We start from the raw sequence: 144,179 nt of genomic DNA, 5'->3' as shown, positions 1-144,179 counted from the left end.
GTATTGTAGGGCCTCGACAGCATTTTAGCTTTCTGCTGACATATCACTTAAGATAATTCTTGCACCTGTTGAAATACATGCACTTTAGAAACAAGCTTGTTATATACAGAGAGAAAGAGAGAGAGAGAGAGAGTCCCAGAAAAACATCAAAGTAAGTTGATAAATTGGACCAGAAACATAGATCTCGTTTATCCAGGCAATGAAGCTGTGTATGATAACATGAAGTGAACAGCTGCTGTCTTTGTGTAGCTCACTATACAGGCTGGGTTGTGGTTTTTTTGTTTTTTTTGCAGACCCTAATGAGGACAAAACCAATTAACAGATTAGAAATTGCCAGAAATAAAAGCAAGAGCACTTAAGTAGCACAAACAGTAAAAATGCATTTCTTCAGTGTTGCTAAATACTGTTGGTCTAAGGATTGTAGGAGAAATCATTGAGAAATATATTGTTTTAAAGGTCATATTTGTCCAACTCCTTTTTATTTAGTTTATTTTTGATGGGAGATTGAAGAAATTACAGTATTAAACAAGCACGCATTCTGGAGCTGAAATATATGCTTTTAAAATGGAACAGCAGAGAAATGATCAAAGCTAGTATGCAAGGGCTACATAAAATAAACTCCTAAACTGAACACTTTAATAGTTTTAAAGCAACATGAGATATAGATATTTTCTGAAAAAGAACTCTCTCATTTAAATGTAAATTTGGGGTTCAGTTATCAAAGCAGACCTGGCTTTTTATAGTCCTGTATTTCTAGAGATCTGAGATCAAAGTCACTGATTGGACTTGCAAACCAAGGTGGTTATGAATACATTGAAGGGTATGAATGACATTGAAGATAGAGTTATGTAACTTTTGCAACAAACACAATAAAACTGAATTATCAGTAAAGAGATTCTAGAGGACTCCGTAACATCAATAATACTTTGTACCTATATAGCATTTTCAGCTACACTCTCAGATGAGTTCACAGACATGAAAAGGCAGATTCTGCCTAGGCAAGTACAGAAGGGAAAAAGGGGTGAGGGGACAAACTGGGCACGACAGTAGTTCTTGCTGTTTGGCAGTCAAGAACTTGGCAGCACCACTGACACTAGCTTGTGTAATTGGGGCATAGATGACATGGAAGGAACCATGCATTGGGGACAGTAGGTGAAGCAGGCAAAGTGTAGTGGGAAGTGATATGCCTGCAGCACTTCCTATGAAGCTGGCAAGTAATGGCAGCCCAGTTGGTGATCCAGGAAGCATTGTGTTTTTCTGAGGTATAGTGTGTCTCCATCTCGCCACTGATCCCAAAGCCCATGATTTAACCCTGACTGAAGCATTCCAGGGCAACTCTGTATTCACCTACGTAATCTGTAAGAGAGGTGAGCTGAAACATTTTTGTGAGCTCTTGGGGATAAAAGAAGATGAACAAAAGTTGTTCAGGAAAGATTAAATTTAAGGCAGTAGACTCACTGAGCCAAATTCTGAGTATTTGGTAAAGTTCTTGTAGTTTTTGGTCTCTATCAGTTGGATCAGAGCAAATGCGATTATACCTAAGAGCTTGACTGTAAACAATGGATCTAGTCACGTGTGCAGGATGGAAACTAGAAGGGTGTAGATAAGTATAGCAATCAGTAGGTTTTCGGTACAGTGTGGTACTGATCAGGCCATCCTTGATTAGTACTGTAGTGTCCAGGAAATGTATCTCTTGCATGTTGTAATCGAGGCATAAGTTGATGGTGGGGTGTAGATTGTTAAAGTCTCTGTGGAATTCTTCTAAAGCCTCTGTACCATGGGTCCAAATCATAAAGATGTCATCAATGTATCTTAAGTAGAGGAGTGGTAATAGGGGACGAGAATGGAGGAATCGTTGTTCCAGGTCAGCCATAAATATATTAGCATATTGTGGGGCAATGCAGGTGCCCATAGCAGTTCCACTAATCTGGAGGTATAAATTGTCCCCAAAATATTCATAAACCTGAATTACCCACCAGGAGAAGTAAAAAAACAAATCGACAGGGCCAGACGAATACCCAGAGACCAGCTACTCCAAGATCAGCCCAAAAAAGCCAAGAGCAGAACACCACTGGTCATCACCTACAGCCCCCAACTCAGACCACTGCAACGAATTATTAAAGACCTACAACCTATTCTTAATCAGGATGCTACACTCCAGAAGGCCCTGGGTGACATGCCTGTTCTCTCCTACAGACAACCTCCCAACCTCATGAGGATCCTTACTAACAGCCACAGTCTATACCTCAGGAACACCAGTCCTGGAACCTTTCCCTGCAACAAAGCCCGCTGCCAGCTTTGTCCACATATCTTCGCTGGAAATACCATCACTGGACCTAACCAGGTTACTCACAGAATCACGGGCACTTTCTCATGCTCCTCTACTAACATCATATATGCCATCATGTTCCAACGATGCCCAGATGCTTTGTATATTGGACAGACTTCTAACTCCCTTAGACAAAGGGTCAACGGGCACAAAACAGACATCAAAACACTCCAGATCCACAAACCAGTTAGTCAACATTTTAATGGAATGGGGGCATTCTGTCAATGACCTCAAGGTATGTGTGTTAATGAAGAGACATTATCGCTCCGTTTTAGAAAGAGAAGTGGATGAACTGACATTTATATTCAAATTCGGAACATTAACACATGGTTTAAATCGTGATGGAAACTTTCTGAGTCACTATAGGGGCTCGTCTGCATACTTGACTCAATCTAATTCTTGATCTTCCCCCCCACCCCTCCACTCTCTGATTTGCTCACCTTGATTATCTTTTTCTGATTTGTCCTCCTTGCTTACTGTTTTTGGTTCTCTGTGTCTTAACTATTGAGTCTGGTCTGGTCTGGCTATGGTCTGAAGAAGTGGGTCTGTCCCACGAAAGCTCACCTAATAAACTATTTTGCTAGTCTTTAAAGTGCTACTTGACTGCTTTTTGTTTTAACTATCAATATTGTGTGTCAAAATATATGGGGTAAATAGTCTTAAAATTAACTCAAGTTCTCAAGAGGCATTTTTCTTACTTTACCTATCTGTAAACTTTGGTTATTATTGGTAGAAATACTATGTTAGTTTGTGTGATGGAATTGGCATTTACTGATTCATTAAAATCTATTCCTTCCAAGCCTAAGAATAAAGTACAAAACCATCCCACCAGGGCAGACTACAGGTTAATTATCTGGCACAGTACTCCAGGAGAATCATGCCTTGAAAATTAGAGCTCAACCATCTCCTAAGGTACGGTGACCAGATGTCCCAATTTTATAGGGACAGTCCCAATACTGGAGACTTTATCTTATACAGGCACCTATTACTCTGGCACTGTCCCAGTTTTCCAAATTTGCTGTCTGGTCACCCTCCCTTAAGGTAGGCTTCTGCCAGCATGACCAGACCCCATATGTTCACTCCACACCACAGAGAGTCCTGTGCTTAATTCTATGTAAGGAGGTTACAATATTGCAACAGCAAGTAACCTGTCATTCCCCACTGCAGAGATGCACAGTCTCATTCTTAGGCATTCTTATTTCAACAAAGCACAAGAGCAGTGCTCTCTAAATATCCCTTTATCAGTGTCCAGAATAATTCACAGTCCCTAAAGTCATGTGTCCAGTTAGATTAGCATGTTCCTTTATGAAATAGTAATCCGAAGACATTTATTTCTAAAGAGGTCAGAATTGAGTGCACATGCGTATCTGTCATGTGAAGCTGTGGTTAATCGAAAGAGCTCAGCAGATATGTAGCATAACCATCTAGTTTTTCTGGATTCATTCAACTAAGCACATTTTGCACTATAGTCAAAGACATTTTAACTGAATAGCCTACTGAGGTTCTATCTACCATTGGCTTCCAACTCGGCTATTCCAATACGTACATTGAGAGAGAAAGAGTGATCTACCGGATAGAAGTGGGACTTGGGAGATTCATGTTCTTTTTCTGGTACTTCATTAATATACAGCTGGTGGTCAATGTTGATGATGAGCCATAGAAAAGCCTATTCCTAAACAAGTATTTCATCTTCCTCTAGGTAATGAGTGGCATTTCTCATTGTGTATAGAAGCTGAAAATTCCTTATTTCTGCCATATGTCAATCTCAGTGCCCGGTACTTTGCAGCACTGGACCACTAACATAAAGCAACACTGAAATTGGTAGAGCCAGCCATGGCTGGATCTCCCCAACATATTGCTTGATATGACCCATTCCTATTGCAGTTTTACAAGCTTCCTTATGCCCTGGAGAGTTAAGGTGACAGTGTCATCTCTTAAAATTTAAAAGAGAACTAGCCTGGTTAGGGATGTAGCAATGCTCAGTTTGCACAAATCATCTCCTAAGTAGAGCTGCACAAATAACATTATTTTTGGTTCACTGGTAATTTTTTTAAAACTATCATTTCATGTCAAACAATATTCTGCTTGATTTGAAACAAAACACATCAGTTTCACTTCAAGCATTTTTCATTTAAAAAATTAAAGGAGATCTTGCAATAATTACTTTGAATCAAAACTTTTTGACCTTTTCCAGAATCTCTTTTTAGGATTTTGAGACCAAAACAATTCAGTGAAATCAACATGAACTCACACAATGTTTCCATACTGCCAACGCTGTCTGTCCCCACACCTTAAAATAAATTTCAACAGAAAATTTTCTCCAGCTGTATTCCTGACCCATTCTGTGTGTTCCTTGGCCACGGGTGGGGAAAATGTGGTCTAAAGTCCAGGAAGTTCTATTTTTAATGTCACCCTTAATCTTGGAAAGTTTAACAATTTAAAAAATATATATATAAGTTCTATTACTATGGTCTGATTTTTTTATGGCTCTCCCATATTTGTAAATGTATTTTATAGCCTTTTGTTGAACATATGAACTTCATAGCAGATCTCTTCAGCTACCATTTTATAAGCTGTCTAAATAGTCAACAGGCTGCTAACTCTCTCCTGCAAAACAGTATTTGGACCACCAAGGAAGGAGTCAAAGTACAGCACAGAGAGCAAAATCAGAACTGGTATTTTGGAAGAAATGATATGATTAACTGGTTCTGAAGCTGAAGAAAGTGAAAACTGATGCAGGTATTTTGGAAGAGATGACCTGGTCTGAGTGGCAGGGCAAAAACATGATCTTCACAGGCGAAGTCTGTATAGACAAGAGCAAGGAGACAAGAGAGGACCTAGGTAGGTGGTCTTATCTTATGGTCATGACAGAAACTGGCTATAGAAGGCAAAACAGGTGTCTAGGTTGGGGAATGAAGTGAAATGTCAGCACTGAAGTCAACTCTCAGTTACCAGAGCCAGGGACCAAGCCAGAGCTGAAACCAATAGTGAAAGCTGAGAGTCAGGCCTGAGGTCAGATACCAAATACCAGAGCCAACGGTTAAGGCAGAATCAGGATCAGAAGTCAAAGCCTGGTGTCAGAGCCAAGACTGGTGACTGGAGCAAAAGGTAATGGCGAGAATCTGAAGAGAGGTGAGGAGCAAAGGCAGGGCTGAGGCAGGAATGGAGGAACAGGGGTGGAGACAGGCACGAGCTGGCTCCAATACAGCCACAAAGGAAATCACCTGAATGGTCAGAAAAACATCCTGTGCCTCCTTTTGGCTGAAATACCATGGTGAGATCAATCAGTGGAACTGTGTGATCCTCCCTTTTGGCAGAGGCTATAGTCCAACTAGTCCCTTTGCCCAGCACATTTTAGACAAGAAAGCAGGGATTAGGCTACAGCAGTTCTCTGAGCCTTTTCAGGCATGGATTCAAGACCCAGAGCAGAACATAAGAAAGAAGAGAACTAATTATCATATCTACAATATACGCCATAGGAGAGGCTGTGTTTTGTACTTTACAAACACAGAGTGATAGGATTTACTGATAATTCGCTCACCTTCTCTTTTCACAAAGGTGATACTATGGTGCTGATGCAGGATAGTGAAGAGGGTAAATGCTCAGTTAAAGCTAAAAATAACTTAAATTTCTTACAGGTACTGTCATATCACAGCTGCCAAAGGCGGGGAACTGGGGCAAGGGTTTACATTATGACAGTACCTGTAAGAATTTTAAGTGTAGGGTGGAATTTAAGGGGCACAGGCCAGGGTGTGGGAGATTGTGAGGGGGATCAGGGCAGGTGTGAAGATATGGGAGATGCAGGAATCGGGGTGGACTTGAGGGTGGGAAAGGCTGAGGGCTGGGGCTGTGAGAAAGTGCAGGAGTCAGGGTTATGAGGTGTGAAAAGAGGCTCATGGAAGAAAGTTGGGGCACGCAGGAGTCAGGGTGGAGGCTCGGTGCGGGGGAGCTATGGGAGGTGCAGGAGCCAGGACAGGGGGCTGGGGTATATAGCAGGGACTGAGGAGCAAGAAGGTTAAAGGGCACCATTTACATAGGCTTCGTGGGCTGAAACCTTCCCCCCAACACACACCGACACTCATACCAAGAGGTTGTTTGCACTTCCCCTCCCCATGAGCATCAGGACATGAGGGAAAGCTCAGCAGCAGCCAGAAGAGAGAGGAATGCATGGATGCTGTGTGCTTTCCTCTTGCTTCCCCTAAAAGTGAAAGGAAGGGAAACAACAAGCAGCATTCCAGTATGTTTCTTGGGAGGGGAGACTTCAGCCCTTCAACCCTCCTTAAATGGCCCGTTTGTGGTAAGCCCTGGGCAGAAGCAGTCCCAGGCCTGTGGGAGTATGTGCCCCCAGCCAATCCCTTTAACCTGCCTGGCTGCCTGCTGCTTAGCATGAGACTGCAGAAGCACCATGAGATCCAGGCTGGGAGTACTCCATGCCACCACCTGCAGCAGAACACCCCAGTCCTCTGGCTCCTCCTTGCCAGAGTGGTGCACCAGGGCACACTGGGGTGCATTAACTTAGTTTCACCTCTGATGTTCACAGAAGACTGCAGTAATAGGCTGCGGGAGGAAAATGAGCAGTGGGTTCAGCCATGTTGGGGTGAAGTGGCAGAGGTTGAAAGAGCGTATAGAAATCCTGGGAGTTGTTTTTTTGGTGGGGGATTGGGAAGGAACAGTCTTGTTTTGCTTAACCATGAAGAAACATTTTGGAATCTTACACCAACTTCCTTGACCTCATTCACTTGTAATATAGCTATTAGTGATTTTTTTTTGCGTGTTTGTTTTGGTTTTTGGAATGAGCAGATGAAATATTTTGCATGCTTATGAATAATGTAAGAATACTTTAATGTAGTGCATTAGGAGTGAAATATATTTTCCCTGACCTGCTGAAGGCAGGGGCATTGTGTAATGTAGCTGAATATCTGTAACCGCACCCCCACCCCCCGAGTTTAATTGCCGATAGAATTCCATACTGAGAAAAATCTCCTTTCCATTACCTATGATCAATAGCCATGTAAATAATTTATGGTTAGATCTCTTCTGTATATTAATGTATTAATGCAGAGCAGAGCAATGTCTTCTCAAGTTTCATATCCCAGGAAGCTTACAGGAGTTTCTCTTAAAACTTCTATTTATTTAGATGAAAAACAAGCAATCCTGTAGCACCTTAAAGACTAACAGATTTATTTATTAGGCAATGAGCTTTTGTGGATCAGACCCACTTCTTCAGATTTTCAGATTGGAGTAGATAATCAGAATCCAGTGGGTGGGGAGAAGCAGGGGAAAGTAAGGAGGAAAGGAAAAAAAACTGGGGTGGTCACCTGTCATTCATAGGGCCAGTGGAAGAAGTAAATTAAGTGGGATTTCCTCCTACCCCATTGTTTTAACTTGCGTAGAAATCATCGTGGGTTCATTTTGTTTGCTGCCAGTACTGATGATGCTAACAACATGGAGCCTAACTCAGGGAAGTAATGTTTGTTCATTGAAGCTACAGTCAGGGAACACAAGAGTATTGAAGATTGTTTGTTCAGTATTTTTCCCCCAAAGTCCTAGCTGAATATGTAGTCTGGAAGGGATGTGTGTCTTTATTTTACGTAAAATGTAGTCAAGGTTTCACTATTCCGTGCTGATTCCTGAATCTGGCAGCTGGCATGACTTACTGTAAAATTCAGACTGCTCAATATTGCACTTGGGGATTGGTCTGTCAAATATCAGGCTCAGCACTCCATCTTTCTACTTCGTCTTGAACTGCCTTGTGCTCTCCTCAGCTGTGACTAGGGAGCTGTGCCTCTATGCTTGATGGATATATGACGACCAGGAATATAGCTGGATGAGTGTTCAAGATAAGAAACAAATATTTTGGATCTTAAGCTTTCACGGGCAAAGACCCATGTTGCATCTGATGGAGCAGGTCTTTGCCCATGAAAGCTTATGTTCCAAAATATCTGTTAGTCTATAAGGTGCCACAGGACTTCTTGTTGTTCTCGAAGCTACAGACTAACACGACTGCCTCTCTGATACAAGATAAGAGAGTTTGTCAGAATTTTTTAGTCAAAAATGAGACAAATTTTTTGTATATATTTCTGTAATGGCCTAATCAGTTCCATGAGTCCATACATTGGATACTTGGGAAAACTGGCCTCAAACCCATCCCTAAAAACTGGTGGAACAACATAATCCATGCAGCTCAAGTTGTACCAAAAGGTCCAACTTGAAGAATATTGTGCCAGGTGCTGTGTGCACATATATCGGCTTGTAGGGGTCTGGAGCTAGGGCAGTGCCTGTAGCTCCAGAGGGGACCGCAGCCACCGGCGGTCCTGGGAAGCCCTGCCCTTGGCTCAGGGTGGCACAGCAACAAAAAAAGGGGTTACAACCCAGGCCCAGCCCTCAGTCCAGGGTGGGGCAGCAGTTCACAGTTTGTAATACAAGCCCGGCCCAGTACCTCAGTCCAGGGCGGGGCAGCAGTTCAGTTTACAATACAAGCCCAGCCCAGCCCTCAGTCCAGGGCGGGGCAGCAGTTCACAGTTTGCAATACAAGCCCGGCCCAGCCCTCAGTCCAGGGCGGGGCTGCGGTTCACAAGGGTTTGGAGTACAAGCCCAGCCCTCAGTTTGGGGCAGGGCAGCAGCACAAGGGTTTGGGGCACAAGCCCAGCAAGGCCTTGCCCCATCAAGGAGGGGGTAGGTGGTCGCAGGCCCTCCCACTCCACTGCGACCCAGCCCAGGGCCCTGTGGGTCGCTCACACATGACCACAGCGGTGGGGATCCAGGCCACAACACACCGCCATGGGTTTGGGAGCGTCATTCCCCGGGCTACTTCCTACCTCTACCTCCACCGGGGGAAGGTCCCAGTCCATCTGGTCAGGGGGTCCCGTGGGGTCGGCCTCCTCCAGATTGTCTACCTTTGGGGGCTCCAGCCAGTCGGTCATGTCCACATCATTGGGGTAGTCTGGCGGTGGTAGCACGGTGGGCCTGAGGAGATCCTGGGCCAGGGAGCTGCAGGGGTCCACCAGAGCTCCGGGGCAGGCCGCCCCTGGGGCCTCAGGGTCACTCACACTTGTCAGTCTGGCAGGGCCCGGGGTTTCCTCCAAGGGGGGAGGGTCTCCACCGGCATGAGGGTCCTGGCAGGTCTGGGAAATCCGAGTAGGTCCCTTGGGGCATCCAGATCCGTGGCTGGCCTGGCGGGTCTGGGCCACTGGGGGCTTGCTCCTCCGGACCGGTCGGCCAGTAGCAGGCTCTCTGCCCCGGCTCTGGGGAGCTCGCGGAGGCGCACCCTCCTTGCCCGGAGGCCCAGGCTTTAATGGGTCCCGAGCCCCGCCCTTGGCCCTTCTGGCTCTAGGCCCCGCCCTCTGAGGGGCAGGCCACTGGTGTTCTGGCTCGGGGCCCGCCCACCAGGGCCTCTGCACAGCCTCCTCTGCCTCTGAGTCAGCAGGAGGCCATACCGGCTCACTACATGGCCCCAGAAAGACAGTCTCCCAAAGAGCTTACAATCTCTGTGTAAGGCAAGAGTCAAGCAGTGGGTGTAATAGAGCAAAGAGGAGACCAAGCTCCATGGAGGAAATGGAGGTTGCAGCCAGAAGGTGAGTGTGAAACTTTTCAGGCAAATAGATACTGCTCCCAAAAATTCAATCTTGGTTTTCCAAAACTATTCATGAATGTGACACAAATTTGCCAAATAGCTTCAGCACCCCTGGCCCCGCTCCCCCCCCCGAAAAAAAGAAAAAGTAAAGAAAAAGTGACTGAGGGTCCATTTGCAAAAGAGGAGGAAGTGGAGGCAGTAATGTTCCTTCTTTTCTCTTCCCACAGCCCATTTAACCTTTAACCCAGTGATTTGTCCACTCACCTAGATATAGAAGATACAAGTTCTAGTGCCCCCATCATGCTCCATTTAGCATTTAATGATTTACACACAGTGGAACAGCTTCAACAGAAAAGCAGGTGAGTGAGCCATCCCTGAGTAGCCAGGAGTTAGAGCCCTCCCCAGAGAGGGAAGGAACCTGATTTCACATTCCTGCTCCAGAGAAGGTATTGAAACCCAGGTCGCCCCCTTCCCAGGTGAGTGTCCTCACAACTGCACTAAAGGTTAGAAGGAGGCACAACCACTTTCTCCTCCAGCCATTTGGTGCATCTAGCCTCTTGAGAATCTCAGAAACAACATGTTTTAGATTGAATGTGCTCAGTCCAAAATGGACTTTTTTTGGATTAGCAAAAAAATTCAGATTCCATTTATTCCAGAATGACTTTGTTTTGAACTGTCACAAAGCCCCAACATCCATTCTTTTGGCCAGCTTGTCACAGCACACCAACTGCCTCGCCAACTGGCAGTGCTATCATCTGATAAGCTTGGTTCCAATGCCAAAATGGACACATTCCCAGAGGCTGCATAAAAATTACATAATTCAATTTGTGGTGTGATATTTCTCTACTTTTTTTGGCTGAATTAAAATCCCAATTCTGCAGCCTTAATAATGAGCAGGGTTCACTCATGTGAGCAGTTCCACTCACTTAGTACCATGCCATATAAAGACTATAGAAATAAGCTCTGTACTAGCAGTCATGAACTACACATCTGATTTTTGTTTAGCGTCCTCTATCCCACAGTAAGGAGTCAGCCACGATTCTATGCCTGTCAAATTTCAGTTTAATTCTCAATGAAAAATAGCAAGTGTTGTTTAATTGTACTTCCATATGGGAAAAAAGGCATACACATTGACATGAGAAACCTTTCATAGCATTATCTTCTTTGGGTGAAGGCCTTCCACTGGTGTGGAAAAAATACCTTGTGCACCAGGAGGAGTTTCACAAGGCTAATAACAAAAGGTAATGAACCTCATTCATGTTCCTGATTGAAAGGCTTATGGTAATGTAGGCCTTGCATGCAAATAAGTTCTCTAATAAATCATTAGTGTTATCTGTTTTAGGTGAAAAGGATGAAAACACTCACTAGGCCAGTTGAGTAGCAGTGTTTCCCCTGAGAAATGTCAGTACAGAGGAGTTTTTTAGTAAAGGAATTTTAAGTGATTCAGAGGATTAATATTTTATGAAAACACCACCTTACTTCAGTAGCATAATATTTCAGGAATTAATACAGTACAAGGAATAATTGTGAACAAACCACAGACAACACAACAAATTCTGTTTAGCTGACTTTAACTATTTCATTAAAGACTGTCAATATTTTTGAGTTACATTCTGTATTGTCGAAGTGCAACACAATGACTTGATTTATGAAACATGTTCAGTCTAAAGACATTAAGATCATTCTATTTGCATATTCATAGCACCCAGGAGCCATAGTTATAGAACAGGACTCCATTGGGCTAGGTCTTGTACCAATACTGAACATTAGATAGTCCCTCTTCTAGAGACTTTACAACTCAGTCATAAGACAAGGACGATAGATGGATAGAGGCAAATGGAGGAAAATAATGTAACCATGAGACAATGTAGGCTAGTTAGCATGATAGACACTACTCTCAGCGCACCAGCAGTCTAACTGTTGTCAGTTTTTGGTAGACATAATTTTTACAAGGTATTTGGGGAATAAAGATTCAGTTTTGTAGAAGTTCATGGGAAGCTATTCCAAAGTGTGAGAAGCAACAGGAGAAGAAAGTAGAAAAGAAACATTTAACAAATGGAGGGGCTGATATCATGGTCTGAACCAAGGCGAGAGTCAGCATTTTGATAGCAAATTACTAACAGGCAGGAGGTAAGGAGAAGAGACTGAAGAGCATTGGAAATAAATACATGTGGCTTATATTGGATGCACTAAAAAAGGAGATGGTAGTCTCTCTGCTCAGTGAGTTTAGAGATGGAAAGGAGATGGACAATAGCTGTAGAGGGACATGGGATCAAAGGTGTGGGTGGGGTTGTTTTTGTTAATATATGGAGGAAATTTATCACATGATTCTATTGTGAGGGGAAAGAGAGAGGAAGAAACTGGTGAGATCTTCAGTGGTGAGAAAGAGGAGTGGAAAGAGGAGGAGAGGAAGGTCTGAAAAGTGAGTCATAGGTGATGACATGATAACTAAGATTGTGGGCCTGGAATTCAATTAAGTGGAGAAATAAGAGTTGCTGAACAAGGAAAATGGCAGAACTTGAACAGGAGAGAAGGAATTTGTAATAGAGGAAGTTGGTTTGGTTATGTGATTTCCACCAGAGACATTGCCCAGCGTGAGAATGGCAGAAATGGTTATAAGGGGTGATCCAAGGTGGTTGTTGGCAGGGTGGACCTTGATTTTAGAGCGAAGTTAAAAGAGTCCAGAGTGGAGGAGAATGAAGCCTAGAGAGAATTAGCAATTACCTCAATGGAAAGGAGGAACAGAAAGTAGGAAGGGGAAACCCAAGAACAGGTGAGAAGCCACCAACACTAGATGGACTGGAAGTCTCAGAACCACCAGGAAAACAAGGCATGGAAGGGGCAGGGTCTGACTGGTAATGCTGAAAGAGACCAAATTATGGTGGGAGAGAGAGAATGCAGAAACAGAGATTAGAGAGCAAGCAATTCTTGATAAAGGCCAAGTCAAGTGACTGGAACTTTTGATGAATGGGAAAGTTAGGCTGAGTGTCAAATGAAAAATGTGCAGCTAAGGCGTTGGAGACCACAGACTCCTACTTGTCTCCTACCACCCCACATTGGTACCTATACAGGGTATCATAAATCTTTCAGATTTCATAATGCTAGCAATATGCTCTGGACTAATATAGCACTGTGAATAGATTAAAATGTTACTGCTCTATTTGTCTGTGCTTGAATGATGATCGTTGTAGGAGCTGGTCTCTTTATTTAATCGAATTCTATAAGATCATTCCAGTATTCCACCTAAAATGAATTGCTAGGCAGAGGCCTTATAGGGTCTTACTTCTGAGTTTCTTCTTGAATAATAATGTAGGCTGTAATTAATCATTTGTGATATTACAAAGCATAAAACATTTATATTATCTTCATACCTGACATCTGAACTCTCCACGAGATGAGCTGAAATAGAAATAAAACAAAGTATCCATTTCTTGTCAAATGTTTATACATTTGTAATGCAAGAATGTATTTAAAGTAATCTTTGAGAGAGGTAGTTCAGATACGTTGTTTGATCTTAGCTCTGAATATAGTCTTGATTGTTAGTGTTGACATAGTTAATTTTCTCTGTAACTATTCTGAATCTCTAAAAGGTATTTAATGTTAAAAACTGCTTTGGTTCAGTAGTGATGTTTTTAGAGTGAAAAATACAAACTCAAATGTGAATTAAAATGTTTAAATTATTCTGCTAAACTGCCAAAATTGTAATTGTAGCCTTCACATTACTATTTCTGGCTGACAACCCTATTAGTTAAAACATTGCAAAATTAAGTATGGATGAATAGTGCTATTCAGAGAAATACATAGTTTCCTAAAGGACTTCAACAAGTTTTGCCGTTTTTAGTAACATTGGAAGTATCTTTTTTGTAAAATCTCCAAATCTTCGATTAAATCTGTACATTACCACAGATTACTTTTTGTCTGATACCAATTATATTTTGATTTAAAAAAAAATTAATGTACTAACCACACATTTGTACGGTGTCTAGCAATATAGGTTGGCAATGGGACTCCACTATTGTTTGGCCTTGAGGTTCTACTGTAAAAAGCATACTGATGAATAATACACCACACATGCTTTGTTATCTGGAATGCATGAGGAATTGGGTTGCCAGATAATCAAATGTAGTAGTTACTCAAGCTTTTTCACCAAACACAAAAATGCTTAATAAATGAAGCACAATTATTTTATGCATAAATAATATTTAGACATCTAACTCCTTGATTGTACCTACAAACCAGCTCATTAGCTAGTTATATGATATGATTAGTGTTAGTGAAATCAATTCTGTAATTCCTGCTAAAATGCTCTCAAAATTGGAACCCCTTCTTCAAAATGTTGGCCCTGCTTGAAAATGTTTAATATGGAATGACAAAAAATATCAAGCTGAGAAAAACTTGGCGTTAGCCAGGAGATCTTGCATGATCTCAAAATCAAGAAGGACTAATATAAAAAGTGGAAATTCAGACTAGTTACAAAGGATGAATATAAGCAAACAATTTATGTATGCAGAGGCAAGATTAGAAAGGCAAAGGCACAAAAGGAGCTCAAACTAGCTAGAAACATGAAATAAGAAGCAGGGCCAGAGCTGATAAGGTCTATTCAGCAAGGTGGAAATGGCCCAGTATCAACAGTGGTTATCAAAAGAGCCAAAAAACAAGTCAGATCAGACAGGGGGATGTGAGCCTTTGTCAGAGTCTAATGGGGAGATATTAGCACCCACAGCAGTGAAACTGCCTTTGTAAGCTATGAGTCACTCCCAGTCTCTGTTAAATCCATGGTTAATGGAGTCAAATTTTCAAATAAATTGCAGCTCAGAGATTTCTCTCTCCATTTGATTTTTGAAATTTTTTTGTTTCAGGAGTGTCACCCTTAAATCTGCCACTGAGTGTCCAGGGAGATTGAAGTGTTCCCCCACAGGCTTCTGTACATTACTGTTCCTGATGTCTGATTTATGTCCATTAATTCTTTTACAGAGAGACTGTCTAGTTTGGCCAATGTAAATTGTAGTGGGACATTGCTGGCATACTGTTGATACTGGGCCATTTCCACCTTGCTGAATAGACCTTGTCAGCTCTGGATCTCCTTTTTAGTAGGAGCCCACTCTTTAAATACCTGTCTGAAACCACCCCCCGCCACCCACTCATGCATCTGATGAAGCGGGTCTTTGCCCATGAAAACTTATGGTCCAAAATACCTGTTAGTCTATAAGGTACCACAAGACTTCTTGTTGTTCTCGGAGCTACAGACTAACACGGCTACCTCTCTGATAAATATCAGGATACTTGAAAATGGCAGAGATGCTTAATGACTTTTTTTGGTCCAGTCTTCATTAAGAAGTGTGATGCAGAAATGCCTAACATGGTGAATGCTAGTGGGAAGTGAGTAGGTTTAGAGGATAAAATAAAAGAAAAACAAGTTAAAAGTAACATAGAAAAATTAGATGTCTTCAATTCACCAGGGCTTGATTAAATGCATCCTAGAATACTCAAGAAGCTGATAAAGGAGGTGTCAGAACCTTTAGATATCATCTTTGAAAAGTCCTGGAAGTCAGGAGAGATTCCAGAAGACTGGAAAAGGGCAAATATAGTGCTCATCTGTAAAAGCGGGGAAAGGAACAACCCAGGAAACTGCAGACCAGTCAGTTTAACTTCTGTGCCAGGAAAGATAATGGAGCATGTAATTAAGGAATTCATCTGCAAACATCTGGAAGAAAATAAGGTGATAGGTAACAGCTGGCATGGATTTGTGAAGAACAAATCATGCCAGATCAATCTGATAGCTTCCTTTGACAGGATAACAATAAGAAGTTCTGTGGCACCTTTTAGACTAACAGATATTTTGGTGCATAAGCTTTTGGTCAGATGCATGAGTGGCATCTGATGAAGCAGGTCTTTGCCCTTGAAAGCTTATGCTCCAAAATATCTGTAAGTCTATAAGGTGCCACAGGACTTCTTGTTGTTTTGAAGATACAGACTAACATGGCTACCTCTCTGATATTTGACAGGATAATGAGTCTTATGGATAGGGGAGAAGCAGTGGATGTGGTATACCTCGACTTTAGTAAGGCATTTGATACAATCTCACATGATCTTCTTATCAAAAACTAGGCAAATACAACTTAGATAGGGCTACTATAAGGTGGGTGCATAAATGGCTAGATAACCATTCTCATAGAATAGTTATTAATGGTTTGCAGTCAAGCTGAAAGGGCATAACAAGTGGGGTTCCACAGGGGTCTGTTTTTGGGACTGGTTCTATTCAATATCTTCATCAATTATTTTGATATTGGCATAAAGAGTATGCTTATGAATTTGCAGATGATAGCAAGCTTGGAGGGGTTGCAACTGCTTTGGAGGATAGGGTCATTGTCAAAATTATCTGGATAAACTGGAGAAATGGTCTGAGGTAAACAGAATGAAATTTAATAAGGACAAATTTAAGTACTCCACTTAGGAAGGAACAGCAGGAAGTGAGTATCTAAGAAGAAGTACAGCAGAAAGATATTTGGGGTCCTAGTGGACCACAAGCTAAATATGAGTCAACAGTGTGATGCTGTTGCAAAAAAAAAAAAAGCAAACGTGATTCTGGGATGCATTAACAGGAGTATCAAGAGGAAGACATGAAAAGTCATTCTTCCGCACTGATTAAGTCTCAACTGAAGTATTGTGTCCAGTTCTGGGCACCACATTTCAAGAAAGATACAGGGAAAGTGGAGAAGGTCCAGAGAAGAGCAACAAGAATGATTAAAGGTCTAGAGAACGTGAGCTAAAAGGGAAGACTGAAGGACCTGGGCTTGTTTAGTTTAGAAAAGAAACTTAGAGGGGACATGATAGAGGTTTTCAAGTACCTAGAAAAGGGTTACAAGGAGGAGGGAGAAAAAATTTGTCTTTGAGGATAGAACAAGGAGCAATGGGCTTCAACTGCAGCAAGGGAAGTTTAGGTTGGACATTAGGAAAAACTTCCTAACTGTCAGGGTGTCTAAACAAACAGTGGGATAAACTAGCTAGGGAGGTTGTGGAATTTCCATCACTGGAGATATTTAAGAGCAGGTCATGCATCTATTAGGGATGGTCTAGATGGTGCTTGGTCCTGCTGTGAGGGAAGGAGACTGGACTCAATGATTCTCAGGGCCCTTTTCAGTTCAACTGTTCTGTGATTCTTCTTATTGCTCTGGCTGGTGGAGAATAATGCAATCAAAGGAATTAGAGATGGACACTTTGGTTGGATTATCTACTTCACTCAGCCAGGTTAGAATTTTATTTCCTTTAACACATCTGTTAGAGCCACTGTCTGGAGGTCAGGTATCCTCCAGTTTAACATATGCTATGCTCTTTTGAACACTGTACTCTGGTAACTAGACATTAGGGAAGAGTCTCTACTGGCTGATGCAGGGCCAGATATAAAGGTTTTCAGATGTCCAAAGATGCAGATTGGTGTGTTTGTAAATCCCACTAGATGCCGTGGGAAGTTAAGCACCTAACTCCCATTCAATGTCAATGGAAGACAGATGTCTAACCTACCTAGAGGATTTTAACTCCCATTAGGTTCCTAACTTAGGTTCCTTTCAAAGGGGTTTAACTCGGGAGCATTTGCTAATTGCAGTAGGAGCCTATCTGTATCTTCAGGCATCTAACTATATTTGTAAATCTGGTCCCTACTCTAAACAGGACCACATGCTGATTTCCACTCACGTTGATGTAAATGAGGGGTAACTCCTACAGAAGCCAATTGCATTACAGTGGTTAAAACCAGAGTGAGATCATAACTGGGCTCAATGTCTCTGGTTACCAGTAGGCAGAGAAAACAAAAGAGATACAGAAAAATACATTCTGAAGGCAGGAGGACAAAAAATTACATCCATGTGACACAAAGACATTAGAAGCTTGATAAATCTGGATCAGTTGCATCTTTAACGATAGCCGATATTAAATCCCTGCTTACGAGATAGATAATTGGAATCACACAATACACAGCACCTGAGTTTGCCATCAGTTTCATAATATAATAAAACTTATCATCTGTCATCTTGCCTTTTTTTTAGAAAGACTAAGGACAATTTGATCTGTCCTGGTCCTTCAGACAGCACAGTGCAGGTGGCTTAAAAACAAAGCATTTAATCAGGCCGAATTTTACTTAAACTACCTCATGATTCATCATTCAGTCCTTGCTCATTGTTAGTTGTGTCTTTCTAAGCTATTATTTACAGAATATTTAAAAAGCCTGGACTGCATGTGCCACTGCCATGAATGCTATTGTACTGTAAATTACAGCTCCAACTTTCAGATTCAGTATAGACTGTCAGCATTGCAGTGACTCATCCTTCTGTGTCTATGAATACTCTGCAATATCTGTACAGAAAGCACAGGCTTTGCCACCAATAATTTCTTGGTAACATTGGGATATTCTTAGACTGTTCTTTATGGGCTCAAAAAACTGGAAATTTATGCAAATCAGAAATTTAGTATTCTTTTCTTCATGTTTTCCCTTCCTCTCATACATGCTGCAGTATCAAATTCTATTCAAAGTCGTGCTCTTGACAATGTGGGCTACTATTTAGGTCTGTGCATGTTGAATACTGTCAGAGAGAGAGCCGTGTTAGTCTGTATTCTATCAAAACAAAAAAAGCAGTCATGTAGCACTTTAAAGACTAACGAAATAATTTATTAGGTGATGACATGTCATGGAACAGTGGGTCTGTCCCACGAACACTCATCAACTAATAAATTATTCTGTTAGTCTTTAAAGTGCTACATGACTGCTTTTTTGTTTTTATTTAGGTCCAGTATCTGTGATCCCTATGGCAGCAATACACTGACATTCTAAAAAGTTACACTTTAGCTACTATTCCAGAGTAATTGAGGGTGCTGGACTACAGAGTTTCAGCTTGTACCACATTAACTACACAATACGCTTGACAGCTGTTTAACGAAAGCCACATGCTTCCAGAGAAGCCTACATACATTAATGTCAGAAGGCCTCTTTCCTTCTGTATTGACAAGAGTCTTTTAAACTGTTAGTATAACTTGCTGAGAGAATGATGGGTCAACTTATTTCCACTTTGTCAAAGTGGAGTTTGATTGCATCTTAAATTGCTAAGAATTTATTAGAATGGAAGCCCCTCACTGAGTGACAGCACATTCCTTTAGTGCTCAATCTACAGCTCAAGCTCTACTGAAGTATATTGCCATAGGAGAAGTGTACAGGACTGCAATTTGGTGTTCTGGTTATACCTTTTTGCCAAACATCTTGGCCGTGTCTACACTAGCCAAAAACTTCGAAATGGCCATGCGAATGGCCATTTAGAAGTTTACTAATGAAGCGCTGAAATACATATTCAGCGCCTCATTAGCATGCGGGTGGCCATGCACTTCGCAACTGATGCCGCTCGCCGCTGCGCGGCTCGTCCAGACGGGGCTTCTTTTCGAAAGGACCCCGCCTATTTCGAAGTCCCCTTATTCCTCTGAGCAGGTGGGAATAAGGGGACTTTGAAGAAGGCGGGGTCCTTTCAAAAAGGAGCCCCATCTGGACAAGCCGCACAGTGGTGAGCCGCGTCAATTTCAAAGTGCCACTGCTGCCTGCATGCTAATGAGGAGCTGAATATGTATTTCAGCACTTCATTAGTAAACTCTGAAATGGCCATTTGCATGGCCATTTCAAAGTTTTTGGCTAGTGTAGACATAGCCCTTACCTCCTTCCACGAATGATGGCTTTGGCAATGAAGTACCCTAAACTAGATTGGACTTCCTTCTGCAGCACTCACCTCCTACCTGAGTTACTGTTTGAAAGCCTCCTGGGGTGAAGCATGCATAGGGACATATACTCGAAAAAGCAGAACTTTCTTAACAGTACGGTGAATTTTTTGAGGTGTTCTGTCCCCCTGGGTTCTCCACCTCCTGCCCTTCTTCCCATCAGGTAGGCAAGCTCTACTTTATATTTGAGAAAGAACAGAGTGATGGTGGTGGTGTGTCCTTACCTATTTATATGCCATAAATAGGAGTCATGAGCTGCTGTTCTGGGCCTGTAACACCGCATTTAATTCTCTGGCTGAGAATGCATTGCTGTATTTTCATCCTATGATGGGGCATCTGTAAGGAAAAATAAATATAAAAACTCAAAGTATGTAACCTGTCCTTGTTTACTGTGTGGGAGGGCTTTTCGTGGGTTATATCACTGAGGAGCTACTGCATTCAAGGGGTGTTGTGTCCTGCTGTGTTGCTGCTCAGTTGTGGTCGGATAAGTAAGAACTTACTCCTGCTACTCACAAGCTATCAAGCAATTGTGTCGGGTAATGTTCTGTACATTTCATTTTGTGGCCTTGGAGAAATAAAAGCATTAAGCCACAATTAGATCATTTCATCTTTCAATATGTCGAGTTAAGGTGAAGTATATAATTAGATGTATGAAATTGCATGCCATAGCCACCCACTCAGAAGTGGCATGTGCTATTTTCCATTTCCATTAAATGCTGTACAAGAACTTTTTTGTGGTGTGAGAGAACTGTGGTTTCCAGCACAAAAAAAATTAACTGAAAATGGTATTTGTATCATTATATTGGATGACCACTATCAGAGGGGTAGGCATGTTAGTCTGTATCTGCAAAAACAATGAGAAGTCCTGTGGCACTTTATAGACTAAGAAATACATTGGAGAATAAGCTTTCATGGGAAAATGCATCTGACAAAGTGGGTCTTTGCCCATGAAAGCTTATGCCCCAATATATCTCTTAGTCTAAAAGGTGCCACAGGACTTCTCATTACTAAATTGGATGTTCTAGTACAGTGGTCGGCAACCAAAATAGCAAGAAGAGCCATTTTGTTTTCAAATTTTGTAAATATTCAATGATTCAAGAGGTGCAATGCATATGAATATGAGACAGTCCTTAATATATAACATCAAAACATACTTTTTGTAACCCCTATTTTAAAAATAGCACACACACAATGATTTGTAATGTGATACATGTTTAACACAGGACTTTCACAAACTTTTACATATTCTGTTTCCTCACACTTCACGTGTGTGTTTGTACCACTGTCTTCCTGACTTTAACTCCCGAGCTGACTTTAATTATGCCAATTTTACTTCACATTTAATTTGTTTTCTTTCTAAAATGCATATTTCCCTTCACAGCAGGAATGCCACAAGCTTCCTTTTCCTTTTCAAAATCAAGACTTTATTAGCAACACAATCAAAATACAAATAAAGTATTGTATCCCATGGTGTGCTGCACATATTAACGTTATCCAATGTTTCAAGATCATATATCATTTGCTATTTAGTTATCAGTTGTTCATTACTAGGCTTTTAGATATTCACAGTTTATTAAAAATAATCAGGAGGTTTTTGTTTTGTTTTTTTTAACTTTGCAATTATAGTGTTAGACAGTGCTTTTTTTCTAGAAAAAATGGTGCTGGAACTCAAGTCTGATGATTTTTCATAGGGGGTTAAGGTGTTCAATTCTAACTTACGGTTCTGTGCTGTTATGCGGTAGTGGAGGCTCCTGCCCCGGTCCCCCACTGCTGCAGAACTGGCAGTGAAATTTTTTCTGATAATCTCATGGAAAAAAGGTGCTAGACCTCCGGAACTCTGCATTCTACCTGAAAAAAAGGCCCTGGCATTAGGAGCCACAAAGAAGTCCTTCAAGAGCCACATGTGGCTTCAAAGCCCCAGGTTGCAGACCTGTGTTCTAGTAAGAGAAAATGGACGTTGTCTGGGAGTACTCTATATCTCATATATATCAATAGAAGATATTGATAGAAAAGATTCGATAAGTTTTATGTAGTCTTCTCTCTGCCAAGGCAGGATTGTATCTTTCAGCATATTTCGTTGTATTTGCACAAACTAATTTAACTCTCTTAGGTGTGGAATTCTACCATACATGTTGGGAGCTAATTTTGCTCATTGGGAAATGATCTTTGAAGTTCCCCTAAAGAGACAGGTCTTCTCTACCCTCTTATTTCCCTCACACGCATGACCCAAAATTATAAGAGAAAAAATGAAAACGTAAAAACTATACTGACCTAGCTGAATCGTTGTCTTTTATGTTACAGATTCTCATAAATCTGCTTCAAAACACAACTCCCATTATAGTAAACAGTCCACTGACTGCAACTAAAGCATAACATAACTGAAGTATTACAATAGATGCATACATTATATTAAAATGAGGTGGTGATGAACATTTTTTTCTTTTTAATGTGAGCGCTAATTTTCAAGGGAGCTAATTAAAATCTTTATCTGACCCTTAGCTGTGAGAAAGCTCTGCGTGGATGCACGTGATACATTCATAGCCTTTGGGATTTATTTTATTTTATTGCATGAATTTGGGTTGTCATGTCTAGGGGCAATTTAAAAAAACAAAACAAAATCCCCTTATCATAGACATTTGTCGAAGCAAACAGCAACCTCTCCTCTAAATGCTGTTGCTAAGAAGCAACCATTCAAAAATGAAAGGGGTGCGTTTAAATAATGTTTGTTTCAACTCACCATGGCTGAGGGGGGTATATCAAGGAGAGACACATCAGCTCCATTCTTACTAGTTAATGAATTGTCGTAAGCTCTGACCAACAGAGGGTACAGTGTCCAGTGCCCAAGTGTGATACCTTGGTAACTTGCAATATCAAAAGTTTTAGCTCTAAAAAAAAGAAGCGTTGTTTTATCAGATTTAAAAACAGAGTTCCTTAGCTACAGCATGATGTTCTGTCTCAAGGAGAATCTCAAAATTTGCCCTTTCTTTGACAGCTTGTTAGTTTTGTGTGGGCAGTTTTTTCCCTTGTAGCTTTTAACAGAAAAGTTTTTTTCCCCCATCTGTACAGGGGTCTTATATCAGCAAATTGATCATGTTTCTGAAGTCTTTCATAAATTGAAGGTCACACTCGTAGTTTAAGCTTCCGAGACTGTGCTTTAGCAGGAAGTAAATGAGTTGATTGGTATGAAATTGGGTTGGTGAGGGAGGTCAGAATGCAGACTTATAGACAGGACCTGCTGCATTACAAAGAACTGGAGTAAAATTCATGTGCTTATTTTGTAGTGGCCTACTGATTTATTTATTTATTACTGTGTATTACAGCATTTGTGCATGGGGATAAAGTTAATGAGACATCTAAGAAAGAAACTATTTGAATATTCTAATGTAACTATAGAAGAAAATCAAAGTTAATAATTTAACCCATAATTTAATAACCAGTCATTTCAAATCAATAACATTCTAAGGGACAGTAGTGACATCCCAATTCGGGGATTCCATCTGATTCTGGTTAACTGATGACAAATAGTTTGAGTGTGTCTGTTATGACCAACAGGTCTCTTCAGAATTTGATGGCAAATGCAGAAATGGACCAACAGGCTTTGTAGAAGTGTTGTAATCAATATGACAGTATTGAAAGATTGTATGTTTGGGGGATCCAAGATGACAAAACTTTATAAACTTCATTTGCAAACTCTGATGCTTTTTTAAACAAAACCTGTACACATTTTATTGTCCTATGACTCCAGAGAAGGAATTGGAGAGAGAGTCAAACACTGTTATATGTCAAGTCCTGAAAAGTAATCTAATTAAATGAATAAAATACAAATGAGTTAATTTTGTACAAAGACTTCACTTATTTCACATATTGTTCTTGTGGATGTACTGGAAATTATGAAGAAGGCAAATATTTTCTCAGGAAACAAGGATGACAGATACTCTTCCATGGCCTAAATAGATAAATGTCCTAGTGAGCAGAGAACCTCTGTCACAGAAAAGCCAAAAGGGCTAGAACAACATCCGAGGTTCAGCTGGGTAGTGCTGAAAGGTGGTGACACCAAGGTGTTAGCAAGAGAACTTGCAGATCATGTATGTTCTTATAAATATCTAAAATTTAATTAATATGGATAAGACTTACTCTATAATGACTGCCAAGAAGAACAGGATTTGCCCTATTACATGCACCTGGCTCTAGTTAAGAATCATTCATGTGCAGCACTGGCTTTACTAAGAGTTAGCCTTACCACCAAACTGGCAGGGTCTATGCTACAATTATCTTTGTATAAAGAGATGCAACATCTGTATGTTAAATAGTTTGTTTATTGTTTCTCATCCATTCTGTGCTACATCCTTAGTAGCAGAGAAAGAGGGTGGATTTGAGAAAATATCCTGCAGAATGTAATATCAAGCTGGCTGTTGCATAGTTACTTGGCTCCCAAACATAACTGTATGTGCTTATACAGTTCTTTCTGATCTTACATTTTTGGCAAGGGCTTCCCTACTCTTGGAACTGGCACTCTGGTATCCCACAGTAATGCTTGCCAAGTAACAGAAAGGAATTCTTCAAAGCATCCCAAGTGAAAACCATAACAAGTGATTTGGCACAAATGAATGTGCAGGTTTCTCCTTTATTTTCAGCTCAAGATTCATGACTGGACCAAAATGCAGAATGCTTTCTTCTCCCCATACTTGCAAAGCCTTGTCTAATCTTTTAATTGGTCAGGAGTAAATTTACATATTTGCCTTTTTCACATGTCAAACGTAGCATAAGCTCAAGACTTGTCACTCCGCATAGGTTCTTTCACATGTATAGTACACTACTAAGCCTTCAAATTTTATAAAAATACAGGATGACACTGTTTCAATACATATTATTGCAAAACATTTACTGGACTGCAAAGACAACAGCAGAAAAAGTCTATTGATAGTTTTTATATTGAGTGAATGTAATTTCTCAATGTGCAATTCTAGGCCAGAAATTGCAATACTGACATTTTTCCCTGTTTCATAATTTGAGGGATCCTTTGTGTACATGGTCTCTATTCATGTTACACAATATCCCATTACCACTGTTAGTAGAGTTAATTGAAAAAAATTTGGAGATTCAACCTTTGTCTATATAGTGCATATCAAGTTTTTAGCATCTAAATATTTGTTAATAGTCTAGCTATTCTTGTACAAGCTATGTATGAATGCTATGGAAAAAGCATACAGTGACATAAGCCGGATTTTGCTGAAACCTGGGCAGTTGTCCAAAGCATCAAATAGAAAGGCAAAGAGGATCTGTTATTTACATCCAAGCCCTTATTATTTAAATGTTTTTATGATTTCTTTTTTTAAAAAATTAGAATGGAGAATCATGCAACAAGCTTTTTGTATTTTCTCACCTTTAGTGTGGTACTAGTTAAAAATTGTAGTGTAATTGAATCATCTTAACAAACCATATTGTGATCATCCAAATAGCTGCATGTGTCACCTAATTCATTTAGGTCAAAGCTGACTGAAAGATCTTACTGTATGGGAACAGATGCCAGGCTTCTTAGGGAATCTTGTCCCCATTGCTGAACAAAGAGAAGTTTTAACCTGCCACAGACTAAAATAAATGCTATTATAGTTTAGGAGAAAGAAGCGCGGTAAGCCATCAGATAAAAGTTGAGATGACTTGGTATCTTCTAGAAGTAAAAGACCATTTGAAAGTTACTTGTAGATTTATGATGCTTTCTGCAAGCATTTGGTATTTTTGTATGGTTCTAACATCTTGAACTGAAAAGGGAACAGTTTAACACAATGTAAAGGATTAAAATCTGATTTGAGAAAGGATTGAAAAGTTTAAAGGAGGTATGAATATCTGGTCAAAACACAAGCTGCTTGTACCAGGCCAGATTGCATTAATTGCACACAACCACAATAGATGTTGCTGCAGAAAAGTAATTCTTATTCTGAGCAAGAAAGTTTCTCTCAGGCTGTGGCTACACAGCACCTCCCTTTTAGAAGGACATGCAAATGAGGCTGATTAGAAATGCAAATGAGGCATGGATTTGAATATATCACCCCTCATTTGCGTATTCATGCAGGATCTCACTTCCAGAAGAGCTGCTTTCAAAACCAAAGTAGCCATGTAGATGGGGTTCATCTGAAAAAATATTAGGAAGAAGAGTACTTTCGAAAGCTGAATTTCCCTTAGAATGCACCCTCTCTACACGCCTGCTTTAGCTTTTGAAATCAGCTCTTTCGGAATCGAAATCCTGTGTGATTATGCCAAAGAGGTGCAAAATATTTAAATCTTTGCCTCATTTGCGTTTCCAATCAGCCACATTTGCATGCCCCTTCCAAAAGGGAGGGGCAGAGTAGCCACAGACTCAGAGAATGTGCAGTCCTTACACACCCACTACTTATACTGTACCCCTTCACTCCAAAATGCTCTTCCTACAATCTAGAAAACAGGACTTATGAGGGAAGACTGAAAGAATTCGATTTGTTTAGTTAGCAAAAGAGACGACTGAGAGGGGATTTGATATCAGTTTTCAAGTACCTAAACAGATGTTACAAGGTGGAGAGAGAAAAATTATTGTCCTTAACCTCTGATGGTAGGACAAGAAGCAATGTGTTTAAATTGAAGCAAGGGTTGTTTAGATTGGGCATTAGGAAAATTTCAGAGCAGTTAAATGCAGGAGTAAGTTGCTTATGTTGTGAAATGCCCATCACTGATGATATTTAACAGCAGGTTGGAAAGACACCTTTTGGGGATGATCTAGCTGGCATTGGGTCCTGTTCTGAGGACAGGGGACTGGACTTGACCTCTCAGGGTCCCTTCCAGTTCTAGTATTCTGTATTCTCCATTACCACGCACTAGTAGCTCCAGGATGCTGTCATTTCAGCTCACAATTGCGTTTCCCTTTTTGATCCCTCTCTCTTCTCCCTCAACATTAAAACTGTCATAACATCTTTTTTGTTTGCTTTTTCCAACAACAGCCTCACCAGAAATCTCTCCTTTCATCCTGAATCCAACCCCAATTCCTTTATCTAGGCCTTGCTCTTTTTTTCATCTTAGCCACGGCAACCACTTTTACTGCAATTTCCCTGACTCTTATTTCACTCCAAGGAACCAACCTATCAATCCAAAATGAAACAGCAAAACTGGTTTACCTGGCTCTCTGTTATGAATCCCTGATCAACTTCATGCCCTTTGTACTTGCTTTGAGGCATCTTCAAAATTTCTCATTACTACTCCCTTCCTATTTTATGCTGTTCTCTCTGCTCAAGCTATTCAGCTAACCACCTTCCTTGTTTCCTTCCATGCTTAGCTATGCAATCTGTCCTGCAGAAGAGATCTCCTTTCCTGAGCATATCTGTCAAGCTTCCATTCATTCCGCCTTCAAGTCTCTTCAAAAATCTTTGGTGAAACTGATAATTTTCCCTTGTGTGTATGTTTTAGAAATATAATGAAAAAAAAAACCATAAAACCCACAAAGCTTTTAACAAGTGCAGTACTAACTTCAGCAGATGTATAATCATTACTGTAGCCCATTCTCATATCACTCCAGTATTTTATTACCAACCTTTTTAGAAGTTTTTGATCTTAAACTTGAACTTTCTTGAAGCAGATATGTATTCTGAATTGTCCGTATGGCATCATTCCCTTACACAATTGTAGGACTGGAAGGGATCTTAAGAGGTCATCTAGTAGAATCCCCTGTACTCATGGCAGGATGAAGCATAATCTAGACCACCCCTGAGAGCTGCTTGTCTAATCTGCCTATTTTGGGAGATTTTTAAGGAGGTTTCACTGTTGACTCACACTGTTGACTCACATTTACTTTGTGGTCCACTATGAATCCAAGACCCCTTTCCTCCATACTGCTTCATGGGCCGTAATTTCACATTTTGTATGTATGCAACTGTCTATTCATTCTTCTGTGCCAAACATTTGATGGAGCTGTTGCCTTTATAAACATAGGTGCTGGAACTAGGAGGGCTGAGGGTGCACTCCTGCCATATTGCCTGACTTGAAGTGGGTTTCCATTATATACAAGGTTTACAGTTGATTCAGCAGCTCTCAGCACACTTAGTATGAAAATTGTTCCAACACTCCTGTTTTGGCCCATAAAAGCTGGAGGTTTTGTGTCTACTGAGCAGGCCCACTGACAGGGCAAGAGGGAGCAAAGGGGACCATTGCCCAGGCACCTCAGCAATGTCTGCAGTGAAACTAAAGCAGACTTCTTGCTTGCCCTCTGTCCACACTCTTCCCAGAAGTGTCCATCACATCCCTCTGGCCCCTGAGAGGGGCAGCCTCCATGCACTACCCTGCCCTGTGTGCTGACTCTGCAGTTCCCATTGGTCAGGAACTGCTGCAGGGTCAGTGACTGAGGGCAGCAGTGCACAGACACCCCACGCCCTGTGCCTAGGAGCTGCAGCAGAGGTATGTGTCAGTCACTTTTGGGAAGCAGCTGTGGTAAGCAGAGCCCCTTCATCTCCTCCCACACTCTACGCAAAATTGAATTCTTCTTTTTTCAGCCATCCCGTTGTTGAGCAAACTAGGAACGTCTCAGCAAGTGTGATAGCAAATACTCTGCTGCACCAAATTTTTCTCTGGATGCTTGGCTGCATCTACACTAGCAAGTTCTTTTGAAAACAATGGGCCTTTTCCCAAAGAGCCCACAAAGTGTCTACACATGAAATGCACTCTTTCTCTCTGAAATTGAAAGAATGCAGCACTTTTGCTGGTGGCCCTCCTCCTCTCCCAGATAAGAAAGAACACCTTTTTCTGAAAGATTCTTTCAGAAAAACCCATCTGTAGGCACCGCAGGGGGTCCTTTTATCAAAAAATCAGTCCTGGTGTTGGATTTTTCAGTCTCTGGCTCGTATTTTCAAAAGAGCAGGGGCTGTGTGGATACTTTCTATCAAAAGAATGGATTGATTTTGATCCACTCTTCTGTATGTGGACAAGCTCTTTCGAAAGAAGTTTTTTCGGAAGAGATCTTCTGGAAGAACTTCTTTTGAAAGACCACTATAGTGTAGACATACCTGTAGTAGCACTCATTGGCTGTGTCTATACTGAGCCCTAGTTCTTACAGTTTGATGCAAATAAGCAGTCTCAAAAATGCAAAATGGTGGCTCGTTTGCCTATTTGTGTGGCCAATGTGCTAATTTGCATATGGCGGCAGAAATCAAGCAGTGTAGACTGGGGTTCTGCCGGCAAAGATCCTCTTTGTCAGCAGAACCCCCGTCTATGTGGCTTGATTTCTACTATGGTATGCACATTGCCTCATGAATATACATATTGGCTGTGTTAGTATGCAAATGAGTCACCATTTTTCATTTTTGACGCTGCCTATTTGCATCAAACTGTCGGCACTAGGGCTCAGTGTAGACATAGCCATTGTGTGTTTCAATGAAGAAAGGCTAGTTCATTTAAAAAAATATGCCACCTAAGCCACTAGCTTGAAAAGATGTTAATGAATCTGAAAATTTGGATACAAAATACAAAGGGAAAAGATTTCTGCATTTCATTTGTATTTATACAAAGGGTATGTAAGAGCTTTTTCAATGGAAAATGGTTGGTATCCAGAAACAGCTGCCAGTTTTCTACATAGCCCATCAAAGTGCTGAATGATGCAGCATTGTATAGAAATTTTAGGACTATACTCAGGTTTTCTAGCCACATCATGCAAATAACCCAGTACTGGGAGTGAGAAATATTACGAGAACAGAACATTTAAAATCTGCCACCGCTGCTATGTTTCATAATGTGCTAGGATACCAAAAACATCTGCTTGGTTTTCCTGCTGCATTTTGTCTCATTAGCCATGTTTGCATATATTTAGGCTTCTTTGTTTCATTATGTAGAGGATCATAATCATATCATGTGTGCTGTTTGTCCAATAAGTGAGATGCTCATTTTGTGACCCAAGGGACTTGCAAAGAGATGTTTTAGATCTCCAAGAACACCCGCAATGCTTATTAAAGCATGGATGATGTTTTACTTTCACTTCAGTTAATATTCCGAAACTTACCTTACTGATTGATTACCTTATTTCTTCCTGACTCCCAAAAACTAACCTCTGTCAGTACCAAAATATTGCTGTAAATAGGGTTTTCACATGAGGAAGACTCTTAAACAAATAGCAGTGCTAAGGTTGTCCACCACTTTCCATTATAAATCCTGTTTTCATTTGCTTATAATCTTCCATGATGGGTGACTGCCTTCAACTGAAATTATTCATGATTTTTGGTGACATATCTCAGAGGAGTAGACATGTTAATCTTTATCTGAAAAAAAATGAGGAATCCCATGGCGCCTTAAAATCTAAGGCTACGTCTACACTATGAGATAAATTTGAAATTAAGGCAGATAGCTAGATATTATAAGGTGACTGTCTTCATGATAATGAAGCTTGGTTTACCTTGATTTAGGGAGCACTAGTATTGATATCATAACATCATCAGAACCATCAGGGGTAGCATCAAGTTTGAATGAAACCCAGTGTGGAAAAGCCAAGTCTTAAAAGTGAAAATATTAGCCTCCCCAGGTGTCCCATATGTACCCCACAATGTCCCAGAGTGTTCTGTTTTGGCCGCTGCACTCCGGGTGCTCAGGAATTAGGTAACAGGAAGAGTGTGAATTTCAGTTCATGACCAGGAAGCCTGTGGCTGTGGTGTTATGTTTGTATGAGAAACAACTTTCTTTCTTTGCTCTTAGCACTGTGAGAGCATCTACCCGTTACCAATAGCCCCAAAGTGGTTCTAGCTAGCTGAGCATTTGGTATTTTTTTCTGCACTCTCTGGCACCAGTCTCTGCCCCACTGCACCACGTGGCTGCAAGGCTGTTGTGGGGGGTCATGATTGTATGAGAGATCGAGAAAGTTCTTCTCAGTGGCTTACGTTTCTGCATGCCCTCCTTCATAGGCACCATGCAGTCGGAGTCTTTCCTGCACTCAGCCACATGATGTGGCTAGCCCCCAAACCAATAAAAGGACATGCCTGTGATTTGGTGCTGACCATGCTGTCAGGAAGCACCACGTCTTGGCTTCCACATGGTTAGTGTTCCAAGGATGGGAAAGATTTCCAGGGGCTTGCACCCGCCAGAAGGAAGTCTCCCCCAGCAGCTAAGATTTTTAGGGGCTTGCAGCCTCCTGGGAAGACTACTTCAGCTGGCCTGCCACTCAAATCCCCACGCCTTCCACCACAACAAGGACTTGGTGTCTAGATGTTGCCAGGTGGAATTCTCACCCGGAGGCTATGAACTGCAGGGCCTGGCAATCACCCATGGAGAACAGTTCAAGTGGCCCTCAAACAATGGACCCCTCACTCCACTGCCAAAAAGATTTTTGGGAACCAAGTCAACTGGTTGTTCAACATCCCAAATACCAAAGCACCCCACAATGTCAATGACATTTGGCAAGCCCCATCTCCATGTTGGCAATTTCTGTGTAGTGAAGAGGGACGCCAAAAATCTTTTTTTCCTAGTCTTTTCTATCCTCTTTCTTCTAACTTTGGACCCCTTCACACAGGGAACAGTGGGTGGAGGGCCAGTTGAGAACACAGACTGTACACAGAAGCTGTATAATGAATTGGGAACCCCAAAACCCTCCCCTCAGCAACTCTCTTTTTTCAAAACTTTACTATCTATGCTTTTTTCATGCTTTTTATTATCCCTGTATTATTTTCAGGGATCAGCTGTAACCAAAGGAGAGGGGACAGTTGGTGGAGGGCCAGTTGAAAACACAAACACCTGATGATTTTTATAAAACCTTTCATAATTCAGTTACAGGTACAGTTTTTAAAAGCAATTCAGTTGAAGAAGAAAGAGATTTCTATGTGTTTGGCAATCTGTGCTGATGCATTTGTTTTCCTTCCTCCACCTGGAAAAATGCATGCTTGCTTTCCACGGGAGAGGAATGAGGGCAACGCAATGTGGGAAGATGATGTCAAATACCAGTGAAAATACCCAAAATGTTATGGGGATGAGGGAACTGTGGGATAGGTTCCCACAATGCACTGCTGCCACACTCAATGTTTGCTGATTGAGTGTGGCAGCAATAGGTCGACTTTGTCAGGAGCACATGGGAAAGTAAGGATAGTCAAACTCAAATTTATAAAAAACAGCATTACAAAGTTGATATTAATAAATTTGAATTTGTCTCATAATGTAGACATAACCAACAGATTTATTTGCCTTCAGCTCTGGTGGATAAAAAACTACTTCATCAGATGCATGGAGACTACATGAGTGCCACAGGAATCCTCGTTGGCTTTATTAATTAGATAATTAAGTGATGATGATGATGATGTCAGGAAAAATGGTGTAGTTATTCCAATAATAAGATTAGGAAAAATTATCAAAGCCTCGAAATTTGGAAGAGAAGAGACCTTTGTGTCAAATCTGGTCAAGGTATGAGCCTTGGAAAAATTGCAGTGTCACGTGCTCAGTAAAGACTTCCTAGAATTTAAGGGGTAAAATCTCTAAAGATTCTGTCTAAGGGAATGCGTTCAAATCACTGTGTGAGCCAGACTCTGCATGCACCATCCCCAGAGAGCGACTAAGGATGATCCTGTCCACGGTTAAAAAGGCTTTTTCCGTAACAGCTGTTGTCAATGCTCTTGGCTAGAGTAGGGCAGGGCATAAGAAGTGATATCAGGGAGTCTGTCTGTTACGTGTTCAGCGTCCTCACATGCCATTTTCTGGCATTCAGGCATTGAGAAGTGTCTCACTGAAATACAGAGCAGAGAAAAGCCAGACTGGGTGAGAAAGAGCAAAGAAGTACTGGGTGGATAGGGTAGGGGGAAGCAACTGGGAGTTGGAGAGGGAAGACTATGATGGGATGGAGATGATGCGAGATGATGGAGAAAATGGGACCATGGTTAGGGTTACCACATTTGAACTTTCAAAAGAGAAGATACTCCTGAGAGTATCTACCAAGTATCTACCAGCTCATGCTGTATTAATGTTCTATTGATACAATAACATATGAATACAACATGAGTTGGTAGATACTAATACAGATTCACTCACTCTCAGGGGTGTCCTCTTTTATGAAAGTTCAAATATGGTAACCCTAAGCATGGTGGAGAAGAAGATTGAACTGTGGTTTAGAAGGAGAAATTGGATTGTTAAAGCAAAGAGACTAGGTTCTTGTTCCACAGAGGGAATGTGGGACTGGAGATTGGGTGAGGACCCCAGGGAAGGGAAGTGGGAGGCAGGATGGGGAGGCAAATGGAGAGAAACAAGTCAGACAAGGAGTGGGCTAGGACTGGCTGAGCAAAGAGAGTAATACTATGTGTTGGAAGGGGTTGAGCCTGGAGGCAGTATACACAAAGCATTTAACATGTGGATGCCTAGAAAATCACTGGAATCCACAAACCCAAGTTTAGATGCCTAGTGTCCCTAGGCAATGAAAGTAGACAGGTATCCTAGAATAGGATCCATTACAACCTGCCTGTATTCTTTACAGGGGGTGATGATGTGAGAAGTGAATGCTGAGCCTTAACCTTCTTGTGTATTTAAGTGCCTCAGTCTGAAAGGGAGGGAGATGCCTATCTGATCTTGAGACATGCAACTGGGAACCCCACTCCTGAAGTCAGTTGTCTAAGGTGCTTCCTGCAAGAATGACTTGGGCATGTCTGTAATTCTACACTGTGTTTCCCAAATTTATTTGTCCTTGGAACCTTTTTAAACTTGAAAGAATTTTAAGGAGTCCCATTCCCAGGATGTAATCCCCATTCCCCAAACCCACCCACCATCTCCAAGCTTTACCCACCTCAGCCCTCAGACCCCAAATCCACCCCTCCCCCATCTCCAGGCTTAACCCTCTCAGCTCCATCTCAAGGCTTAACCCTTCTCAGCCTCAAACCCCACCTCCATCCCCACGCTTAACCTGCCACAGCACCAACCTGGCCCCTGGGACTAACCCACCCATGGCACTAGCTGGAGAGCCTACGCTGCACAACCACGTGCAGCCAGCAGAAGGAAGGCTGGTGCAGAGGTGTTCCACTGGCAAGGGGAAGCCAAACCATGCCCACCAAAGAGGTGTGGCTGCCCAAGCAGCAGGGTGAGTAAGGAGCTCTCTGCAGCTCACTGCCCTGCTGCCGCTGAAATAATGGAACTAAATTTAGTTGGTTTAATGGCCAGATCTCTTCAGCCACCCGTTCAGCCATTCAACCATTTCAATTTAGCTCTGCTGTTTCAGTGGTGGCAGAGAAGGGAGCCACAGAGGAATTTTCTTGCAGAACCCTTATTTTCACTTCGTGGAACCCCAGGGTTCCACAAAACACCATTTGGAAAACACTACTGTACACAACATGGAGGAGGCTGTGTTGGAGGAAGTAGGAGTAGAAAACACTACTCTACACAACATGGAGGAGGCTGTGTTGGAGGAAGTAGGAGTAGAAGGTGGCCACTCTGATGAATTTTAAATGAATTATTGTGATGCTGGGTTATAGGCTATAAAGGAGGTGTCTTTCCCGCTCCTGGGACACATAAGTCCAATTCTGGATCTGGGCTAAAGAGTCAGGGAGAGGGGAGAGATTGAAAATTGAAGAAGGAAACTAGAGAACACTGGGTAAGGAGACTAGGGTGAGACTCGGTATACCAGGATGGGATTGGGACAAGGAGCTATGTGTGGGGAAGAGCAGGACCAGGACTGGACAGAGGGAAATAGGGCAGAAGGGGGTGCCTAGGGAGTGGGTATGGAAAGAAGCAGAATCTGTAGCCCCCTAGTCACACTCCCCTACAGCAAGCAGAAAGAAATCCAAGATGCCTGAGGTCTCACCCTTCCAGCAACCATCTGTGAAACTCACTGATAAAGCACGTGTCTCATCCCCCTTTATTGTTTGTTCTCATAATAAGTTACTACGGTTAGCAATAATGCAGTAGCTCAAGTTGTGGAGTCTGTACAGTAGATTTAAAAGTTTCAACCCTGTTCCTAGAATCCTAGGGCTGAAAGAGCCCTCAGGAGGCCATTGAGTTTATGCCACTGCCCAAAGCAGAGTCAACCCTAACTAAATGATCCCAGCCAGCACTTTGTCAAACCAGGACCATCTCTCTAGATAAAACATTCTAGCACTTCACCACCCACCTAGGCCATGTCTACATTGGTACAAATCTTCGAAATGGCCACGCTAATGGCCATTTCAAAGATTACTAATGAGGCGCTGAATTGAATATTCAGCGCCTCATTAGCATTAAAATGCTTCCTGCTGCGGTGCTTCGAAAACGTTGCTTTTGAAAGCCCACTGTTCAGTGCAGCAACACAGGGGTCCTTTTCTAAAGGACCCTGCACTTTTCAAAATCCCCTTATTCTGAAGGACTTCAACATGTGAGGGGTCCTTTTGAAAAGCTGTGGGCGTTCGAAAGAGGCGCTTTTGAAGAGCCACGGCTGGAAGCATGCTAATGCTAATGAGGCGCTGAGTATTCAATTCAGTGCCTCATTAGTAATCTTTGAAATGGCCATTACCATGGCTATTTCGAAGATTTGTACCAGTATAGACACAGACCTATTGAAATAGCTTTTCCTAATACCCAACATAGATCTCCCCTACTGTAACTTTTGAGACTACTGCTCCTTGCTTTGTCATCCGTCACTACTGAGAACAGCCTCTCTCCATCATCTTTAGTACCCCACCCCACCCCACCCCACCCCCATTTTCCAGAAGTCGAAGGCTGCTATCAAATTGTGTCTCATTCTTCTCTTCTGCAAACTAAATAACCCCAAATCCCTCAGCCTGTCCTCGTAGATCATGTGCTCAAGCCTCCTAATCACTTTGGTTACCCTCAGCTGGACCATCTGCAATGCATCCACATCCTTTCTGTACTGGACTGGACACAATACTCCAGATGTGGCCTCACCAGTGCAAAATAGAGGGAAATGATAACTTCTCTAGATCCGCTGGAAATGCTCCTGATAATGCACCTTAATATGACATTGGCCTTCTTGGCTACTAGGGCACACTGTAGGCTCATATCCAGCTGCTCATCCACTATAATCACAGGTCCTTTTCTGCTGCACTGCTATTTAGCCAGTCTATCCCCAGCCTGTAACAATACCTGGGATTCTTCCATCCCATGTGCAGGACCTTGCACTTTTCCTTGTTTAACCGCATAAGATTTCCTTTGGCCCAGTCCTTCAATTTGTCTAGGTCTCTCTGGACCCTATCCCAACCCTTCAACATATTTACCTCTTTGCCTATCTTAGTGTCACCCACAAATTTGCTGAGGGTGCAATACATCCCTTCCTCCAGGTCATTAATAAAGATGTTGAACATTACTAGCCCTAGAACTGATCTTTGGGGCACAGCTCTTGAAACTGTCTGCCAACCAAATACTGAGCCATTGATCACTACCCATTGGGCCTGACCATCTAGCCAGCTTTCTATCCACCTTTCAATTTACCCAATCCATACTTCCTGACCTTGCTATCAAGGATACCATAGGAAAATCTATCAAAAGCTTTGCTAAAGGCAAGGCATGTCCTATCCATTGACTTCCCCATGTCTACAGAACCAGTTACTTTATCATAGACATTAATCATTTTGGACAGGCATGACTTGTCCTGGGAGAAACTATGTGGACTATTCCTAACCACTTTCCCCTCTTCCAGATGCTTCAAAAAGCATTCCTTGAGAATTCCCTCCATGATTTTTTCCAAGGACTAAGACCTCATGTATGTGAATGTGTTGCCATATGGAGCTTTCTGTTTATTTCTCAGTTTTCTTCTTTGAATCAGAAATTGCAGACAAAATAATGCTAAAATATTAAGAAATGTTAAAGTTAAGAAATGTCAAAATTAAGGATGGCTCTGCTTAACAGTGGAAAAGCTGGCTTTGAAAATAATTATTTCCCAGCCTTGGATATTCTTGAAAGAGCCAAATGCAGCATGGGGAATTTTGAAGAATCTTGGATTTATTTATGTGTAATTTGGTTTTGTCATTTTAACTCTTTTTGAAATACTAAAGTGTTCCTTTGAAATTCCTGCTGGCACAGGAAGAAAAAAGATATTTGCAAGCATCTAGTAGGAGTTGAAGAAAATAATCTAAAGCTATTGAAAATATTTAGATTAGATTTAGAATAAATTTAACACTGTGCTTTAGTGATTTTTAAGAAAGTGCATTTAAATTATAGCATCTTCTGTTATAACTGTTTCCAAGAGCTTGCAAATATGGAAAAAGCCTGAACTTCACTGTAATGTAAAGTACTTCATTTACTTTTCTGTGCCTCAGTTCTCCATATGAAGAACAAGTAGGACACATCACTTCCCCTGCCCTTTGTCTGTTTTTTTTTAAATTTAGATGTGTAGCATTTTCAGTTCAGTAACTATCTTTCATTATGCATTTGTGCAACACTAGCACACTAGTCTGTATTCACAACTTTAATGTTAATAGTATGCAGTGTAGGCTATTTTAGGTCTTTGGATGCAGCACTCTAATATGGGCTTGTATCAAGAAGCCTGTAACAGAAATTCTGTCTGCCACCTTCAGTAGGTACTGATCTTGCGGGGGGAAAGGGGGGAATTATCTAGGTGAGGTCACTCATTTACCTCACCTGAATTAGGATGTAAGACATGGGTGGAAGGAGTGGTTAGGAGTACCCAAGCCTGTGGAGAAAATGTGAATGTATCTTTGCTACTGCTACACATTTGCTCATAACTTCCACACCTGCCTTTCCACCTCACTCATGTCTACTTTTCTGCCTTTGTCACCCACATAGAAAAACAGCTGCAACTAATCAGCACTGTAACCTTGTGTTCACAATCAATCTCAGGGAAATCTTTTATTTCCCCTGAGTTAGTTCTTGCAAAGACCTTACCCTGTGGCCCAATGCCAGGGATGGGCGATTCAGTTCCCATAAATTAGCTTAACTCCTTCTTCCATTTAGATGAATGAAGGGTGGCTCACAAGCCCATAAGATTTAATGAGGTCTGTGATGCCTACAGCTCAAAAGACCTGCTTGCTCTCAGTCATTAACACCTTCCAGCATAACATTATGTTGTTGTGGTTGTTTTCTTTGTTGATAAAACTAAACCAAAAGCAGGCTTTCCATATTGTGTGAACTGTGTTTATTGAGCAGATTGGAAAAGCCACCTGCTCACAGGGCCAAATTCTATAAAAACTGATTCAAAGCCTATTAAAATCAATTGGAGTCTTTTGCTTATTTGAGTAGACTATATATCAGTTCTCACAGGATGTGTATACACTGGCCCCTCCCTTTCGAAAGGTGGATGCAAATGTGGTGGGTTGAAAATGCAAATGAGGCACAGATTTGCACATTCAGCAGCTCATTTCCATAATGGCGGCCACTCACTTTCAGAAAATGCTGCTTTCAAAAAGCCATGTAGACTGGGTTCATTTAAAAGGAAACCCACCCTTTTGAAACACCCTTCTTTCTAATTTTCTTCAAGAAGAAGGGTGATTTTTGAAAGCAGGGCTTCCTTTCAAAGGAACCTCATCTACACAGCTGTTTTGTGTTTCAAAAGCAGCACTTTCAGAACGTGAAAGGCCACAATTATGCAAAAAAGGTACTGCGTATGCAAATCTGCAACTCATTTGCATTTTTACCCAGCATATTTGCATGCCCCTTTCAAAGACGGGGCAGGATAGATGCAGCCATAATGTTTACCCAAATGCAACTCCTAGGGTAATCAACTTAATTCATTGGGTATATGAGCTGAGCAAGACCTGTAGGCTTTAGCCCCGAACAAGACATGATTTCTGCACAATGGATTCTTCTACCATTACTTTTTATGGTGAAGTTTCCATTGACTTTTCTAAAGTCCATGTGAGGAAAGAGTTGTGAGAGTGAGAAACATTCACATAATTTTGTTTGTGTATTATGGCCTCTAATCTCAAACTGGCAGAAACTGAATGAATGATCAAGAAGTTAAAACTATGGAATCATTCACTCACATTTTTAATCAGCAGGTTGGTGTGAAAGCACAAGAACGGCAAATTAGGACATTTGCCTCAGTTTTAAAACGGGCCAACAACAACAAAAATCATCAAATTAATTACGTAAATACATAAAACCCCATATATGTCAATGAAGGAGCGCCGACATAAAAAGGAAGAAGTTTCTTCTTCTGAGATTCATTTTTGTAGATCTTATGACTGATTCCTCTTTCTTGCTTCTCAACCACTCACAAGAACTGAAGGGGCTAGAACAAACTGAGAATAATTAATGTGTTTTTCAAACAGCTGTTGTTTGTGGGCAAAGAGATAATGGCAAATGCAAAGAGAGAGGTGCCAGACAGTGTTTAAATGGAATCTCTCTCACTTTCTCTTTTTTAAAGTGAAAAAGAAAAGCGAGTTTGAAGAGTGAAGAATCTAGAATTTATCTGGTGCATATTCCACACTCAAGATTTCCTTGTGAATAGAAAGCTGCATTGATGGCAATCATATAAGGTATTTTAAATGCTCCAAAATATTTGGTATCCTTGTTGATTTTGTTTAACTTGTGAAATTTTTTTGTGCAAGATACTTAATTTTTAGGAAACAACTGTTTTCTTTTAAAAATTGCTTTTTCTGACTTCAAAGATGCATTGAATTAGTTGAGGCATATTTTTATGGCTATTATGTTGCTATTTCAGATTGCAAGGCTAAGCAAAAACACAATCTGTCTGCATTTGCTGACTGATCAAAAACTTCTTGCATTCCTTTGCTTTCTTTCAGTACCAATTTATGCTTCATCAAATTCTAAGTCATCATGGTTCATTATCCATAGATGATCTTGAGCAGTCTTGCATCATAAAAAAAATATGCTGTGGCATCTGCTTTTGTGCTTTTGTGTACCACTGTACATATCACTTCTAGGCTAGGTTATCTATCTTTAGTTTAATCTCTGTTTAATACACCATGTTGATGGGTACAGCTGTGTGTATCATTGCTATCGCATATGTATATTCCAACCCATGGAAACTGTATACGTTATGTATGATGAACAGTGTAGCAGTGTTTATAAAATGTCTGCTTTATTGTTTTAGCTAATGAATTCCACCCAATTCATTTATTACACAGCTCAGAATCTTCATTAGCCAATCAAATTGGTTCCTCAGTCTGTCATTTAGGTATCTTGTACTAAATGTAAGACAGTATTTTGAAGTTAGTTGTAATTGAATTATACATAATGATCTTTTTATTCAGTCCCACATTTTCTGAATATTCAGATTTTAGAAATTATAAATGAATTACATAATCCTGACACTTCAGATTATTAATATTGATTATATTCATAAAAGTTAATGATGGCCAGACATCCACAATTGTGCTTAAAGAATTGAATTACCATAGAGGAAATAAAGATTCAAATGGTTACTATTATTAAAATACTTTTTAATGAAAGTTTATCATATGTTTAGATAATGATATATAAAATGTTAGTTCGTACTCTTTTGTATCCTGCAATTCACATGCCGAATGCCTTTGATTAGGGGTGCCAGGCTAATATTTTAAATTTAACGAGAAGGTAACTTACTATTAAAAATGCATCCATTACTTCTGACTCCTTTATCTGAAAGCCAATGCTTTCAGTAATGACATTCACTACTCATTCTTTTAGCTTTGCTTCAATGCTTCTTGCATTCATGAGTGTTTAAAATATTGTGAACTGAAATAATTGGCTTTATGTACACAACTTTAGTTTATTCTCAGTACACTGTGCATAGCTCTGCCTACTACAGCCCAGAGATCCAGAGCCACTTAAGTGACATTCTGAGTTATTCTTTTCTGTCTCCCTTAGGAAGTCATAGCACAAGAGAAAGATAACATTCATTTTATTGTAACAAGGCTGAGACATATTTTGATTAAAATAGCACAGTATTTACCACTTCTTCTAACTTTTATAAGGTGTTTTCATGGTCTGAACTTCTTTGCAAGATTTTAGGGTGTGTCACACATTACTCATACTACTTTTTCTTGCTCACTTTGTATGGCTTCATGGTGTGGAGGAGGAAGAAGAAAGAAAGAAAGAAAGAAAGAATTTGAGATATTTCATAGGTTAAATGGTAAACAAAAACCTACGAAGCTAAGGAAATAGTAAGACGTTACCCAGTAAAAGTTTGCAACACAAGTGAAAGCTTAAACAGTAAACTATTTTGTATCCAGGATTCTAACATCCAGAACTCTCAAATAACCGGTATTTTAACCATAAGTAAATTTTAGCTATGTTTTCCATAAGTACAGTATAGTGAAAGTAAGTACAAATAAATACAGCAAAGGCAGTATAAGTTTACAGGGTATAATACTGCTGTGGCTGGTAAACAAACTACTGTTCATACTTTTTTTCTGTTTCTTAATATCTAATCTTGTTTTTCTTTAGTGTTATGTATTTCTAGATATCCCTGTCTATTATCCAGAATATTTGAATATCCAGCAACCTCTAAGTCCCAGGGCTGCTGGATATGAAAGAGTTTACTGTATGTGTATGAAAAGCAATATGTCCTGTTCTGTTCCCTGTGAAAATAATAAATAATAAAAGCTTAGTATTATTCTTCTATTGTAGAGGCAGGTTTCAGTGAAGTTCAGTCTTTCAGTTCATCTGTGACCTTAGCTCTGGCATTTGTTTTGCCTAAAGTCTGTTTTAATTTCAGTACAAAAAATTCCATAAAACTTTTTGCAATCTGTATGAAAGTGGAGGAGAGGTAGAAACAAGAGGAAAAAATCTATCATCCTATTCCACAGATACTGCTGAAAATGAATTTTGATTGCAGGAGAAATGTATTCATTAGGATGATAAAGATTCATTTCCATCGCTGTTTGCAATCATGTGAGTCTCATTCATGTGTAGCTTCTTCTGGGAATATGAGTTACTTTTCATGAATGTGAACTGGAGTTTAATAAATCACCACTGTTTAAATCTGATCTCATAGATAGCTCATTCTAATGGAAATGAGGACTGGCAAACTTTTTGGGACCTGAGAGCTGAAATTCCTGTTTGAAGTGTGGATTCTAGGACTTGCACTCACAGCTGAGTGTGCTTGAAGCCTGAACTGCTACTAAACTGTTTTACCTGCATATACCCATGAGTGATAGCAAGATTCATAACTAAAAACATTCGATAGAATACACACACACACACACACACAGTGGAAAACAAAAAGTGGAACGGTCACTGGATGTGGGCGTATTTCAGAAAATCTATAAAGGGCATGAATGTGCTTCAGAAATGAATGAATTCTAGGTGTCTGCCAAGCAGCAATCACCACCCTATTCTTAATTAGCTGAGAATTCTTGGATTACTTTTTAACAGCATATTCCAATATTGATAACATATAACATATTGTACAATTATCATTAGCATTTTGATTAGAGGAAATTACATTCTAAGACTTTTCATTATAAAATGGTATCCATGCAGATGGCCAACTATGCTGGCATAAAGTCCATTGGAATTCAGTGGAATTCTGTTATATCATCAAGGTAAATAGGCTTTTAAATTACAGATTTTAACCTTTACAAGTGACTTAAAGAACTTTGGATAAAATCAACCCTTGCACCAAACTACGCCCAATTACAACTATCCTGGCTTCTCCAGAGATGTAAAACCTCTTAATCACAGCCCCTGGGAGTTCTCATACTGTAAGGCTGGAATTTAAAGCAGTTATCTAGATTGTACCATGAGACTGTCTTCACTGTAAATACCATTAGCTCAATTGAGGGAGCACTAATATTGATAGCATAATATCATCAGAACCAGGTGTGTGTAGCATCAAGTTTGAATTTAACAGTTTGAGTGAAGGCTAGTGTGGAAGCTCCATGTCTTTGAATCGAATTCATTAGCTTCCAGAGACTGACTGGCACTGTTACACCTGGGTCCCGGGCCCCTACCACTTGCATGAGCTGGGAAACTGACCAGTGCAGTAGCCCTGGTCTGTTTCCCAGCTCCTCCAAGTGGTAGGGAGCTGGGAACACAGGATGCTGGGTGCTGCTGCACCTGGCTCTTGGAAACTCACCAATGCAGCCCATGGCTCTCTCCTGCACCTGGCTCCCAGCTCCCGTGAGCCACACTTAGCAGCTCTGGTCAATTCCTGGCTCCCTCCCAGGCTGCAGGGACTTGAGAACCAGGTAACAGGGTGAACACTGCCAGCAGCGACGGTGCAGCAGGGTCTTGCAGGAGGGCACAGAATGTGGGGGTGAGGGAACTGAAGGATAGTTTCCCACAATTCACTGCTGCGACAGTCGATGTTTGGCCACTCCAGTGTGGCAGTGCTAACTTAACTTTGTGTAGACTTTTTGTGGCAAGTGAGGATACTCAATATCGAATTTATAAAACCCAGCATTATAAAATCGAATGTAATAAAATCAAATTTATCTGGTATTATAGATGTAGCCTGAGAGGAATCCTACAAATAACACAGAGCTGTCAAAGCAGCCCTTCTCCACTCCACCAGTTCTGCCCGTCAGAGACGGAATACCCTGGATGAGGCAGGATAGCCAATGGGCTACTATGCCCCAGTGATTCTGCAGTTACTGGAATGGCCTCTTTGGGACTAGTAGCCATTGCAACAACATAGAGTTACCCCGCACTGCTGTAAATTATACTTCATTAAATTTGGTGCTTTTGCCCCCAAGGTCAGGGAGCCTGAAGCTAAACTGATCTGTAGAATATGGAATCTTGAATTCAGCAAAGACATACCTTCTTAAACTGGAGGGCTGTGTCTACATTGGAGAATTCTGTCGACAGAAGAGGCCTTCTGTTGACAGAACTCATGGAGCGTCTACACTCCATAAAGCATTCTGTCAACATAGTCTTGACAGAACACTGCTTTTGCTTCAACAGAGTTATCTCTCAAAAATTTGAGGCATAACACTCTGTCAAAAGAACTCCATCAACAGAAGTATAGTGTAGACACTTCTGTCAACAGAAAGGTCTTCCAGCTCACTGGGCAGCCCTGTTTGCAAAGCTTCCAGTCAGCCTTTCTGTCGACAGAGGGCAATGCTCTCTGCCAAGAGAGTGGATTGCTCTGTTGATCTGCTTTTTTGTGTCGATACTGTCTGCTGACAGAGGCTTCTAATATGTCCCCGTGTGACAACTCTTCTGCTTTCCTTATTAACAGTGTTCTGTAGGCTATTTATTCACAACCACAAGAACAAAATCTGGATCCTTATTCAGTTTTCATGCAAGCAAGACTCTGGTAACTATACTGCAGTACAGGGATTTCAGGCAAACTCCATTAGAGTCCATGGAGCTGAACAATGGAACAATTAGAGGATTTTTTGTGCAGACACTTTAATACTCAATACAACGTATTGTTAACTTACAATCATTTATAAATATCTACGTGCTTTATGCCATTATCTTGGAGAATATATAATACCAGAGTGTTGCTTCTTTAAGTGGGTTGAGAAAAATGACCGGTCTTCCTTACAATCCCAAGTACTTTTTCCTCTTTTTAGAGCCCTTTTTCCATGCCAATGGACTTACCAAATTCTCTGGACATCACATTAAGCTGTAGTTATAAGGTGTTTCTGTATCAATATCCAACTATTTTTTTAAATAAGATATGGTCCAGCTGATGAACTCTCATTTGAAACTTCTTCATTGCAAGGGTGCATACTTGCTGTTAGGATTTGCAGGCTTGTGTCAAAGAACAAAAGTCACAGACCATTTCTACACATGCCCCTCCTGTAGGGGCATGGTAATGAGCAGCCCGGAAGATGCTAATGAGGTGCAGATGTAAATTTCCCACTCATCATCAGCATATGGCCACGTGATTCAGAGTCTGGAAGAAGCTCTTCCAGACTCCAAAATAGTCATGTAGAAGCGCAGCCTGTGGGGATCTCCCGGAAGAAAATCCTCCTTCTGGAAGCCTCATCTTCCTCAAAATTTAGACACACTCTAAGATAGATTTCTCTTTGCCCCAACTATATTTTTCCCCTTTAAAGGTACATTGGTTGCCTTTTCTTCTTTACAATCCTGGAAAAACTCATATTCTACAGAACAAGGGGCCTGGCTCTCCTTTTGTCTTGATATCTTGACATTTTATTCTGAACAAATCAAAATGGTGTCTATAAAGTGTGATAGGACAGGGGTTTCCGAGTACAGCTAGAGAAATCAATCCAGAGTACCTTTGCTTAAAAGTCAAACTACTTACGGCTCCAGGCTGGGATTTCCTTCTCACTAAGGCAAATCCAACTAGCCACAACAGCATCTCTGCCAGCTCCCTGGCCAGCCAGAAGGCACACAAGCAAACCCACAGACTTCTCAGCTGTTATACCAGCCCAGACCAACAACCCCAACTGAGCCGTTAGTAAACCTGTTTCACCCAACACTGCACTGTTTCTTCCAGGCCCTAAAAGACCCAGCCCCAGACCCCGGTCAATATATACTTTGATCTTACCCAAATCACCCCGTTCTCCAATGCTTTAGCTGTAAATATCTAAAGATTTATTAATAAAAAAGAAATAACAGGGTTAGACAGAAGAATTGTTATAACAATACTTTACATACATCAATCATAACTGCTGATGAAGGCCAACCACTTGCTGATCCTTGAAAGTCTCTGAATATTCATTTCAGGTTACATAGATTCAGAGCACCATTAACTTTCATTAGACTCCTCACATGCCCGCCCCCCAGCACAATGTTTGGGGCCAATAGCCACACTGGGCATTAAAATGGCTTCCAGACCCAGTTAAAAATCCACTCATGTGACAAAAGAGATCCGAAGTCTAGTGCCGTGGCCTAAGACTAACATGGGTGTTGAAGTAGTCTTACTTTTTACAAACTGAATTTGAGTCATGTGTCTTTGCCAACAATTAGTCCTTTCTGTGCTGAGGAAGACTAATCGTAATAGTGAATGGCTCCTGACATTTGTGTATGATTTCTCTGTAGCAAATACTGTGTGTCACATTAAATATGAAAAAACACATTTCATATTTGAAGCTATGATGAAAAACAAAACTGAGCTGAGTTTGTTTCTTGCCTAGTCAAATGATGAAAAATTCTAGGCTTGCCGACCTTCAAGGATTGTCCAGGATTCTCCAGAAATTAAAGATTGTCATGCGATGAAATTTTCAAGAACATACATATCCAGTGTGGCAACCATAGTTCTATATCTATGTTGCATTACTGTTTCATAAGTCCTGTGACAGGATTTTATGTATTTTTTACTGCTATACCAACACTGATTTTAAAGGAGCTACATATCTCTTAGTGCTTCCCAGGAAATCAATAAGCTTCCCCAAAGTTTATTTTCTGGAAATAATTTTATTTCAGCAAATCTTTGTGTCTGGTAGCAGTGGAGATTTTTATTTACTTATTTATATCCAACAATATATATCCAATATTTTGTGTTTAGTAAGGAACGACAGGCGTGGTTAATTCCGCTTTGGTGTGTCCTGCTGACCATATTTCCTGCCATCCATTCAGCCCTGCTTGCTTAATACAAATAATGAATGTACAGTGCCAAGACTATGTGTTTTTATAATCACCTCTTAGCAATTATGACTCAAAGTCTAGGTTTATGATGCCACAAACAGCACATCAATGGTCAACTTTCAAATGTTAATCACTGTACCTAATAACTGGTATTCATATTGTGTATGATGGAAATTCATAGGCTACCTTTCTGCTACTAAAAGAACATGAAGTCCTGTGGCACCTTATAGACTAACTGATATTTTGGAGCGTAAGCTTTTGTGGGCAAAACCCGCTTCATTATCTGCATAAGTAGGGGTTCCAGAGGAGGGTCCAAATGTATAGGCTCATGAAAAGGAGGGAGTCCCAGTCAAGGGGAGGGCCAGACTTGACAAGATCAATTCAGTCATGGGGGATGTGGCCCATTATTAGCAGCTAATGTGGAGGTATGGACATCAAGAGAGGAGAACCTGCTTTTTCTGCTACTGTTTTTCCCTCACATTGTGAGAGACATGAACTAAGCAAAGCAATCCATTGACTTTTACAAGATGGCCAACTGCTTTGAACTGTTTGTCCAAACAATTGATTTCTTTCTTTAAAAAAAGACAATGTGATGTAAAATTGTATTTCTGAAGTACAACTGCTTATCTGCGCCTGACACCTCATCACAGCATTATGAGAGGTACAAAATTTGTAGTTCTTTCTTGGATTTAATTATCGAGCATTTTTCAACAATAGCCTGACTGCTACTGACATGCAGAATTTCATTTTCTCCAAATATTATGTGTGTGTGCTTCCTTGATATTGAAAACAGTGGCCTCTGTTAGTGCTTATCTTCTTTTGATTCCCAAAGTGGCATAAAGAAGGAAAATACAAAGTAATAGCTACATGCACTAGTTTAGTCAGGCAGCCATCAGGCTTTTTGTCACACTAATATTTGGAAAAATAGAATATGCAGGTTGAAGTTTAATGTTTCAGATATCTCAAGGAAACAGATTTCAAGGAATCACTTTAGCATGGCAAATATGCCCAGAAAGCAAAACAAATCATCATCCAAACAAGGAATGATTGGTCTTGTGGGATTCTTTGTTACAGTTTCCTGATAGCATTCTGACATGTTAATTATCATGTTTATCTCTCTTGCTAGCTATAGTTCTTTGGCTCTTTGGTGTACTTGATGTTTGGGTTTGTTCCCCAAACACAGCAGAAATGAGAAAAGAACCCATTGTTAGAGTTTCAGAGTAACATGAACCAGTCAGTATGGCCTGTCAAAGTACAAAAATTGTGACAGGCAGAACTATGTATTCTTGTGTTTGCAGCTGGTAAAATGGAAGCAGAACTGAAAATATGGGTGAATTTGAATTCATCTATAAAAGAAGTCATAAAATTAAGGAAGTATAGATAACTTAGACACAGGTTAAGTTTTATATTTTATTCCTTTTAAATTAGTGGAAACAATATCTGTATATTGAAACACAGGTTGAACCTCTCTAACCTGGCACTTTCTTGTTCAGCAACATCTGTAATCAAACATGATTTTAGTTATCTGGATGACTACTTATCATGGGTTTCCTGTAGTCCCATAAAGTTTGTTTACAGCCATGAGTCCTGGCTCTCAGTGTTCTGTGCTTGTATTTAGTTATAAATATTTTCTAAGAGCCCAGTAATCAGGAGAAGTGTTGGTAATGCTACTAAACATTATTGACCTCCTGTGGTCTGGCAAATTCTCTCATTCAGCACCGGTCAAGTCCCAAGAGTCCAGACTAGGGAGGTTTAACCTGCACAATATAAAACACAACTTGTATCTTTAAGATATAATTGTTATGTGTGTAAACCAAATTAGGTGGGTAATAAATACAAGATGGTAAGGGTTGGTTGGCATTTTGGGATGAAAAATCAAACATGGTCTATAGAAATAAGAAGTGCTGGTATTTTCCAAGCTGCAGTTTACACAAAGGTTTAGCTTTAGAAAGAATGCTAGTTCTGTTTTATAGTTGCTGCTTAGTAAGCTATTTTGGGAAAAGCAAAATGTTCTTTATATACAGATTGAACCTCTCTTGTCTGCCACCCTCAAGACTTGACCAGCACCAGACAAAAGAATTTGCCAGACCATGGGAGGTCAATGCTGTCTTGCACATGACCAACACTTCTACTACTTACTGGGCTCTTAGAAGACATTTAGGGGTATATTACAGCTAAATAACAGACAGAACGCTGAGAGACAGTACTGGTGGCTGTAAACAAAATTTATGGGACTATGGGAAACTTGGCCAAACCCATGATAAGTGGTTGTCTGGCTACCTAAAATCATGCCAGATTATGGATGTTGCTGGATGAGAGAGTTACAGACTAGAGAGGTTTGGCCTGCACTATTTGATGCAAGCCTCGAATTCTCCCCTGAACATACAAGGTTGCTTGGCTCTGTAGGCCTAAATTTTCTGCAGCTTACTTTGGCTGCCCTACACAAAGCATTAATTTTCAGAAAGTACTGAGTCATCACTGTCTGAGAATCAGTGTGTTTCAGCTTGGCATCCAAACAGCAGTAGTTACTTTTGAGAACTTAAACTGCGATCTACTTTAAGCCAGCAAACAAAATGTAAGAATTTATAAGATAATGGGACACTAGTTGGCAAATAAGTTCTCTGAATCACAGCAATGACCACATATCCAAATGTCTTTTATTTTAATTTTAAAACCCAGTAATATAGTAGATAGTGTCACATATGCTTATGGGGTAGCCATAAACATAGAGGTAGTTTATAGTAGAATATTAAAAAGTTTCCTTACATGTTATCAGTTCCTGGAAGGTTGAAAAGCTCCTGCATATTTTGTGTTCATAGTGATGGAAAGTTAAGCCAGATCTTAACAAAGTCACTTATGGATAGAGAGGATAATATCTCATCATGTAAATCCATCTTCCAATGGGGCCAAGGATTAAGGCTTCAATTTTTTTGTACCTCACTTGTATGGTACCTCAGCTATCTGATTTACAGCAACATCTTTAAGTTGTTAGAAAGGGGAAACTCCAAAATTGAAAAGTCCTAAGTTATTAGTATCTGGAAACATTAGCATTCACCTTATTAGGAAGCATTATTCTCCACAATGGCATTGTCATAATGAGCCATGGATAGTCAGGCCTATGGGGCAGAGTCAGAGCCGAAGATCAGAACTAAAATCAGAAGCTAGGAAACAAAGTAAGTCAAAACAGTAGGCTCTATTGTAGCAGCTGGCTGGGGATCCTCATAATTGCACAGACAGTTTTCTCAGGTCTCCTTCTGGCATACATAAATGCACCCAAGCCTATCGGAGGCCTCAAGAATGCTGGCAGGCCTTCCACAGGCGGTACATCCTGTGGCATCTGACCCCATGAGGCTCACAGCTCTTGGGTGGTGGTGTAAATATAGAAGTCACTCAGGTCATAGGCCCATGGAGATTCACAGGCATCACTGTTTAAACTTTAGCTGGTGAAGAACAAACCTCCACATTTAGATTTTTGAACTTCATTGAGATCACCACACAACACTATGATTTAAACTTTGGGATTTGCTAAACTGTATTGGAAATCTCCCATGGATATATGCCTTTATGAGATCTCAGACACTTTCTGTTTTCTGCCTTCTGCTAGAACTACACTGAAAGAGGATGTTTTTGCTCTTCTGATTTTTATGTTATTTCACAATCTAAGAATCTATAATATGGTCTTTCTTACCTTTATGGAGTATATGAATGTAAAAAAAATGTCCCAAACTATTTCTTTTTATGAAAAATGCAAATTAGGGTCAACTGAAGAATTAAACAAATTCATGTCAGTTTCAGTTGACAGAAAAAGAAGAAAACCCTGAAGTGTCAGAACAAACCATTTTCGTATTTTTAATATGTAGTTGGATTTAAAAAAAAGGTCAGGCTACAGTCACAGGGTGATTTAGGGTTCATTGAGAAATTGACAGTACTGGCAGTGCTGTTTGAACCTCTTTATACCAGAAATACCTAAAGACCCTGTTTCAAATGCCATTCTCATGTTCGGATTTGAAATCAAGTCATGCCCACAAATAATTGGCTGGCCTCATCGCTGGGCTATTGGTTATGCCGATGGTGGGGATTTCTCAGTCTCTGTTGTTGAAGCAGCTCCCCTTTCTATGAAATGCTTGAATAGTCATGACCAAGAGGACAGACTCAAGAGGATGGTGGCTAGCATATTCCTATTAGATGTGGGCAAATCTCTGCTCTTATCGATAGCTTCTTTAGAAGAGACTAGTCTCATATGTATATCCACCATCATGAGGCACTCACTGTAATGTAGGAGGTATGACTTTAAGGCCCTATGCCATCATAAGGTTTCAAACTCTTGTATCCCACATCCTAAACATGTTCCAAATCAACATGCAGGCAGTTAGTGCCTTTACATTGTTTTTTGTGAATCCAGGCTTTTATTTCTTTTTGCTTTTGTAATGTCCAAACTAAAACACTCTGGCTACCTGTACATGGCAGCTTCTGTTGACAGAGGTCACTGTTGACAGAGAAACCAAGCAAAACTTCTGTTGACAGATAGTATCTACACACAAAAGTAGACTAACAGAGCAATTTGCTCTGTTGACTAAGAGCAGCTACAGTGTTCTGCCCTCTCTCAACAGAACGGCTGACTGGAAGCTCTGCAAACAGGGAACCGGAAGCCTTCTCTGTCAACAGAAGTGTCTACATGGGTGCTCTATTGACTAAACACTGTTGACAGAGGTTCTATACCTGATCTGGAACAGGAATAATGATGCCGACTGAATATCTGGGTTTTGTTGACAAACTCTCAACAGAGCGCTTTAACCATGAAGATGCTTGGCAAGTTTTGTTGACAAAAGCTCACTTTTGTTGACAGAAGATGGCCATGTAAACACAGCCTCTCTGTGATAGACTGTACTCTTTTGTTCACCTTTTTTATGTAACTATAATAAATTTTGTATGAAATGGGCCTTCTGAGGTATCGTGAAAACTCATACTCTGCTGAGCATTATTGTTCTAGTAAAATAGCTGTATGTAAGCTTATAAGATTCTACAGTACAACATTGCTGGAGCATGTCCAAAGCTTGAAAGGTGGCCCAAATCAGTTCTTCAGAATCAAAAAGGTGGAGGGCCTAGTTGAAGCAGTCCAGAGAGACTGCTGTAAGCTTAACAAGATGAGGTTTTTCTCTCTGTAAGTACACCAAACTTATTAAGTTAGGAATTATTTTATCTCCTGTCTTTTATTTTCCTTGTGACCAGTTCTGATTTTTCACTTGTCATCACTTAGCATCTATCTTTCTGTGGTTAATAAACTAGTTCTACTGATTTACCTAAACCAGTGTGTGCTTGGATCGAAGTGTTGGGAACCTTAACTAGAGATAACATGTCTGTGCATATCCACTGGTGAAATGTCAGACTTTCTAAGAACTTGTATTGTCTAGAATGGTGCTGGTTATACAGGATGAATGTTTCTGGGAAGTATGTGGGACTGGAAAGTTGCTGGTATCATCCTATATACAAAATTCATGAGTGGCTAGCCAAAATAATCACACAAGTCAGTGGAACATTATGTTGCATTAACTGGCCAGGGTGGTTGTTCTGTCAGCAAAGCAATGTAAAATGTGCACTAGTTTGGGGAGTTGAGGAGAGACAACTGGTTAAGGTTTCAGATTGTACCCTGGGGAACATTGCACTTTGCCACACCCAAAATTAAACATTCCCAACTTTTCTGATTAATTTTGGGGTTGGGTGGAACAGATCATCTTTTTCACTTTTTGTGGACATGCAAGATAAGCAGAAAATAAGCTATTTGTACAGATGTAGCTTCCATTTCTGTGATGGCCACCATCTTGTCAGCATCAGGGACTGAATAGGAGCTTTCTGAGTTAAACACATGGGCCGTGTCTACACTAGCCCAAAACTTCGAAATGGTCATGCAAATGGACATTTCGAAGATTACTAATGAAATGCTGAAATACATATTCAGTGCCTGATTAGCTTGCAAGCGGACACGGCACTTCAAAATTGCTGTGGCTTGCTGCCGCATGGCTCGTCCAGATGGGAGTCCTTTTTGAAAGGACCCCGGGAACTTCAAAATCCCCTTATTCCTATCTGATGAAGTTGGTGGGGTCCTTTTGAAAAGGCCCCCCATTTGGACGAGCCACGCGGCAGCAAGCCGTGGCAATTTCGAAGTCCCGTGTGAGGTCTGTAGAATTTGATCTAAAGTGACAAACTCCAAAATAAGCAGCTATAACACTCAGATATTCTCTCTGGATTGTGCAGAGTGGCAGGGGACATTAGGGTGACCACATTGCCCTGTGGCAAATATGGGACACTGACCTCAGGGGATGGTGTTTTGCTGTTCCATGTCAGGGATCCTCAGCAATGGGAGCAGCTGCCTCACAGTGAGACATCAGGGATGGGGGGCCTACAGCCTCCTAATGAGGGAGAGTGGAGAATGGGGGCTCTACAACCTCCTAGCAGAGGGCTGCCAAGAAATTAAGAGGCTGCCCTGTGGTGGAGCTCTCTGGCAGTGTGGCAGGGAACAGAGCAGGTGCTCAGCGATGGAGCTCCATGGCAGCGGGGCCTGCTGCCTCGAGACACCAGGTGCCAGGGAACAGAAGCCCCACAAAATATGGCAGCTTAAATAAGGGACTGTACCGGTAAAAACAGGACAGATGGTCACGTTGTGGACATGTAAAATGCACTTACCAGTGCAGGAGTGGATCTGTGCATGTAGAGACAGAGAGAGGGTGGAAATCTTTCTTTATTATGTGAGCCTAGCCAGGAGGTGGGACAATCAGGGACAAGTAGTTTAAGTAAGCTTTAAAATCTAGTGGAATATATTAAAAATAGAAAGAAAGGAGCAGGTGGAGATAGGACAGAGAGTTTCCATTGTTTAACATCACTCCAATTCTTTCTTTACTAGAAACAGATGGCTGCTATGAAATGGGATTCTTTTCTGTTTCATAAACCTTAGTACAGTATAAAGTAAAATTGTTCTTGTACAGTGATGTTATAACAGTGGGAAAGAGCATAGGTCTACTTTTCAGGGGCAGGAGAACGGATGAAAGAGAGCAAGCTTTCCTCTTTAGTATATGTGATTGGTTTTGGCAGGAGAGGTGAAGGTCACCTTGCAGTTTTGCTAAAAGACCACTTTTGTTATGATTTGTATGTGATGGTAGAACTCTCATTCACATCAGTTAAGTGGTTCCTGGAGAATATAGCAGACACTTAAATATAATGGACAAATAGACATTTGCACAAAGTTGTAAACGAAGCACAATATGTGAAATTTCGTTCAAGTGCAGCAAAATTGTATATGATTTATGTATGTGGGGAATGCTTGGTACTTTTTTGTAAGCTCAGAAACACTTTACAAATTAGTAACTGTGTACAGCACACTGTAACTTATACGCATTTTCCCAGTATGTTTCTTGACTGCTGTTTGTTCTGCTTCCCCTTTTTCACTAGCAACAAAATGGCTCCTTCTGTGTTAATACATTTTCCACATTTTCTGCAGTAAGCAAGATACATTCTGATCTTTCTATATTCCGTGGTATAAAATGTGCACTTTGTTCATTAATAAGCAGTACAGGACACTACCTACATTTAAAGTCTGTCATGAAGTCCTGCATGAAAAATATCACATAGTAATAGTGAGAGATGTACATTTATATATATGCAACTTTATGGTTAGAATGCAGACTCATCCATATGGCCACTCAGGCGTGTTCTATCTTTAACAGCATAAAGAGACTGGCTGGATGATTTTAAATTCCCAGACATTTTCCTCTGCTCAGTTTCTGTGTTTGCGCTACTCCAGTTACCAACCAATAGCTTTCTTTCTCTTTGATTGTCAGTAACACCAAGCAGCCAGTATCGAACCAGAGTTTGGGTTTTGCTTTTTTTTTTTTGTGGGGTGTTCTTTTATATTTTTTTGTTTTTGTGTCATTGCTTCCATCCTCTTCTTCAGCCTGCCTATATCACAGCTCATTGACTACTTGAGTATTGGATGGTCTGTTGATAGGTCATTCTATTGCTATGGTTTGGTTAATGTTGGTTCCCCGGGAATAAAAATACTTACAGCCTTCAAGAACCAAAACTTAGTACGACCAAACACAAATGGTGGCAACAAAGAACGGAGAATTGTAAGAGTGATGCACAGACTGGTTTGAACAAAATAAATCCAAACCTTCACCTCTCCCTAGACCAAAATGCAAAACAAATTCTCTGAATGTTTGAAAAAGTTCTGAACCTTTTTACTTGCCTATTGCGGTGGATCTTTTAGGAGTGGGAGAGGGCTTTCTCCTATCCCTGAAGAGATCTACTTTCTACTCAGTTGGATTCGTGTCAGCAAGATCCATTAGTCCTTCTCGGCCTTGGATACAGTATTTTTAAATGCAAATGGACTGCATTTCATGCCCCATTGTGTTTGTAAAATCACCAGAACAAATATGAAACTATTTCCCAAGGTTAGCAGGAAGGAAGGGAGTTATCTACTGTGCTCTGGAATTTTACTATCCATCATTGATTTCCATGAAGTCCTACAATGGAATAAGACAGTTCCACCTGAAGCCTACCCACTGCATGGGGAAAGCTGTCTGTCTGTTTATCCTCTAAAGAGGAAGCCTGCTTTCTAGCAAGATAGCCTGGATCAGCTGTGCCATGTCTGTCAGCTAAAGGGGATCTGCTAGAGGAAGAGTTTGCAGTAAGAGGGTTAGAGGGTATGCTTACTGTGGATGGTTATGTTGGGAAAGTTAGGACATTTGAGGTAGATGGTTATTCAAAATCTATAATTTCTGGTGCTTATCAAAACCCTTTGAGGTTTGTCCACCACTAAGACGTTATGCACTCCCTCCCCACATAACATGGTCTCTTTCTGGAGCATTTGTTCAGTTAGGGTGTGTCTACACAGCAAATTTTTTTGTATAATGACCGCTATTCTGAAATAAATTTTTGGACATCTACACAATAAAACCATTATTTTGAAATAATTTTAAAACCACAAACAGCTTATTTTGAATTCTGTAAACCTCATTTCATGAGGAATGGTGCCTAGTCTGAAACAGATACTTTGGAATATGGAGTGTATAGATAGGAAAGAAGGGCTATTTTGAAATAAACTATAGTACATCCAGAGGCTCTAATCCAAAATAGACTGTATTGTGTTCTGGACGCTCTATTTCAAAATAGCTCAGTATTATTTCAGTACTCAGTTTGGCTGCATTTACATTACATTCCCCTTTCAGAAGGGGAATGCAAATGCGGCTGGTTGGAAATGCAAATGAGGTGCTGATATGCATATCATGTACCTCATTTGCATGATAGTGGCCACTCACTGTTCTGGAAGTGCTGATTTTTGAAACAAAACAAGCAGTATAGATGGGGTTCATTCCAAAGGAAACCCACTTTTGAAAGCACCCTTCTTCCTCATATTTTTCAGGAAGAAAGGTTCTTTTAAAAACAGGTTTTCCTTTTGAATGAACCTCGTCTACATTTCTTGTTTCGTTTCCAAAAACAGCACTTCCAGAAGAGCGAGTGTATGCCTTTATGGAAATGAGACGTGCAATATGCAAATCAGCTGTTCATTTGCATTTCTGATTGGCTGCATTTGCGTTCCCGTTCCGAAAGGGGAATGTAGCATAGATACAACCACTGTATATAGACATACTATTTCAAAATAAGCTGTTCCAGAAAATCTCTTCCAGAAATAGCTTATTCTGAAATAATGCTGATGTGTAGACATAGCCTTAGTGAATTGATCAGCCATGCCTTGTGATCAGTTAGCATGAGTGCAACAGTTCAGTAATGCACAGTGTTATGTCACTAAGATCAGCTGAAAGGGCTTGACTTGTAATGTTATCAGAGTGCTTCCCTGTAGTTGCCTTTGCAGTGTGTTGCAATTTACTACTACCATTACCAGGGGAGCAAAGGCTTCTACAGCCTGTGTGGCAAGGGGGAATTCTTTTTGATGCAATTTTTGCCTCTGCAGCAAATGTCCAAAAAAGGGCTGGGGTTCACAGCTGCCGCTTGACAAAGTGCTTCAAGCTTATCTGTGTCATTCTGCTAGGATATATGGATATTTTTAGCTTTGGTTTCTGCCTTATTGCAGAGCATCATAAAACAAACACTTGTAATAGGCTAGCAGTGTTTGGCCTGAAATACTCCACTCTCAGAACAGATGTTGATGTTACTGGAGGAAGAGTTAAATTGTCTCTGAATTTCTATGGCAAATTACTTGTTTCCCTAGCTGCAAACAAGAAAAGTGGGAGTAACTCTCGAGAGAGATGGAGGATCTAAGGTGGAGAGGCAAAACAATCTTGGGATAACCGTCTCTTGCAGAGGAAGAAGGCTTGAGTTAAACTTTTTGTTTTAGTTCAGTTTTGTTTTGTTATGTTATGTTTTGTTTTTAAGTATAGCAAGACTCCAAGAATAGGGGTGAGGATTTGTTTTCTGCCCAAGCTGCAGACATAATTATAGAGCAGGTTCAGGAAGGCGCTGCTCCCAGGCTGCTCACATGATCCCATTGACATTACTGATCATCTCACTCATGCTTAGGGAAGATTGGGCTCCTAACTCACAGAGAGTCTGTTCTCCCCTTTCATTTGTATGTTCAGTTCCCACCAGTACTAATGGGACTTTTCAATACATATTGACAGACAAATTAGATATCTTTTCTATTTCCATCACTTGGTATTTATGTAGCTGGAGACCTTGACGACTGCACCAAGAAAACTGCTCTTTTTCCACTAGAAACACTTTTAAAGAGAGGAGATGGTGATGATGTGGGAGAGGCTCTTTTTCCTTTTGCCTTTAGTGTTCTCTCCATTCAATTACCATTTTAACTCAAGCTTTTACATTCCCGTCTTTTTTCTTGGTTCTTGCCCGTCACCTTGAAATTCCTCCTAGATACTAACAGCACTTCTACTGATGCGCTGGCTTTGTTTTAACAAGGGTCTGTTCCAGTGCTGGCATTAATCGATGACTTGGCTATTGCCAGCAACCCTAAAACGCCACTTAAGAGATGGCTGCTAGATTTAATACATCATTCCTTGAACACCTAATGTCACATAGCAACACTGTAGTATCCCTGCTAGCCTTGGGATTAGACATAGGTTAAAAATATGTAACAGTTCTGTCATGGGTTGTCAGCAGTGTTCAGAAATCTAGGAGTTCCTCTTGAAATTCACAAATCTGGCTGATGGAAATCCCAACCCAGAAAACTGGGAAAAACTAAATAACTAATAAACTAAATACCCTCCCTGGCCAACCTTGGTAAGCATTGCTTCTGCTCTTGCAGGCATGGTCTGTGTGTAACTTAAAGAGAAGTTTATTAAGGGGGGAGATATCACAGCATTCATTTGGGAAAACTAAACAACAGATCTAAAGTATGTTTGTACAAATTAAAAGTGTCAATGAAGCTATTGACAAGCCTGGTGCTAAATGTCACTCCACCAACTAGTTAGTCCATTCTGTGAATAATACTTGGCATAAACTGTGTATACCTATGTCTACACTACAAAATTTTGTTGACAGAAGAGGCCGCCTGTCAACAAAACTAGGAAGCGTCCACACTACAATGCATTCTGTCTAGAATCTATCAACAGAACACAGCCTTTTTCCCAGCAGAGTTATGTTTTGAAAGTTTGAGGTATAGCACCTCTGCAGACAGATTCTGTAGACTTAAAAATAGTGTAGACACTCTGGGAGGCCCTCTGCTGATGGAGAGGGCTTCAGGTTCATTTGAAAGCCCTGTTTGCAGAGCTCCTGGGCTGGGTCTACACTACAGAGTTTTGTCAACAGAAGGGACCTTCTGTCAACATGACACAGGGAGCACCCACACACTTAAAGCATTCTGTCGACAGAGTCTCGACAGACTCTGCATTTTCCTTGACAGTATTATCCCTCAAAAAATTGAGGCATAATAATCTCTGGGCAGAGTACTGTCAACAAAAGTGCAATATAGACATGTCTGTCGACAGAAGGCAGGGCAGTCTGGCCACTCCCTGTCAATAGAGGATGTCGACAGGGGAAGCCCCATTAGGTGTGGATGTGTTCTGTGGACAGAGGTTCTGTTGAGAAATACCTGTCAACAGTGACTTCCCACCCTGTCTCTGCTCCACCCCTTCCTGCCCCTGCTCCACCCTTTCCTGCCCCTGCTCCGCCCCCTTGCCTAAAGCCTCCTCCACCAAGCAATGTGAGTCGGGGATGACTGGGGGACTCTGACACAAGGCACAGCACTGGTTGTCCCTCTGCCCCATACTCACTGCAATGGCAAGAGCCAAAGTGACCCAGCAGCATGCTCCACTTCACCCTTAGGCCCTCTCCAACCTGCTGCATTCTGCTTCACTGTGGCAGCAGGAGGTGGAGCATTCTGAAATCAAGACTGGATTGCTATCCTACCTACTGCTGCAGTGAAGCAGAGCACAGCAGGCCGTGAGATGAGCAGGGGAGCACAGCTGGCTTCTGGATCACTCTGGCTCACAAGGCCTTGCAGTGTGGAGAGGGCCAACCCCTGCTGCTGCCCTATGCCAGGCTTTCCAGAAATTGCCAGGACTACTCTTATCCCCACAGGTCCTTTCCAAAGGACAACTGAGGTGGCTGTCATAGAGACCCCCCAAGCGCAGGGCCTGGACAGCCTCCCAGAGCCATCCAATGAATGGCATGGCTGTGCCTTTAACTAGTCTATGCAAAATTGACTCAACACCCAAACAACGTAACAACCTATCTGTCAAGAAAGAGAAGACTGAACTATTGAAAAACTGCTATCTTGTGGTGCTTAAAGACATAGCAAAATATTTGATGCAGCCGCCTGTTTTGTTACCAGTCATAGCTTTTCTTTTCACGTTTCATATGGATTTTCTTATAAAACCAATCAACTGGACAAAACAAGATACAGCATATTGAATTATACTTTTTGTCATGAAATGTCCAATCTCTTAGAAGTCAGAGACTCTTGGCACAGACTATGGTCAGGACTCACATATCTATCTGCTATGTGAATTTCTTCATACCTTTCTGCCAATTTTGATCTCACGTCATACCAGTAACACTGATATTTCAATCCTACCCACTCTCGGGCAGAAATTCAGTTGCACTAAACTATCCACAGTATTTGAATTGTCATGATAGATCTACTAGTAACTGGCAGAGGAGTACCAAAGTCATTTTTTTACTTTTTCCTAAGATCTTGTTTGGTCACCGGGTCTTCAGAAAGGACAGTATCTTGCAATACATGTCCTTTTCATAATTAAGTTACAGCTTTATAACTTAACTCCAGACCTGGGAGTCTGTACTGGGACCAGCACTGTATCTGAAAAAAGGGATAAACAGTGAGGTAGCAAAATTTGTAGATGAAACAAAACTACTCCACATAGTGAAGTCCGAAGCAGATTGTGGAGAGTTACAAAAGGACCTCACAAGATTGTGTGATTGGGCAACAAAATGACAATGAAATTCACTATTGATACATGCAAAGTAAAGCACATTAGAAAACATCAGCCCAACTATAAATATAAAATGACAGAGTCTAAATTAACTGTTCCCACTAAAGAAAGAACTTTTAGAGTCACTGTAGATAGTTGTCTTAAAACATCCACTCAATATGCAACAGTGGTCAAAAAGGCAAACAATGCCGGGAATCATTAAGAAAGAAATAGAGAATAAGATATAAAATATCATATTTCCTTTATATAAATCTATGATATGCCCATATCTTGAACACTGTGTGCCATTTTGGTCATCCCATCACAAATAAATATTGAAATTGGAAAAAGTGCACAAAAGCGCAACAAAAATAATTAGGGGTATGAAACGGCTTCTCTATGAGGAAAAATGAATAGGACCAGAGGTGAAACTGGGCTGGTGGGGTCTGGGACTGTGCACTGATAACAACCAGCCATTGGTATGGGCCTGCACACAGCTGAAATTAAAACTCACAGGGCTGTAATGTTGTTGCCCTTTTTTGCCTCTCGGCAAAAGTGGCAGCAAAGCTTACAGGCAGGACAGCTGATGTGAAAGGGGCTGGGGAAGAACAAAAAGGGGCAGCTATCCTGAGGACCAGCAATTGAAAAGATCCTGGTTCCCAGATGCTTTAGCAGCAGCTGAGAGCCACAAATCCTTCATATAGCTGCTGGAGCCATGGGCTGCTGGCTTTCATCACTATGTATGGTGTGTCACATATGAGTGATACATACTTTTGAAGGAGCTGAGCATAAAGACACATTATGAATTTTTTTGTATATCTTTATTACTTATTTTCTGCTAGAGGTCCCTATGAAAATTCAGGGCCAATTATACTAGGTACTGAATATACACATACGGGAAAAGACAGTCCCCACCTCGAAGACATATCTATTTACCACTAATTTGTTTATGCACTCATTGAAGTCACTGCTGAAGCAGCTCTCCTCTTTTATACACTATGCATTAGTTGTGTATAAAAATCACATAGATGTAGAATATTACATCTATAAAAATCTTCATCTCTTAATGGGACCGTCTGCTTATGCACAATGAAATACCAAGAGTAATATGATATAATGGCTGAACAGATTTGGATTAAAAAGCCCTCACAACCTCATTCCTCGATCAAATCTTGCACTAAGTAATTTTTTTGAGATTTAGTGGGCTGGGGAGAAATGGTAAAAGCATTTTTGTTTTGCTTTTGCCAATACTTTTAATTTAGCCATCTCACTTGGGCCAGGTGTACACCAGAGGAAAAAATTGATTTAGGATACGCAACTCCAGCTATGGAGAGGGAGAAATTCTCCCTTCAGCTTCCCTTATTTCTCATGACTATGAGAAGTACTGGGTTGATGGTGGCACCCTGATCATTTGATTTAGCATGGCCCTACTCGGCATGCTAAATTAAACCCCAGAAGATTGACCAACACCATATCAGTCTTCCAGTAAGTATAGACAAGCACTCTATTATTGGCTTTTGTCAAAGAAGCCTCAAAATATTCATAGAAAATCTGCTCATAGGAAATTTCCAGCTTTCTTGGCTTAAAGGCTCCTTTTCTGTAGCTTTTGTTATGGATCTCAGCTTTCAGTGGTTCAGTCTGTCATAACAGGTGTGACTATCAACTGCCTTAAACTTTGCAAGGTCACATCTGCATAAAAATGGAGTGAAAGACTCCCATTTGGATTTCCCAATTTATACCTGCTTGGCATAGTCACTTTCACTTGGTCATGGTATATGGCAGTGAAAAATCAGTCCAATTGTGTTCTGTTTAAGTTTTGCAGAATCCTGCATGGTCTAGTGACACAAAGGTATGAAATAGTCAACTGAAATGCCTTTTCTCTGGCTAGGTAGGTGGGCGTTGGATCTCATGGTGGATCTCATGGTGCCCAGCCCCTGTTCCACTGAACAGATTCAGATTTTGTATTCCCATAGGAATAGTACATATTGACTTTCTAATTTTAACCCATGATCACCATTCTGTTTATACCATAGTACTCAAATATATTAAAACAAGAATAAGTTTGTCGTCAAAGGACAGATATTTAAATGATATTACATAAGAATACTGGAAATGCATGGTTGTACCTAAAACAAAATCTTAACATGCTTTCTAGTACCTAAACTTAACTCACAATACATTCCCTTGTCTACAGGGCAGATTACCCCAAATCCTTTTCCCAGCATTTTCAGCCAGGATGGCTGAGATATTGTTTTCATAAGACCAAGCCTGCTGGCAACTAGTCTTCTAAGACTAAAGAATATCTGGGGAATTCATCTACATCCCAGATAAACCAGAACTTTTGATTATATTTTTTTTCCTGAAGGCAGGGCCACCCAGCCCTGTTAATTTTCTTTTGAAGTCTCTGTAATCTTTCTATTAGCATATGACTTAGCAGAGTAATAGATTTCAGTTATAAGGCACATGCCACATAATGGTTATATAAGGAAATGAGTGTCTTCCGTCTGGGGAAGTTTATATCGGGGCAGGCATGCACCCTCTAAACACAAGGCCTTAAGAACATAATTTCCAACATCTTACATTTTATTCATGCAACAGTCTTGCAATGATTATGGTAACCAGTGTGGGGGAGCCTTTCACTAGAGAAAGTAAGTCACAGTCTTTGGGAGACTAAGACCCAACATGTCCTGTCTTGCTGGTGTATCCTCAGGCCCTCTGTCAGTTGGCACACTGAGGGTCACTGTGGATTCAGTTTCAATTGGTTTACTTGCATAAGTACTATTCACCTGGAGAAAGAACTGGATGGATGGGCTCTCTCTTTTAAATAGCCAAATTGTAGACTGTTCCTTGGACATACCTGGAAGTGGAACAGAAAGCTGAGCCGAGATCAAATGCTCACTCACCAGTGCCTCTAGATCCAATCACAGCTTTCCATACAACCAAATTATCATATCCTGGAAGGGAAGAAGAAAGCTAATTCTATTACTTTGATACATGTGCCATTGTCTTCAGTGGAAAATATTGTTGTTTTATTAATCAATAGAAATAAAAATGTGTTCAAGGATCTGAAACTCAAAAATCAGTGCCACAGAAAGTAGAAATTAGGTCAAATTACAAAGGATGGATATATACAAATAACACAAGTATGTGGAAACAAAATTAAAAGGCCGATATACAAGACAAGATTAAACTGCCTAGAGATGTAAAGGGCAATGAGAAAACATGCAATAAACAAATTAGAAGCAAGAAGAAGTCCAAGGACATGATGGCTACGTCTACACGTGCACGCTACATCGAAGTAGCTAATTTCGAAGTAGCGACATCGAAATAGCCTATTTCGATGAATAGCGTCTACACGTCCTCCAGGGCTGGCAACGTCGATGTTCAACTTCGACGTTGCGCAGCCCAACATCGAAATAGGCGCTGCGAGGGAACGTCTACACGCCCAACTAGCACACATCGAAATAGGGATGCCAGGCACAGCTGCAGACAGGGTCACCGGGCGGACTAGCCCTTCCGGGGCAACAGCTAGCCGCTCCCTTAAAGGGCCCCTCCCAGACACACTCAGCCTGCACAGCACGCGGTCTGAGGAGCCATAGGCACACAGACCCCGGGCGCCGCAGTCATGGACCCCCAGCAGCAGCAGCAGCAGCAGCCAGAGGTCCACCCAGCCCTCCTGGCAGGAGCAGGGCTTGCCCTGCTCCGTGCCATGCGGGAGGCAGCTGAGCACCTCCTTGCCCCAGAGAAGGAGATGCCCCCAGGGCAGCAGGGCTCAACCCCTAACCCTGCAGCACCCCGCCCCCCCCCCGCCTCACACGCCGGCAGCTGTGGAGCTACCCCACCAGCACCGACTGGTGGGAGCGGCTGGTGCTTGGGGAGTGGGACGATGACCGCTGGCTCAGGAACTTCAGGATGAGCCAGCAGACATTTCTGGAGCTGTGCCAGTGGCTCACCCCTGCACTCAGGCACCAGGACACCGCCATGCGGCATGCCCTCACAGTGCAGAAACGGGTCGGCATCGCTGTCTGGAAGCTGGCCACTCCAGACAGCTACCGAGCCGTGGGCCAGCAGTTTGGTGTCGGCAAGGCCACCGTCGGGGCTGTCTTCATGGAGGTAAGCGAACCCACGGGGGGAGGGCAGGGCAGGGCAGGGGAGGCGGGCCAGAGCAGGGGAGGGCAGCGCAGGGCAGGGGGGCCAGGGCAGGGGAGGGGAGGGCAGGGCAGGGCAGGGAGGCCAGGGCAGGGGAGGGCAGGGCAGGGCAGGGGGGCCAGGGCAGGTCAGGGCAGGGCAGGGGAGGGAGGCCAGGGCAGGGGAGGGGAGGGCAGGGCAGGGCAGGGCCACGCACACCCTGCTCACCCCTCATTGGTGCTGTCCCATGTGCTTTCTCTGCAGGTTGTGCGTGCCATCAACGCCATGCTCCTGCACAGGCTCGTGAGGCTGGGGTAACCCAGATGCCACCATTGCCACCTTTGCCACCCTGGGCTTCCCCAACTGCTTCGGGGCTCTGGATGGGACTGACATCCCCATCCACGCCCCGCATCACAGTGGAGGACAATACCTCAATCGAAAGGGCTACCGTTCTGTCGTCCTCGTGTCCACCAGGCCTTGGTGGACAGCCAGGGACGTTTCCAGGACATTTATGTGGGCTGGCCTGGCAGCACCCACGACGCCCAGGTTTTCCGGAACTTGGGCCTGTGCCGCCGGCTGGAGGCGGGGACCTACATCCCCCAGCGGGAGATCCCTCTGGGGGACACCACCATGCCCTTCTGCGTCATCGCAGATGTGACCTACCCCCTCCGGCCGTGGCTCATGCACCCCTACACGGGCCATCTCTCCGCTAGCCAGGAGTGCTTCAACGAGCGCCTGAACCGTGCGCGCCAGGTGGTGGAGCGCTCATTTGGCCGCCTGAAGGGATGCTGGAGATGTCTCCTGACCCGCCTGGATGCAGGCCCCAACAACATCCCCCAGATTGTGGGTGCCTGCTGCGCCCTGCACAATTTGGTAGAGAGGAAGGGGGACACCTTTTTCCAGGGCTGGGCTGCGGAGGCCGGCAGGGCAGACGTCCAGCCACCTGCTGCCCCCAGTCGGCAGGTGGACCCCGAGGGGATCCGGGTCCGGGAGGCCCTGCGGGCCCACTTTGATGAACAGGCCGCAGGGTGAACTCTGCCCAGGCCCCCTACTGCCCGCCCCTTCCTCCACCACACTCCTGCCCCAACGCCTACACCATGGAGCACCCCACCGCACCCCCCTCCCACTTGTCCTGGACAAATGACAGCACGCACTTGTGGCTGAACGTAAACTTTTTTTTTTCTTTCCGAACCTTTTTTTTGGAACTGTAAATAAATATTTGAACCAAAAACCAAAAACTATGTACAAACATGTTGAACAAAAGCAATATGTACAAAAATAAAACAATACAAAGAAACAACAGTCCTCAATAATCAAAAGAAAACCAGGGAGGATAAAGGGGAGAACTATTTACATGGGGGGGACGGGGCAAACTGGGGGCAGAAAAGAACAGGGTCCAACTATATACAAGGGGGGGGGCCACGTCCCGGGCCCCTCACCCCAATAGCCCGGCACTGGGCGTTGGCGGCCGGGAGCCCCGCCGCGGTCGCAGCCTGGTCCGTGGCTGGGTGGGGGCAGGCTGGACCGTAAGGTACAGTGGCCGGCGAGTGTCAGGTGGCTCCAGGGGTCCCTCGGCGCTCCGGCCCTCGCTGGTGGGTGGCGGAGCGACGGCGGACGGGACGGCGACGGGCGGAGCAGCTGGTGGTGGGGCTGCAGGAGCAGGCAGGGCGGGCGATGTGGCGGCCAGCATGGCATGGGGGGCCACGTAGTCCACCAAGCGGTTAAATGTCTCCATGTAGGCCCCCCATGCCTCCTGGTGCCAGGCCAGCGCCCGCTCCTGCAGCTGGAGGTGCTGCTCCGCGACCTCCAGCTGCCGACGGTGGATGGCCAGCAGCTGGGGGTCCGTCGCCGTTGGCTGTTGGTGGCGCGGGGTCCGCCGTCTAGCCCGCCGTGGGGCCGGTCGGTCCTCAGCCGAGGGGCTGGCCTGGAGCGATGGTCCCGGAGGGCTCTCCGGGACGACTGACGCCTCGCCGGCGTTCTCTTCCGGTCCTTCTGATGGTGCAGGTGCAGGACACAGGAGAGGAGTGGGGAAAGAAGAATGGAGACAGGCGTTAGTGTGGGCCCCGAGCCGTGGCCTTTGTCCCCCCAGCCCTGTGCTGCAGGTTCCCCATCCCCGTCAGATGCTGCTGTGATGGATGGGGTTCAGGGGTCCCCCTGCCCTGCACCCCGTCCCCTGGTGGGAGCGACTCTCACTTCACCCCGCGGGGTCTGAGAGCAGGAGAGGTTTCTTAGGCCACAGATGCCCAGTTTCTCCCAGGAGTGACAGCACCAGCTGTTGGAAGAGACAGTCCTTCCAACCCATCCTGGGAAGAAGACCCCAAGGGGTGCCCCTCTGGGATGCAGCTTTCCCCCTCCTCAGGCTGGCTGCCTTCCAGCTCTCCCTTCCCCTAGCCTCTACCTGTGGGCCCCGCCCTCACCTCCCAAGTCCAAGCCAGCTCGGCTCCTCCCTCCTGTTTGTTCAGGGCAGAGGTGTCACCTGCCAGCTGTAGCCCCAGGATCCTCCTTTGCCCCTGGGAGCTATTCGGCTCTTGTTGCTCATATGTAGCCTGAGTCTCCCTTTGGCACTCCCCCCACTCCATCACATGCTGCTGCTGCAGGGTGTCCCACCCCCTCCTCCCGGGGGCCCCTCGAGGTTCTGCTCCCCCCTGGCCCAGGGATGGGGCATGGCACTGTCATGCGGGGTGCAGGGGGGGCAGGGGCTGATGCAGTGCTGTGAGGGCCATGGCCCTGGTGTCCTTGGAGCCATGGCCATGTGAGCATGTGGGGGGCCCTGGACACATATCTCTTACCCCCGCCCCTCAAGCCCAGGGGTGTCCACCAGAGGGGGGTACCTACCTGTTGGTCCGCTCCCACGGTCCGGAGATCCCCGGGGGGCAGAGGCCCTGCTGCTGCTCCGGGATGGCAGGAGGAGGATCTGCAGCCTGGATTCTGCAGAGGAGGAGCCCCCCTCCTCCTCCTCCTCCTTCTCCTGCCGCGATGTCCCAGGGGTGGCCTCCGGCGGGGGCCCCCGGGGTGCGGGGCTTGCCTCTGGGGTGGACTCCGTCTGCAGAGCCTGCTGGGGCTCGTCGGCCGAGGTGTCAAGGGTGGCCGGAGGGGAGGAGGTGTGCCGGGGGCCCAGGATGTCCCTGAGCTCCCTGTAAAAGGGGCAAGTGACGGGGGCATCCCCAGATTGGCTGGCCGCATCCCGGGCCCGGGAGTAACCCTGCCGCAGCTCCTTGACCTTACTCCTGATGTGGTCAGGAGTGCGGGCAGGGTGACCCCGGGCAGCCAGGCTGTCGGCCAGCCGAGCGAACGCATCCGCGTTCCGCCTCTTGCTCCCCATTACCTGGAGCACCTCCTCCTCGCTCCAGAGCCCCAGCAGGTCCCGCAGCTCGGCCTCTGTCCAGGAGGGGCCCCGCTGCCGCTTCCCAGCCTGGCTGCCCTGGCTCCCCTTGGGGGGGGTCCCCTGGGAGCGCTGGGGGGGCTGCTGGCCAGCCATCGCAGCTGTGTGGGGGGCTGAGGGTGGTGCAGGCTGGCCACGTGTGCAGGCTGCAGCCTGCACGTTCCCTCAGCTTCCTGCACAGGAAGGGAGGGGGAGGGGACCTATAAGGGGCCGCTCCATGCGGCCACCAGTGAGCTGAGGGGCTGGAGAAAGCGTCTCTCAACCCCCCAGCTGATGGCCGCCATGGAGGACCCGGCAATTTTGATGTTGCGGGACGCGGATCGTCTACACGTGCCATACTTCGACGTTGAACGTCGAAGTAGGGCGCTATTCCGATCCCCTCATGAGGTTAGCGACTTCGACGTCTCGCCGCCTAACGTCGAAGTTAACTTCGAAATAGCGCCCGACGCGTGTAGCCGCGACGGGCGCTATTTCGAAGTTAGTGCTGCTACTTCGAAGTAGCGTGCACGTGTAGACGCGGCTGATAAGCCCATTACTCAAGGAGGGGGGAAAATCACAGAAAATGTGGAAATGGCAGATGTGTGAAATGATATTTTTTATTCAGTTTTCACTGGAAAAATAGTCATGATTGAGTGTCTAACATAGTGAATGTTAGCGAATCAGGAGCAAGGCTAAAACAGGTAAAGAACAAGTTAGAATTACTTAGATATCTTGAAGTTATCAGGGCCTCATGAAATACATGCTAGAATCCTCAAGAAGCTCAGTGAGATGATATCCAAGACATTAGTTATTATCTTTAAAGCATCATGAAAGATGGGAGACTCCAAAGGATAGGAAAAGGGCAAATACAGTACCAGTCTATATAAATGGCAAATAAGGACAACCTGAGGAATTACAGAACAGTCAGATTAACTTCGACACCTGAGAAGATACTGCATCAAATAAGCAATCAGCTTGCAAACACCAAAAAAGAATAAGGTGTCAAGTAAAAGTCAGCATAGCTTTGTCAAGTACAAATCACATCATACAGCCAGATGGCTTTCTTTGGCAGGGTGACTAGTCTTTGTTGATGGGGAGCAGCAGTAGATGTTGTATATCTTGACTTTAGCAAGGCTTTTATACTGTCTCACATGACTTCATAAGCACACTAGGGAAGTACAGCCTAGACTTGCAGTCCCCAACCTTTTCCAGATGGAGACCCATTTTTACAATTCAGGAAGACTTGGTGACCCAAGGCTATTCAAAAATGGGGAGGGGCAGTGCCATAACTAGCTAAATTTGTGCCGGAGGCAAGAATATAAAATTGCACCTCCTCATGTTTATATATTTATAAATTATTTCATAGAAAAGGGGAAATATACTAATAAAATAACACTACATTTACTATAGTTAATCAGATTTGTGGTGATGGAAAGACACTCATACCCAAACTGCTCCCTCTGGCTTAAACCCCACAATCAGGGACTAGGGGAGTCACACTCAGGAGCTAGGAGCTGTTTTTGGTTCTCTGTGCCTTAAATATTGAGTCTGTTCTGGTATGGCTATGGTCTGAAGAAGTGGGTTTGTCCCACAAAAGCTCACCTAATAAATTAGTTTGTTAATCTTTAAAGTGCTACTTGACTGCTTTTTTTGTTTTGCTAATATACAGACTAGCACGGCTTGCCCTCTGTTACTAAAATGGGAAATGATGCAGAAAAGGACCTGGGGTTATAGTATATCACAGTTGTAAGCAAGATATGACAATCATTCCTCTCTACTCCACATGTATTAGACCTCACTTGAACTCTGGTAACCAGTTCTGGTTGCCACTTTTCAGGATTGATGTGGACATGTTGGAGAAAGAGAACAAAAATTATTCAAGTTCTAGAAAACATGAGGAAAAAAACTTCTTCAGAAGAGAAGTGTGTCTAACCAGAGCTGTGAGCAACTGTATCTGTGGATGCTCAGGTAAATGAAGCATCTAGCAGCTGGCCAGGGATAATCCTGGAAGATTGCATCAAGCCTAAAGACCAAAGTTTCCTTGCCCCTAGTCTAGATTATACATAGTCCTGAAATGAGTGCAGGGGAGTAGGCTAAATGATCTCTCAAGGTTCTTCCATTTCTATGATTCTACGAATAATACAACAGCAGAAGTATTTGGGTTCCTTGTGACTCACAGTTCTTCATCTAGATGTTTCTTTTAGCTTTCATTTTTTTTCTTTATTGTAGTAAATGTTACTTTTTTGTTAGTCTCTCCTTCCAGTTCAGAAGGCCTGGGAATGTTTAATTTGCATAGATTAATGAGAAAGATTAGATTAACTGAGAGGTTTGCTTCAGGTAATTTCAAGGTTTTGTAATTCTACTTTAAGTGCATCCTCAGCTTTAATTATTTGCATGATGAAAGAATTTAAATATTTAAAATCAAGGACCAGAGGGCCCATCAGACTTTCTAAATCATTTCTAGTACATACTGGATCTTTAAAACTACAAAAATGCCTAATTAGTGTCATTTTACAATAAAGAGTTTCAACGTTAGATGCAAACTTCAGAAAAAATTGTATGGAAAAGGTTAAGTTTAATGGCAGAATAAAGTATGTCAGTGCAAACTCCTGATGGGCTGGGGGGAATCGTAAATCAAAAGTCATCATGGCATGCACTTGCTACTCATTCTTTATAATTTTCATTCATTAATAACTAATTATGTCTTACAGCTGTGATGTTTGGGGAGAAGGAATAGCAATATATATTGCTAGTTCCAAAATGAAAGATTAAACATGCAGCATCTAATCCTCTCCAACCAAATGCTTTTGATTTCTATTTAAAACAAATGTTTTGAAAATATGAATAGTTTCTTACCATCTCATCTTCTCCTGGTTTGTTCTTCTGAAATTGTTTCATTCTAGGCCATCCGTTTCAGTATCTGGATAACTATACTCTTAATGGTGTGAGGGTACACTTACTGAGCTGCCCTGAACTTTTGCCTGTAGTTTATTCAATTTGTATGGCATATCAACTGTGGCTGTACAGACAGTACAGCATCAGTTAAAACTACATTCTCTTAATGATCATATTGTCTATGGTTACACTAGAGAGTTTTGTTGACAAAACACACCGCATGTTTATACACAAAATAGGTTTTGTCAACAGCATGGCAACAAAACTCAGCACTTTCTCTGGCAGCATTCTGCCTCAAAACGTTGAGGCATAATGCCTTCATCAACAGATTTCTGTTGACCAAACAGCTTTGGAAACTCCCCCAGGAGACCGCTCTTGACAGACAGGGCATCCACAATAATGGGCAGCCTTGTCTGCTGTGCTTCCAGGTGCCTGCTATGTCCAGAGAGAAGCCAGGCAGTCAAGCTGCTCTGTCGACAGAGTGGCACACTCTCCCTATTTGCTTTTCTGCATGGCTGCACTCTGTCAACGGAAGTTTTGTTGGGAAATCTCTTCCAATAGTGACTTCTGTTGACAGATCACTGTAGTGTAACCATAGCCATTGTCTTTGCAACTAAATTCTTAACAATTCCTACATCATTTGCTCGTTCTGAGGTAAGTGAAGGAAGGAATAATTGATCTAAAAATAATGCTATGTTAAAATACATAAGTGGATATGTAGAGAGAGATGCATACTAATATGTGATAATGTAATGATTTGTGATCAAATTTACTAATGGATGAGTTATGTAAGTCATTCCAGCTGCAGGATAACTGTGTTCATAGCATATATTTTAGACATGTAATTTAGAGAAAATTTGATGAGTTTCATTTTTTGTTTTTTTTTGGGTGGATGTAAAAGTACTACTTACCTGCTTAACTGAGAAGTCAGTTTGCTTTACTTCATGTGTACAGAGAGGAAATGCTATTACAGTTTTAAAACTTCTTTATGGGAACTTCAGAAACCGATTTGTAAACAGCTTATAAACAGGAGGAGGGATGGCTCAGTGGCTTGAGCATTGGCTTGCTAGACCCAGGTTTGTAAGCTCAATCCTTGACAGGGTCAATGAGGGGTCTGAGACAAATAGACTTTAAACAAATAATCAGCTGTGGATGGTGATAGGTCCTGTTGTACAGCCAGGGGACTGGACTCAATGACCTCTGGAGGTCCCTTCCAACTCTGTGAGATAGGTATATTTCCATGTATTAAATAACAAATTAATTAAGGTCTGAGAGCTTGCAACCTTCTCCAAATTAGAATGCATGTTAATTCTTACTGGTAAACCTGGAATCTCAACTTGCTAGTGAACCAAGTTTATCCATAGGCAAAGCAAGACACACTAGCAGACTGTAAACTGTCACAGAGGTAAACATGAATATTTTCATTCTATTGTTGACCCAGAGATACTTGATGCTTTGTTTTTATCTGATTCATATTTGGAGGTGGAGAAAAGGGGAAAGAAGTAATACATTTTGACAGTCTAAATAGTTTCTTATATATCAGAATTTAATACATTTAATATGTTGGAAATATCAGAACTTATTGTGTAGAAGAAATAAAAGCAATTTTGATGTTTTCAGCTTCAAGACATGATAGCATATGCAAATACCAATAGTGATTGGAATGTAAGTACTTCAAAATGCAGAATCTTCTCTCTCACTCTCTCGGCAGTCACTCAATAACAAGTAGGATGTCTTCATGTCACCCTCCTATTTGTGAGTTCATTGATGGCTGATGAGCCTGATTCTGGCACCACAGATCTTATCCCAAAAGAGGCAGGTGTTGGTTGGTAGCTGTTGGAGGGCTACAGGGCAGTTTTTGAAGCTCTTTTCCACCTCTCCTTGCCTGCACTGCGATGGGACCTCTCATATTGCACTGCCCTCTCAGGGATTACAGTTCTCCCCAGAGAACAGCCTTGGGCAAGGTTCTCCCATATGTTGACACCAATGCCACACCTTTTCATGTGTGACTTCAGCAAGTCCTTATCTCACTTTTGCTGGGCCCCAGTGCTCCTCTGTCCTTCCTCCAACTTGGAAAACAGAATCTGTTTTGGGAGGCGGTGATCAGATATCCGAACCATGTGACCAGTCCAACAAAGTTATTGATGAATGATAATGACTTCAATGCTGGTCACGTTTGACTCTTCCAAGATGCTAACATTCATGTGCCTATCCTCCCAAGAGATATTTGGGATTCTCCCGAGGCAGCATTAATGATATTTTTCAAGTGTCTTCAAATGACACTTGTATATTGTCCAGGTTTCCCATGCATACAGTAGCATTGGAACAACCACCACATGGTATACAAGGAATTTGGTCTTGGGATAGATGTCCCAGTTCTCAAAGACCCTTTGTCTCAGGTGGTCAAAAGCAAAGCTTGCACGGCTCAGACGATGCTGGATTTCCACATCAATGTTGACTTTAGTGGAAAGATGACTTCCAAAGTATGGGAAGAGCTCCACATTTTCTAGCAGTTCTCCATTGGCTTCAATAGAAGGTATATGAGATTGTCCTGTTGGTGAGGGTTGGTGCAGTACCTTGTCTTTTTGATGCTCAGTGAGAGGGCACGATTCTCGTATACTTCAGTGAAGGCACTTAAGATGATCTGAAGGGCTGCATGAGAAAGAGCAGCGACCATGTTGACATCCATGTACTGGAGCTCTATGATCAAGGTTGTGGAGGTCTTGCTTTTAGCCTCCAGTCTCCTGAGATTGAAAAGCTTCCTGTTCATTCTATAGATAATCTTCATGCCATCTAGAAAGTTGCCATCAATGAGAACAGTGATGGGGCAATGATGCAGCTTTATTTGACTCCCGTTTTGATCTCAAATAAGTCGTTCTGGGATCCATTGTTGCTCAGTACTACAGCACTCATGTTGTCATGAAACAACCTCAAGATGCCAATGAATTTTTGGGGCAGCTAATCTTTGAGAGGATGGTCCATAGGGTACTATGACTGACTGAGTCAAATGCTTTGGTCAGGTAAAAGAAATTCATGTATAAGGCTTGGTTTTGTTCATGATATTTTTCTTGCAGTTGCTCGGCAGTGAAGATCATGTCTGTTATTCCTCAGAATGGTCAGAAGCCACACTGGGATTCTGTGAGAATTTCCTCTGAGAGTGACAGGAGCTGATTTGCAAGGATTCGAGCTAAGATTTTGCCTGCCATTGCCAGGAGGGAGATGCCATGATAGTTTCCACAGTTCGACTTGTCGCACGTCTTGAAGATACGGATCATCAGTGTGTTTCTGAAATCTTGCAGCATCTGCTCCCTATCCCAGATCTTTAGAATCAGGAGATGGAGTTGTTTGTGGAGCTCCAGCCCACACTCTTTGAAGTCTTCAGTGGGATTCCATCTAGTCTGGTTGCCTTGTTGGACTTTATCACTTTGATGGCAGCTTGGACCTCGCTCAGAGTGGGAAGTACAGCAAGATCATCCCTAGGTGGTTGCTGAAAGATTTGGTCAAGGGATACTAGGACCATGGTGAAGGGTTGGTTTGAGAGCTCATTATAGTGCTCCCTCCAGTGCGAAGCGATGGCTTTGCTGTCTTTCAAAAGTTGGGTACCATCTTTTGATCTCATGGTGTTAATTCCATAGTTTCTCAGTCCATAAACAGCTTTCATAGCACTGAAGAAACCTCTTGTTGTGTTAATGTCTGCAAGATGTTGTGACATTCTCATGCCTTCTCGGTCCACCACTGGTTTTTCAGTGTTCTTATTTTATGTTGGACATGCCCTTCTCTCTTCAGTGTACAGCTGATGTTGCTTTGCCATTCTGAACGCAGAAGCTGGACTGTTCTTCCACTTCTACCACCTAAGCCCTCAAAATGGAACAACTGATACATATATCCACTGCCTGTGTGCTGCTCCATGAGTAAAAGCTTCCAGATTTCACAGTCCTGCTCCCATCACCATTAGCCAGTTGCTGTAGGGCTTATGTTTAGGAGAGTAGTATGAAGAGGAAGACACCTGTGCATGATTTCTTTTAACATTGGGGGCTCTTGCACTGCAGCCACCATATGGTTCTTGATGGCTAGAAGGCTCAGGTCCAATGGCATGGGATCCATGATGACTGGGAGTCTTCTATCAGCTTCAGCCTTCATCTGCCTTCACAACTCTTGTAGCATTACAGTTGCTATCCTCCGACTGTTCTGCCATTTAGGACTTTAAGGATCATTCCTCATCTGGACCCTCCTCCTTGACCTTGCCACCATGGGAGATTCCCTACACATCACTCTCGGGTTGATTGGAACACACAAGCCCACTCACCATGGATTAATTCAAAAACTGAGGTTCTGATCTCTTAGGGTCATTAAAGAGCCAAAGGACTTCTTGTAATGTCTCTTTTTGTAAATACAGTAATTTAGATTATTATATATTGTCCAGCTATTCCTAAAATTGATCCAACAGTAATATTTGTATCAAAACAAAAAGCAGTGAAGTAGAACTTTAAAGACTAGCAAAATAGTTTATTAGGTGAGCTTTCGTGGGACAGACCCACCTCTTCAGACCATAGCCAGACCAGAACAGAGTCAATATTTAAGGCACAGAGAACCAAAAACAGTATGCAAGGAGGACAAATCAGAAAAAGATAATCACGGTGAGCAAATCAGAGAGTGGAGGGGTGGGGGGGAAGGTCAAGAATTAGATTTAGACCTTCCCCCCCACCCCTCCACTCTCTGATTTGCTTATGTTGATTATCTTTTTCTGATTTGTCCTCCTTGCTTACTGTTTTTGGTTCTCTGTGCCTTAAATATTGACTCTGTTCTGGTCTGGCTATGGTCTGAAGAAGTGGGTCTGTCCCACGAAAGCTCACCTAATAAACTATTTTGCTAGTCTTTAAAGTGCTACTTGACTGCTTTTTATTTTGACAGCGTATAGACTAGCCTGGCTTCCTCTCTGTTATGTACACCAAATACAACAACCGCTGAAGTAGAACAGAAAAGTTCTGGCATTGCAGAAGATCACAATTTAGGGCAAGAAATATATTTAAGCCTTTGGAATTTTAGATAAGTGGCTTTGGAGATGGAGGCTAACATCCTTTTCTGTAGAAACTGAGAGAACTCTTTAAAAATCATATTTGAGCAGGATCTGAATTTTATTTACCAGGACTTCTACTTCATCTGAAAGTGGCTTCAACAACAGTGTACCCTCTTAACACTATACCAGAATACTGTTAGGGGAGCGCATCCTAGGGAAAGCTATGTCTTCATTGAAGAAAAGGGGTGTGTTTATATCAAGATAGCTAACGGAAGAGAGCTACCTTGATATATAATCCTAGTGAAGGTGAGGCACTGTAGTGTTTACTTTAGTGGAGCTTGCTGAGATCAACTACAGATAAGTAGAAGAGCATTTTCCATTATTAATTACACTGAGGTAAAAAAATCTGTCCTATCCTCAGTAGCGTTTTGCACCAAGATTTTAGTTAACTCAGTATGTTAGCTATATGTGCATATTACATCAGGTTAGCAGTTTCTGACCCAGAAGCTGACTGGCCCTGATCTTGCTTAGTTTGATTTCTGTCTGTGGGAAATGAACTAAAATTGATTTTAAAGCAAGAGGGAAATATACCTGAGAGTCATGTGCTTGCCCTGGGGTGAGATTCTGTAGTAACAAGGGAATAATTTCTTAGCAGAACGTACCAAGCCTGATCCACCTCCCCAGAGTAACACCTTTGATTTTGATAAAGTTACTCCTGATTCACACTGTTGTGATGGGAGACTGTCTAATTAAAAAATATTGCAGGGAGAGTATAGTTTCCTTTTTACTAATTACAGAAAGGTCCATTTCAGTTTTTAACATTATAAACATCTTTCTTCCCTTCTGAGGCCTATCTCTATAGCATCTAGTGTAATTGATAAGAACTCAGAAGATGGCAGTCTATACCTGGCCTGACCATGGGCAAGTCACTTTCTCTGTATCAGGCTCCCCATCTGTGAAACGAGAAGAACAGTTTTTACTTCCTTTATAAAACATTTTGAAACCAACTGATGAAAAATGTTGTATACAAGTTTGGCATGACTACTGTGGATAGTACAATAAAGCTATAATTTTCCCCTTTCATAAAGAAAGAGAACAAATCTTTATACAGGTTGAACCTCTACAGTCCAGCACCTTAAATCCCTAAACAGTGCTGAATGAGAAAATTTGCCAGACCACAGGAGGTCACTATAGTCTAGCATCAAGTTCCACTGTTTACTGGGCTCTTAGAGGACATTTAGGGTAAATCACAGCTAAATAACAGCACAGAACACTGAGAGCCAGGACTGGTGGCTGTAAACAAACTTTATGGAATCATAGGAAACGTGGCCACACCCATGGTAGTCACCTGACTAACTAAATTATACTGGATTACAGATACTGCCAGATTAGATAGGTTCAGCCTGTATCATTCCTATATAGGAAACTTCCTGGAAGGCTGATTTTTATAAAGCAATTCAGCTAATTGAGGGTGTTCAGTACCTTCCATTAAGGGGGTCTATGTTCTTCTGTCTGCCTTTCAGTAAAAACTTTAGAATCATTTTCTAAAGCCAGATTGATTCTGCATACTACCAGGCAAGATCTGAATTATGGCTATGTAGCACTTTACAGACTAACAAAGTAATTTATTAGGTGATGAGCTTTCGTGGGACACAGTCTAACACAACTATCTCTCTGTCACTGAATTATGACTGTTTACCCTATTCTACTTTTAATGTAATTGTGACAAACTCTTCAGACATCTATTCTTTGAAACTGCCTCAGCTGTGAGCTCAGTATGGCTTTAGATAACAGTATAGAGTGTGAGAAACTGAAGTCCAGGAGGCTTTGTGAAACAAAGCTTAGGCCAAGGTTTTCAAAATTGCTGACTCAGAGTGGCTCATTTTCTGGGTTCCCTAGATGCCTAGGTGGGCTTTCAAAATCAGGGCGCTGTAACATGTCTCAAATAGGATGCCCAAAACAGAGGCACCGCACACCACTAATCCTCTAGAAATCTTGGCATTGATCACCCAAATAACTCAAGATTAGAATGATTTCTTTTGTTTGCTTTTGGGGCTGTCATTTGTTCTGTTTTTCTTTGAGGTACAGGAGAATTGGACCCACAGAGCTTGTGACTTTGTACCTAAGGTCTAGTCAGTGCAGAAACATGTAATCAGGATACAGAAAGTTTTACTTTGCAGACCTTTATTCTCAGTTTCTCTCCCTAGATTAGTACCTAGTGAATGTTAAAGCAGCCTGACTACTGCGCTAACTTGTCTGTCTGCAGCAGTCTCCAAGCTGCCTTCTCCACAGACTGAAGATCAGTGGAGGATAGTATTGTTCAGCCACATCTTCTGACATGTTCCCTATACCATCCAGAGATTTCTCTGTGCTGGACTGGAACAAGGCATGCACAATCAGAACTAGAACCGGAATCTGTCCATTTATATTTCCCACTTGATACATTAACTTTCATATAACATGCTTGGGGCTGTGTTAAATAGGGACCTATGTTGAGAATGAGTGCATCTGCAGAATTTCAGCATCGCCCAGAATCTCCTTTTCAGGAAGTACTGTGATAACACAAAAATGATTCTTAGAAGGCCCTGAAAGATCATACTAGGCATAAAAATACTTTTCATTGGAAATGTCAGGGCATAATTTTTTATTCTCTTAGTTTGACCTCTGAACCAGATCTGCAGGCAGAAATCGGTGCTAAACATGAGCTGTACATCTAGCGTTCAGTAAAGCTACTTTTTACAGTTTCTATAACAGTTTATCCAAAATGGCATTATTTCTTACAGTCTAGCTCAAAAACAGTTATTCACTTTACATTCAATTAATTAGAAAGCACTAAGCCATATATTTAAGGATAGAAAAGAGTAGCAGTTAATTAAGAACTCTATAAAATAAGAACCTAATTTCTTTTTAACATTCACTTCTGTGCACTATAAAGTCTGAGTTAGTGGTGTACTGATTGAGCAGACAGCAGTAATACTTTCAACGCTGCGTGGGTGGGTACAGCTGCAGGTAGGAATAAATATTGCCTTGTACATCTTGAGAATTATGGCTTTTTAAAGAAATTCTATTAGAGTTGTGACTTTTTTTACATAGTGCTGGGACACTGTCCATTTTAAGGTTTACGACACAGCTCTTTGTAGATGGATTGGAATGAGAACAGCAATAGCAGGCTATTAAAATGCATGACACGGCTTGGACGTGCTGGAATAATTACGTGGTGCACAAATATCAACAGATTCCCTAAGGTATACATTAGAATATTTTACATCACTTTCACTTTTTCATGTATGAGAGTAGGGTTTTTTTTTTCATTTCTTTCCTACAGAAAATTGTTTCTTATCCCATTTATTTTCTCCTTTTATTTACATGTTAAAATCGTCATTTGACCTATAAAAGTCTTATTTGCTGTTCATGAGCTGTTTTGTAATGACACATTTTTTCTATCCCAGAATTCTTATGTAGGTTTTTCCCCCTTTTACCAGTTAGGTGATGGCAGTTAATGTTTATCTTGATGCTTGAAGGCATCAAAAACTCAATGGTAGTGTCTGGCCACTTTTGTAGTGGGTGCTGTGAAATGCAAGGTAGCATTGTAATAGAAAGCTTGCCAAGTCCCTATGCCTAATCTGAATGCTCCCCAACCTGAATACTCCTAGCTATGGAAGATAAAAGTCCCACTCATCTAATAGAACAAGAAGTCCTGTGGCACCTTATAGACTAACAGATATTTGGGAGCATAAGCTTTCGTGGGCAAAGACCTGCTTCATCAGATGCATGAGTGGGGGGCATTTCAGAGGGGTATTTAAAAAGTGGGGTGCCAGTAAAAGGGAGGGCCAGAGCTGACAAGGTCTGTTCAGTCAGGGTGGAAAAGGCCCATTATCAGTGGTAACAGAGAGGAAGCCGTGCTAGTCTATACACTATCAAAACAAAAAGCAGTCAAGTAGCACTTTAAAGACTAGCAAAATAATTTATTGGGTGAGCTTTCGTGGGACAGACTGACTTCTTCAGACCACAGCCAGACCAGAACAGAGTCAATATTTAAGGCACAGAGAACCAAAAACAGTAAACAAGGAGGACAAATCAGAAAAAGATAATCAAGGTGAGCAAATCAGAGAGTGGAGGTGTGGGGGGGTGGTTAGATCAAGAATTAGATTAAGCCAAGTATGCAGACGAGCCCATGTAGTGACTCAGAAAGTTCCCATCCCGGTTTAAACCATGTGTTAATGTTCCGTATTTGAATATAAAAGCCAGCTCGGCTGCTTCCCTTTGAAGAACGGTGCGAAAATTCTTTTTCAGTAACACACATACCTTTAGGTCATTAATAGAATTCCCCATTCCATTAAAGTGTTGACTAACTGGTTTGTGGATCTGGAGTGTTTTGATGTCTGTTTTGTGCCCATTAACCCTTTGTCTAAGGGAGTTAGAAGTCTGTCCAATATACAAAGCATCTGGGCATTGTTGGAACATGATGGCATATATGATGTTAGTAGAGGAGCATGAGAAAGTGCCCGTGATTCTGTGAGTAACCTGGTTAGGTCCAGTGACGGTATTTCCAGAGAAGATATGTGGACAAAGCTGGCAGCGGGCTTTGTTGCAGGGAAAGGTTCCAGGACTGGTGTTCCTGGGGTAGAGACTGTGGCTGTTAGTGAGGATCCTCATGAGGTTGGGAGGTTGTCTGTAGGAGAGAACAGCCATGTCACCCAGGGCCTTCTGGAGTGTGGCATCCTGATTAAGGATAGGTTGTAGGTCTTTAATAATGCGTTGCAGTGGTCTGAGTTGGGGGCTGTAGGTGATGACCAGTGGTGTTCTGCTCTTGGCTTTTTTGGGCTGATCTTGGAGTAGCTGGTCTCTGGGTATTCGTCTGGCCCTGTCAATTTGTTTTTTCACTTCTCCTGGTGGGTAATTCAGGTTTATGAATATTTGGTAAAGATCTTGTAGTTTTTGATCTCTGTCAGTTGGATCAGAGCAAATACGATTGTATCTAATAGCTTGACTGTAAACAATGGATCTAGTCACGCGTGCAGGATGGAAACTAGAAGGGTGTAGGTAAGTATAGTGATCAGTATGTTTTGGTACAGTGTGGTACTGATCAGGCCATCCTTGATTAGTGCTGTAGTGTCCAGGAAATGTATCTCTTGCATGTTGTAATTGAGGCATAAGTTGATGGTGGGGTGTAGATTGTTAAAGTCTCTGTGGAATTCTTCTAGAGTCTCTGTACCATGGGTCCAAATCATAAAGATGTCATCAATGTATCTTAAGTAGAGGAAGGGCAATAGGGGACGAGAGCTGAGGAATCGTTGTTCCAGGTCAGCCATAAATATATTAGCATATTGTGGGGCCATGCGGGTGCCCATAGCAGTTCCACTAATCTGGAGGTATAAATTGTCCCCAAATCGGAAATGAATGTGTGTGAGAACAAAGTTACAGAGGTCAGACGCCAGATTGGCTGTGGTGGCATCAGGGATGGTATTCCTGATTGCTTGTAATCCATCGTTATGTGGAATATTAGTGTACAGGGCCTCTACATCCATTGTGGCAAGGATGGCATTATCAGGGACTTTTCCGATTTTTTGTAATTTCCTCAGGAAGTCAGTGGTATCTCAGATATAGCTGGGAGTGTTGGTGGCATAGGGTTTGAGGAGGGAGTTCACTAACTGGATAGTCTGGTGGTAAGGGTGCCAATACCTGAAATGATAGGGTGTCCAGGGTTTCCAGGTTTGTGGATTTTGGGAAGTAAATAGAATAATCCAGGCTGTGGCTCAGATGGTGTGTCTGAGTGAATGAGGTCCCGAGTAGCAGCAGGGAGTTCCTTCAGTAGTTGTTATAATTTCCTTTGGAATTCCAAAGTGGGATCAGCGGAGAGAGGTCTGTAAAATTGGCGTTGGAGAGTTGTCTGACTGCCTCCTGTTCATAGTGGCTACGTCTACACGTGCAGCCAACATCGAAATAGCTTATTTCGATGTTGCGACATCGAAATAGTCTATTTCGATGAATAACGTCTACACGTCCTCCAGGGCCGGCAACGTCGATGTTCAACTTCGACGTTGCTCAGCCCAACATCGAAATAGGCGCAGCGAGGGAACGTCTACACGTCAAAGTAGCACACATCGAAATAGGGATGCCAGGCACAGCTGCAGACAGGGTCACAGGGCGGACTCAACAGCCAGCCGCTCCCTTAAAGGGCCCCTCCCAGACACAGTTGCACTAAACAACACAAGATACACAGAGCTGACAACTGGTTGCAGACCCTGTGCCTGCAGCATAGATCCCCAGCTGCCGCAGAAGCAGCCAGAAGCCCTGGGCTAAGGGCTGCTGCCCACGGTGACCATAGAGCCCCGCAGGGGCTGGAGAGAGAGCATCTCTCAACCCCCCAGCTGATGGCCACCATGGAGGACCCAGCAATTTCGACGTTGCGGGACGCGGATCGTCTACACGGTCCCTACTTCGACGTTGAACGTCGAAGTAGGGCGCTATTCCTATTTCCTCATGAGGTTAGCGACTTCGACGTCTCGCCGCCTAATGTCGAAGTTAACTTCGAAATAGTGCCCGATGCGTATAGACGCGACGGGCGCTATTTCGAACTTGGTGCCGCTACTTCAAAGTAGCGTGCACGTGTAGACGCAGCCAGTCTGACTTATTCAGGATGACAACAGCACCCCCTTTGTTAGCTGGTTTGATTATGATGTCTGGGTTATTTTTGAGACTCTGGACAGCATGGCGTTCATCATAGTTGAGACTGTGTCTCATTTGGCACTGTTTGTGTATAATGTCAGCCTGGGCACGGTTGCGGAAGCACTGTACGTAGAAATCCAGACTTTCACTACAACCCTCAGGGGCAGTCCACATAGAGTTCTTCTTCTCTTATCAGTGGTATGTATGAAGAGAGGAAAAGACAAGTCAGATAAGACGGGGTGATATGGCCCATTGTCAGTCTAATGTGGAGATGTTAACACCTAGGGCACAGAAGCTCCTTTTGTAAGACGCGAGCCACTCCCAGTCTCTCTTTAATTCTTGGTTAATGGAGTCAAATTTGCAAATAAATTGCAGCTCAGAGATTTCTCTCTCCATTTGATTTTTGAAATTTCTTTGTTTCTGGACTGTCACCTTTAAATCTGCTACTGAGTGTCCAGGGAGATTGAAACAGCAACGAAGGTCCTGTGGCACCTTATAGACTAACAGAAAAGTTTTGAGCATGAGCTTTCGTGAGCACAAACTCACTTCATCAGACGCTGGTCTTGGAAATTGAAGTGCTCTCCCACAGGCTTCTGTACATTACCATTCCTGATGTCTGATTTATGTCCATTTATTCTTTTAAGAAGAAAATGTCCAGCTTGGATAATGTAAATTGCAGTGAGGCACTGCTGGCGCATGATGGCATATATTATATTTGTGGATGTGCAGGTAAAGGAGCCCCTGATGGTATGGTTGATGTTAGGTCCTCTGATGATATCCCTGGTGCAGATATGTGAGCAGAGTTGGCAGTGGGGTTCTCAAAGATACAGACTAACACAGCTACCTCTCTGATACTCATCTAATATACATTTTTTTATTATTAAATTTGTAGGCAAACACCAGCGATGTATAGCTCTGTACAAGACACAAAAATATCTTTGGTAGGAAATTGTGCAGACAAAAACACAAAGATATTTAAAACAAGAGGAACTAGAAGGTTGAAATAGCACGTGTTTCCTTCCCCTCTAATACAATATTGCACTAAAGAGAGTATTTTAACAATATGGATTAGTGTTTGTGATGTCACTCACTAGTCTTTAGGACTTCTGTGAAATGAAGAATAAAGACATCTGTAGCTCTGTGATTGTACTGGGAGCAGCTTGGAAAAGGTCATGAAACCAAGAGTTAGAAAAGATGACCAGGGCAGTGAGACTGGCATCTTTGACAGGGTAAGAAACCATCAAGCTCTGAGGAGTAGCTTGGAACAGGGACGTGAAGAAAGGGAGAAATCATTTGTACTTGGTGTGATAAGAGTTTCAAGAGAGTAATTATGTGATCTGCTTGGATGAGGAAAATAACTTTATCTGCTCCATTATCAGTAGACTTGGGTGAAGCAATGTGGTAACAGAGATGTCAGAGATATGGGGTTAAATTATGAAGGAATGACTGAACCATCACACGTGTTTTGGCTGGTGAGAAAGAAGAGTTAGGGATGGGATCTTTTTTTCTGTGATGTGGAGGAAGAAATGGTCAGACTTAGCTTGTTTGGCTTGAATAAGGGTAGAGTGTGACCAAAACCCTCTGAAGTTTGATGAGCCCAAGTGATGGGTTGAAATAAGAACTTTGTCCAAAACAATTAAAAAAGAAATAAGAGGGAAGAATTTGGGAAAGAAAATAAGAAATTTAATTTTGAGCAGGTAGCAGGACAGCCAGGATGATATATTGGAAAGACAGACAAAATAGGAGACCGAACAGTTGGGGAGAAATAGAGGTGAATAATCACAGACATAGACATGATAGTTGAACCCACATGAAGTCCCCAGAAATAAAGTTAGATGACAGAGGACTAAATGCAATGGGATAGAGGAAGGAAGAACCACTAACGAAGCTATCAGAGGAGTAGCTGGAAATGTGTAAACAAAGAAAAGACAAGATCACAAAAATCCAAAGGATGTCAAGGAACAGGAAATCAATGATAATAGGCTTCTGGGTAGTCAAGAAGTATAAGGAATAAAGGGCCTGATGGTTGGAAATAGATAATTGGAATCCTTGGTGAAAACAGTTTCAGTGGAGTGTAAGAGGACAGAGTCACAGGAAACAGAGGTTTTAAGGATATCTAAGGTAAAGGAAAAAAATTACATGGTAGAGAAAAGGACAGGTAGAGTCTTCTATTTTTATTTTATTTTATTAGAATGGGGACTGTCGAAGCAGACTGGTACTTTGACGGGAAGGAATCAGAAGAGAAGGTAAGATTGTTGATAAAAGGAGGGAGGGACAGCAACAGAAGCAAGGGAGTAAACCAGTCAAAAGAGTACAAGGTCAAGGTAAGGTCACAGAAAGGTTGGAGGCAGAGTGTGAAATGCTTTCCTTCTTTCTCTTAACTGCTGACTGAAGCATAAGGGAAGGGAGGAGGGAGAATAAATTCATGCTGGATTTTGTCAGTCTTCTCTTTACAGAAGCCTAAAATATCTCAAGGGCAGAGTCAAAAGTGGCAAACAGGCATTGCAATTATCATCATTGGACTCAATGAGGCACGAGAAGTACTCGGTGAGGAGAATAGCTGGGTTGAAGTGTGAGAGGAAAAAGTGAAGTAGAACTCAACTCACAGTTCATATGAGTGAGACACCTCAGCTTTGGTCCATAGTATGTTTTCCTCACTATCCCAACTATGAAATGATAGCTTATATCATAGGAATAACACTTCTAGTCCATACAATCCCAGCAACAGCTTAGTCTTTTAAATGTTCAGCAATTGTTGAAATACTACATCATTTGTGTATTATCAATTCATACTTAGAGTCACAGAATCATAGAATCATAGAATACTAGGACTGGAAGGGACCTGGAGAGGTCATCGAGTCCAGCCCCCTGCCCTCATGGCAGGACCAAATATTGTCTAGACCATCACTGATAGACATTTATCTAACCTGTTCTTAAATATCTCCAGAGATGGAGATTCCAGAAACTCCCTAGGTAATTTATTCCAGTGTTTGACCTCCCTGACAGTTAGGATTTTTTTCCTAATGTCCAACCTAAACCTCCCTTGCTGCAGTTTATGCCCATTGCTTCTTGCTCTGTCCTCAGAGGCCAAAAAGAACAAGTTTTCTCCCTCCTCCTTATGACACCCCTGATACCTGAAAACCACTATCTTGTCCCCCCCTTCAATCTTCTTTTTTCCGAACTAAACAAGCCCAGTTCTTTCAGGCTTTCTTCATACGCCATGTTCTCTAGACCTTTGATCATTCTTCTTGCTCTTTTCTGGACCATTTTCAGAACAAAACTCCAGCTGAGGCCTAACCATCACAGGGTAGAGCGGAAGAATGACTTCTTGTGTCTTGCTCACAACACACCTGTCATGGCTGCTTCCCCACTCTAGCAAGATAAATGCAGAAGTGGGGGCCAGCAAACGTACCTCCAAAACCTTATCTACCAGGTTTTGGTATAAACTTCCCCCCAAAAATCCTAAAAACCTTAAATTTTGGGGATAAAATTCGCTGCCACCACCCAAGTAATAATAAGAAAACCAGGGAGAGACTGGTTGGGAAATCTCAGCCCCAAAAGTAAAAACCAGGACACAAACATTAACCAATACCAAGTTAATAAAAAGGAAAAGAGAGAACTTTTATTATTACAACAATGTTCACATTGCAAGCCTCATGACTAGATGGAAGAGTCACAAAGTAAAACACATGGGGAGTCTCCACCATGGGCCTAGAACTTAGTTACAAGGAGAGTAAAAGAACATTTCTAAAAAGCGCACAGACATCAGATCCCACTTCCCAAACCATAAAACAATAAAGCCTAATGGATGTATCTAAACTTCACCTACTTACAGAAGATTGTAGGGCCTGTTCTTGGAGGGAGATATTCTATGTCTCTCTCCCTCATGGCTGGAAAGAAGAAGAAGAGAACAGAGAACAGAAAAGAGAGGAGTCAAAATTTAATTCTTATCTACATTCCTATAGGCCAACCCTACCTGGCTAAGGAGGTTAACCCTTTTTCTCCCAGGCTGCTGGCTAACCCTCATGATCATGACAACACCTGCTAATGCATCCCAGAATCATGTATGCTTTTTTTGCAACAGCATCACACTGTTGACTCATATTTAGCTTGTGGTCCACTATTACCCCTAGATCCCTTTCTGCCATACTCCCTCCTAGACAGTTGCTTCCCATTCTGTATGTGTGAAACTGATTGTTCCTTCCAAAGTGGAGCACTTTATATACCTAGATTTCCAGAAAGCCTTTGACACGGTCCCACACCAAAGGCTTTTATGTAAATTAGGCGGTCATGGGATAGGAGGAAAGATCCTTTCATGGATCGGGAATTGGTTAAAAGACAGAAAACAAAGGGTTGGAATAAATGGTAAATTTTCACAATGGAGGGGGGTAACTAGTGGTGTTCCCCAGGGGTCAGTCCTGGGACCGATCCTGTTCAAATTGTTCATCAATGATCTAGAAAATGAGGTAAGCAGTGAGGTGGCAAAGTTTGCAGATGACACCAAGTTGTTCAGGACAGTCAAAACCAAAAGGGATTGTGAAGAACTACAAAAAGATCTCAGCAAACTGAGTAATTGGGCAGCAAAATGGCAAATGAAATTTAATGTGGGTAAGTGTAAGGTAATGCACATTGGAAAAAATAACCCAAATTACACGTACAGCATGATGGGGTCAAATTTAGCTACGACAGATCAGGAAAGGGATCTTGGAGTTATAGTGGATAGTTCTCTGAAGACATCCACGCAGTGTGCAGCGGCAGTTAGTAAAGCAAATAGGATGTTCGGAATTATTAAAAAAGGGATAGATAATAAGACAAAAGATATCATACCTCCCCTATATAAAACTATGGTACGCCCACATCTTGAGTACTGCGTGCAGATGTGGTCTCCTCACCTCAAAAAAGATATATTGGCATTAGAAAAGGTTCAGAAAAGGGCGACTAAGATGATTAGGGGTTTGGAGCGGGTCCCATATGAGGAGAGGCTAGCGAGACTGGGACTTTTCAGTCTGGAAAAGAGGCGATTGAGGGGCGATATGATAGAGGTATATAAAATCATGAATTGTGTGGAGAAAGTGAATATAGAAAAATTATTTACCTTTTCCCATAATACAAGAACTAGGGGACACCAAATGAAATTGATGGGTAGTAGGTTCAAAACTAATAAAAGGAAATTTTTCTTCACACAGCGCACAGTCAACCTGTGGAACTCATTGCCGGAGGAGGCTGTGAAGGCCAGGACTCTATTGGGGTTTAAAAAAGAGCTTGATAAATTTTTGCAGGTTAGGTCCATAAATGGCTATTAGCCGGGGGTAAAGTATGGTGCCCTAGCCTTCAGTACAAGGGCAGGAGATGGATGGCAGGAGATAAATCACTTGATCATTGTCTTCTGTTCTCCTTCTCTGGGGCACCTGGCACTGGCCACTGTCGGCAGACGGGATACTGGGCTGGATAGACCTTTGGTCTGACCCAGTATGGCCATTCTTATGTTCTTATGTTCTTACTTTGCATTTGTCTTCATTAAACTCCAATCTGTTTTCCTCAGACCATTTCTCCAATTTGTCCAGATCATTTTGAATTTTGACCCTATCCTCCAAAGAAATTTCAACCCTTCCTAGTTTGGTATCCTCTGCAAACTTAATAAGCATATTTTCTGTGCCAATATCTAAATTGTTGATAAAAGTTTTGAACAGAACCAGTCCCAAAACAGACCCTTGCGGACCACCGCTTATTATACCTTTCCAGCAGGATTGAGAACCATTAAGAACTACTCTTTGAGTAAGGTTAGCCACCCAATTTTTCATCCACCTTATAGTAGCCCTATCTAAGTTGTATTTGCCTAGTTTATTGATAAGAATATCATGTGAGACCATATCAACTGGTTCACATCCACTGCTTCTCCCTTAGCCACCACACTCATTATCCTATTAAAAAATTCTGTCAGATTGGTTTGACATGATTTGTTCTTTACAAATCCATTCTGGCTGTTCCCTATCAGTTTACCACCTTCCAAGGCTGTGTCTACATTACCACCTTCCTTTGAAGGAAGGATGGTAATTAGGATTTTGGGAGTTTACTAATGCAGTGCTGCCATGCATAGGCAGCACTTCGTTAAGGAAATTCCCGCCCCTCCGCAACCCCATGGCAAATCCGAAATTTTAAACTTCGAAGTACCAGCACACGTCTCACCATGGCTCACCCGCCAGTACTTCAAAATGCTGGGGCATCTTCTAAGTCCCCTTACTCCTCAAAATTTGAGGAGTAAGGGGACTTCAAAGATTCCCCAGCACTTCGAAGCACCAGCAGGTGTGCCATGGCTAGACGCGTGCTGGTACTTCGAAGTTGAAAACTTCGGATTTGCTGTGGGGGGGTGGAAATTTGCATAATGAAGTGCTGCCTATGCACGGCAGCACTTCATTAGTAAACTCCGAACAGCCTCCTTAAAAGGAAGGTGGTAATGTAGACACAGCCCAAGTGTTTGCAGATGATTTCCTTAATTACTTGTTCCATTATCTTTTCTGGCACAGAAGTTAAACTGACTGGCCTGTAGTTTCCTGCATTGTTGTTATTCCCCTTTTTATAGATGGGCACTATGGCTACGTCTACACGTGCACCCAACTTCGAAATAGCTTATTTCGATGTTGCAACATCGAAATAGGCTATTTCGATGAATAACGTCTACACGTCCTCCAGGGCTGGCAACGTCGATGTTCAACTTCGACGTTGCTCAGCCCAACATCGAAATAGGCACAGCGAGGGAACGTCTACACGGCAAAGTAGCACACATCGAAATAAGGGAGCCAGGCACAGCTGCAGACAGGGTCACGGGGCGGACTCAACAGCAAGTCGCTCCCTTAAAGGGCCCCTCCCAGACACACTTTCATTAAACAGTGCAAGATACACAGAGCCAACAACTAGTTGCAGACCCTGTATATGCAGCACGGACCCCCAGCTGCAGCAGCAGCAGCCAGAAGCCCTGGGCTAAGGGCTGCTGCCCACGGTGACCACAGAGCCCCGCAAGGGCTGGAGAGAGAGTATCTCTCAACCCCCCAGCTGATGACCGCCATGGAGGACCCCGCTATTTCAATGTTGCGGGACGCGGATCGTCTACACGTCCCTACTTCGATGTTGAACGTCGAAGTAGGGCGCTATTCCCATCCGCTCATGGGGTTAGCGACTTCGACGTCTCGCCGCCTAACGTCGATTTCAACTTCGAAATAGCGCCCAACACGTGTAGACGTGACGGGCGCTATTTCGAAGTTACTGCCGCTACTTCGAAGTAGCGTGCACGTGTAGACGCAGCCTATATTTGCCTTTTTCCAGTCTTCTGCAATCTTTTCTGTCTCCCATAATTTTCCAAAGATGATAGCTAAAGGCTCAAATACCTCCTCCATCAGCTCCTTGAGTATTCTAGGGTGAATTTCATCAGGCCCTAGTGACTTGCCGACATCTAACTTTCCTAAGTGATTTTTAACTTGTTCTTTTTTTATTTTATCTTCTAAACCTACCCCTTTCCCACTAGCATTCACTATGTTAGGCATTTCTTCTTCAGACTTCTTGGCGAAGACCGAGACAAAGAAGTCATTAAGCATCTCTGCCATTTCCAAGTTTCCTGTTACTGTTTCTCCCTCCTCACTGAGCATTAGACCTACCCTGTCCTTGGTCTTCCTCTTGCTTCTAATGTATTTATAAAACGTCTTCTTGTTTCCCTTTGTGCCTGTAGCTAGGTTGAGCTCATTTTGTGCCTTTGCCTTTCTAATCTTGCCCCTGCATTCCTGTGTTGTTTTACTGTATTCATCCTTTGTAATTTGTCCTAGTTTCCATTTTTTATATGATTCCTTTTTTATTTTGAGATCACGCAAGATCCCCTGGTTAAGCCAAGGCGGTCTTTTGCCATATTTTCTGTCTTTCCTGCACAGCAGAATAGCTTGCTTTTGGGTCCTTAATAATGTCCCTTTGAAAAACTGCCAACTCTCCTCAGTTGTTTTTCCTCTCAGTCTTGCTTCCCATGGGATCTTACCTAACAGCTCTTAGTACTGTAATGAAAATAAACAGCAGGTTAAAACCTGCTCAGGCAAATAGTCCCATTGAATTAAATTTAAATGGTGTAAAGGCTGAAGCTAAGCATTGATCCACCCAGCCCACCCAGACCCCTGCTGGGAAGGAACATCCTACTTAGCAGCAGGCAGACCCAATAATATTGTTGAAAATGTAAGTACATGTCAGTTGTCCTATTCTTTTTCTGACCTGCTCCTTTTCCAAGCACCTCTTGCAAAGCACAGAAATGCATCTTCTCCCTTCTCTCAGATATGTCATGTTAATTTTTTTTTAACCAGCTTCCAATTCAGCCATTTTCTATAATCTGAGCAGCTCTTCCTCAGGGTCACCAATACATGCTATGATCACACCCACACCCACCCCCACCCCCACCCCCAGCACACACACACACACACACACACACACACTTTTACTATTCCTTTAAATGCTGAGTTCTTGAACCCTTTCATCATAAGATAACTTTTTAATCCCCACATAAGCCCTCAGCTTTCCTTTGCATCTTTTCAAGAATCTGAATGTCTTTAAATTTGGAGTCCAGGACTGGAGATGGCATTCTATGTGTGGCATACAACGTAATGTCTGTGGATTATTTAGCCGTCCAGAGCCAAATGAGCTCGTTCTGGGGGGCAGACTTCAGCCTTTCTGTACTGAACCCTATACTCAGTCATTTATGTGCATCAGTGAAAGTCTGTGTTAACTTCACTGTCCTCACCCAATTCAGTTTAGATAAAACAAAAGAGTAATGCAGTATTTACTGGGAACTAACAGAGCACAGAGAAAACAGCAAACTGAAATTAACTACAATTTGTATTCTCTAGCCAGGATCCCCAGCAGAGAGAACCTAAAAACTAACATGACAAGTATGAGTTACAGAAAATGTTAAGATTTCCTTGTCTGTTCCTTTACATGTCAGAGATACCATATCTCCAGGAATGGTGTGTAGAAGACAGTAGTATTCCGAGCCAGGGGACATCTAGCCCACATGTAGTATGTGGTTCCTGAGAGCTCAGTTTGTCAGAGACAGGTTTACCTTGTGATATCATATCGAAATATATCAGCTTTTTTTGTGGACGCTGATCTGTGTGAATTTGAGAGTAGGCAGCAGATTACCTTCCTTCCTCTCAGATTATCACAGATTTCCATTTAATATGCACAATCATACCTTCCTTATGTTATTCCAGTCCCTATTAGCCATCCTCCATAATATTATTCATGAGTAAATAACATCATTGTGTAAGCTGTAAAGTTTAAACATTTCTGCTAGTTACCTATCAAAAGATTGCCAGGAACACCATTTCTGCCATTGTCTGTTTTTATCTGCTTTCTTCAAGGAAGCCTCAACCTCACAGATCAGTAGAGATTTAAACTCTTAAATTCATATGTACAGTTATTTCACACATTAAAAATTAGAGAGGCTAGATATAGTCATCAATGTGAGGATTTGGTTTAATGTAACCGTTAGTTTTCTTGATTTATAACAAATCTGTTTGCTTAGGCATCCTAAAACCTTCTTGCCATTTCCTTTTACAGTTGTCATATGCTGATATTCTGTCTTCAAATTACTACATATTGTTTTCGACAGTGCTACCTGAAATGTAGGATATAGTTTTGTATTTGATTTGTGTTTCCCATTGCCTATCAATTATTAACCTTAACTTTTATGTTCAGCCTATATTCCTGTTCTATTTAAATCTTCCTCTTAGTCTGCCAGTGTCTCCCCTGCTAAACAACGTTCAGACTTGCCCCTTATCTGGAAATGTTCTCATTAATTTCAAATCCATTTCTGAATCCGTTGATATGAACTTTAAATAGAAATGGCATGTATGGTAACAGTGCAAATTCAGCCCAAGTCTGTGGCTACTGAAAGTCATTATCAGCTGATGATTGCTTGGTGGTTTATTTGAAGTGAGCCATTTGTTACTCCATTTCTCCACTTCCCGTATGAACAGCAGCATTTTTGACCTTTTTATACTGGCTTCTTGTGAGATACTTTATCAAACACTCAGCTGAAATGGAGATAAATTAAGTAAGAAGATCTCCCTTTATCTGGTTAGTCACTCCATCAAACTGCTAGCTGTTGTTGCAGATAGGATAAACAAGTTCTAGGTTAAAATATGCAATAATAGACACATACATTAGTGATTCTTCATGATTCCATCTTCCTGGTAAGTGGAATTAAAGCTCAGTTTTTTCATAGGTCTTATGAAATACATCCATAAGTGTTATGTCTGTCTTTTAAATAACATTGTTCATATTTAAACAGCTGTTGTGTCTTCAGCTGAGTTTCTTTTAAGCGGCTTATAATTGTAGTGCTGTACAAAATAGCTATTCTATTTTCATTTAAAGACTGACATATGAGTAACTTTAGAAGTAAATAGAGACAGATTTTCAAAATCAGAATCAATTTAAATATTAACTAACAACAGCAGTGTGAAAACATGGGACTGTGGATTCATGCATTTGAAGTAAAAAAGACATTTATAAAATTCATGAGTGCTTGAGAAGATGTATTACTCTTGATTTGTATGACTTCGTTTTTGAACTGGGAATACTGTTTCCTGAAGAAAAGTGTACATTTTTGCCTTTTACTTAATATGAGTCATTCTCTGTGGTTACAACTGCTGTAAGTGCTTGAAAGCCATGAGCTTTTTATATTTCTGCACGTTTGGAATTTTACATGTCAGTAACTTCAGGTTAAATCTGACACCTTTGCTAATCTACAGCAGCATAATCAATAACTGCCAATATTCCTTAATTTTCAAGAAAGAAAATTTTTACTAGTTCCATGGGGGTTGGGGTGGAGAGAAATCAATTAAAATAGCCTTTAACTATTTATTTATGTAACTTATTCACTATTCACTAACTAATAGTTATTCACTAACTATTTATTTATGTAATTTATTCACTTTCTAATCTCTGTCTCTACCCATTTGGTTTTCTCTCCGTCTACTTTGCAAAACAGTTTCTCTCCATCAACTTTCCCAAACACTTTTATTTTCCTTAACATGGGGGGGACCCTCTAATTTACTACTTTGTTTCCATCTGCTTCCAGACTCATTGAGTGGTTTCCTTTTACTCTCTTGAGCCGCGTCTACACGTGCCAGCTACTTCGAAGTAGCCACACCAACTTCAAAATAGCGCCTGCCACATCTACACGTGGCGAGCGCTATTTTGAAGTTGAAATTGACATAAGGCGGCGAGACATCGAAGTCGCTATCCTCATGAGGAGATGGGAATAGCGCCCTACTTCGATGTTGAACATTGAAGGAGGGCACGTGTAGCCGATCCACGTCCCGCAACATCGAAATAGCGGGGTCCACCATGGCGGCCATCAGCTGAGGGGTTGAGAGACGCTCTCTCCAGCCCCTGCGGGGCTCTATGGTCACCGTGTGCAGCAGCCCTTAACCCAGGGCTTCTGGCTGCTGCTGCTGCAGCTGGGGATCCATACTGCATGCACAGGGTCTACAACCAGTTGTCGGCTCTGTGGATCTTGTGCTGTTTAGTGCAAGTGTGTCTGGGAGGGGCCCTTTAAGGGAGCGGCTTGCTGTTGAGTCCGCCCTGTGACCCTGTCTGTAGCTGTTACTGGCACCCTTATTTCGATGTGGGCCACTTTGGTGTGTAGACGCTCCCCTGCAGCGCCTACTTCAATGTAGTGCTGCCCAATGTCGATGTTGAATGTCGACGGCACCAGCCCTGGAGGACGTGTAGACGTTATTCATCGAAATAAGTTATTTCGATGTAGCATTCACGTGTAGACTTAGCTTTGGCCTTCTTCCATTTGTTCCCATGTAATTTGGCTTTTGCCCTTTTTACTCCCCAGATTAAATCTTTAAACCTGAGAGAAATGTCTTTTTTTTTTTGTCCTTATGAAATATCATTCAAGTCAAGCTAAATTATAGACTATTACAATTACCATTTACCTTCTGTTTTGTGATTTGCACAGGAAAATTTTGACAGCCTGCCTGTATGACTGAACTTTCTGGGTCCACACTCAAACTGCCACTAGAAACAGCAGCACATGGCTGTATTTTCCAAAACCCTGTGGTTGTTTTTTTAAAGGGTTAGCATTGCACAGTGTGAGTTTCTGGCAGTCATTCAAGAAGAATGTGGTTTCATCCTTGACATATTTCAGCAAAATAATCCAATGTTAAGTAGTTCAAACTGGAGTGGAGGGCTCATGCTGTACTGAGCGTGCCTGAATATGCTGAGGCAGCTGTAATTTGGGATGTGAAAAAACCACTTGGACTCTCCCTAACCACCTGCCCCTGAAACCAGCACATGACCTCAGTAAGAACACCATGAGGTAGGGAGAGAGAGAGAACAGTACCTTGGCCTCCTTCTCCCCCTTCGTCTGATAGACCAAACACTTGGACACCAAGACCAAGGGACCCAACAGATTTTCCAGGCCCTTGGGCAACAGGTGAGGCCAGCTCTGCACACCCAGAAAGGGCAGGACCTCAGATGGAAGGGGCAGGGGAAGGGGCAGTAGTCTGGGGCTACTCACTATACCCAAGAGATCCCTAAGAGTTGCCCAGTGTCCTGTGTGGTGTTCTGGAGGTGATTTAAAGGACCTGTGGCTGTGGCTGCAGTTTTTCCTGCAGTAGCAGGTGTGGTAGCTGAGGGCCTTCAGCCCGTCTGAATTGCTAGGCCTCAGGGCAACTGTTCCCTTTTTACCTTCTGTCAGCAGACCTGACCAAAGCCTGTGTCTCCCACCTTTCCCAGCTGGTATGACAACCTTCACCTGTGGCTCCTTACAGCCATTTGTTCTTAAATTCAGGTGATTGACCGTATACCATAGTGTGAAAAATTCAGGGTTCACATCCTCTTAATGTACAGTTGCATGTAATTTGCTTTTTCTATCTCTAAAATAAAAACTTATGAAATGAACTTAAAATATGTTAAAAGAACATTATTTAGGTTGCAAACCCAAGCACTCAAAAATTTAGAAATTGCCAGTATATAAGTTGCCCTTGAAACCTGAATTCACTCCCTGATTATGGGACAATCTTAATTACATGCTCATATACAGATAAGTTTTAGTCTGCAGAACCCTGGCTTCCTTCAGTGGACAGGATGGAGGCACAAGTGGGGCAAAATTAAGGCCACACAAACAATCTTAAACTGGACTGTCTGATGGCCCTCAAAGAGGGAGAAGGGCCAGTGCACCACATCATCTGCCACATCAGCAGGACAGGGTTAGACTTTAAAAGAGAGCACTGTGGCTGGGGAAAAGGGATGTCAGATGAGTCAGAGAAAGGAAGCTGCAGGATGTCCAGCGTCCCCTGGGGAAGTAGGCTTTGAAAACCTGAAAGGACCGTTTCTGAAAAGGGGCCTCCAGGGAGAAAAGTCTGGAGAATGGGGAAGCCCTCAGGGAAGAGGGCAGAAGAGCTGGGAGCAGAACTGTCAGTGTTCCCTGGGAGAGGATGCGGTTGGAGTTTGTGTTGTAGAAGGATGAGCTGAAACACTTTGTTTAGGTTCGGTCTATGTTTGGGGACCTTGAAAGACGGTGGGTGTGGCAGTGTGTCTTTGGGAGCTGGGCAGGAGCCCAGCCTAGTTATATGTGTTGGGGGATGGCAGTTAGTCCCTGGAACTGTGGGGAAACTGAAACCTGGGCTTCACTAAGACTCCCACCCACTAGGGTAGCCAGGATTGATGGTGTTGAAGTAAGTGGAAGCCTCTTTAGACTAAGGTCATAAGAACATAAGAACGGCCATACTGGGTCAGACCAAAGGTCTATCCAGCCCAGTATCCTGTCTGCCGACTGTGGCCAGTGCCAGGTGCTCCAGAGGATGTGAACCGAAGACAATGATCAAGCGATTTGTCTCCTGCCATCTGTCTCCAGCCTTTGACTAAAGGCTAGGGGCACCATACTTTACCCTTGGCTAATACCCATTTATGGACCTAACCTCCAAAAATTTATCAAGCTCTATTTTAAACTCTGTTAGAGTGCTCGCCTTCACAGCCTTCTCTGGCAAGGATTTCCACAGGTTGACTGTGCGCTGTGTGAAGAAAAATTTTCTTTTATTAGTTTTGGACCTACTACCCATTAATTTCATTTGGTGTCCTCTAGTTCTTATATTATGGGAACAAGTAAATAGCTTTTCAATATTCACTTTCTCCACACCATTCATGATTTTATATACCTCTATCATATCGCCCCTCAATCTCCTCTTTTCTAGACTGAAAAGTCCCAGTCTCTCTAGCCTCTCCTCATATGGGACCCTTTTCAAACCCTTAATCATTTTAGTTGCCTTTTTCTGATATTAAACAGTAAGGAGGCATTTGAGGATCCTGCAGCAGGATGCCCAAAGGAGGGAATGTTTTGCCTCAGGGTAAACAGGCCATAAAAGAAGCATTTTTCACATGAAAGAACTGGGCTTCAAAGACCATTTTAACACAGAGGACAGAGCACAGAGGAAACAGGAGAGTCCTAGTGAGTCTGAGCAGACCAATTCAGTCAGGAAGAGCAGGTGACAGCTGCCAGAGACCAGGGAAATGTTGGCGTCCTAGAGGGAAGCAGGTAGAGGCTGGAGAAAGGAGAGCATTAAGAGGGGTTTGCTGTCTCATGTCTCCAGGCCAGAGAGTCAGGGCTGAAGGCAGGAGGAGTTTACTTGCTGGAGAGCTGGCAGTAGAGAGGCTGAGGAGTTTCCCACTGTGTTAAAAATAGGGATTGATCTACAGCTGAAAGGACTGAGGTGTCTGTAGACAGGAAAGAACTGCGCTGAAGGCAGGGCATGGTGAGAGATGCTGGGACTACATTGAAGAGCCGTGTAGATCAAGGGCACAGAGGTCTGCTTGCGGAGGAGTGGCAAAACACTGTGTTTTGTGTGGGACTCAGACAGGGCTTTGGCTGACTTTTTCACTTTTAGCACTATTTCCAGATCTGAAGAAGTGGGTCGGCCACACAAAAGCTCATCGCCTAATAAATTGTTTTGTTAGTCTTTAAAGTGTTACATGACTGATTTTTTTGTGTTGTGAAGATACAGACATTCTGGAAGTTCTATTTCTAGTAGAGGAAATTCTTCTTTTATGATACCATTGCTATATTGACATGGTCTTTTACCTTAGTCACTTTGGCTATTTTAATAAAAAGTTTCCATATGCATACTTTTGCATGTTAATGGCCAAGATTTTCAAAACAGTTGAGTGATCTTCAATGATTCTTCATGGATCTCCAAACTGAGACTCTTTCAAAGAGCTTAGTTTTTCAGAGTAGATGTACCACACTTGAAAATCAGGTCATTTTAAGGCATCACAAGTTGAGCATCCAAAAATCACCTGTTGCTCTGGAAAATCATAGGTATTGCATGTAAAATTGTAAGGGAACATAAAGAGGTGAAAATAGTAAATGTGCATATAACATTTGTTAAACACTGCCTGCATTTATAGAGCTCTATTGTGTAATGCACTAAGGTAGTTTTGTATCAATATCTTACGTTCCAATAACTCAACTAAATTCACCCACCTAGTAGTAGGGAAATATTATTTTATATTGTACAGGACCTTGGAACTACCTCACAATGGCCATGTCTACACTAGCCCCAAACTTCGAAATGGCCACACAAATGGCCATTTCGAAGTTTACTAATGAAGCACTGAAATGCATATTCAGCGCTTCATTAGCATGCGGGCGGCCACGGCACTTCAAAATTGATGCGGCTCGTGGCCGCGCGGCTTGTCCCGACGGGGCTCCTTTTCGAAAGGACCACGCCTACTTCGAAGTCCCCTTGTTCCCATGAGCGCCACAGCCACCCGCATGCTAATGAAGCACTGAATATGCATTTCAGCGCTTCATTAGTAAACTTCGAAATGGCCATTTCGAAGTTTGGGGCTAGTGTAGATGTAGCCAATGTGTATGTATTTTGAGAAGAATGAGTCAGAAGAGAGGTCAAAGAGCATGAAGGAGAAGTGGGAGAGTAGGATCAAGAGGAAACTGTCCAGAAAGCTTGGCAGGGGTGAGAGAGCTGAAGTGGACCACTTGCAGTTTGAAGTAATTGTAGTTAGATGCAAAGAGGTGTTGGAGGGGAGAATTGAAGATCAGGAGGATTTGGAGTTTATGAAAGCAAAGCATGGGAGGAAAGATGTTGCAAATGGAAAAGGGAGGAGCAGCAGCTAAGCAATGGATGAGAAGAGGGAGAAAGAGATCAGGTGGATCATGTTCATGTTTGAAGAAGTCTATAGATCTCATACAGAGGCAGCTTCAGAAGGGAGTCAAAGGCTAAATAAGTAGAGGAGTGTGGCATTCATTAAGGGTGGAGAAGTGCTGCTCAGCAAGGAGAGTAACAGAGCTGAAAGAGGAGTGAGCACACTTCCAGTGGAAGAAATCCACTTGGTTCCCAGATTTGTTCAGAAATGTGCAGTCTAAACAGAAATATGGAATGGGACAAAGAGGCTAGAGATTGGAAGAAGGAAGTACTAAACATTTTCATTATGTCTGAATTTAGTTCTACATCACTTAAAAATCCCATATTTCATTACATTCATCCACTTTATCTTGAACTCCAAACCTAAATCTCTTGTAAGAACTGACCTCAGTGACTAGGAGCCCATTCAGTTATTGCAGGAGCTGTCCTTTCAGTATCTGAGCAATGTCTTCATAGCTATCAACCTTATCTTGAGCTATTAGATTCTACCTGAGCCACTTGATTCTAGTGGGAATCCAAAATAGAATCCTAAACAAAACGTTTCTTCTTTTCATAAACAATTTAAATATGTTTTCATGTAGCAACCTTCTTCTTCTCAGGCTTACCAATGGGGCAGGGGATAAAAGGGGCAATTGCCCCTGGGCCCCTCATTTCAAAGAGGCCTGGAGCTCCAACTGCTGCCACTGCTACTTTGGCAGTGTTGGCTGTTGGAGCTCCAGGACCTTTTGAAATGTTGCAAGAGTACTGCACACAGCTGTGATGGGAGACCAACACCATGATCTACGCAGAGCTGAGGGCTGAATGACCTAGGCCCTTCCCCATGTACCACTGGCCCCACCTCTTCTGGGTTGTGGAGCCAGGCTCCCCTCCCACCTTGCTACTGGCCTGTGGCAGCTGTCAACACCGCTGCTTATCCTATCACCCTTCTATATGGGTTTCTAAGCCATGCTTATCACTACGGACCTGAGTGCCTTTCAGTAGTGTGGAGAGCAACATGACTACACATCTATCATGCCTGTTCTTTCATCTTACCTCCAGAGGGAAAAGTGTGTGGAGTATCTTGTTTTGGCAAGAAGTAGTTTTTATTATTATTTATTACTGTTGAATATGCCTGTTGCTATGTGCACATAAAAGAAGGCAAGTTCAAAGAAATGTGCCTTGCACTTGGAGTGGACAGTGGTGAGGTTTATGATGGTCCTTAATTCCTCGGGTAGTTCATTCAACAGTCTGGGATCACTACCAGAGAAGGTTTTGTCTCTCACATAGACAACCTTCACAATTATTAAACATTCCATTATGCAAGAGGAGTAAAGTTGTCTAATGCAGTCTTTTTTACTAGAGCTTTAAACACTCTTAGGTCTCCATGGGCTGGACTCAGGACAGCTTTGAAAATAAAGATCAAGACCTTGAACCTGATCCAAAATTCCACGAGACGCTAGTGTTGAGAGCAGAGGACATTTAACATGCTCATGGTGGCCTATGTTGGTGAAGAGATGTGCTTCAGCATTCTATGTTAAAGTTTAGTGCTAAAGGTTTGGCACACGGGTACATTACATTGCTATAGTCCAGCCAAAAGAAGATGAAAGCATGAATAATTTCCTCTTCCAGGACGGTATGGACTCTCCGAGCCAACAAGAGACAATAGAGAGCATTTCTCATGGTCATTGTGATGTGTGAGTTCAGTATCAGTGAGGTCTCCGGAACCATACAAATAATTATCATTATTGATTGTGGACAATTTATTGTTAAATAAATCTACTTTTTTAAAATATCCCCTACTACTGAGAGTTCAACCTTAAAGGGTACAGAATATGGACACTTTTATTTTTGGAATTGGTAGGGATATGACAATATTCCTGAAAATAGAAGCTGGATACAACCTCAACAGCAGAGCTCAGATTTGCAGAAAGCCTCCAAAGAGTTCACATACAGTAGGGTCTCACGATTCACGAACTTGATATTTGCAAATTCAATTATTTGCGAGCAGCCAAATAGCCACTTCCCAGGGCCCCAGGCAGGAGTGCCAACAGCTGCCGTTTCCCCCAGGGCCTCAGGCAGGACAGCTAGCAGCCACTGCTTCACCCGGGGCTCCAGCAGGAGTGCTGGCAGCTGCCGCTTCCCTTAGGGCTCCGGGCAGGACCTGCAGCAGCTGCTGCTTCCCCAGGGCCCCGGGCAGGAGTAGCAGCAGCCGAACACCATATTTGCGAAATTCAACATTCGCAAGGGTTCTCAACACGGAACCCTCGCAAATGTTGAGACCCTACTGTATACTTTTTTAGATATGAGAAATGCAGTCTGTATTATCTGTGATCCTTTGAGATAACTTGTATAAAAATATATTTAACCTGAGATGCCAACCAACAAACTGGATCTTGATGAAATACTGAACTTGTACTCTGGTCTCAGAAGAGAAAAAGGAGGGTCAAGACAAATCTGGGAGGCAAGATCAAGTCAATATCTTAGACACCTATATAAAAATGCAAGAAGTATGGGTAATAAGCAGGAAGAATTGGAAGTGCTAATAAATAAATTCAACTATGAAGTTGTTGGCATCAGAAATTTGGTGGGATAATACACATGATTGGAATGTTGGTATGGTAGGGTACAGCTTGCTCAGGAAGGATAAATGGGAAAAAAGGAGGAGGTATTGCCTTGTATATTAAAAATGTACACACTTGGACTGAGGTGGAGATGGACATAGGAAATGGACATGTGGAGAGCCTCTGGATTAGCTAAAAGGGGTAAAAAAACAAGGGTAATGTCCTGCTAGAAGTCTACTACAGGCCACCTGCCCAGATGGAAGAGGTGGATGAGGCTTTTTTCAAACAAATAACAAAATCATCCAGGGCCCCAGATTTGTTGGTGATGGGGGACTTCAACTATCCAAATATGTGTTGGGAAACTAACACAGCAACACACAGACTATCCAATAAGTTCTTGAACTGCATTGCAGACAACTTTTTATTTGAGAAGGTTGAAAAACCTACCAGGGAGGAAGCTGTCCTAGATTTGATTTTAACAAATAGGGAGGAACTGATTGAGACTCTAGAAGTGGAAGGCAGCTTCGGAGAAAGTGATCATGAAATCATACAGTTCACAATTTTCAGGAAGGATAGAAGGGAGAACAGCAAAATAGAGACAATGGATTTCAGGAAGGCGGATTTTGGTAAACTCAGACAGCTGGTAGGTAGGGTCCCCTGGGCAGCAAGACTTAGGGGAAAAACAACTCAGGAAAGTTGGCAGTTTTTCAAAAGGATATTATTAAGGGCCCAAAAGCAAGCTATTCCTCTGCATAGGAAAGAGAGAAAATATGGCAAGAAAACTCTTTGGCTTAACCAGGAGATCTTCTGTGATCCCAAAATAAAAAAGGAATCATATAATAAATGGAAACTAGGACAAATTATGAAGAATGAATATAGGCAAACAACACAGGTATGCAGGGTCAAGATTAGAGAGGCAAAGACACAAAATGAGCTCAAATTAGCTACAGGCATAAAAGGAAGCAAGAAGACCTTTTATAAATACATTAAAAGCAAGAAGAAGACCAAGGATAGGGTAGGCCCATTGCTCAGGGAGGAGGGAGAAACAGTAATGGGAAACTTGGAAATGGCAAGATGCTAAATGACTTCTTTGTTTCAGTCTTCACTGAGAAATCTAATGAAGGAATGCCTAACATAGTGAATGCTAGTGGGAAAGGGGTAGGTTTAGAAGATAAAATAAAAAAAGAACAAGTTAAAATCACTTAGGAAAGTTAGATGTCTGCAAGTCACCAGGGCCTGATGAAATGCATCCTAGAATACTCAAGGAGCTGATGGAGGAAGTATCTGAGCCATTAGCAATCATCTTTGGAAAATCATGAGAGACAGGAGATATTCCAGAAGACTGGAAAAAAGGCAGATATAGTGCCCATCTATAAAAAGGGGAATAACAACAATGCAGGAAACTACAGACTGGTCAGTTTAACTTCTGTGCCAGGAAAGATAGTGGAACAAGTAATTAAGGAAATCATCTGCAAACGCTTGGAAGGTGGTAAACTGATAGGGAACAGCCAGCATGGATTTGTAAAGAACAAATCATGTCAAACCAATCTGATAGCTTTCTTTGATAGAATAATGTGCCTTGTGGATAAGGGAGAAGCAGTGGATGCAGTAGTAAGGCATTTGATGTGGTCTCGCATAGTATTTTTATTGATAAACTAGGCAAATACAACTTAGAAAGGGCTACTATAATGCAGGTGCAAAACTGGCTGGATAACCATACTCAGAGAGTAGTTCTTAATGGTTCTCAATCCTGCTGGAAAAGTGTAACAAGTGGGGTTCCGCAGGGGTCTGTATTGGGACTGGTTCTGTTCAATATCTTCATCAACTATTTAGATATTGGCATAGACAGTACACGTATTATGTTTGCAGATGATACCAAGCTAGGAGGGTTGCAACCACTTTGGAGGATAGGGTCAAAATTCAAAATGATCTAGACAAATTGGAGAAATGATCTGAAGTAAATAGGATGTAGTTTAATAAAGACAAATGCAAAGTGCTCCATTTAGGAAGGAACGATCAGTTTCACATATACAGAATGGGAAGCGCCTGTCTAGGAAGGAGTATGGCAGAAAGGGATCTAGGGGTTATAGTGGACCACAAGTTAAATATGAGTCAACAGTGTGATGCAGTTGCAAAAAAAGCAAACATGATTCTGGGATGCATTAACAGGTGTGTTGAGAACAAGACACGAGAAGTCATTCTTCCGCTCTACTCTGTGCTGGTTAGGCCTCAGTTGGAGTATTGTGTCCAGTTCTGGGCGTTGCATTTCAAGAAAGATGTGCAGAAATTGGAAAGGGTCCAGAAAAGAGCAACAAGAATGATCAAAGGTCTAGAGAACATGAGCTACAAAGAAAGGCTGAAAGAACTGGGCTTGTTTAGTTTGGAAAAAAGAAGATTGAGGGGGGGCATGATAGCAGTTTTCAAGTATCTAAGAGGGTGTCATAAGGAAGAGGGAGAAACTTGTCCTTTTTGGCCTCTAAAGATAGAACAAGAAGCAATGGGCTTAAACTGCAGCAAGGGAGGTTTAGGTTGGACATTAGGAAAAAGTTCCTAACTGTCAGGGAGATCAAACACTGGAATAAATTGCCACAGAAGGTTGTGGAATCTCCATCTCTAGAGATATTTAAGAACAGGTTAGATAAATGTCTATCAGGGATGGTCTAGACAGTACTTAGTCCTGCCACAAGGGCAGGGGCCTGGACTCAATGACCTCTCAAGGTCCCTTCCAGTCCTATCAATTCTATGATGCTATGAAGTGTACAGTCTCAGAGGGAACATAATAGGTAAGATCAACAACCAGCTATTCTGTACCTTTTAAAGGATGTGAGTTTGCTCTCACCAAAGCCAAGTGTATGTTTTTCTTTAAATCACGGGATAAGATTGATTCAAACTGAGATAAAAACATTCAGAGCTTTGTGCATTGTTTCTGGGGGAAGACATGCCTGATAGTCCAAGATAATGTTTGTTTGCACATAAGAAATGTAGTCAAATCATGATCACTTGCACTTAAGCAACCACTAATGCTTAGTTCTGTGACAAAATTCTTCTTTACCTGTTTAGATGGGTCTAATATACAAATTCCCATGTTGACTACAATTTCTTTAGCTATCAAATGTCACCTATAATTCTTATAAATGTGAAGAATATTTTAGTACTGGCACCATGAGTACTCCAGCATACGGTACCAGTACTAAAATAACAGATAATAATAGATAATATAATATAATTATAGATAATAGATAATATAATATCTATCTATAAGATAGATAGTCAACCTAGTTTGATTTAGTGGTCTATAGCAGACACCACCTGGTACCCCATTTTTGTGCTTTCTCTGTTACAATGTTGAAGCATTCAAGATTACTTGCTTCTGATTTGTCAGTGGCACTGAAATGGATATTTAACACATCTTCCTCCCATTTTGCCTGCTTGAGCCTACCTAAATAGACTTGTGACAATTAACTTTAACATTCCATATGTAACTTTCCACCAGACTTCAGTAACACCAAGTAGGTCAAATTTATGATCATAGTATAGTAGTTTCAATTCCTCTTGTTTGTTATCCATGTTCCTGGCATATGTGTATAGGCCATTAAAATTTTCTTCTCCGTTGTCCATGGTGTCTCATTTAAGTTTGTTCTCAATATCTTAGTTCTCTGTTACTGGGGCATTTATTGCTTCCCCTGATAACCCTCCCCTTTTGCTATTAATTTAGTGGTCTCCTGACTATATTAGCCAGTCTGTCCTATAGAAGCCAGCCAAATCCATTTCTACTGAAATAGAGGTCATCAAACTGTGCAGCTCTCTCATCCCCTAGAAGATGAAACAGTGTTCCACGGAACCAAAACCTTTCCATTTTAAACTACTTACCCCTAGCCAGTAGTTTCTTTCTAAAATCTTCTGTCTTCTGTCTTCCTTCACTTGTGAGACAGGGAGAATCACCAAGAAAATCATTTGGATGTTTTTTTTTTCCCTCCAGCACCCTTCAGATATCCCTGAAATCATCTCTGAGGTATTACATGAAGTTGTGTAACTATTTCCAATATTCCCCATAACCCATGGTTCTTTGTACATCAACTTGAGAAGTCTAGCCAATCAGAGTCTTATCTTATGTTTTGGCTCCAGGAAGTCAGCATACTATCCTATTGTCTGCTAGTCCCTTGAGGTTTTTTGCTTTCGGGGGGAGCATTTTCTGCTTCTTACTTGGAGGCCAGGACAGTGAGATGGTTTGATTTGTTTACTTCTCACTTATATATGGCCCACAAGTGAATTTTGTGAGTCAATGGCTGCCAGATGAGAAAAGAGTCCCCACCCCTGCTTTAAGGGAATACACTAGCTTGTTATTCTAAATAGCTACCCAGTTACTACCACTTAAACACAGCAGGTTAGATAAAACAAAATAACTAACTTATTAACAGCAAAGAGATTTTACGTGTGTATAAGTAATGAGCCATGGCTATAAAAATAAAGGTGAAATACTTCCTTGTGCCTTCCTTAACAACCTAGATTAGGTTTAGAAAAGCTTTTCACACATTCTTCTAGTAAGATTATAGACCAAACTCTTCACTTTTCTCCAAGTCCAACCACTGTTACCCTTTTTCTTTTCCAGTGTGGACAATGTGATGGGCAGGGGCAAGAGGAACCTTGAGCTATCTGCCCTGTGTTTTTATAGTTTCATTCCCTCTCTTGAGAAACATTTCTGCCTGAGAACCAGCAGACACAGAGTCTACATTGAAGAATGATCTTAGCTGTTTTCTTTCACTTGTTTGAAGATACTTTGTTTTGACTTCCTGCTTGATGATGTTGGCTATCGTTTATTTGCAAATTAAGACAAGCATATACTTTTATATTCCAAAAGGCTCTTTTTGACCAGTTTGGTGCTATGTGATTTCAAACATGCATTTTAACATTATACAGGGGAAAGCTATGACTTTATGGAAAAAGATTCTAATATCATTTTGCAATGATATTGTTAGTCAATATATTGAGCTTTCAGATGATGCCTTATAAGTCATAAATTGCACAATGATGATAACGGTAATGTGAAGGGTGTGAAAACAGAGGTGCATTCCATCATGCAGTCCTCCAAATTTCCCCCAAAATTCCTGTTTAACATTATGGTTGGCCTTCCATTGGTTGGGTGAGCCCATTAAGATATTTAACTAGATGTAAAATCCAGAAACACATTTGCATGCATAATGCTATCTGCACTCTTTCATTTTTACACACAGGTAGGATGCACCTTGGGAAAATACGGCAATATAATGGTCCTGTAATTTGGAAAATGTAAATCCAATCAATCAAAAAGGCATGAAGAAAGTTTGAGAAACTTGGATCCAATTACTGTCCAAAAATACTAATTAGGCAATTATAGTGTTCTTGTAGTATTTTCTCTAGTGAGGAATAAATATGTATCAGCACACCTGCAATATATCTCAGAAACATTCCTTACTGAGACTTTGTATATTTGTGGAACTTAAATTAATCTAATTTTTTTTTAGAGAGTGGTCTTGAGATCAAGCTTGTGACTCATGGTTTGCCCTGTCCCCAGCAATCCTTCTCCTCTGATTTTTTCCTACATCTACATCCAGTACAACCAGGGCTCATGGGTGGGGGCTGGCTGCTAGCAATGCTGGTGCTGGAGCATGCAGCTGGACCACGTGCACAGGCTGCTGCTAGCACGCTCTCAGCTTCCTGCCACAGGTTTCCTGCATGCGTGCAGCTGTAAGGCAGCAGAAGGCAGGGATCATACAGCCCCACTGCTGCTGGCTGGAGCAGCCCCGCGGTCCAGCTGACTGGCGCCATGGCAGACCCGTATTTCAAAAGAGCGGACTGTGGAGCGTCTATACATGTACTCTTTCAATTTAGTATTTCGAAAGGGAGTGATCTTCCTGATACAGGATCAGGGTTCAGGCTTCGAAGTCTGCACCCCGTTCTTTCAACTTTCTTTCGCAAAAGGGGTTTACACATGTGGACGCTCCTCCCGCTCTTTCGAAAAAGGGCAACTTCTTTCAAATTTTTGTGCGTGTGTAGACACAGCTATAGAGCCTATTTTGAAAGAGTCAGTGGATGCACTATGGCTTATTTTAAAATAGTCTCTATTCCCTGTCTTAACGGTGCCTATTTCAAACTAGCTATATTGTAGAATGAGATTTACCAATTTTGAAATAATTTCAAAGTAGTGGTTGCATTGCGTAGATGCTAGGATAGTTATTTTGAAACAACAGTTGTATATTTAAAATCTTGATCTTCTATGTTCAAACCACTGTATAGAAATTAACTAATTAATCCTCCCAACTTCCTTGGGAGTTTTAACTTAACTAAGGTCATAGCAAATCAGTAGCCAATCCAGGATCAGAGCTCAGGAATACTTCATTTTCAAACCCAGGTTCATTCTTCCAGACCATGCTGCCTCCATAATAATAACCCAGTACTCACTGAGAAACTTTTGAAACAGTGAAAAATGTCTTTGTCAACTAGCTCCTCTTCCTCTGGTATAAAAATGGTTCCTATAATACATTTTTGCATGCTTTGCTTAATTTAGTTTTAAGTATCCTAAACAATGGAGCTTCCACCACTTTTCTTGGCCAACTATTCCTCCCCCAGCTTACTGTGTCTTAAAGGATTTTTTTCTTTCTGTTTCCTGATTTCATTCTCTTCTTCCTACTTATACCTACTGGTAACACTTCCTCTTCAATGTTGGATGTACTTGTCCATCAAATTCTTACCATTCTAATGTCTGCCCTTACTTTTCACCTACCAAATTTATATACATTTCCTCACCTATCAGTCTGTCCCAGTTCTTATTCACTTCTGACAAATTGGAGGAAATACAGAGAAGGATGACAGTCTTTTCAGGGCATCAATGGTCTCAAAACAGAATGAATTGTTCTAAATGTCATCTCACAAGACCCATGTAAAGGAGAATGATCACCTCTCCATAACGTGCACTGATGCCTCTGTCTGTGGAGTCTGAGTTGTTACATCCCATTATAAAGTCACACCTTAGCACAGTGCATTGATTAAATGATAGGAGTACAGACCAAGAGAACCAATTCCAATCAGGGGCCTGGTGTACAGTAGAAGGAAAGCTTGATTTTTAGATACAAAAATCCAGCTACGAGAATTGAATAGCTAGAGCTGACTTATCTGAAGTCAATTTTTGCCACTCTCCATGCAGTGGGAAGTCAATAGGAGAAACTGTTGTACAGTTCCCTTACTACTCACAACTGCCAGGAATAACAGGGTTGATGACACCAATAAGACAGTCGATTTAGAGAGTGTATCCATCTTCTCATAAGTGTCGACATACCTAGAAACTTCTGTGTGATTTTGGGCAAGTCACATAACTTTGAGTTACGCTTTGGTTTACTTTTATGAAATATTTATTTTATGCTCAGGGATGTTCTTAGGTTTAATTTGTAATGTGTCCTCCCCTCTTGGTCTCAGAGGAGCCATTGAAGTGCAAATAATCCCTTATTACTCTCTTATTATGAAAATGGAACTCTACAATTAAAGGCAAATCTGACATCCCATTAAGTCCCAGTCTAGGGCTGCTGCTACACTAGCACTGTCCCATCAGAGGGGGCATGGTAATGAGGCAATTCAAAGCACACTAAAGAGATGCTGATATGCCTAGTCAGCATCTCATTAGCATAACAGCAGTCACATGAACAAACTTCGAATTTCAGATTGACAGTGAAGATGAGGGCAGCTTCAAAACAAGCTGCTTCAACATTCCCTTACTCCAGTCTAGTTCTGTTCTAGTTCTAGTCTACACTACAGTGGCACAGCTGTGGCTTTGGAACTAGGCCACTGTAGTATCTATGAAACTTTGGAAGGGTTTTTTTTTTCCCATTGCTATAGTAAATTCACCACCTCGAAAGTAGTAGATAGGTTGACGGAAGAATTTTTCTGCCAGCCGTCTGCAACAAGAGGTTCAGTGATCATGGCTCTGATTGATATAGTAAGGATGGCCTAAGTTTTAGGTGTAGACCAAGTTTCAAGTTAGGTGGAAGTGGGAGAAGTTGAGGAATGGAGAGGAAACAAGCTAGAGACCAGGGTGAAGAAGGGAAGGGGGGTTTTCAGTTATATCTTGTCCTAGAATTTTTTGTGGTTTCTATGGTTTCATAAGTCCAATGTGAGGTAATTTTGTCCTTGAGTTACTGATACGCACTGTCAATTTTAAAGGCGGTTGACTAAAGATTTTTTGATTGATACTATTTATTAACGCTTTCTGTCATGTTGTTCTGATCAAGGAGCTTTCCTTGTTGAAGCCTAAAATTTCCATGTGTCACAATGCTGTGAAAAGTATCACAATGAAAAATGAAAAGTAGCAATCTTAGTCTGTATCCACAAAAACAACAAGAAGTCCTGTGGCATCTTAAAGACTAACAGACTTTTTGAAGCATAAGCTTTTGTGGGCAAAGGCCCACTTCATCAGATGCATGTAGACTCCAAAAAGTCTTATTCGAACTGATGCCACAGGACTTCTCCTTAACCCTTGTCAAAGATGCGCAGATTTCACTGTCGAATTGTATGTGTGAATTTACCTCACAACCCATACTTCTGTAACCTCAGACTGAGAACTGATGAGAGAGAGCTGCTTTTGCCAAAGGGAAAAGAAGCAGACATTAAGAGTCTTCTGACTACATATTTAACATCACTGGAAAGTTGAGATTAAAAAACTGCTTACGTCAAAGATGGTAGATATTGATTGAAACAGTTGATTGTGTTCTATTCAAGGAAATTTATGGTAGTCATATGAACACCGAATGTGCCAGCCAATTTCAGCAAGTGCATTTGCTCATTTGTTGACCTGTATTTCAAATTTCCTTTTTACAAAAATTAATATTAAAGGCTTCCCGTCTCTGGATAATCTTTATCAGATGTTTCCCCTTTGCCAGATGCCAAAATGTAATTTTAGAGACAAACATTCCATGGTGCCTGGCGGATTGTTTTTTTCTCCCCAGAATCGATTTTAAATGTTTTTAAAGATGCTTAGATGACAGCTCTGCTTAATGAAGTTCTGTATGCAGTCTCCCTCCACACGTGCACCCACATATTCATACATTCACTCAGACACACCACATTCATGTGTGCCCATCTATCATTCATAGCTTTATTTTCCTCATGCCCCCAATAAGCTCCAGTTAAAAGACCTGTTCAATACCCCTTGATAAGTACCGTTCTGGGACAACCAGCCAAGGGTGTTTCTGGATGTAGCATGGGGATTGCAATAGCCATGTGGGAGCTCAGAAGGACAGAGAAGGAAAAAAAAATAAAAAACCCCGCACTCCCTTACTGGAATGACCCTAATCGTGGGTATGCAATTGAAGAAGTGGGCGAGGAGACTGATAGCAGTTATTTGTGTAAACTAATTGGTGCTGTTGTTCCCTGGAGTTTGTCCATCCAAGCTGTTCTAGAAATAGCAGCAGTTCCTTCCAGGAGTGCTATTTAGGGGAAGCTGGAGGGGTGTTCTAGCCCTGGCCCCCAAATTTTGTACTAGGTGTTTAGTCACCCTAGCCAAATAACTGCAACTGAGTGTGATATGCAATTAATTCAGAAGCTGGGAGATGCATAGCCTTGTGTTCTCTAATATCATAGAACTGGAAGGGACCTTGAGAGGTCATCAAGTCCAGTCCCCTGCACTCACAGAAGGACCTATCAGCATCCCTGATAGAGCTAAAAAAAATCTAACATGCACCAGACCCTTGAAAGTCCCCTACAAGGATTTAACTCATAGCCCCCAGGCCAATGCTTTAACCAATGAGCTATCCCCTCCTCCTTTAGGGCCAGGAGTTTGTTTATAAATAGAGGCAGGGAGATTAAGATAGCAAAAGGCTTGTCATTAAAGCAAACTAAGGCTCATCAGATGATCCCAAAAGCATTGTCAGGTGATCCAGATGATATAAAATTGATGCAAGGTAGTTAAGACCAAAGTAAACTGCTAAGAGTTATAAAGGAATTTTGCAAAACTGAGTGACTGGGCAACACAATGGCAGATGAAATTCTATGTTGATAAACGTAAAGTAATGCACATGGCAAAATAAAACCCAAATATACAAACAAAATGATGGGGTCTAAATTACCTGAACCTATTAATGAAAAGATTTCAGAGTCATTGTGGATAGTTGTCTGAAAATATATCTAGTGACAATAAAAAAACAAACAATACTGGGATTCATTAGGAAAAGGATAGATAATAATACAGAAAATTTCATATTGCCTCTACATAAATCCACGTACAGAAAACTGTACACAGATTTGATCATCCCATCTTAAAAATAAATTGGATTTCGAAAATATAGAAAAGGGCTACAAAAATTATTAGGCATACTGACCACATTCCAGTTTGGAAAAGAGATGATTAAGGGAGATGCAAGACAGAGGTCTATAAAATTATGAATGATGTGGAAAATTGAATAAAGAAGTGTTACTCTTTCAATTAACACAAGAACTAGGAGTCACTCAATGAAATTGATAGGTGGCAGATTTAAAACAAAGTATTTCTTCACAATTAACTTGTGGACGTCTCTGCAAGAGGATGTTGTAAAGGCCAAGATTATAAGAAGGTTCAAAAAAAGAACTAGATAAATTCATGGTGAATACGTCCCCCAGAGATCCAATACCACGTTCTGTATGTCCCTCAATTCTGTTCCCCAGAAGCTGGAAATGGGTGATTGGATGAATTATTTAATGATTGATTGCAGTGTTTATTCCTTCTGGAGCACCTGGCATTTGCTATTGTCAGAAGGCAGGATGCTAGACTAGATGGACCTTTGGTCTGACACAGTATGGCCAGAGAACGCAGACGTACTGTCCCTGCTGTGAGTAGGGCAATGATATCTTCCTGACCCAAATATGGGACAAGGAGATATGAGGGAAGGGGTAGCTCCTCCCAGCTCCACCAAGCTCTAGGGAGCCAGGAAGGAGGCAGCAGCCACTGGTGCTCCCCAAGCCCCGCGGAAGCAGCAGCCCCCAGCATTTCTCAAGCCCCGGGGAAGTGGCAGCCGCCAGTCTGCACTGGGAGCCCCAGGGAAGCAGCAGGGACTGGACAGCCGCTCATGCTCCCCACTCTTCCCTGAGGCTCAGGGAAGTGACCTACATGGTCTCTGGCCAGCAGCTGTGCCTGAGCAGCTGCTGGTAGAAAAGGTCGGTGGGGCAGGGGGGAGAGCCCAAATATGGGACAATTAGTCCCTTTTAAAAAATAAGTAGGGATGCCTTTTTGGTGTCCCAAATACAGGATTGTCCTGCCAAATACAGACGGGTGGTCACCCTAGCTGTAAGTTACTAGACCCACTCCTCTCCAAGAGCTGAGATAGAACCCAGGAGTTCTGATGTTCTCTCTCGCTCTTTCTCTCTCTCTCTCTCTCTGTACATTTCAAACCTAACTGTCCTTTAGGTGACTTGCCACAAGATGTCAGAACTTGTTATTAGAGCTGAGTGGATCATGTACTTGACTTTCTTTTATATAAGAACTAGATGCAGGCCTCCTGTCAGCTAATTGTTAAATTATCTGTGAGAAAACTCATTTTTTTTCAAGTGCATAAATAGCCCCTGGAATCATGGTTACAGTTGCTCCCCACCCCAAACCAAAATCTGAAATGGTGCCCATTTGTTTCATGAAAAGGGTGTTAGAAAGAGCCCTCCTAAAATGTACAATAAAACTTAATTTATGAACATACTACACACATGTAACACCAATAGACACAAGGTGTCAGCAGAAGGGACTGAACTTGCAACCATTAGTGCTAACAGCCTCTGCTCTACCAAGCCTGTAGAGCAGAGACATAACTCTCCCTATGACATGGTCTCAGTGCCTCTGGGGTTACACACACAATGGGCAAGTCTTATTCTGTCAGTGAGAGAAATGAAGAAGACCCAGTTTTGGAACGTGCATTGAGTTGGAGTGTGTACCTGACTAGAGTCTAGACAATACAGACATCTGTTATGTCTTCTAACTTTGTTTCTTGCGGTTTTGTGCTATGGGCAGTGCAGATTGTTTTTGTTTTATAGGTTTCGCTAATGTGTTTGCAAATGTCAGTGACAATGGAAATCTCAGAAAATTACTCCATGTATCAGTGCAGACAGTACAGATGATTTTTCTCCTTCCGAGTGCCCTAATGTGCCACTTGAGTGCAAATCTGAAGCTGAAAAGTGTCTAAAGTCAGGCTTAAATAGGATAACTGTATGGAAAAGCAGGAGTAGGAAACCCCAAGCTCGCAATCCAGCTCGCAAGGCTCAGGGCTGCCCTCCAAAGCATTCGCCCCACAGTGGGGTGGAGGGTTTGGAGCCCCAACTTCCACAAGGCAGATCAGATAGGCTGGGGCTGGATCCAGACCAGCACGGGGAACAACAGTGGAAGCTTCATGCCGCTGCTCTGGTTGGCCAGCGTACCGGGCAGTCAGAACAGTGGAGGGCAGTGCCTGGGAGCGGAGGGCGGGGACACAGAGCCATATGTGTCCAGGGGGGTAAGCAGCTAAGTGCACCCAATCCCCAGACCCTGCACACATCCACCGCTCCAGCGCCCCCTCCCATTCAGACCCCCACTACCACCCCCTTCCTACCCACTCCCTCCCAGCCCAGATCACTCAGCCCCCAGCCTGCTCCTACACCATTCCTCCTGCCAAGATCCCATCCCACTCACCCCCTTACAGTTGGGGACCACATCAGTGAGGGCTTCTTTTTTGTATGTGTGCTTCTTACTTGTGTGACCTTCGACTGATTTGTCTATGGGTCAGTGGCCCTTGACCCAAAAAATATTCCAACCCCCCCCCGTAAAGAACTTAATAATAAAATTGTTTTCCCACAACAACTAGAAGGATTAAATTTAATGGAAGTTTAGGTCAAATATGTGGTTTTATAAAGACTTACAAATATTTCTACAGGGATTATTTAGCATCATTAGTTAAACTGACCTAAATGAAAATATTGGCCCTATGTCTTTCAGCGTTTCAAATAGATCTGGTTTTAATTTTGATTAATAAAGAGATACCAGGACATTTCATTTATGCTGAGTAAATCAACTCTCCCTATCAGATAACCTCTGGCAATATGTGTCTGAAACTGATAATCTTATAGCCACACGCAATCAAAATGTCTCCTCTTCATTCAACTATGTAAGAAGCAATAACTGTAACTGCCTTTTTTTGCTGGTTCCAGGCATCTTACCTAGGTGCACAGCAATGCATGATGTGTTGATTTCTGATTGGACTGTCAGACTCTCTGAAGATGTTCTTTGATGGTTTCTGAATTGTCCTTTCATGTGAATTTACAATATCGGGGCTAGTCTTATATTTCATATCCTGTCACAAAATGCTTTTATTTAATCTGTGAGAACTACTTCTCTAGCACTCTTCCAATAAACAGAGTAGTAACTGTTTAAAAGAAGTTAGGACTGAACTCTCCATTGTCTATAGAGTTTGCATCTGGGTTTTGTGGAAAAAGAACCCCTTGATGTTTGGAATTTTTATTTTTAACACCACAAAATCTGCACTACAAAAATGGGTTTATTTGTAAAGTATATGTAATGTTAAAAAGAACAAAGTACTGCACTGTAATGTCTAAAGGCCTTATCCAAAGAAATTACTTTTGCCATCAATAGGACAATCAAGTACCATAATGGTATGATCTAATAAGTGCACACATTTAGGCCTACATCTGCCTTTGTGCACCTGCAGTTTCTGAGGCTTCTGTAACCCTTATGGCTATATACCATATCCTCCAGTAGCTTTCAGGGACCACAGGTATGCAAGATCGCCCACTGATTCAGATTATATCTTCTTCAGCAATTTGTGCTCTGACCAAAAAGTTCACCATTAGCTTACACTTACATTAATTACTCACAGCTCTCAGCTTGCATGGATTACTATTTCAGCCAGGCAGTGAAGAAGGGTGATAGTGGCAGTAGGAGATTTGCAAGACAAATGCAACAGTTTATAAAACTGGACTAGTCAGGCCTTAGTGGCACAGCTGTAAAGTACTATCTTCTTTACTGCTTACTAGGGTTTTTTCTTTTCTTTTCTAGTTTTACAGTTTTTGTGAATCATCAGCCAATCGAAATGCAATTTTTTTACAACTGCACAGTTTTTTCTACTAATTCGGCAGAGGACTAGTTTTCTGACATCTTATTCCAATGAAGAAGAATGAAGATGGCATAATGAGAATTCACATTCTTTAGAAAAATAATTGTAATGAGTATACAAAGAGACACCTTTTTTCTGTAGCAAATCTAACAAGGCTGGAAATAATGCAGTCAATTCTAGCAAAATAAAAAGGCTAACATCTTTCAATACAGTATGAGGATTACTCATTATCATCCTTAATCTTTGGTCATTATGGTCTAAAATACTTTCACTGATGCTGTTATTCCTGCCCATTTGCTGTTTTGTTGCTCTTAAACCTTATAATAAAGGGTAAGTAATCTAGTTTTTGATCAATTTTATTAATAAAAGTGTTTATTTTAACTTGAAAACAAACACTGACTGGTCATTTTGAAACCTACAATATGTTTTTAATCAACAATTTCAATATACTCTCATTTAAAACTATAAGCATTTAGGAATTTGGTAGCAGACTTTCACAGTGTCTTTAATAATTGGTTTCTGGGTGTCTATGACAAGAGACCACAAGAAGAGAGGGTAGGTCAGACCAATTTCTGTTGTAAAGGGCACAGCTTTACAGAAGTCCACAGAGCTTTATTCACTTACCCTCACTGAAGTGCTATCTAATGCAATCCTCTTTTGACCATGGCCAGGTGTCACACAAGGAGGCAAATGTACTTTTGTGGTACACACTTTCCAGCTGTTTGTACAAAGATTAAAATAGGGACAGGAGTGTGGTGGGTGTAGAGTAAATCATCTGGCAAAGAAAGAGGCAGATCGCATCTGAATGGAATATTAGTATAGTATCAGTTTTGCTGGCATTCCATACCTTGAGCAGTCCTTATCTCTTGAATTAGTAGACAAGATAATGAGGGCTGAGGGAAGTGAAAACTTTCTTTAGAATTGGTTGCACTTGAGGTGTGTTCTGAAAATAACACAACTGGAAGGGTCACTACTACCTGAATGAGTAAGTTATTGTTATTTAACCCTTTGGCCAGGTGGTGCAGGCAGCAGCAAGGGCTACATTCAGTATCTCAGGACTCCTCTTAACCACACAAAACAGAACTGGCTCAAATTCCCACCCCAAAATCTGAGAAAAACTAAATAGTATTCCTGGGGGCCTCCAAAAACCAGTCCAGGTTGAATCTCTCTACTCTGGAAAACTCCATAATTCAGCATCAGGTTAACTGGATAGCCAGTTATCAGGGGTTTGGCCAAGTTTTCTGTGGTCCCATGAAGTTTGTTTACAGCAAACAGTCTTGCCTCTCAGTGCTCTATGCTGTTCTTTGGCTGTAATTTACCCCTACATGTCTTCTAAGGGCCTAGTAAGCAGTGCAAGGGTTTGTAATGTGCTAGAAAATATTGACTTCCTGTCGTCCAGCACCAGTCAGGTCCCAAGGGTGCTGGATGTGAGAGATTTAACCTGCATTCCTATACTCACAAGCATTAAGTCTGTGTATAACAAAAGAAAACATTAATGACATGTCTCAGAGAGGTAGCTGTGTTAGGCTGTTTCAGCAAAAACAAAGAGGAGTCTTGTGGCACCTTAAAGACTAATAATTTGATTTGGGTGTAAGCTTTCGTGAGCTGCAACCCACAGCCATGAAAGCTTATGTGCAAATAAATGTGTTAGCCTTTAAGATGCCACGGGACCCCTCACTGTTTTAATTACAAGAACACCTCATTGATTTAGGAAAATACTACAACACAACTTGAATGTACCTGGCCAATAAACAAAATATCATTGTACTGTATCTTGGGTGGTGTCATTTTTCTGTGTTTCCCCTCTTGTAGTGGGAAAGTCAAAAGAACAAATGTCTCTTTAACATGCCATTCCACTTTTCCCTCCTCTGCAGACAGACTGAATTTGTTTTCTGAGGTCAGCTGTGTCTCCAGAATGCAGGTGTGTTTGGGTGGGTTCTCCTCATGAGCAGGGAGTGTGGCTGAATGAAGTCTCCGCTGCTGTCCATCAGTGTTTCTGCATTTTTGGCAACTATTTGTTGCCTTCACTATTGCTGTCATTGCTGTTGTTGCTGCCACTTCAGAATGCAATGCTGTGTTCTGAGGTCCTTGAACCAGTTAGCTGAACTCACTGCGAAGTAGATGAAATAGTAGCTGCCTCTTCTGTGTTGTGTTTTCACCACAGCACTGTTCCTCTATAGCACGTCTAAGGTTCAGACCCTTTATATCAGCAAGCTAAGCACTAGTGAACATCTGGAAAGAACAAGGTTGTCCAAATACCTCTAGTCAACTCTTTAAACACTGGAGGGGGAGGGTCAAATGGCTTCTAGGTGTCTTCCTGACTCCTCCCCAAATCTTACATGGATCAATAGCTTCTGCTTAGAAAGTGAGGTTCACATTAGCTGTGTCTACACTACCAATTTTGTGTCTAAACTACAAAAATAACTTCAAAGTTGCTTACTTTGAAGTACAACTTCAAAGTAAGTAACTTCGAAGTAGAGTGTCTACACACACCCTACTTCGAAGTTAAACTTTGAAGCAGGGCACTAATCCATTCCCAGGAATGGAGTAAGGACTTTGAATTTGGGCTCCCTACTTAGAAGTTAACTTCAAAATAAGGGAAAATGGGTGTAGACTCTCTGTTGGCTACTTCGATGTAGTGCCTACCTTCAAAGTTAACTTTGAAGTTAGTTCCTAGTGTAGATGCACCCATTATGATGACACCCTCAGTTAGAGCATATGAGGTGCCATCCTGTTGCTCTTTACTCATATCATAAGGATAACTTTTCATTGCCCTGACTTTTAACCCAAAACTGCCAGAATTGATTACTTTAACAGCACAGGTCTGTCTGCTGCTCCCTGAGACGGAGGACGCAGGTCTGTCTTCTGTCCATGCTCTTGAGGTCTTTCCCCACTGGCTCATCACCCATTGCCAGGGAAGAGTTCATTCAGCCATTGCTCACAGTTAGTTTACTTTTATTTTCAAGTTTGTTTGTTTTTTTTTACAATGCCTTCAAATGTACTTTCCATCCAACCAAACACCCATTTGCAATCACTTTAGGGGAAGTCCCATCAAGAGTACTAAAACAATAGCAAATCTTAAAAAGAGCTACTTGTGAGAGAATACTGAACCCAGTCACTCTTAAACAATCCACGTTAGTTTTAGTGCAGTTGTTCTGGCACATGTCAGCATAACTCTGTGGCTGCTTAGCTGTTGGGCTCATTCTTAATAGTTTTCTTTGAACTCATGTAGCTAAACCATCAGTAAAGATTGAAGTTATTATTGTCTACACTAGCCAAAAACTTCGGAATTGCCATACTTTGAAGTCCCCTTATCTGCTCATAGGAATAAGGGGATTTCGAAGTTGCCGGGCTCTTTTCAAAAAGGAGCCCCATCTGGATGAGCCGCCTCAATTTTGAAGTGCCGTGGCCGCCCGCATCCTAATGAGGTGCTGAATATGTATTTCAGTGCTTCATTAGTAAACTTTGAAATGGCTATTTCAAAGTTTTTGGCTAGTGTAGACGTAGCCTTTGTGTAATATAGCTATGAAAACAATTCACCCATAAGATTATATTGCTCAATCTACTGAGGTGTTAATCTTCAGACAATTTTATAGGGAACTGCTGGCCTATATTAGTGCTTTGTTGTACAGTGATATCAAAACATATTTTATATATATCTATATCTATATATCTGTATGCATGCATGTAAAAATCAGACTTTCTGAAGAAAAAGATCATCAGCATTTTGCAATGTAATCATGTTGGCTGTGTCTACACAAGAAGCATCTGTCTACAGAAGTTACTGTAGGAAGAGATGTTCTGACTAAACTTCTGTTGACAGAACATGTCTACACATAAAAGTGGATCGATCTTTTGATCCACTCTGTCGACAAAAGTGGCCCCCAGAGCATCTACACAGCTTTTTTGTTGACAGTTTCTGTTGGTAAAATGCATTTTGTGTATGGAAGTGCTGCAACTAAGCCCAGTTTTATTTACAAAACTCTCTAGTGTAGATGTAGCCATCCACAGTAGATTGCATAGCTTGATATTGGCTCTCCTGTCCTGTGATAAAAGCAGTTAGATATTGAACCTCTTAAAACTGAAAGACGGACAAGTGAATATCAAAGATACTGAAGTTCTTATAAGAGATTTTCATGAGATAAACTAGAGTTAATTACATAACATTCTCAAGCTGTAAATGTGATGGTCTATGTTGTCTGGCTAAGAAGGACTTGGAAGACTGATTAATAACCCTCATTTGATATTGAATAAAAGCTTTGATTTAGAGCACTATTAAACAACCCAAACATGGTTTCAGAAATACACTCATGGTAAAAACTATTTTGTTTTAGCTCTAACATAATCAAAGGAAATCTTTTATGTTGCCTTTTTACTCCTAGTTTATGTTAAGAAGCAATGGTAGACGAGTAGTTGATTTATTTCCATGATTCTCTGTGGGGGAAATGATTCAATAGATAGTGGCAGCTTTTTGACATTTTGTCTAGGAATGCCAGAAAATATTTCAATTCAAATTTGACAAACTACTGTCCTCAATGTTGGTAGCTCCCACTGGCATCCTCAAAAACTTTACCAAGAAAACAGAAGTTAATTTTTGATGCATAAGCTTCACAGGATTTAATGCCATTAATATGCATCTCATTCTAATGTTTTTATCTATGTGTCATATCTGGACCTTTATATTTTATGCTTCATGTAAAGGCTGAGGGATGCTTATCTCATTATCTTCTAAGTTGCTGGAAGGAAGTTATAGTCTTGATACTGGGGAATCCTTCTATCACCCATTGTTCTGCCTTGTCTACTCATTCATACACACAGAGCCCATTAGAGATGGGTCCCATGCCACATATGACATGCATACCCTGTGCATTTTCCCCTTCTCTCCTTTATGCAATAGAACCATATCACTTCTGCTGTGTGGGATATCTCTATGAAGAAGCATGTAACATTGGATACAAGGGGAAAACCACAGTAAAGTTTCAGAACTCAGATTTCTTTTCAGGACTGTTAGATAAAACATGGCTGCTCATGTGACTCTACATGATTGATTGAAATACTGATCCGTGACTCTTACCATTGGCTACACAGTGTGTTTGGTATCCCTTTAAGTGAGCACAATTTTGTGGGTAAATAAAGGTGTCACAGTGAAGTAATTAACCATTTTTTTTTCCTCAGGACAAGAGAGTACTGCAATGCCCACTGATTCCTGTGATTGTTTATTGATCATGGAGGTCTGATACAGAGTAGAGCATTATCACGGTTCAGTTATCAGAGTGATATGTTGTCAAATGATGTACTCTTCTGACCTGAGATCAAGCTGAGGAAGAAGCAGAAGTTGTAGAGAGTTATATAAATCCATCACAAAACCTAGGGAAGCCTTGAATCCTTCCGGGCTTCTGCTTCTGCTGTTCTGCCCCATTTCAGTGCGTCGTCTCATTGCAGAGTGAAAATGACCAAGATATTTAAATCCCTGAATTAGTGATTCAGAGGCTGGGCCCTATTAACACAACTGCTTCTGATGCCTGGGTTCAGCAAAAAATTAAAAGAGGCAACAACACTTTTGAGACAATGAAGGAAAATGAAGCTAAACCCAACAATAGGGAATTTCATTTTTAAAAGTGTAACATTGTGGTAGCAGAGACAACATTAGGGAAAAAGCTCCTAGGGGTAGGCAGCAGAGTGGGTTCTTCCAGAGAAGCAGGCAGGCAACTGGGAGTAGCTAGCAGCTACTGCTTTGCCCATCAGACTATTGAAGAAGCTATAGGTGCCTGCCAGCCAGGCAGAGCAGAGAAACAGCTTGTCAGTTGGGAGGGGTTGGGGGAGTAAAGTGAATGTAGGTGGTCATGCATCTGACAAAGTGGGTCTTTGCCCATGAACGGTTATGCTCCGAAAAATACGTTAATCAACGAGGTGTCCCAGGAATTCTCATTGTTTTATTCATTGGAAAAGGAAAGGTTGGCTGGGGACATCAGCTCCATGAGAAGAATATTGTAAGCTGCAACACTTTGACTTCTGCACTGTTGTGCAAAGACCTCCGCACCACACCCCAAGTTGCCACTGAAGTTAAATGGAAGCAATGTTGTTCACTGACTTTGAAAATCTGGTCACTGTAAGTGAAAAGAAGCCAAAATTTATATGTCTATGACATTGTGTCAAATATTGTGAAAACATTCTCAGGGACAATTCCTCTAATAGGCAGGGTTCTGAGAGACATTTTGGAGGATGCAGGTGGATTTTGGTGAATTAAGACCAATTTAAATATAAATATTCTAGTTCAGGATAGGGTTCCCACATCTGAAATGCAAAAAATCCCAGCATTCCCCCACCCCAAGGCAAACCCTCCACGCTACAAAACTCCTAACCACAAGTCAACTCAGTGGTCCTCTCCAAGTATCTAGAGAGATAACATCACACATCTCCTCACTCTCAGATGACTCAGACTGTCTCACACACACAGGATGCACTTGTGTGTTGATGGGCGGACTGCTGCTGTCTTTTACCAGCTTTGATCTGTTATCACTTAAACTACAGAAGTGGCAACACTGCAGCATTTTTAGCTGGATACAGAATTTTTTAACATTGGATATTCCTGTGTATTGTGATAATAATAATGCAAATCTTTACACTTGTGTGGAAAAAAGAGCAGATTAAATTATTTTTCTAGGTACTGGCAACTTGATAAAATACCTGATCAGGTGGTAACTAATTTGGGGACTGAAACAGTTTGGGGGCTAGATAAATATTTGAAACTTTGATTATTTATCCAAAACTGTGAAGATCCTACAACAAACATTTTTTATCTGTGGATATCTTCTTGTGTGTAGGGACTCACTGGTGTATTTGGAGGAGGAAGGCGTTCCTCCAGCTTTTCCCTCTTAGAGAGGGATAGTGGAGAAAGTTTGGGAAAGGGTGATAGGGCTTTTCCTCTCTCTGGGGCTCTTTTCTTGAGGCAGATGGGTTTCCATTCCCTCTTTGAAGGAAAATGAAGCTGCTCCTTCGCTGAGGTCCCTCATTTCTCCTGCTTTCAAACTCCCATTTTTGTCTCTGCTTGGCTTTTTGTGTGTATTGTTCAATCCTGGCTCCTTCTCTTCGTTCCTCTTACTGTGTGTGTCTCATTTATCACCCTCTGTGCACATTTTCCCTCCTCCTTCCACCTCCCAATGTCTCCCATTCTCCTTCTAATTAGATTCCCTTTCTGTTTTTCCCTCTTGTCTTTTCTTTCACTGCTGCATTAGAGAGGCTCATGATCTTCCTGTCTTGGCCGGAGGGACAGAAACAAGGAACTGACACTCCTATGTAGAACCTGCACATAGGAAGCCACATGCCACCATTGCTACACCCTCCTTAAATGTTTCCTGCTGCTGCACTAAGGATTATAGAAAGGCTATGGACAAACCTGGACCTCTCTGGTCCATACAGTGACAGCACTGTTGGTAGGAGTGCTGTTTGCTTTTGTTTTCTCAGCCAGCTGACTGCCTCATTTAGCCAGGACTGTGAACTCCTACAACTGGATTCAAAAACCCCATGTAGTCCTGGCCAAACTGGAATAGCTGGTACATGTACCTAGGAGTGCTCACAAACTTTACACAGACCTATGCATGATTTTAGAAGTCCATTTTAAAACATGGCCCAGAGCAGCATATGGATTGCCTATGAAACTTTACTTTTTAACACAGAATATTGCACATTTTTGGTATATAATATAGACATGAGTTTTGAACTTCCTTCCTCTCACCCAAGTGTTTCAGTCATCACCCACAACCATTCAGTGCTGACATAGTTGTAAAGTAACACGTAAAGTAGTAAAGTTACTTTTTGCAGCATCCTGTCTACCATTTGTTTACAGGGTGGTGAAGGTTCTCATTTAAATTTACAAACTTAAATGAGTGATATTTGGTCTTTTTTGTTTTTCCTGTGTTTATTTAAAAGCAGGTTTCTATTCTGTTACATTAAAGGTCTCTGTCCAGACAGTTATGACCTGGATAGTGCGTGTTGTAATGTAATCTCTGCTTGCTGACTGCTGTTCCCAGAATAAAAATTTAAACCCGAAGATTTAATGAAATCCTTTGGGATTAGTACTCACTGTGCTGAAGAACTTGCATAGCAACCTTTACTCTGCACTCCAACCATAAGGTTTGGTGCCTGCATGAGGGGGTGTCCAAGAGGGACAACTAACTTCATCAAAAATTTACATTTTTGTTACTTACAAACCTAGTATTTAGGATTCTGTTGCCATAGCAATCCATCTGGGCCTGAATGGATTGTGTGTTAAGTAGTAGTCATATACAGATTCACAGCATGTACTTTAAATCCCAAACTAAACTAATTCTTAGATCTGCGCTGTGATTTATTTGAGGCATCAACAAAATCGGTATTACTTACAGTTAATGTTACATGAGTATTAAGCAAATTAAGCTTATTAAATATTTGAATATGAATATTGGGAAAAAAATTGAAATTGCACTATGTTGCAACTTTCATTTGAATATGTGAGCCCTTAACAAACTCACACCACTCCCCCTGTTCAAAATCTAATTTGTCACAGATCAGGAAACTGGAAATTACAGTTGAGTTTCACGATTCGCAAACTTAATGTTCGCGAATTCAATTATTCATGAACGGCCGAGTGGCCGCTTCCCCCCGGGGCCCTAGACAGGAGTGCTGACAGCTGCCACTTCCCTGGGGCCCTGGGCAGGAGCGCCAGCAACCACCACTTTCCTCAGGTCCCCGAGCAGGAATGCCGGCAGCTGCTGCTTCCCTCGGGGCCCTGTGCACCCCCCATATTCATGAAAAATCAACATTCCTGAGGGTTCTAAACATGGAGCCCTCATGGATATTAAGACCCTATTCTATGTAGGTTATGTATTCTTATTCAAGATACAGACCGCCTTTCCACATAATGTTCTATGTCAGAATATTAGCATGGCTTTCCGAGGAACCTAGTTCTGTGTCTTAAGAATATCCATGCAAATCAGCATGCAGTATAACTCCAGTTTTAAAATAATCTGGTTTTATCTGTCAGTGAGGGTAGCCAAGTTTCTAAGCCTGAAAACAAGCTTTTCAATTCCCATCTGCTCTGCTGATATTAAACTAAAGTTACTATTTGAAGATGAAGATTTAAATCCAGCTTCATAAAGGCCAGCAGTTTTATTTCCTACTTTGGTTTCAATTTGAATGAGTTTTGCAATCCCAAAATTCAAAGTGAAAGTAATTTGAAATCACCTAGTGTCCACATAAAACCATAACTCTCTCAGGGTCAATAAATCTGAGCTGAGTTTCAAATTCCCTGAAAATCCAGAAATGGAGCAATTAATGAATTCCAAGGCCAGAAGGGCTCATTGTGGCTATCTTTTCTGACCAATTCTGTAACACAGCCTATAGAACTTCCCTAAAATAATTCCTGGAGCAGATCTTTTGTGAAGATATCCAATCTAGAGTTAAAAATCCTTAGTGTTGGAAATCCACCACAATATCTGGTAAATTGTGTGTTACTCATAATTTCATGTGGCTTCTGTTTTTAGAACAAAACTTTAATGTAGCTCAAATCCAAAATTTTAGCCAAATCTATCTTATGCCATCATTACTGTATTACTCCAAAACAAAAGAAAGTCCGGTTTGGAAAATATGCCCAGTGTTCAAAAGAGTACACAATAAATTAAGCTTAACCTGTATATATAGATCCAAAGGTAGGAATCATACTGAATAGAGCTCCCCACTCATCTTGGGTGTTGTACATGCAAAACAGTAATAAACTAAAACTGTTACAGATGGTCCAACAAGTCTGGAAAAATGTTTAATTACAATGCAACTACTCTTCTGAAAACAGGTCTCTCAGAGAAGAACGAAGCATAATATAGAACGTGTTAAGTTTGCTACTGTTTTTCATAAACTGGAAGGGTTCTATATCTCCAGTAACAAGTACCAATCATCTTCTATTCTATTTAAATGATTTAAAACAAAACAAAACCCTATTTATTTAAAAATACGTTGGTAATGTTTTTTTGCTCCACTGAATTCCTCTCGCCAAAGTATTAATATATCAACACACTTGGCCTATTGGACTAGATTTATTTTAGATGTCCAGGTTTCATCCCCGTACTTAAATGAATTTTTCTCATACTAGGGTACTAGACCATGTCACTGTGGGTAAAGGATCTGTAATGAGATACAGAATTACTTTTGTTTTGTTGGGAGAGTAATCATGAGTAAATGAAATAGAAGTTGCAGGTTATTTTTGTGACTATTTAGTGCCCCAAAGTATCTGTTGTAGATACCATATATAAAATGTAGATTATGATGTAAAGATATATTGCAAGATGCAGCCAAACAAGTAGAAATGTATTCTATTCAGTTGGTATTTCTAATAGTTTTCATTAGAGAATGGTTTCCTTTCAAATACCATTGAAATGAAACCAAGTTGTGCAAGAGACTAGTAATGTAACAGATGTGACATCTGTAGTTTCGGAAATGTAGTTGTCACTACAGGGTATCTTTCACACTGAAGACCCGCAGGAGTCCATAACTAAAGCTGACTAAATTAATCTTCCAGCACATCTCCTCAAAAATATTTTGTTTAATAGTAAGCAATAGAAGCACAGAGGAATTCCCACTGTAGAGATATTTTTGATCTTTTGCATTATGTGTTTTTTATTTATTTTGTATCTCTATTATATTTCTATTTCTATTATATTTCTGAGCTATGATAATAGCTTTGAGAGTAATTCCAGCATTTAATCTAGGTTGTTGGTGCTACAATTTAAGATGTCACAAACTGAAGCATAGTCTGTGTACCATTATTACCTGAGAGAAACTCTTTGTTAACACCAGAGAAGGCAGACAGGCTTTTTTTATTTATCGCTTCATAAACACCACCCAACTTTGTCATGATGCTGCATAATTTTGTTTCACTTCTTTGTCTTGTCCTTTTTTTTTTTTTTCGGTCTTGTCTTGTCTAGAGCAGGACCTGTATTTTCATTCCATCCTTTTGGATTAATACTCAAGTGGGGATTTATATTTTCGTAACTTTCTATGGCTTTCTCTGTCATAATGGTAAAAAATAGTTCTCCTCTAAGATGCTTTGTGATAATACGACATAGCTTGACATAGAAAATATATAGCGTAAGATTGAGACAGTATGAAACAGGGCAGGTGTAACTTTGTGTGCTAATTTTTCTGAGGCTCAGTAGTTCTATCTAGTCTAATATTAAACATGCAGACAGGGCTGCCAACAGGGGTGGGAGAGCAAAGGAAGTAATTGCCCTGGGGCCTGGTGTTTCAAAAGGCCCTGGAGCTCTGACCCCCACCGCTGCTATTTTGGCGGCAGCAGCAGTAGCCAGAGTTCCAGGTCCTTTTGAAATGTGGTGGCAGTGCTGCTCTGCTATTCCACACAACTATGAGGGAGAGGGAGGGGGCCCCTAGCACTATGGTCCAGGTGGCACTAAAGGAGGACTGCTCTAGGTCCTGCCCCTTCCAGAGGCACAGAACCAGGCCCACCTCCCACTTTGCCCCAGGGTCCACAGTGGCCGTGGGCCCTGCTGTGTACAGATGGGTCTGAACCCCAGGAGCTGAGCTAGCCCAGCAGGCCCTGGCCAGTGGGCAGTGGATGCTATATTCAACTGGAGTGCAGGGCTCTGAAGGCCTGGAGCCCAAGGCAAACACTGTGCTGACCTAATAGTTCAACAAGGAGCCTGTTCAAGAGTTAGTAAACCAGAAAGTAGCATTGCCCCCAGGGGGAGGCCTGAAAGCATAAGTGTCGTAAAGCGCCGCAGGTGTGCCTTAGACACTCAGATTTCAGAAGATATTGGCCTGCCTAGGAAGAAATTTAGATCAGAATTTATACCTGAAGCTTCTCTTTGCAATAACCCGAATGTGAATATGTTACAGTTTGGGAAAGTTCAGTATTGAGTCTGAAGTTCAAATCTCCAAATTTTGGAGGGTTTGAAACAAAGTTTAGCCTGCTGTAGAGATAAGAAACAGGGGTTCAGGAATTTGGATTAGGCCCAACAGTGGCACAATCAACAGTTTGGCCAAAGTTTTTATTCTGTATGCATGCCTGAGATTACTGAAATCTGAATTGGAAAATCTCAAGAGGAAATTAATCCCACAGCTACATGTTGCTAGATTATTCTGAACCTAACCTCTTTTTTTTGAAATAATAATTCCTATAATTCTGCCAGACGATTCTTTATTACTTCTTTGCTCCAGAATTCTTGGTCATTTAGTCATGTCAAAATACCAATAATTATACCAGATGGAAGAGCTAGGACATATGGTTTTGAAAAAGTTTAAAAATTAATGTTCGATCCCAAAGGCTGCAAAAATAACCTTCGCCCCCTCCAAGTAATGGAATATGAAAGTTAATGACCCAGCTCCATTGTTCAATAGATGTCACAGGTCCCTGACTGTGACATGTGAAAGGATGCTTTCTGGGGCACAACAGTGACTGAAAGAATAACAAAGGAGCTAGACTTAGGCTATGTGTACACTTACGTCCAACTTCAAAGGGGGCATGGTAATCAGGGTGATGGGAGATTACTAATGAAGTGCTGCAGTGCATATGCAGCACTTCGTTTGGCAAACTCTCCCCCGCAGCAAATTCGAAGTGTCAAACATCGAAGTGCCGGCATGCCATGTAGCCATGGGCACTTCGCAGTGCCTGTACTACTTCAGCGTGCCTTTACATCCCAAAATTTTGAGGAGTAAAGGCAATTTGAAGTAACACAGGCAGTTGGAAGTGCCTGTGGCTACACACAAGCCAGCATTTTAAAGTTTGACACTTCAAAGTTGCTGCGAGGGAAAGTTTGCCTCATGAAGTGCTGCATATGTATCACAGCACTTCATTAGTAATCTTCCATCACCCTGATTACCATGCCCCCTTTGAAGTTGGGGGAAAGTGTAGACATAGCTTTAATGTTTTAATAGAAAGGAGAAAGGAGATATTGAATAATTTACATGCTGAGTCCCTTGCTAACTGTGTCATAAAACATAGCTGCAGAGTCATTTAATCTGGAGTGGGATGGTGGAGGGACTCACAAATTGTCAGTTTTAAAAATGTGGTAAGGATTTATATGAGGTGGCTTAAGATTTTCAAAATGTAGAAACTGCCACTGCCACTCTCCTGTGCAAAGTTTAGTGTAAAAGAACCACTGTATTTAACTTCTGGTAAAAACATCACTGAAGAGATGAGTTACCTACTGCTAGCTTTCTGGTCTCCACTGCATAAAACAAATGTCTCATCATCACTTTAAAGCTCCTTCATGGCTTGGCTTCATTTCATCTCTAATATCCCAGCACCCATCAAGTTCTACCAGTGATGTCTACCTCTTCCCACGGGTCCAATGTTCCCTCCAGCACCTTCCTGTTTTTACCATGCTGCCTTTATGCCTGGGAATAGCTCCTTGTAACAACTTGTGAAGTCACTGTTATGCTCCTCCAAATACAGCCCTAAAACTCATCTCTACCACGATTCCTTTAAGACACTCAGCAATGGTCAGGCAACTAACTGCATGACAAAATGGAGTGAGTCATGAGGCATGCCCACGGCATTTGGCAGGGGAGGGAGAAGGCTGTGAAAGTAACTGGGGAACATGCCCTGTTTGTTCCCTGCTTCTTCACCTTCAGGGAGACTCTGTTCAAGGGTTAGTACAGCTAGAATGTAAAACTTAACTACAGAATTCCATGGGTCATTGCCCCTCAGGAAAGGCCTGAGCACGTAAGAGTTGACGAGAGCCACAGGAGTGCCTTAGATGCATAGATTTCAGAAGTAGCAGACAATCCGTGGGTTCTGCGGGCCTTGCTCCCTGCTTCTGCTGAAGGATACAAAAGTAGAAATGGACTGGATTCAAAGGAAACTTTGGAAAGGAAACCTTGAAGATTTTCCTCCTATACTGGTGCCTCCAATGGGCAACCCAGGCTATAAACCTTAGGGCATATCTATACTTTAAATAAAGATGTGATTGTAGCATGGGTAAAAATACCCATTTTAACTGGCTTGAATAACAGTGATGGTAAAGATGGGGTTATGGGAGCTAAGCTCCTCACTACAAACACACTAGGGACTCTTTCAAAACAAAAAGCAGTCAAGTATCACTTTAAAGACTAGCAAAATAGTTTATTAGGTGAGCTTTCGTGGGACAGACCCACTTCAGACCATAGCCAGACCAGAACAGACTCAATATTTAAGGCGCAGAGAACCAAAAACAGTAAGCAAGGAGGACAAATCAGAAAAAAAATGATCAAGGTGAGCAAATCAGAGAGTGGAGGGTGGGGGGGGAGGTCAAGAGTTAGATTAAGCCAAGTATACAGACAAGCCCCTGTAGGCTACGTCTACATGTGAAGCCTACATCGAAATAGGCTATTTCGATGAGTAACGTCTACACGTCCTCCAGGGCTGGCAACGTTGATGTTCAACTTCGACGTTGCGCGGCACCACATCGAAATAGGCGCTGCGAGGGAACATCTACACGCCAAAGTAGCACACATCGAAATAAGGGTGCCAGGAACAGCTGCAGACAGGGTCACAGGGCGGACTCAACAGCAAGCCGCTCCCTTAAAGGGCCCCTCCCAGACACAGTTGCACTAAACAACACAAGATACACAGAGCCGACAACTGGTTGCAGACCCTGTGCCTGCAGCATGGATCCCCAGCTGCCGCAGCAGCAGCCAGAAGCCCTGGGCTAAGGGCTGCTGCCCACGGTGACCATAGAGCCCCGCAGGGGCTCGAGAGAGAGCGTCTCTCAACCCCTCAGCTGATGGCCGCCATGGCGGACCCCGCTATTTCGAAGTTGCGGGACGCGCAACGACTACACGGTCCCTACTTCGACATTGAACGTCGAAGTAGGGCGCTATTCCTATCCCCTCATGGGGTTAGCGACTTTGACGTCTCGCCGCCTAACGTCGAAGTTAACTTCGAAATAGCACCCGGTGCGTGTAGCCGTGACGGGCGCTATTTCGAAGTTAGTGCCGCTACTTCGAAGTAGCGTGCACGTGTAGACACGGCTATAGTGACTCAGAAAGTTCCCATCCCGGTTTAAACCATGTGTTAATGTGCCAAATTTGAATAGAAAAGCCAGCTCAGCTGTTTCTCTTTGAAGAGAGGTGCAAAAGTTTTTTTTTCAGTAACGCACGTAACGTTAGGTCATTAATAGAATGCCCCATTCCATTAAAATGTTGACTAACTGGTTTGTGGATCTGGAGTGTTTTGATGTCTGTTTTGTGCCCATTAACCCTTTGTCTAAGGGAGTTAGAAGTCTGTCCAATATACAAAGCATCTGGGCATTGTTGGCATATATGACGTTAGTAGAGGAGCATGAGAAAGTGCCCATGATTCTGCCAGTAACCTGGTTGGGTCCAGTGATGGTATTTCCAGAGAAGATATGTGGACAAAGCTCGCAGTGGGCTTTTTTGCAAGGAAAGGTTCCAGGACTGGTGTTCCTGGGATATAGACTGTGGCTATTTGTGAGGATCCTCATAAGGTTGGGAGGTTGTCTGTAGGAGAGAACAAGCATGTCACCCAGGGCCTTCTGGAGTGTGGCATCCTGATTAAGGATAGGTTGTAGGTCTTTAATAATTCGTTTCAGTGGTTTGAGTTGGGGGCTGTAGGTGATGACCAGTGGTGTTACAAGGATCTGTACTGCCTTATCTTCACTACTGTTGTTAAAGACAGAGGAATTAGTACCCACATGCTTAAATTTTGAGCTAGGGTGAGTACGCCTAGCTGGATGGGTGATGCCTGCATTTGTGGCATAGGCATACCCTTAGAGTGTACACAAGTTAACTTTTAAAAGGTAAATCAGGGAATGATGTAAACTTCCTGATTTGTTTTGTGCATGTGAGAAATCAAATTAATGTTTTCTTCTTACAGAAGCCTGGAATTCTGAAAAAAGAAAAGAGGTGATCACAGAGTTTTTGTGTTCTGAACAGTAAGTCGTTTGATTACTATTGCTTTTTCAACCCTACTATAGGTAACTTGTCACATTTGCCTTTCTGCTAACCGTGTAAGCATCAGGGCAAGGTGGGAGGGGAGCCCAGCTCTGTGCCTGGAAGGGGTGTGGCCAAGATTGGAAGGGGTGGAGCCAAGGGCAGTCAGCCCTCAGTGCTGCCCATACCACAGTCCAGGCCCCACCCAGCCCCTGACAGCCATGGGCAGTTGGAGCAGTGCTGCTGCAGCAGCATTTCAAAGGGACCCAAAGCTCCAGATGCCCCTGCTGCCAAAGTAGCAGTGGCAGATGCTAGATCCCCAAGCCCCTTTGAAATGCTGGGCATGGGGACAGTTGCCCCCCTCTGCGCCTCCCTCTCCCCTGTCGGTGGCCCTGTGTGTAAGAAATTAGCATAGTGAGCAATTTCTGCTGTTTCTTAAAACTAAAATTCATTTCACTGGAATAGATTTTTATTCATTTACCCAATAATCCTTTTAGATAATATCATGATAATCCATGCAATGTATCTCTGTGTCAGTATGTAGTAAAAATATTGGGGTTGATTTTACTTTCAAAAAATGTGTATTGTTATAATACTGGGAGTTAGCAAAGTAACAAATAATAATAAATGGAAAGTTGGTCAGATCTGGGATCCTGTGTAGTTTAGTGATTAAAACAACACCAGGCTCTTGGGTTTGAGATACACAGTTCATTCAGTGTGGCCAGGGTAAGGAGAGAATGCTGTGTGCTCATGCTCTCTATTTAGTCATTAGTGCAGAACTACAAAGTGCTGACATAGTCACCTACAAGCTTAAAACATACAGCTGTTCTGGAAAGATTAGTCTTTGATTTTTACGGCTTCGTAATGCATCAGGAAATTAAAATTGTCTGCAGAGATCAGACAATCAGCCATGGTGCCTGCGTTGAGAATAATATTACTGCTATCATCTTTTAGAAGAATTTTTTTCAAGTTGGTGATGAATTACAAATTGTGACATAAAAATAAATGAAGACAATGCTTATATTTCCCATAATGTTCTTTGCAGAAAGTAGTCTCAAAGGGGTAGCCATTATTAGTCTGTAGCTTCATAAAAAACAAGCCGTCCTGTAGCATCTTAAACACTACGAATTTTATTTATTAGGTAATGAGCTGTCATGGGTAAGAGCCACTTCATCAGATCTGAAGAAATGTTTCTTACCCACAAAAGCTCATCACCCAATAAATAAGACTGTTTTTCTTTAAGGTGCCACAGGATTGCTTTTTTTTTTTTCTTTTCAGAAAGTAGCAAAAAGTCTACTAGTCCCGTATCATTGGCTATACGAAGTGACAACACTCTGAGGCTTAGGCTATACTACGGAGAAATGTTGGAAAAAGATACGCAAATAGCGCACCACAATTTGCATCTCTTCTTCTACTTTTCTGTTGGGAGGGGCTTTTCCAAAATCTGACCCATCTACACAGCACCAAATTTTGGAAAAAACTCCTCTGAGAGGCCATCCCTTCATCCTCATTGATGAGGTTTACAGGGATGGCAACAGAACGCATCTGCATTGCCGCAAGTGTTGTCAGATGTGGAGACCTTTTCCAAGAGACCTCCAGTATCCAGCAAAAGGACTGTAGTCTACCCCTAGACAGAGACTCAGCATAAATAAAAATGTTCAAAGCATTTCGATTTACAGTTCAATCCACATAGCTGCTGTGCATTATGCACTAGTAAAGGCTGCCTCTTTGTGGCAGAATATTGTGGAAAATATGCAGAGTACATAAGACATAAACTATTCTTCACTTGCTTTGCATATTGGATAGTAGAAATGAGGGAATTTTCAAGGTCATATTTGAAATCTTTATTCAAGTAACTACTTTGTTGTACAATCCTATATGGATAGCATCACATATTGTGAAGACTTCAGCAACAGTGTGGCCGGTATACTTGACTGCATAGAAGATCCATGGGAGGTCTTGGGAAATATACGTTCAAAGCCAGAAAACAGCCCTTGATCGCTGTATATATCCAGATTTAGTGAATAGTTCTAGATTCAGTTCACTGACATCATGAAAGGAATTGTGTGACATTTTGTTAATGTCGAGTCAAGTGGAATGCTTCTTTGGAAATCTCAAGCACTGTCTTTGCTGTTCACCTGGCATAGAAAAGTAGGCACTTTACCAGCATAGAGTGAATTCATGTCCTTTGATCTAGGGGCTTACCTTCTAAACAGAATGCAACATTTTTAAAACACTTAATCCGTCAACCATTATTACAATTTCAATTAATCCTGTGCTCTTATTGCCCACTTTTAACCATACTAAATGTATTTTTATTGTGTATTTTTTTTAATTTTTAGACTTTGTTCTTTCCTTGCAACTATTATTCATTCAGTCCAAGCTTTACTCTTTCCTACAATTGTTTTCCTCAGTTCCTATTAATCATAACTCATCCACTCCTCCTCACCACCATATATCCACACAACAGACCCTAACCAAGCAATGTCTCACCACACTTCCACCCAAATATCTCCCTTTCTTTCTTTCTTTTCAAAGTTGGCTTTTGGTATGTTTGTTTGAAATATTAGCATATAGAAATCAATCCCAATAGGTACAATTGAAATTACAAGCTGAACTAGTGTCCTAAAATAGGCAAAACATTGGTTTTCCCAGTGTGGTATGGAATGGGGTTGTGTGTCAAGGCAACCTGATAACACAGTGAATAAGCGCTTGCACCTACATCTAAGGAAGGCAGGTTGCAACACATGAACAATTTGTGAGCTGCTGCAGTTGGTATTTGAAGTTTGATCTGCATAAGTATAGCTTTTTGACATTGGAAAAAAGTGTAAATAAATCAATTGTATTTTGGCCTCAATGGCTTAGATTCTAGTAGCAGATCACTGATAGAGCTGTACATGGAATTTAGCAGCTGCCCCCATGTTTTGTATTTCATTAATGGCTTATGCATTACAAGAAATTTCTTGAACCACTATATTTTTGTCTGTAGAAGGTGAATTTCTCTCTCCTCCCTATGCCTTCACATAATCCCATGTGTCCTCCTCACTTGTCTTTCTGTGCCAACTGGCCAGACATTTTTAAATAAAACAGCTTTTACAAAAGAGTACGGATTTATTTGTGTACATGGAGAATAAATTAATCAACTTTCACTGGTGCTCCATCACATACAAATTCCTTCCCTCCCTCTGGCAGAATAGATGATGGAAGCTTTTCAGAGTATCCATTACTTAATTTATCAGTCATGGTATCGTGGTTATAGAATATAAATGCCCTATCAATGAATATAATAATTACAGAAATGGAAAAATACAGTGATTATTTAACATTTGTAATACATAATTCATTTAACAGCAACTTTGGAATATACATTAGAAATTAAAATAAACATAGAAATAAAATTATTTTTCTCTCTCACTCGTATGCAGTAACTCACATTACAAATGTGGTCAGGCTATGCAGCCAACCATACAGAGTGAATTCAACTCAAATTACTTCTTTACAATTCATCTTGATGTATTTCACATGAATTGTATATTCCTTATACATTATAACATTGGCATGCATTTGACCTCAGAACATAAATTAAATATTGCCATTTCAAAGCATTTTTATTTCTCAACCATTTCTCATAATGAAAAATAAATCTTGAAACTTCTATTGTGAGTGCAAGAATGCAGATCTTATCTCAAAAATATAGGAAGAATATAATGAATATTGCTTAAATGCTTAACTTGGTTAGCTTTAAAATCTTACATAACTTCAAATTCTATTAATGTGTCATTTTTACCATGCACTTACGGTTGCCCAGAAATTGCACTGAAGACAGATCTCTTCAGTTACATAGCCTAATGCCTGAGCTTAGGAAAACACTAAAGGGTGTACTTAATTTTTGGCAAATAATTACATCCCATATTTGAGGACTTTCTGAAGAGCTGCTCTGAATAGGGATACTTTTCTCACTCCCATTGACTTCAGGGGTGAGGCCCCTAACTGACAATTGGCCTGCATGAGCATATCCCTATGTCTGCATGGAGCTCAGTTGACTCCAGTCCAACTGCACAGCAGTTCCTACTCTATGAGCACAAGATTAGAGACTGGATGACCAGGGAGGCCAACAGCCACTGCCAGCCCTAGGGCAGGTGGAGGGGTTGGATCCATGCTCCTGGAATGAGAAGGCCATCGGGTGGAAGGGATGGGGCCAGGGCAGATGCACAACCCTCCCCCAACCCCATCCGCAATCTCACAGAGTACTGTACAGTGCTGAGTACAGTGCTCTAGTGGCAATTCAAATGGAGCTGGGGCTACAGCCGCCTCTGCTACTGCTGCAATGGCAGTGGCTGGAGCCCCAAGGCTCTTAGAATTGCTGGGGTCCAGGGCATTTGCCCTCTTTGTCCCCTGCTCCCCATCAGTGGGCTTCTTGAGGGCAAACAACTGAAGATATAAGACAAGCCATGAAAGTGGATGAGCAAAGAGAATCACAGGTTATAATACATATGGGCTACGTCTACACGTGCACGCTACATCGAAATAGCTTATTTTGATGTAGTGACATCGAAATAGACGATAAATAACGTCTACACGTCCTCCAGGGCTGGCAACGTCGACGTTCAACTTCGACGTTGGGCAGCACCACATCAAAATAGGCGCTGCGAGGGAACGTCTACACACCAAAGTAGCACACATGGAAATAAGGGTGCCAGGAACAGCTGCAGACAGGGTCACAGGGTGGACTCAACAGCAAGCCGCTCCCTTAAAGGGCCCCTCCCAGACACACTTGCACTAAACAACACAAGATCCACAGAGCCGACAACTGGTTGCAGACCCTGTGCATGCAGCATGGATCCCCAGCTGCCGCAGCAGCAGCCAGAAACCCTGGGCTAAGGGCTGCTGCACACGATGACCATAGAGCCCCGCGGGGGCTGGAGAGACAGCGTCTCTCAACCCCTCAGCTGATGGCCGCCATGGCGGACCCCGCTATTTCGATGGTGTGGGACACAGATCATCTACATGTGCCCTACTTCGACGTTCAACTTCAAAGTAGGGCGCTATTCCCATCCCCTCATGGGGTTAGCGACTTCGACGTCTCGCCACCTAACGTCGATTTCAACTTCGAAATAGCACCCAACACGTGTAGCCGTGACGGGCGCTATTTTGAAGTTGGCGCCGCTACTTTGAAGTAGCGTGCACGTGTAGACACGGCCATGGATTTACTTTGTTTGCATATGTCTATTCTGTGTGTGTTCAATGGATTGCTTTTGTTGTTGTCAAGAATACACATTAAGGGTGACTCAGGTGAGATTGCTCTGTAGACTTCTTGAGTAAATTTGCAATAACATATGAATAGCATCTTCCAAATCTGGAAAGCTCTGATTAATAAAAACATCCCAATTGAAGATAGCACTGAAGCAAGTACTTAAATTAAACATGCACTTAAGTAGCATTGAAGTTAATTATCCCATTCTTTTTTAAAAAGTAGCCATGCCATATCATTATTACACTTCTGTCTGCTATCTGTAGACCCAGTGATAATGAAGGGGATGACTTACCTTCCGTCTTCCCACTGACTTCAATGGGACCTGGCTAAAGCTCTAATATTCTACCTACAGCTCTGCTCATTTCTGTGTATTTTAATGAGAGCTCATGCAAGCTAAATGTGAGTCAACAGAAGAGAGTTATGCGGGGGAGAAAAACTTGCCAGCCCCTAAGCAATGTAAGGGGAGTGCCCAGTTCTGTGCTCCCAGAAGTATGGGTTCACGGGTGGAAGGAGTGGGGCTGGGGGAAGACAGCACTCTGCGCCACCCAGAGCACACTGCATTAGCCTCACACCCTGTCAGGCAGCCCTGAAACTACCTAGAGTGCACTGCATGGTACTCTAGCGGCAATTTAAAGGGCCCAGGGCTCAGGCTGCTTCTGCTCCTATGATAGTGGCAGCAGCAACCAGAAGCCCTAGACTCTTTCGAATCGGTGGCCCCAGGGTAATTGTCCCTTTTTTTGCCCCCTCCTCCAGGTGGGCCTGGTCAACAGTGTGGCACTGTTACCAAAAAGGTAACATTTTTCTGAGATGTATTAGCAGGAGTGTTGTAAGCAGGACATGAGAAGGAATTCTTCTGTTGTACTCCACACTGATTAGGCCCTAGCTGAAATATTGGCTGTGGCCACACTTCACCAACATTTGAAAATGGCCATGCTAATGGCCAAATCGGAGAATACTAATGACGTGCTGAAAGAAATATTCAGTGCCTCATTAGCATTCTGCTGACCGCAGCACTTCGAAAGTGCCACGTTTTCCCTCGCGCACAGCTCAGCTACATGGGGTCCTCTTTGGAAGGACCGTGCAAACGTCGAAATCCCCTTATTCCTATCAGCTAAGGAACTATCAGTAATAAGGAACAATCCCCTCATAGGAATAAGGGGATTTCGACGTTTGCAGGGTCCTTTCATAAACAGAACCTTGTGTAGCCAAGCTGCATGCGAGCGAAACACGGCATGGCCCCCAGCATGCTAATGAGGCACTGAATATTCATTTCAGCACCTCATTAGTATTCTTCTATTTGGCCATTAGCATGGCCATTTTGAAATTTTGGCCAAGTGTGGCCACAGCCATCGCGTCCATTTTTGAGCACCACATTTCAGGAACTGTGTGGGCAAATTCAAGAAGGTCCTGAGGACAGGAAAAAAAGTGAATAAAGTTCTAGAAAACATGACCTATCAGGGCAGATTGAAAGAACTGGGTTTGTTTAGTCTCGAAAAGGGGAGGGGACTTGCTAACACCTTCAAAGTGTCTAAAAGGGAAAGGAGAGAAAACAACTATTTTCCTTAAGCTCTGATGTTAGGACAAGAAGCAGTGGGTTTAAATTGTAACAAGGGAGGTTTAGTTTGGACATTAGAAAAAACCTCCTAACTGCCAAGGTGCTTAAACATTAGACTAAATTGCCTAGAGAGGTCATAGGATCTCCATCACTGGAGAATTATAAGAGCAAGCTAACCAAACACCATATCAAGGATGGTCTAGATGGTACTTGGCCCTGCCAAGAGTGCAGGGTACTGGACTTGATGACCTGTTGAAATTCCTTCTAGTTCTATAATTCTGTGCAAAGAGCAGAAAAAAAAAACCCACAAAGGAGCAGCCATCTTAGCTTTTACTTAAAAAAGTTTATGAACCAAAAGAAGTGGGGGAGGGGATGCAAACTATTCTAAAGTGTTTTGGTTTTGTTTTTTTTTGTTTATTTTTACTTTTACCATCTTCAATTAAAATGCAGCAGCCTTGTCATTTGGCTTTGATATTTTAAAAGTTCAGGATCGTGCGGCTGCGGAGGAAGAAAAGACTGTTGCAATATGTGTACCACAAGCGGTGTTCATCATCCTGCCGCATTTAACTGCAATCAAATTTCATCTGTCACTACACATATTTTGGTTTATCATGTAATTGACAGCTTTGATGGTTTTTAATGGCTGTCTGGTTAATGACAGGGTTTTTCTATTATTTATGCATAATAAAGACAAATTCATGTAATGTAATATAAATTAGGAGACTGTTCAAATCAACAATCAGTGCATCGGGAGCCTGGTAGAACTACACTCTGCCACAATGAGATGAGAGGAGACTTATTCTATTGAAAATAATTGCATGGGCAGTTTCACTCCATTACTTCTAGAGGAATTGAATTCATGTTGTATGTATTAACTCACAAACACCCAGAACTATATTGTGTTGTTTACTTTAACTTCTGTTCTGAAACTATCATACTATAGAACATTCATGTATTGTTCTATGAACAGATCCTACAAGAAGCAGATATTTTGATATGGAACAGTCAATTTTGTACAAGATGCGTTTATAAAGCTTTGAAAAGAAGTAAGTTGGTGCTTTCTGAATCTTTCATGGCCATCAGGATCATGTTATATTACATTAAAATACTATACATGATTTAAATATCTAGAAGCATCATATAGTCACACTCATTCTCCATGTTCCTAGTATTCTGATTGCCCATCTAGGCTCAGGGGGCACATACCACAGGTATGGATAAAATAATTCATTCTCATGCTCACACTACCTTACTCTTTAATGTTCTCACAGAAATCTGTTTTATATAATTTCTGTGTAAGTACAGACTTTTTGTTTGTGCAGAATATAGCATTTACACAGAAGAGTGTGATTTTATTTGTTTGTGTCTTCTTGTTGTCATCTTAGAGCTGGTGAAAGCAGTACATTTTGGGATTTACCTGCTCATGAACTCGTGTGCATAAAAACTGTTTTCCTCCTCCCCTCACCCCCATTTTTCTGTATCATGTGTTACAGCTACTGCATTACATTTTCAGCTGAAAAACCTCAGACATGGATTTAGAGTGTGTAGTGCTTTGAGATATGCTAGTTATGCAACCTAATTTTGCAAAATGGCTGTCTACATACTTCCCTGGGGCTTTAGTTTAGTCGTCGTATATCATTTTAGCACCTTGATGGATTATTCTCTGCTATTTAATTTACCTTCTGCTACTTAGCTTTTTCTTCAGTGGGCAAACACATTCTTTTCCAGACAGATTTTTAAATGCACTGCTTGCCAAGAGCCATAGAAGTCACATATTTCTTTGCTGAAAATTTAGCCATTAAAGCAAATGATGAGCTGATAATATTTTGCCTATTGTCCATGGACTCTAAATCTGAAATTATCGGCTATGTCAATTTTCCATTATGAATCCAATTTTCCCAGGGTTTTCACCTCCACTGTGTAAATTAATTCTGACATATAAGGAAGCAGTGTGTGTGTTTGTGTGGCTATTGCCATCTACCCTACCAATTATGATAAAAGAGAAGCAGGTTTTTGAAAGTTATGGGCCAAATTTAGCATTGCTATGTCTCTGTCAGCTTCAGTGAAACTACTCAAACTACACAACCAGAGTATGCATCTGCTTTAAACTCATATAAGCCATGTCTACACATGCACGCTACTTCGAAGTAGCGGCACTAACTTCGAAATAGCGCCCGTCATGGCTACACGTGTTGGGCGCTATTTCGATGTTAACATCGATGTTAGGCAGCGAGACGTCGAAGCCGCTAACCCCATGAGGGGATGGGAATAGCGCCCTACTTCGACGTTCAACGTCCTGGAGGACGTGTAGACGTTATTCATCGAAATAGCCTATTTCGATGTCTCCACATCGAAATAGGCTACTTCGAAGTAGGCTTCACGTGTAGACGTAGCCATACTCTGGTCAGAAAAGATCATCATGCTTCTCTAATCTGACCTTCTTCACGTTGTTATAGACCCCTAACCGCTGACTCAAATAGGGATTTAAAAACTTTATGCCTTATAACTGTAAATTTATTGGCTTAACATGCTTATATGTAATTCACTGAATATTTTCACTGTTAAATATGAAATTAAGCACATGTGAAGTCGATTGGTTTACTAACTTCTAATTTTAAGCCTAAACTTGTTGGTGGCCAGTTAATATCAATCTTCGGCCAACACTGGCATTTAACTTAAATAACTCCTTCCCACCTCAAGTGTTTAACTCTCCTAATGGATTTAAGGAGAGCAAACCTATCTTCTCTCAGCCTTTCTTTGGATAGGTTAAACAAGCCAAGTTTCTTAACTCTCCTGTTGAAAGATAGGTCCTCCATTCTTGATCATCCTCGTAAGCCTTCCCTGCACAAGTTTCTGTATGAATTCACCTTTCCTAAGCATGGAAAAGCAAAACTGCACCCAACATTTCAAATGAGGTCTCATCAATGCTTTGTTTAATGGTAAAATTCCTTCCTTTTCTCTATTGGAAATAGATCGCTTGATGCATCCAAAGATTGTGTTAGCCTTTTTTACAGCCACATCACACTGGCAGCTTTATTAATCCCTTGATTAACTAAGACTCCCAGTGTTTTTCTCCTCCTCTGTTGTCTGCAACTGATGAATCCCCAAGGTATAGCAGAATTTCTTGTTGTTAGTCCCTAGGCATGTGAACCTTCACTTACACAATTACTTTTCATAGCATTTTGTTTATTCTTTATGGGAACTGGAATTGGAGAAGATGGGATTCAATACAAGAAATTACCCTTTATCCAGTTCCTTACCCACCTTTCAATTTTTGTATTGAATCCCATCTTCTCCAATTCCAGTTCCCATGTGGAACTGTATCAAATGCCTTATGAAGATCCAGATAGATTAGATCTACTGTATTTTCATGGTATAAAAAGTCATCTCAAAGAAAGAGATCAGGTTGGTCTGGCATGAGCTACCTTTTATAGAACCATCTTGTATTTTATCCGTTTATCCCTATCTCTGCATTTATCTGCTTTCTCTTTGTTTTGATTCAGATCATCTGGGTCCTGATTTGGCCCCATGAAGCTTTTTCTATTTCCCTGTCCTCATTTCCATTAGATATTCTGCCACTATTCCTGAGACCCTCATTATCCTTATTAAAAATTAATAGGAAAATTAAAGGAAAAGTATTTGTTTAAAGTGTTGCACTAGGTCTAGACAGTGCTTTTTCTTGCTGGTACCTCTTTGTTCAGAAAAGCTATTTCACATTGTGAATTAAAGTAAAAGATGGGTTATATAGAATCTGGATAACTGGCATGGTCAGTTAACCAGCACCTGCTCCGCTGGTGGCCTCCTGGCTGGGGCCAGCATAGCAGTGCTGGTTGCCATGGACTGGGGCGGCTGGCTAACTGACCATGGCTGCAGCCGCAGGGCCAGCTGCCCAGAACGAGGCTGGTGGCACTGAACCAACCAACAGCCAGCCATCAACAATGGCAGTTGGGCCAAAAGCTGGCAGCCTGGCTGGAACTGGTGGCACTGAAGCCAGTGAAGTGGGGCTTGTGGTTTTGATCCAATATCTGGCACATTTAATCATCCAGTACCCCCAGTTCCACGGGAGTGCCAGATAGTAGAGCTTTTACTGTACTTTTTTTTTAACTAACTCAGCATAGCTCAAACCATATTATAGTCCTACCTTTAAAACAACAAATAAATAAAACCTGCACTTCTCCAGGATATAGTCAACAACCTGGCCTGCACATATCAAAGACAGTGATCATGAGTTGCATTTTCCTTCAGATCCTTCCACATTATGGGAAAAATCACACTGATTTCAGATTCATTTTTTATCAATTTCTAGTCAGTAATCTCCAGCCCTTATTTCACTGAAATGCTAGAGGTAGCAAATGTCACAATCCTTTTGTTCATTTTCACATAATTACAGACTTTATCTTATGATACTATCAAAATTTTCTTTTCTTTCAATCCAGATGTTTGACATTTATGACATACAAGATTTAACTTTGACTTCTCAGTTGTATGCTACAAATTACTGCATGTATAATTAAATCTTGCCTGGCTGAGAAGGCTCTCCAGTGAAGATCATGATGTTGAGTATTTTATTATTTTCTAAAAGTAATTTGAGAGTTTTGGGTTATCTCCCTTGTAAAGTCTTCAATGCTACTTTTTCTGACATTTTAGGGATTTGTAGCCACCATAAGTAACATAGAGAGATTTAGAATCAAATTCACAGCCTGTACGCATTTTTTGTACTAAAGTTAGAAACATTTTGTTCAATTGGCTGAAGAGAAAACTGATTTAAATGGATTAATCAAGAGTGAAAAAAGGTATGTCTGGAACGTATTAACATCAGACTTGACCTTCATCTGTTTTGAGAGCGCTGTTGCCAATATTTTAACATATAACTTTTTGTGGAGTGGAGGAAGCGAGGGTTGGGAAATCGAGTCATTTATTTTCTTAGTAAAGAAATACTTTTTTTCAAAACCATAACCTATGAAGGATGCAATTGCCTGGGAAGATATTAAATGTATATTGTTAGGTTCCTTGTACTTGAGTTCTTAAAAGTATATTTTACCACTGGTGATACAGCAATGTGTTCATTTTGATAATCTGAAGTGGGGTGAGGAGAGGAAGACCTTGTAAGGTCTCAGAATTTCTTTCCCCGGGAATGTTTTTATAAACATCTGTTACTTGGTGCCACCAGCAGCATTTTAAAGTAAAACAATTTCGCACTGGAGAAGTAGTTTTTGTTTCCCCTGAAGAAGGGGACAGAAATGATTTAGTAGCATCCAGAGTGAGAGTGAACTCTTTCAGAGGCAAGAAAATCACCCCGCACTTCAGTTTGTTGGAGGGTTGAAAAACAGCTCGCGCAATTCCAACTGCAACACAGCTCTGAAATGAGCTGAACATACATCTCTCTTAATTACAGGTATACAGCATGGTCTAATTAGTATTTTTAAAAGGCAAGATAACAGGTGGCTGCCAGCCAAATCCAAAGCTACATCTTTAATACCATTATTTATGCCTACATATTGCAATACAAAGGACATATAAGCAGTGCTGCCAGCTCCAAAGATTCAAACACTGCAAGTTAGGCTGTTGAAAATCATGAGATTTGGCTTTAAAATCATGAGTTTTTTAAATAGTAATGGACACAGAATTTGGCTGTATTTTGTTTTGTTTTGTTCTGTTTTAATTTGCCTTCTGGTTTGAGTCCTGACACTACAGTTTGGTCACATTTTTAAACTTTCACCAACTGTAAAGTATAAAAACTTACTAATTTTTTGTCTGACTTGCATGCATTTAGGAACTGGGTCTTAAGAATAAAACCAAATATTAGGAGACCTGTTATACCATTGTGAAAGTTGACAACACTGTTAATATCATAGAGCAGGGATTCTTGAGGTTTTCCAAACTGTGACTTGTTCAGAATCCTTCTCACATGTAACAGAGATATTCTATATCCCTAACCTTCTCTTTGTTATGCTAAACAGATTGAACTCCCTGTGTTTATCCCTCTAAAGCAGGTTTTGTTATCTTTAATCATGGGTGTGCCATTTAACAATACAGGAAGTCTTACGTGGCCTGTGGGCAGTTACACACATTCATGATGACATCAGCTGAGAACCTATACTTTAGAGAAAAGAGATAATAAAAAAGATAACTTGTCACTTTGGATGGAGAACCTTAACTATTAAATTTTAACGAAACTGTGCTCTTGGTAGCACATGACACAGAATATGACTCCTTAATTTGAATCAGACCCATAACACAAATAGGGTATTTAAAGGTTTAATGTAGCTTTTTAGCAGTAATTTAGGAACCCCAAAAGGTCTATTAAAGAACAGTTCAAAACTATTAGCTGTGTAATTATGAATTTATCCCATAGACTACAATGACTTCTGAGGAGTTATGGTCTGTTGGGTAAATATGTATTTAGGGAGCTTTTACATGTGAATTACTTCCTAGAATATATAATTATGTATTTAGACTCTTCAAAAAGTGTATTAATTCCCTCGTATTTATACGAAGAGTGTCTCTTTTGTTTTAAATTGGACATACAAGCCGTGTCTACACGTGCACGCTACTTCGAAGTAGCGGCACCAACTTCGAAATAGCGCCCGTCACAGCTACACACGCCGGGCGCTATTTCGAAGTTAACTTCGACGTTAGGCGGCGAGACATCGAAGTCACTAACCCCATGAGGGGATAGAAATAGCGCCCTACTTCGACGTTCAGCATCGAAGTGGGAACCGTGTAGTCGTTGCGCGTCCCGCAACTTCGAAATAGCGGGGTCCGCCATGGCGGCCATCAGCTGAGGGGTTGAGAGACGCTCTCTCTCGAGCCCCTGTGGGGCTCTATGGTCACCGTGTGCAGCAGCCCTTAGCCCAGGGCTTCTGGCTGCTGCTGCGGCAGCTGGGGATCCATGCTGCAGGCACAGGGTCTGCAACCAGTTGTCGGCTCTGTGGATCTTGTGTTGTTTAGTGCAAGTGTGTCTGGGAGGGGCCCTTTAAGGGAGCGGCTTGCTGTTGAGTCCTCCCTGTGACCCTGTCTGCAGCTGTGCCTGGCACCCTTATTTCGATGTGTGCTACTTTGGCGTGTAGATGTTCCCTCGCAGCGCCTATTTTGATGTGGTGCCGCACAACATCGAAGTTGAACATCGACGTTGCCAGGCCTGGA

At 41.9% G+C, this 144,179-nt stretch overlaps 1 long non-coding RNA gene across 1 annotated transcript; it reads left to right on the top strand.

Annotated features, from left to right (window-relative positions):
• The first annotated feature begins 39,009 nt into the window (after positions 1–39,009).
• On the top strand, positions 39,010–130,226 carry LOC142007657 (uncharacterized). The gene is made up of 3 exons (XR_012643975.1): positions 39,010–39,040; positions 83,672–83,726; positions 130,169–130,226. It is a non-coding gene; the product is annotated as an uncharacterized LOC142007657 (long non-coding RNA).
• Positions 130,227–144,179: the final 13,953 nt, after the last annotated feature.

The sequence above is a fragment of the Carettochelys insculpta genome, chromosome 1 (assembly GCF_033958435.1).
Source record: "Carettochelys insculpta isolate YL-2023 chromosome 1, ASM3395843v1, whole genome shotgun sequence".
Classification (NCBI taxonomy): Eukaryota; Metazoa; Chordata; order Testudines; family Carettochelyidae; genus Carettochelys; species Carettochelys insculpta.
Note: the sequence above shows the minus strand (reverse complement) of the source record. Positions and strands in the feature narration are given on the sequence as shown.